Genomic DNA, 144,179 nt, shown 5'->3' with positions numbered 1-144,179 from the left:
TTTTTATTTTTTTTTTTTATTTCCAGGACTTATGCTGTGCCAGATTGCCAGATACGATGAGCAAAACAACCTGTAAGAATGAAACTTCCTGGCAGATTAAAACTGTGTGCCCGACCGAGACTTGAACTCGGGATCTTTGCCTTTCGCGGGCAAGTGCTCTACCATCTGAGCTACTGAAGCACGACTCACACCTGGTCTTCACAGCTTTACTTCTGCCAGTATCTCGTCTCCTACCTTCCAAACTGTACTTCTGCTAAGTACACAGGAGAGCATCTGAAAGTTTGTAAGGTAGGAGACGAGATACTGGCAGAAGTAAAGCTGTGAGGGCCGGGCGTGAGTCGTGCTTCGGTAGCTCAGATGGTAGAGCACTTCCCCGCGAAAGGCAAAGTTCCCGAGTTCGAGTCTTGGTCGGGCACACAGTTTTAATCTGCCAGGAAGTTTCATATCAGTGCACACTCTGCTGCAGGGTGAAAATCTCATTCTGGGAACCTGTAATAATGTTATAAACTCATTTCACATCCACCCTATTCTCTAGACTTGGCTCCCTCAGACTACTGTTTGTTCCCCAGTTTGAAGAAATTGCTGGCGGGACAAAGATTTTATTCAACTGAGTAGGTGACTGCAGCAGCTGATAGCTATTTTTCACATTTGGACAGTTCCTATTATTTGGAAGGGATCAACAAATTAGACAGCATTGGATGAAGTGTATAAGTCTAAAAGGAGACTATGGCAAAAAATAAAAAAGATTTACCCCAAACAAGTGGTTTTTATTTTTGCACGGACTTTCCGAATGCCCCTCGTATACTTATTTATACAGTATGTTAAAGGATAAACAATACAATCTATTACTTTTTTTAGAATGCTACAAGAAATGTCACATATGTATACACTCTCAACCGATTTCTGATGTTTAACCATTTTTAAGATGAGACTAGGTGGGACCTCAGAGAAGGTAAACATAATTGTATTTACTAGCAGTTTACAGACATTTTTTGAAAGAATATCAGGTGAGCTAATGACAGGTTTGATGATACCCCTTCCTGCCTCTTGTACTGATTTAATAGAGAAATAACTGAATTTCTGAGGGCATATACTGATTTTTTTTTTATTTCTTGTATCTTTAGTAACACAATTTATTAGTTTCCATGCAGCTTTGCATTTAATCATGGAATTCACAATGCTGCTGAAGTTGTGTGGTCTTTTGGCTTCTACAATGGCTTTTTTTCTACTTATTCCTACAATGAACGTAGGCTGATCTGGCATGGTTGGTCTCCAGATTTTTATGTACACTGTGCAAACAACATAGCTTGGTTTTTCAGATTTGTTAGTTATGCAGAATACTATGGGTTTCTTTGTTTATAACCTTGCCTTTGGAGCCTTTGTCGATTATTTTGCATTTCTTTATCAGAATGCAGTCATTAAATTGTGTCAAAAATGCTTTGAAAAAACTTTCAAATATTACTTTTGCTGACAGATCTTTACATATACTATAATTTGTGTCACCAGACCATTGACCAAACCAGTCTCTCTTAGTAAGGGACTTACAAAACCTGTCAATTTTATCATTTGTGACAGATCTAGTGATTACCATTTTTGGGACAGACTTATCAATGTTACTCTTATCAGCACAGAACCTACTTACGTCATTTAATGATACAGAATCATGTTCTGAGAATGGGAATACAATCACATCACATGATTCTTCTGTAGTATTGAAACTGACAAATATGTTGTCAAGACATGTTAACCAGGGACCTAGAAACGACGGAGTTTCTCCATCCCTGCTGCACCCACAGTGGTCCGCAACCCCACGACGACTACCACAGTCCACTTCACCCCTCCGCCACCCAACACCGAACCCACAGTTATTGTGCGGTTCAGCCCCCCGTGCACCCCCCTGGGAACGTCTCACACCAGATGAGTGTAACCCCTATGTTTGGATGGTAGAGCAATGGTGGTGTACATGTACATGGAGAACTTGTTTATGCAGCAATCGTCGACATAGTGTAGCTGAGCTGGAATAAGGGGAACCAGCCCACATTCGCGGAGGCACATAGAAAACTGCCTAAAAACCATCCACGGATGGACCAGCTCCCTGGACCTCGACAAAAATCCACCAAGTGGATTCGTGCTGTGGACTGGCGCTCCTTCCAGCGCAGAATTGTCAAGACATGCTTCATCTCTTGTGGGTCTGTTATTGATAATGTGCAAATTGTACTGCCTTATAAGATTTTTGAACTCAGTGACACTATGTTTGGCTGTTGTTACATCAAAATCTGCATTCAAAGCTCCACCTATTAGAATGTCATAATGTAACCATTTTGTCTTTCTAAATGCATCTAACAGGATGTCCAGTTTTTCTTAACATACACTAATGTTAACCTTAGGTGGTCTGTATAAGGCTATTATCATTAATTTAAAATTGTCACTAACTATAACAGTGGCTTCAAAATTCTGTTCATCACACAAATAGTCTAAATCCAACCTATTAATGGAGTGGCTGAGTGATAGGTTAATATACAATACCACACCACCCCTTTTATGCACTTTTCTACAGCAACCACTTGCTGTTTTATAGTTAACAAATTTGATAGCTGTAAGTTGACTCTTTGTTGCCCAGTGTTCGCTCAGACAAAAAATATGAAATTTGTTCTCTAGTCCAAAATTATTTACAATAAATTCTTTGTCTTTTACTCCTTGAATCTTCAGGTAGTAAATTTTAATATCAGACTTGTTACTGTCATTAGAATGAACAGTTAGGTTAGGACCTATAATATCTTTTACACTACCTATTTTATGGGTTTCTTAAGCTTGCTGTGTTCCATTAACAAATCATGTAGATGGAGAGGAGGTACTGTTTTCTGCTTACCCTCAACACTTGATACTGCTTCTTCTGCTATAGTTCTCTTCCCTCGTTTTGGCAGGGATACTGTTATTGTTGCTGGTGTAACTTCTGCTGCAGTTTGTGGAGGTGCTTCTACAGCTGATACATTTTCTACTACTGCTTCTGATGACGGCAATGGTAACAATGATGGTTGCCATTCTGATGCTGATGTAGGCCTTATTTCTTCCAGAGATGTAGCCAGAGATGTTTCTCCCTCATGTGCTGCTGGTGAATTCTCCATTTGTTTTGTCATTGGTAATGAACCTATTGCAGGTAGTGCAAGTTTTTTGTGCATGCCTACCCCTACCACTTTTACTGCTTGGAGAATTTTTTTGGCCAGCACTTTCTTGCCTAGCTGATTTCTATGCAGTCCATGTCTTGTAAAATGCTCTCTGACAGAGCTGCTTGCCTCAATGAAGGTTGTGTCCACATAAAGAGTGTATGTAAAAAAATACGTGGCTACCAAAATGAGGACAAAAATTTAAAGTAAGTTAAAATTGCTTTTGTTGCTAAGAATGAAAAAAAGTGAAAAGTTACAAAAGTATTATAAAATTTACTATGATGTTTTGTACTTGAGAAAGAATGAATTGGGCTTAATAGACTATTTCCATTTGGCTTTTGGTCACAGTGGACCAAAAAAGTGTGTAAATGAAATAGATGAATCCATAGCATTTTCCAATGTGGGCAGAAAAGCAATTGGAAGGATGAAAACATGTAATAAATATCAGAAACTAAAAGGAATGAAACTGACTACTCATGGTCCATTGCAAACCATCCAGCCCAAAGATAATTTAAAACACATCTTTATTGTACATTACCAAAGGCTTTGGACAATTTTGCGCATACATTGGTCACACTGGATACTTTTTCAAACTTTGTTAAATTTTATTCATCATGAAAAGCCACTGCCATGGCAGTATTCACTTAGTTGACAGATGACTACTTAGTAAAGATCATGAAATTGAAGGCTATATTATCTGATAACCAACCTCAATTTATTTCCAAAATTTGGAATGGTGGTATGAAAGAACAAGGATTGGAAGTGATTCACATATCCGCATACCATCCATCCAGTAACACTCCCAAATACTATATTTGGGGTTGGGTAGATAATTCAGGATATATTGTCACAACAACAACCGGGCATGGAGCAAATATGTATCTGAGATAGAATAAATCATGACTTCATTACCACATGACACTACTGGGTTTACTCCGAGCGAGAGTATGTTAAATATTAAACTGAAAAGTGTGGTGGAGGAGTCAATATATTTTCCACCAAAACAATAATTATATGTTGTACAAAACAAAGAAAAAAAATGCTCAGGCATGAATTAGAAGACACGATAAAGATTTGAAACCAATGAAGTTCAAGACTGGGGATGTGATCTTCATGAAAACTCATGAAAATTCCAGTGAGACAGATAAAGAAATTCCAATATTCAAGTTTATTTACAATGATCCTTTCAAAATTGAGCGCATTTCTTGCCCTAATGTTTACTGTTTCCTATGTCCTCAGCCAGGCAAAAGATCAGGCATGTATAACATAACTGATCTGAAGTATTACCAAGTATAGATAATTAATGTTTGTAGTGCAAATGAATAATTAAAAAGTGAATATGAATATCATCTCCTGTGGATCCTGCACTTCACTGTGAGTGAAATGTCAATGGCAGATCTAGGAATCATGTACGGGGTGGACTTAGACTAGGGAGGATGCAAAGTGCTGTACCAGTCCCTCCAAACAACAGGTTTGAGTTTGTGTCCTTCGCTGAAATTGCAAATGAACCAGTGGGACTCACATCACCTGTTTTGGGGAAACCTGTTTTGTCTGGTGTCAAGAGAAGGTGAATGAAAAAGGGTAGGGGGTCTGTTAATTGTCAGCAGTACAAATGTATGGCGAATGATGGTAGCCTTAGGGAAATAGCAGCAAGGGACAGGAAAGGACACCATATACAATCAGGATGTATGCCTGCAGGCCTCATTCAACATGCTGAAGAGGCTATTCCAGCAGGCATTGAGGGAACAGGTGCAGCCAACTTAAGATTGTGGCACATGTTGGAAAAAATGATGTTTGTCACCTGGGCTCTGAGGTCATACTTGGGTCATTCCAGCAACTGGCATAGAAGACCAGCTTTGGACATGGAGTTTCAATGAAGTTCAAATTTTGCAGCATTATCCTCAGGACTGATCATGGTCCTTTAGTTCTGAATTGAGTGGAAGGACTGAACTAGAGACTTCATCAAAGATCTGTGATAAGCTAGGCTGTGGCTTCCAGGACTTGCACCATAGGGTTGCAAACTGTAATGTACCCCTAAATGGGTCAGGTGTGCACAATGCATCAAAGGCTGTTACTCAGGTAGCTGAATATGTGTGAGGTTCACACAAGTTTTTTTTTTAGATTAGGCAACACTCCATCCAGTCCAGATAATGATAGCTGTAGGAAACCCAGAAGCATTAGCATAAGATCAAAAGACATGCCTCCCACAGGTGAGAGTGGTGAACTGCTGAAGCATTTGCAACAAAGTGCCAGAGTTTGAAGCACTCCTGAAAAGCAGTGAAGCTCACATAAATTATGCACAGAAAGCTGGCTGAAACCTGAAATTGATAGTAGTGAAATTTTTGGGTAAAATTTGATATGCATATGGGAAATGGGTTGATGTATGTGTTGCATTAGATAAGAAACTCATACCCACCATGAAAAAAACTGAAGCTGCATGTGAGATTATTTGGGCAAGACTCAATATCAGGAGTGATAACTGGATTCCTCTATCAACCGCTAGACTCATCTCATGATGTTAGCAAAAGCTTTAGAGAAAACCTCAGTTCTTCCGTGTGTAAGTTCCCCAATCATAATGTAATCATCAGTAGAGATTTTACTCATCCAACAATTACTTGGTAAAAATTGCAATTTTGTTAGCGATGATGAAAATACATTGGATCAAATGGCAACTACTAGACCTGACCACTTTGAGAATGTTTACATTGAAACTGGTATAGGAGACCATGATGCATTTGTGGCAACAATGATTACCAAAGCACAAAGGACAACTAAAACAAGCAGAAAGGTCTATATGATCATTAATAAAACAATGGAAAATCCAGGATGGAGTGTAACAATATTGTGAAAAGGAAAGTTGCTACTCACCATATCTGAGTCACAGATAGGCACAAAAAGAAGACTGTTACAAATACAGCTTTCAACCCGTAAAGCCTTTGTCAGAATTGATGACAAACGAGTGTGTATGTGTGTGTTTGTCATCTAATTTTGACAAAGGCCTTACTGGCTGAAAGCTATATTTGTGACAGTCTTTTTGGTGTGCCTATCTGCAACTCAGCATGTCCACTATATGGTGAGTAGCAACTTTCCTTTTCACAATATTGTTATATGTACACTAAAGTAGATAAAAAATCAGTTGTGTCATAGCTCAGTGATGAACTTGATACTTTAAGTACAGGGCAGAACAAAGTAGAGGAACTAAAGCTCAAGTCTAAAACAATACTTGACCGTGCATTGGTTATATATGTACCCAGCAGAAAAGGTCATAATGGGAGGGGATGTCCATGACATAAAGTCACTGTAAAGAAATTTCTAAAGAAACAGAGATAATAATAGGTGTAAAACAAAGCATAGGACTATAGGATAGAGAGATGCCAAATGAAACATGTTTGGCTGTCAAGAGAGCACTGTGTGAAGCGTTCAGTGACTAGAAAAACAGAATAATGTCAACTAATATTTCACAAAACCCAAAACAATTCTGGTCATATGTAATGCCTATTAGTGGCATGAAAGTTAGGTCCAGTTCCTAGCGAATTACACAAGAAATGAAATTGAAGGTAACAAAGTAAAAGCTGAAATGTTTAACTGCATTTTGAAATGTTACTTTACAAAAGAAAACCTGGTGGAACTCGTCAATTTAATCCTCATACCACTGGAAAGATGAATGGCATAAGTATTAGTGTCAGCGGTGTTCAGAAACAACTGAATCTTTAAAATTGAACAAAGCTCCAGGGACTGGTGGAATCCCTGTGAGATTTTATACTGAATTTGCAGCTGAGTTAACCCCTCTTTTAACTACAATCTATCGTAGATCCTCAAACAAAACACCGTGGCCAGTCTTGGAAAAAAGCACGAGTCACACCCATCGACAACAAGGATGGTAGAAGTCAAATGTTTTTTTGGTTGGTTGGTTGTTTGGGGAAGAAGACCAGGCAGCAACGTCATCGGTCTCATCGGATTAGGGAAGGACAGGGAAGGAAGTCTGCCGTGCCCTTTGAAAGGAACCACCCCGGCATTTGCCTGCAGCGATTTAGGGAAATCACGGAAAACCTAAATCAGGATGGCTGGTTGCAGGATTGAACCGTCGTCCTCCAAAATGCGAGTCCAGTGTAATTTTTTTTAATTTTTTTATTTATCTTTTTTTTTAATTCCAGGCTTTGATCACAATATAAATTCCTTTGAACTACATCTACATGTATCTACATCTTCATGGATACTCTGCAAACCACATTTAAGTGCCTGGCAGAGGGTTCATCAAACCACCTTCACAATTCTCCATTATTCCAATCTCGTATAGTGCATGGAAAGAATGAACACCTATATCTTTCCGTATGAGCTCTGATTTCCCTTATTTTATTGTGGTGATCATTCCTCCCTATGTAGGTCGGTGTCAACAAAATATTTTTGCATTCGGAGGAGAAAGTTGGTGATTGGAATTTCGTGAGAAGATTCCATTGCAATGAAAAACGCCTTTCTTTTAACGATTTCCAGCCCAAATCTTGTATCATTTCTGTGAAACTCTCTCCCATATTTCACAATAATACAAAACATACTGCCTTTCTTTGAACTTTTTCAATGTACTCCATCAGTCCTATCTGGTAAGGATCCCACACCATGCAGCCGTATTCTAAAAGAGGACGGACAAGCATAGTGTAGGCAGTCTCCTTAGTAGGTCTGTTACATTTTCTAAGTGTCCTGCAAATAAAATGCAGTCTTTGGTTAGCCTTCCCCACAACATTTTCTATGTGTTCCTTCCAATTTAAGTTGTTCGTAATTGTAATACCTAGGTGTTTAGATGAATTTATAGCTTTTAGATTAGACTGATTTATCATGTAACTGAAGTTTAACAAGTTCCTTTTAGCACTCATGTGGATAACTTCACACTTTTTGTTATTCAGGGTCAACTGCCACTTTTTGCACCATTCAGATATTTTTTTCTAAATCGTTTTGCAGTTTGTTTTGATCTTCTGATGACTTTATTAGTCAATAAATGACAGCGTCATCTGCAAACAACCAAGTACGGCTGCTCAGAGTGTCTCCCAAATCATTTATATAGATAAGGAACAGCAAAGGGCCTACAACACTACCTTGGGGAACGCTAGAAATCACTTCTATTTTACTCGATGACTTTCCGTCAGTTACTACGAACTGTGACCTCTCTGACAGGAAATCACAAATCCAGTCACATAACTGAGATGATATTCCATAAGCACGTAATTTCAATTTGAGCCACCTGTGTGGTACAGTGTCAAAAGCAAACCAGAAATCCAGAAATACGGAATCGATCTGAAACCCCTTGTCAATAGCACTCAACACTTCATGTGAATAAAGAGCTAGTTGTGTTTCACAGGAACAATGTTTTCTAAACCCATGTTGACTGTGTGTTGATAAACAGTTTTCTTCAAGGTAATTCATATTGTTCAAACACAATATATATTCTAGTTCTAAAATCCTGCTACATATCAATGTTAATGATATGGGCCTGTAACTCAGTGGATAACTCATACTACCTTTCTTGAATATTGGTGCGACCTGTGCAACTTTCCAGTCTTTGGGTATGGATCTTTCGTTGAGCGAACAGTTATATATGATTGTTAAGTATGGAGCTAATGCATCAGCATACTCCAAAAGGAACCTAATTGGTATACAGTCTGAACCAGAAGACTTGCTTTTATTAAGTGACTTAAGTTGTTTCACTACTCTGAGGATTTTTACTTCTACATTACTCATGTTGGCAGCTGTTCTTGATTCGAATTCTGGAATATTTACTTCATCTTCTTTTGTGAAGGCATTTTGGAAGACTTGTGTTTAGTAACTCTGCTTTGGCAGCACTGTCTTTGATAGTATCTCCATTGCTATCACGCAGAGAAGGCATTGATTGTTTCTTGCCACTGACATACTTCACATACGACCAGAATCTCTTTGGATTTTCTGCCAGTTTTTGAGATAAAGTTTCTTTGTGGAAACTGATATAGGCATCTTGCATTGAAGTCCATGCTAAATCTCGAGCTTCTGTAATAAATCGCCAATCTTGGGGATTTTGCATCTGTTTAAATTTGGCATGTTTGTTTCGTTGTTTCTGCAACAGTGATCTACCCCGTTTTGTGTACTATGCAGGATCAGCTCTGTTGTTTGTTAATTTATTTGGTATAAATATCTCAATTGCTGCCGATACTATTTATTTGAATTTAAGCCACATCTGGTCTACACTTATATTATTAATTTGGAATGAGTGGAGATATTCTCTCAGGTGGGCAGCAAGTGAATTTTTATCTGCTTTTTTTGAATAGGTATATTTTTCACTTATTTTTCAGGGATTTGGGGATTACGATATTCAATTTCGCTATGACAACCCCATGTTCATTAATCCCTGAAACGGTTTTGATGCTCGTTATTAACTCAGGATTATTTGTTGCTAAGAGGGCAAGTGTGTTTTCACAACTGTTTACTGTTCGCATGGGCTCATGAGCTAAATGCTCGAAATAATTTTCAGAGAATGCAGTCAGCACATCAGTCAGATGATATTTTATGCATTTATCTGCAATTAAACATGTATTTCCGCCAGCATATCAAGGGTAAATTAAAGTCACCACCAACTATTATCATATGAGTTGGGTACGTGTTAGAAATCAAACTTAAGTTTTCTTTGAACCTTTCAGCAACTGTATCATCTGAATTGGGAGGTCAGTAAAAGGATCCAATTATTATTTTATTCTGGTTGCCAACAATGACATATGCCCATACTAACTCACAGGAAGTATGTACTTCAATTTCATGACAAGTTAAACTACTTCTGACAGCAACAAACACACCACCACCAACCGTGTTCAGCCTATCCTTCTGGAACACTGTTAGGTTCTTCGCAAAAGTTTCAGCTGAGCTTATGTCTGGCTTTTGCCAGCTTTCAGTGCCTATAACAATTTGAGCATCAGTGCTTTCTATTAGCGCTTGGAGCTCTGGTACTTACCCAACACAGCTACGACAATTTACAACTGCTATACCAATGGTTCCTTTATCTATGTTCTTCCTGTGTTCAGCCTGTTCCCTTTGTGACTGAAGCTTTGTGTTTTCCCCGAGACCCTCTAACCTAAAAAACCACTCAGTCCACGCCACACAGCCCCTGCTACCCGTGAAGCCGCCTCCTGCGTATAGTAGACACCTGACCTATTCAGCAGAACCCGAAAGCCAACCACCCTTTGGCGAAAATCAAGGAATCTCCAGCCTACACAGTCGCAGAACCGTCTGAGCCTCTGATTCAGACCCTCCACTGGGCTCTGTACCAGAGGTCCGCAATCGATCCTGTCGACTATGCTGCAAATGGTCAGCTCTGTTTTCATCTTGCAAGCAAGACTGGCAGCCTTTACCACTTCTGTTAGCTGCTCAAAACCAGAGAGAATCTCTTCTGATCCAAAGTGACAGACATCGTGGGTACCAATGTGAGCAACCACTTGCAGTTGGCTGCACCCTGTGCTCTTCATGGCATTTGGGAGGACCCTTTCCACATCTGGAACGACTCCACCAGGTACGCACACGGAGTGCACATTGGTTTTCTTACCCTTCTTGTCAGCCATGTACCTAAGGGGCCCCATAACACGCCTAACATTGGAGCTCCCAACTACCAAAAATCCCGTCCTCTGCGATTGCCCGGATCTTGCAGGCTGAGTGGTTTCCTCTGAAAAAGGACAGGTGACAGCATCTGGCTGAGTGACAGTGCCAGCCACAGACAGTACCTGTTTGTCAGACAAACCAGGGAGGCCTTACGTGCAGCCGCCTGGGAAGTCTTTCGGTGCCTGCTTCTCCCTGGGGCAACCTCCCACTCGACCATAGGTGAGGGGTCAGCCTCAGTGTGAGCAGTATCTGGGTTGGCCACTGGTGAGGACCGATCGGAGGACTCTAACGTGCTGTACATCTGTGGGGTCCCCACAGCTGCGCTGCAATAGTGGTGCCCATCCACTGCAGCCTCAAGCTGTGTAACCGAAGCCATCACAGCCTGAGGCTGAGAGGGAAGTGTCACCAATTTGGCTCACATCTGCACACAACAATCGCAGTCCCTGTCCATACTAAAGCCCGTGAAAAACTAAACTACACAGATAAACGGACTATCAGCATGAGCTGCGGAACTCTACTGTAGACCCTGACAAAAACCCTCAAACTGTGCCTAGTAATATGCAGATATTCAAAAACCTAACTACCGAAGCACTCAGGCAAAACTAAATAATTTGCCCCTGATAAGGAACTTGTAATATGTCACAAAATCGGTTTACTTTCTGACGCAAACGAAAATGTGAGAACTGTAGCTATTAGATTTTAAATTTCCACGCAGAAACTCAAGAAACTAAACTATTAAAGCACACAGATGTAATAAAATTCCCTCCCAGTTAGGAACTCGTAAATGTCACAAAAGCGGTTTGCTTATCTTATGCTGCATCTGTCATGGTCGGCTACTGCTGCCTGATGGTCCATTTCAGTCAGCAATGAGCATGTTCAGATCTACAATATAAAAAATATATGCACCTAGTGGGCAGTCTATCTTTCAAAACAATACAGCATTTCATATCACAATATACTCTCATACAAACTGGGAAATGTACAGATAAAATAAGGTAAAGCGTACCTGTTCTAATGTCCTAATGTGATAAGCTGTAACAGCATCACCAAAACTAATATATACACTCAGCGAAGCATTGTCACATAGAACTAAAATATGGTGTAAAATTGGCCACATCGTCCACACAGTCATTTTACAACTGGCATTACAGTACTAAACCTACTGAAGTGCAGTAGCTACCAGAAATCTGTTTGTCTACATGCCTCACAGATTATACATCTAAGGCCACAGTAGCAGTGTCTGTGAGGCATGTAGGCAAACAGATTTCTGGTAGCTACCGCACTTCAGTAGGTTTTGTACAGTAACGCCAGTTGCAAATTGACTCTGTGGATGATGTAGTTTATTTTACACCATATTTTAGTTCTACGTGATGATGCTTTCCTGAGTGTATTTATATGTTCTGATGATGCCATTATGTCTTTAACACATTAGCACATGGTGTAGAACAGGAATGCCTTATGTTATTTTATTTGTACATTTCCCCGTTTGTATGAGAGTATATTATGATATGAAATGCTGTATTGTTTTGAAAGATAAACTGCCCACTAGGTATATATATTTTTTTATATTGTAGGTCTGAAGATGGTCATTACTGACTGAAACTGATCATCATCAAAGGGATTTATATTGTGATCAAAGACTGGAATAAAACAACATTTGACCATTAAGATCAATTTGTTGCAGAATCGTAGAACATTCTCTGATCTCAAGAATAATGAAGTATCTTGAATAGAATGACATCCTCATTGCCAACCAGCATGAATTCTGAAAACATCAATCATGTGAAACCTGACTCACGCTTTTCTCAAGACATACTGAGAGTGTTGGATCAAGGCAGTCAGTTGATGCAGTATTTCTTGATTTCAAAAAAGCATTTGACTCAGTACCACACCTAAACTTGTTTTCAAAAGCATGACCATATAGGGTATTAAGTGAAATTTGTGACTGGATTGAGGACGTTTTGGTAGGGAGGACACAGATGTTATCTCGGATGCAGAGTCATCATTAGGTGTAGAAGCGATTTCAGGTGTGCTGTGTCCCTGGCAAGTGTGTTGGAACCCTTGCTGTTCATGCTTATATTGGTGACCTTGCAGACAACCTCAGACTTTATGCAGATAATGCAGTTATCTGTAATGAAGTACTGTCAGAAAGAATCTGCATATATATTCAGTCAGATCTTGATAAGATTTCAAAGTAGTGCAAAGATTGGCAACTTGCTTTAAATATTCAAAACTCTGAAATTGTGCACTTCACAAAATGAAATCATGTTGTACCCTATGACTATAACATCAATGAGTCACAGTTGGAATCAGAATGCTCATACAAATACCTGGATGTAACATTTTGTCAGGATATGAAACAGAATGATCACATACTCTCAGTTGTGGGTAAAGGAGGTGGTAGACTTTGGTTTATTGGTAGAATATTGGGTAATAGCAAACAGTCTGCATAGGAGGTTGCTTCTCAACCACTCATCCAACTGGTTCTACAATATTGCAAAATCTATTAACAAAGTTTCAAACACAGGTTTTACATGATGATTCTGGCAATGTACTACAACCACCTACATATCACTCACATAAGGATCATGAGGATATAATTAGAATAATTACTGCATGCATAGAGCCATTGAAACAATCATTCTTCCCACACTCTATACATGAATGGAACAGGAAGAAATCCTAATTTGTAGTTTGTAGCAATTTTAAGTTTGTAGCAAGCAAGTTTGAAGTAATTTTTAGTACACCACACCATCGCTGTTCCACCAGATCCGTAACCAATATCTTTTGTGGATGCATGCAGGTCTTTGTATGGGGAGTTGCTGCTTTGTTTGGGCTCAACCACTCCTTTCTTTTCATTATGCTAGTATAAACACACCATTTACTGTCACCAGTAATGATGCAGAGCAGGAATGCTTTATATTTTTCATGAGCCAATTGATGATGAGCTAGCAGAGATGCACATATGGCCACCCACTGATTTTTGTGATTTTGGCTTAGAGCATGCGTTACCCATATGCCCAGTTTTTGAACCTTCTCCACTGGTGCAAATGTCACATGATGGTGGAATTATCACAGCTCATAAAATTTTGCCAGTTCTTGTGTTCACTAACATGGATAATTATGGATTAATGTATTTAAATGAGCTTCTTCAAACCCTGAAGGTCTTACCGAATGTGGAGAGTCACTAATGTCAAAATGATTCTAATTAAAATGAGAAAACCATTATCTTGCTATGCTCTGTCCAACGGCATTACCACCATACTTGGAGCAAATGTTTCTTTCTGCCTCCACTGCTAGGGCCCCTATATTGATCTCAACAGAAGAAAATTTCGTAAGTGTTCCGATTTCTTCACTTGGCACTCAATATCTTCAAATGACAAAATGGCAAGATGTAAACCCAAATAGCAACACTGAACTTAAATAAAACATGTCAGTCAAGAAACAAAACTACAAAAATCAGAACAGCAACATGCAAAACAAAAACACTATGAACTTATGCACAAACCGAATATTACGGAAACTGAGTGAATCATTGCTTGACAGGGAAGTACATTTCAAAATAATAAGACATTTGTTTAAGTTGCAGGTGAAATAAAATGAATGAAAGCTTAATAAAGCATATGAAGTCTGCATACTGTACAAAAGAATACAGAATACCGGTATGGAAGAAATAGAAAATGAATTAATTATGTGTAGCAGTGTGGAAACATACCACTAGATAAAAAATGGAGACAAGATGGAAGGAGTGCATCATGTGGTTGTGAACTCATTACCTATCCTCATGGGAGGATAATACTTGTACAAAAGTAATTTGGTGAATAAAAAACTGACCAATGAAACAGAAAAGTAAATCTTCCTTCGTATGTTAAGTAAATAATGGTGTTCTGATTATATAAATAAATTGCATGAATAAATTTCAGGATGTTGCTATGAAAAAAAGTGTACAATGTGTGTGCTGCTAAGACTCAGAAATGAGTCTCTGTATGATCAAAGGAGTTATTTGGTGTGTTAACCCTCTATCCTCTATCCATGAATAAGGTACCCATTTCTATCTGAAGGGTGTGCTTTTTTAGATACAAGGGTTGGGAAGTTTTGCCCTCTAGAAATTCCTAGAACATTTCAGATCATTAGAGAGTATTCAACAGCATTCCAAAACATTCAAGAGTATCCAAGAGCACTCCACAACATTCCAGAATAGCCATGATTATCTGCGATGTTCTGGAATATTCTGGAATAGTCTGGAACTTTTGGGAAGATTCCAGAATGTTTGGCAACATCTCAGAACATCCGAAATCATTGTGAAACATTCCAGAACACTCTGAAATACTGTGGAATGTTCTGCAACATTGTGGACCATTTGAAGCCTTTTAGCATATTCTGGAATTTGCCACTGGTGAGGCTACCCATTAAAAGGAGTATAAAAAGCAAGACCCGTCGCATGTTTCAACATCAGTTTCTTACAAGTGACAAAGGCAGGAACTGGAAAAATAGTACAATGAGTCAATAAAACTAACAGTGAAGTGTGAGTAGTCTAAGTGATAGTGACTCAATATAAATCAAAAATAAAATGTGGAAAGTGAGTGAAGTGTAATTAGTGTATTTATTTATAAAAAGATGTTTCCCAACAAACAACAATGAGCACCATGAAAAGAGCAGGAACCAAAGAACAATGAAAGGAATGGATTGAAGAATCAAGAATTGTTACACAATCTTATAATAAAAGACTGTAAACTCAAGCCAACCAACAATATATCACCCTATGAGAAGCACAAACGAGGACAAATGAACAGTACAACATAACAAATGGAGCATTCCACTATGACCCGACAAAAGAACATAATAAACACAAACATGTTATTAGAAAAATGGATAACATCTGCCAAAAATTCAATAGAGAATGTTGCATGAATGGAAAAATTCAGTTACCACAACTGGAAGCTCCTCTGCAGGAATTTTTACATTAAATGACCAAGAAAATTCCAGAATCAAAACACTTTCTTCGAAATATAAAAGTGTACATCACCTGCTTTCAAATGACTTTCAGTTTCACCACTTCAATCAACACTAACAGAGATGAAATCAGTCCCCCCACCCATCCAAGGACAAAAATGAAGAAACATAAGTTGATCAACAATGCACACATATCAGTGGATTGGGACAAGAAGTAGTCCAAGGTGTACTGGGGATCCTACAACAGTACCATCAACTGATTCACGTATTCAGAACAGCACTGGACCGAATGATTTCTGATGACTATAAAGTTATAATCTGAGCCAGCAAAAAACCACGTGGTTTGTGTTCTACAAACATGATTTAATCATCTCAGATGGATGACATCATCATCATAATTATCGACAATGTAAACATAAGCTGTGACATAACTGTACAATGAAGGAGAGATGGACAGTGATACACTGTAGACACAACATTCATATGTTGTCCTCCAGTATCCATTAATATTTCTGCACATAGAGGATGGATATCATTTTAAGGTGAAAAAAATCCAACCTGAAACAGAGATAGAAACAAACAAAAAGTCACTTCCAAGGAGTTCTATTCTTACCACGTAATGATCAGGGACAATGAAATATACAGTCACATTATCAGCACTTCCTGTTTATTCCAACAATTCCTGGCAGAAAAGTTGACATAAGATTGAATCAGAGGAAACTATGCATGGAAGCATACATTCAACTTCAAGATGCTATCATAAATGATGGAAATAATGACAACATTAGGAGAACAGTAATCTTATCCTCACAATACATAAGATGTCCGAGACAATATATGAATACACTCAAGATGTCATGACCTATATAAGAAAATATGAACGACCTAAACTCTTGATAACATTTACCTGCAACTCATCATGGCCATAAATCAAAGAACAACTAAGATACAGACAAGCCCCCTTGCATCAACATGACATAAGAGCTAGTGTTTTCTGGGGGGAGGGGGGGGGGGGGGATTGATTTACTGAAGTCATCACAAAACATCACATCTTTGAAACCATCAGATACTGGATGTTGGATGTACACAACTGAATGGCAAAAGTGAGGATTGCCACACTCACACAATCTCATGTGGCTATACGACAGCATTCATCCCATGGATATGGACAAAATCATCCAAGTTGATTTTCCCAATCCACAATAAGATCTGGAACTGTATGACAGTTGTGGAATCATGATTCATTGGCCTTGTGGGCCATTAAACTTTAATTTGTCATGTTTGAGTGATGGAAAATGTAGAAAAAAATACCCAAAACCATACTTAGATGACACAAAAATCAGAGGTGACGGCTATCCAAAATACAGAATTAAATCACCCAAAAACAGTGGCTTCTCAGCAAACATATGAATATGAGGCAGTGATGAACAGGAAAAATATAATCAAAGGGTAGTTCCATATAAAACACCACTTTTCAAAATGTTCTAATCACACATAAACATAAGATGCTGCAATTCAGTGAAACCCATAAAATATGTCTGTAACTACGTGAACAAAGGCAGTGACATGCCAATATTTCAAACAGGCAAAAACAGCAAACAAAAAAAAAAAAAAAATGATGAGATCCTCATGTATGAAATGGGAACATACATACTTTTGGTTTTTCCATACACATAAATGAACCAACTGTGCAACATCTAGCAGTACATTTAGAGAGTGGACAGAGAGTTTACTTCACAAAAGATACCACCAGAAAAATTGCAAGTGAACCACCTCAGAACACAATGTCAACAGCTTTTTACCATTTGTGCCAAACAGATCCATTCACAAAAACATTACTGTTGTCAACATCCCTCCCTATTATATGTGGAACACAAGAAGAAAAGTCTTTCGATGACAAAAAACCACGAATCCCAGAAGAAGATCAGCCAGAAATCATGAATACTGGCACACTAGGCTCTACACCGTACATCCAAACAAAACCAAATGTTTCTATCTCCAGATGTTGCTACAGGAAATACAGTGACCAACAACTTTCAAATATCTTAAGACTGTTGATAGACAGAGAAGTGCACCAATACCTAGGACTACTGGAAAACAACAACTACTGGGAGTTAACACTACAAGAAGACTCATTCACAGCCTCAAGTGAACAAATGAGAAACTTATCCACCATAATTCTAACAACATGCAATCCATTGAGTTCAAAACAGCTATGGGACTCCTTCAAAGAGGGTATGAGTCATGACATACTGTACCAACTCTGACAAGCTCGTCCTGAACTGACCATCGAATTCAGTGATGACATCTTCAATGAAACACTCACTTGCTTAGAAGACAAATGTTTAGTAATAAACAACCAGACCTTAGTACAATATGGGATGCAAGTACCATGAAAAAATTCTGACAGTGTGATAGACTTCAAAATTACAAAGGAAAAAAGCTACAACATTAAAGAACTACTTCAGTACTTTGCTCACAACTAAGCACTCCTTAGTGACAATCAAAAAGAAATTTACAATGTTATCATGGACCTGTTTGACAACAGCACTTATGGAATTATTAATTTGGACACACCAGGCAGCAGCAGGAAAATGTTTCTAATAAATCTATTGCTGGCAGAAATACATGCTAAACAACATATCATACTTGTACTGGCATCATTCAGCATTGCAGCCACACTTATGGGAGGAGGACAAACTACCCATTCTGCCCTACAACTATCTTTGATATAGCTGAAGAACAATTCCTGGTATGTAAGATCTCCAGAGCATCTGGACGGGTTGAACTTCTAAAACAAACTAAAATTATCTTCTGGGACGAATGTACAATGGCACATAAAAAAATCATGCAAAGCCATGGACAGAACATTACAAGACTTGTGAGGAAACTCTGAAGCAATAGGAGGAGCTCTACTCATACTCACAGGAGATTTTTGGCAAACACTTCCAGATATCCTCAAGTCAATATCAGCAGATAAGATCAATGCATGCTTTAAAAAATCACATTGCTGCCCACACATACAAATACAGTGTCTAACAAAAATAATGAGAGTTGAACTACTGAAAGATGAAACAACAGCACATTTTGCTCAACAACTTCTACAAATAGACAAAGGCACATGTCCTACTGACCAGATGACCAGTCTCAAATTCAACAGTGATTTCTGCAACATAGGCACTGCTGAAAACAAACTCATCAACCAAATTTATCCAAACATTGTTCACAACTATACCAGTCCAGACTGGCTATTTGTAAGGACAATTTTGGCAACTAAAAGTAATATTATTGATGACTAAACTTTAATATTCAAAAGAAAATTCCTGGTGAAGAGAGAATCAATCAACACGATGGCAAATGGTGAAGAAAGTGTGAACTTCCCCACAAATTTCCCCGCAAGTACCAGGAATGGCATTACACTGCCTTCAACTTAAAATTAGATCTCCAATCATACTACTCAGAAATCTCAACTTACCAAAACTACGTAATGGAACAAGAATGACTGTCAGATAGCTATCAAATAACATCGGCGAAGCTGACTGGAAAGTACAAAGGATACACACTATTTATGTCCAGAATACCACTGATCTCTACTGAACTGCCATACCAATGTAAAAGACTAATTTTCAATGAAATTATCCTACAGTTTTACAATTCACAAAGCGCAAGGACAAACATTAAAATATTGTGGCACCAACCTCAAAGACTGCTTCTATCATGCTCAACTATATGTAGCTTGCACTCGAGTAGGGAATTCAACAAAAATTGTACATGGGTACCCTGGATTACAAAATGAAAAATGTTGTTTATAAACAACTATTGTAAATAGTCAGAATATGTTTTCAATAGCGTTTTTTATCTCATATTTTAAAGGTTAACCTTTTATTCCAGCTACCACACAGTCTTATATCAACTCTCTGAGTGAAGCCAGAGACCCCAGCTAGTTATATTTTATATCCTCATCACCATGAATGAAACATGCTAGTCACTGTGTTATAAGTTCTGATGTTCCATTGATTGTATAATTAACAATATAAATATATGAAAATTGGGGCACATGCAACACTACACCCCTAGGCCGGCCGAAGTGGCCGTGCAGTTAAAGGCGCTGCAGTCTGGAACCGCAAGACCGCTACGGTCGCAGGTTCGAATCCTGCCTCGGGCATGGATGTTTGTGATGTCCTTAGGTTAGTTAGGTTTAACTAGTTCTAAGTTCTAGGGGACTAATGACCTCAGCAGTTGAGTCCCATAGTGCTCAGAGCCATTTGAACCAACACTAAACCCCAGTGCAACACATATTTTTCAGTTACTTGATTTCTTGAGTTTAGAACCATTTTTTGTAAATTTATATCTTAATGAATTTTGTCATGTTTAGTAGGTCATTAGTGATCCATTCCTTCCTTTTCTCTGTCCTTTCTTTTCCTATTACTTTTTCTGCTGCTTCTAAAATACCAGTTTTTATTTTTTCCCAGCTGCTTTGGATGTCATTGCAGCCCTGCGTATTTGTTTTCTTGTCTGTTTCTAGTTGATAGTGCTTCAGTGTATTTTCGTTTTTCAGGTTTGTCAAATCCCATTTACATGTACTTCTTCTTTTAATGTTCTTGAACTTTAGTTCAGTCGTCATCATAACGAGTATGTGGTCACTTTCCACATCACAGCCTGGATATGATCTGCTGTCCTTAACTTGGTTTTTAAATCTTTGCTTCACTAATATGAAGTCAATTTGGTATCTGTTAATGTCACCAGGCATTTTCCAAGTATATCTTCTTCTTGGATGATGATTAAAGAAGGTATTTGTAATGTAAAGTTTATTTCTTTGGCAGAATTCTACAAGTTTATCCCCTCTTTCATTTCTTAATCCTAATCCAAAATTCCCTGCCACATTCTCTTCTTTACCTTCCCCAACAACGGCATTCATATCTCCCATGATGACAAGGTTTTCAGCTCCTTTAATTCTGCCAATTACTTCTTCAAGGTGGTCATACATCATGTCGATTTCATCATCTTCGTGCCTCGTAGTTGGCATGTATACTTGGATTATGATTGTGTCTCTTGGTTTAGTTTCCAATCGGACATAAATTATCCTCTCACTATGTTGAACAAATCCTTTTACTCTTAACCCCATCTCTTTATTGAGGATAATTCCCACTCCTGCAATCCCGGGACTGTCTTGTGCTGTTCCAGTGTGTATGATTCTGTAATCCCCTGACCAGAAGTCGCCAGCGTTTGGCCATCTCATTTCTGAGACTCCCAGTACATCAATATCCATTCGTTTCATTTCCATTTTCAAGTTTTCCAGTCTACCACATTTAAGAAGTGAGTTGACGTTCCATGTTGCTATCCTTCTTACATTATTGCTTTTGGGTTTTGGTATCTCTTTAGTTGTCCCCGCCCGGAGATCCGAATGGGGGACTATTTTACCTCCGGAGAATTTAACCAAGAGCTTTCCATCATAAGCTGTTGATACTTGGGATACCCGCCCGGGTCTTTAATGGAGTGGTTTCCCGTTGCCTTCTCCATTCTATGCCGTTGGCCACCTTGTGGCTCCTCCGCCTTTAGGAGCAGTTTCCCACCCCAAGGGCAAGAGAGTGCCCTTCCTTCTAGCCGCTCATCCGCCCTCCTAGAAGGCCGTTGGCACTTGATAGAAGGTAATCTCCTTATCCCGGGAGATATTCGGCTCAGTAGAAGTATAGGTTGGAAATGGAAGACCCCTAGCCCTCGAAACCTAATAGCGTCAGGGTCGGAAAAGAACAAGAGTTGGCCGAGGGTGGCCAAATAGGAAAGATAAAAGTGAGGAGCCTGGCATAAGTAAGTGGAAGCAATGCCAGGACTCAGCTCGGGACCCCGTGGTTGCCAGCCACGTACTCACTAGGTGTGAGTCCCTGGGGACTCTGTATTTCAGTTGAGGACAACATGAGCAAGGGAAATATCGACAAGGCCTATAAATGTGTGAGACATTGCTTTGGAGACAGAAGAAACAAGTGTAGGGCTGTGATGGATGAAAATGGCAATGTGTTGGATGACGATGATGAAGTTGCAAGAAGATGGAAACAATATATAGGAAAACTGTACAGCGGACCAGACCTGTCTGAAAACATCATGGAAGAAGAAACAGAAGTAGATGCACACAACATAGGTGAACCTATATTAAAGGTAGAGTTTGAACTAGCTCTGAAAAAATTGAAAAACAACAAATCGCCTGGTATAGACAATATCCCAGCCGAACTTCTGAAATCTGGAGGAGCAAAACTGAATCAGGAGTTGTATAATCTTGTTTTCAACATGTACGAGCAGGGTAAAATTCCTACAGACTTTGAGAAAAACGTTATGATCTCCATTCCAAAGAAGGCAAATGCTACAAGATGTGAAAATTATAGGACACTCAGCCTAGTTACTCACGCCTCTAAAATATTAACCTCAATTATCCTAAAACGCATAGAACAAAAAGTCGAAGCTACACTCTCCGAAGACCAGTTTGGATTCCGGAAAGATAGAGGAACCAGAGAAGCAATATTTGCTCTAAAACTAATAATAGAGAAACGACTAGATAAGAACCTGAAAACATACATAGCTTTCGTAGATGTAGAGAAAGCCTTTGATAATGTTAAGTGGGATAAGATGTTTGAGGTACTCAAAAAAGTAGGACTAGACCATAAAGATAGAAAAATTATATGGAACCTGTACAAAAACGAGACAGCAGTTATCCGTGGACGGACAAAACAAGAAGAGGTGCAGATAAGGAAAGGTGTCCGACAAGGTTGCGCACTATCCCCTGTTATCTTTAACGTATACATTGAAGAGGCGCTGAAAAAAGTAAGGGAAAATTCACAGACAGGTGTAGTAATTCATGGCCAACGAATAGATATGATAAGATATGCCGATGATATAGCTGTCCTGGCTGAAAGTGAAGAAGATCTTGTAGTCCTACTGAATAGAATGGATAAAGTTATGGGTGAAGAATATAATATGAGAATTAATAAAGCAAAAACAAAAGTAATGGCATGCGACAAAGAAGATCAAGTGAAAGTCCAAGTTCATGTAGGCAATGAACTGCTTGAACAAGTTGATAAATTTACTTATCTGGGCAGTAATATTACCAGGGATGGAAGGAGCAAGGCAGAAGTGAGAAGTAGAATAGCTCAAGCAAAGGCTGCTTTTAACAAGAAGAAAAACATATTAACGTCTAAGAGCATCAGCCTTGAAACCAGGAAAAGATTTTTGAAATCATATGTGTGGAGTGTGGCATGCTATGGGTGTGAAACATGGACTCTCGGGACAGAGGAACAGCAGAAGCTAAATTCTTTTGAAATGTGGTGCTATAGACGCATGCTCAAAATAAAATGGATTGACAAGGTCACCAACGAAGTGGTTCTGGAAAGAGCAGGTGAGAAGAGAAGCTTCTGGAGTTTCATTGTTAAAAGAAGAGTGCAATTTACAGGCCATCTATTACGACATAAAGGACTCCTGAACACAATCATAGAGGGATATGTCGAGGGAAAAAGACCAAGAGGAAGACCACGACTGAGGTACATGGATCAAATCGTGAAAGATGTGGGATGTGACACCTATAAAGAAATGAAGAGAAAAGCTGAAAGACGCACAAAATGGAGACAAGCTGCCATTGTAGCTGTTGCAAACCAATCCTTGGATTGACCACTACAGAAGAAGAAGAAGAATTTTGTCAGTAATTAATGTTATGACAGTGTAATACATTTTGGTAGGATAATTAAGAATTATTTGTGTCAAATTACTGTAATAAACATGCAGGCTTTGTCAAGAAGTTTCTATTGTATGTACCATACAGAATATATTTTGTGCAACAATAAAATCACTGACACTAGAGCATGCAGTCATAGAGATGAAGGTAGAGAAGTAGTTGTGAAGCATCTTTGGTGTGGAACAGACTTATGTGTTGGTGTGCAAATGGTAGAGTTTTTTGCATCTAAAAAATTGTGGTAAAATATGCGGCCATGCAAATTATAAATGGGCAAGCAAGTACGTGGGCATGGCATATGGTCACAAGAAGATTTTACCAGTAATGAAGAATAGTGTGTGGTCCATATTTATTCAAGCTGTCCACTAATCAAGACAAGTCTGTTGCCAATAACAGATCTCATAAAAAGCACTATTTTGCACCACAAGCAATGCATCACAAAGTAAGATCCAGCCAGTAATTTGTAGCAGTGTAATAGATATCGCAGCATCTTAGCAACTTTTTGAAATATTACAGTGTGTTTAGTCAAAGGACAAACTTATGAAGAGAACTGATAATATTAAGAAAAAGATAATTGCTGTTCACCATATATCAGAGATGCTGAATCACATATATGCACTACAGAAAGACCTTCAAACAAGTAAGCTTCTGGTGAAAAAAGGTCATCATCAGAATTACACAACATACACGCACACACTCACAAAGACACAACACATAGACACATGACCACAGTCCCTGGTTGCCAAGGCTAGGCTTCTAAGCAAGCTGAGTTGTGAGGATAAGGAGGAGGCTGGGGTGGGAAGGGGGAAGGTTAATGGGGTAGGAGTTGGGAGAGAGCAGGGTAGCTAGGTGCAGTTGGGAGGTTAGATGTAGAAAGGGCAGGGGAAAGGAAGGGGTAGGGGGAGGGGGGTAGGAAGGACAATGACAATGGTTGAGGTCAGGAGGGTTACGGGAACGTAGAACATAGTCCAAGGAGATTTCCCACCTGCACAATTCAGATAAATCTGATGTTATAGGAGAGCGTCCAGCCAGTTGGCAGACTCTGTGAAGCAGTCACTGAAATGAAGAACATCATGTTGGGCAGCGTGCTCAGCAACTGGGTGGTCCAGCAGTTTCTTAGTCACAGTTTGTCTGTGGCCAGTCATGCAGACAGAGGGCTTGTTTATTGCCAAGATGAGACAGTAGGCAGCAGAGTGGTTGCAACTGATCTTGTAGATCACATGACCAGTTTCACAGGTTGCCCTTCCTTTAATGGGAGAGGTGAAGCCTGTTAGCAGACTAATGTAGGTGGTGGGAGGATGTATGGGACAGGGGACATTCATTATTTCAGGGAACAATGAGAGATAGTCAAAACCCTGGTGGAGAATATGATTCTTCAGCTGCCCAGTCCAGGGTGGTACTGAGTCGAGTCATGAAGAGAATGCTTCTCTGTAGCTGGACAGTGGGACATTGAAAAGTTGTGGGTGACTGGAGAGACATGGCACAGAAGATCTGTTTTTGTTCAAGGTTGGGGGGAGAGGTGGGTAATTATGGTCTTCAAAGGCCTTAGTGAGACCCCTAATGTATGTCAAGAGGCACTCCTCATCACTACAAATGTGATGGCCATGGGTGGCTAGGCTGTATGGAAGGGACCTCTTGGTATGGACTGGGTGGCACCTGTCAAAGTGGAGTTATTGCTGGTGGTTGTTAGGTTTGATAAGGATGGAGTTACTAATGTAGCCATCTTTCCCCCAGTGCCTACAGTGGAAACACTTTTTCACCACCTCCCGTCAACTTTCCAGAGTTTTAACCTCAAACCTTGTCTCACTATCATTCCCCAAATCCCTCAACATACAGACTGACCTTACATCTGCTAAAAGAACCACAATCCACTAGCTAAAAGCTGATCTCAACCTTGTAAGCCTACCTGCTGACAAAGCCTCCACCACTATTGTTTTGAACCTTGTGGATTTCCTTGCAGAAGGATTCCATCAGCTGCCAGATTTGTCCACCTACAAATCCTGCCACAGTGACCCCAGTCCAGAAATCAAGCAGCAACTCCAGTCTCTGTTGATACCCTTAGGCTCATACCAGAACTTCTTCTCATAGCCCATCTCTCTCCCCACCTCTATCACTCCCCGCACTCCTCTCTTCTACATGCTTCCTAAAGTTGATAAACCCAGTCACCCGGAATGCCCCATTGTGGCTTCTCTCCTTCTTCCAGTCCCTACAGTGGAAACACTTTTTTGCCACCAACCTGACCAATCAGACTCAACCAAAGACCAATATTGAATCTTGCCTAACTCAGTTCACTCCTCTATCCAGCCGTGATCCATCCCCACTGCCTCCAAACCACCCCTGTTAACTTTCCTGAATTTCTTAACCTAGAACTATGCCTCACCAAATCCCTCAAAGTGCAAACTAACCTTACATCTGCAGAAAGAACTGCAGTCCACCATCTAAAAACTGATCTCGATATTATAATCCTACCCGTGGACAAAGGCTCCACCACTGTTGTTCTGAACCACAAGGGTTACCTGGCAGAAGGGCTCCACCAGGTGTCAGGTACTTCCACCTACAAACCTTGCCATAGTGAGCCCATTTGAGTAATCCAGCAGGATCTCTGGTCATTACTCAAATCATTGAGCCCATCCCATAACATTCCCCAGAGTCCATCTCTACTCACCCCTGCCATTCCCCACACTCCTACCTTCTACATGCTTCCTAAAGTCCATAAACCCAACCACACAGGACAACCTATTGTGGCCGGTTACTATGCCCCCACTGAGAGAATCTATGCTCTCATTGACCAACACCTTCAACCTATTACCTGGAACCTATCCTCCTATATAAAAGATACCAACCATTTCCTCCACCGACTCTCCACAATTCCTGTCCCTTTCCATGCGGTACCCTGCTTGTCACTATTGATGCCATCTCCCTGTACGCTAACATTCCTAATGCCCATAGCCTTACTGCTATTGAAAATTACCTTTCCAGTCACCCTATGGATTCCAAACCAACAATCTCCTTCCTAGTTGCCATGACCAACTATAAACTCACCCACAATTACTTTGCCTTTGAAGGGATTACCTACAAACAAATTAGGGGTATGGCTATTGGCACCCACATGGCACCATCCTACGACAGCCTATTCATGGGCTATCTAGAAGAATCCTTCCTAAAAACCAAGAATCCTAAACCCCTCACCTGGTTCAGAATCATTGAAGACATCTTTTCTATCTGGATTGAAGGTGAGGACAGCCTATCCACATTCCTCCATAACCTCAACAACTTGTCCCCCATTTGCTTCACCTGGTCTTACTCAACCCAACAAGCCACCTTCCTAGATGTTGACCTCCACCTTAGAGATGGCTACATCAGTGCCTCCATCCATATGAAAACTACTAACAACCAGCAATACCTCTACCCATTCCATACCAAGAAGTCCCTTCCGTACAGCTTAGCCATCCATCGCCATCGCATCTGCAGTGATGAGCAGTCCCTCTCAAAATATGCCGAGGGTCTCACTGAAGCCTTCACTGACCGCAATCCTCCTCCCATCCTTCTACAAAAACAAATCTCCCGTGCCTTATCTTTACAGTCTCCCACCACCTCCCAAAGTCCCACAGTCCAGCCACAGAGGAGAATTCCTCTTGTAACTCAGTACCATCTTGGGCTGGAGCAACTGATTACATTCTCCGCCATGGTTTCGATTAGCTGTTATCATGACTTGAAATGAGAAATATCCTGCCCATTATCCTTCCCACCCCTCCTACAGTGGTGTTCTGCCATCCATGGAACCTACACAATATACTCGTCCATCTTTACATAACCCCTGCTCCCAATCCCTTATCTCATTGCTCATACCCCTGTAATAGACCTAGATGTAAGACCTGTCCCATACACCCTCCTACCACCACCTACTCCAGTCCGGTCATTAACATTACCTGTCACATCAAAGGCAGGGCTACCTGTGAAACCAGTCATGTGATCTACAAGCTAAGCTGCAACCACTGGCTCCATTCTATGTAGGCATGAAACCAACAAGCTTTCTGTTCACATGAATGGCCACTGACAAACTGTGGCCAAAAAAGAAGTGGACCACCCTGTTGCTGAATACGCTGCCAAACATGATATCCCTCATCTCAATGACTGCTTCACAGTCTGTTCCATATGGATCCTTCCCACCAACATCATCTTTTCTGAATTGTGCAGATGGGAACTTTCCCTGCAATACATCCTATGTTCCCATAACCCTCCCGGCTTCAACCTTTGTTAGTCACTGTCCTCCCCCACCTGTTCCCATTCCAGCATTACACAGCCATCATTTCACCACCGTGCCCAGTCTTAATTTCTTTTTATTTTTCTCATTTCTGCTACTTACCCCCACCCCCCACCCCACTTGTCCACTGTCTAAATTGCAGCATTTCACAGTCTGCCACCCCCACCATACTATTCTTCCTCCTCCCTGCCTCAGCCTCCTCCTTACCCTCATCCAGTCGCCACTCCCATCATGCAGTGGTGCTGCTGCTGCAGTGTGGTTTCAGTTGTCTGAGACTGCAGACATGTGTGCAGGTTGCGTTTGCATGAGTGTATGTGTGTCTATTACTGACAAAGGCCTTAATGGCCGAAAGCTATAATTGTGTGACTCTTTTTTCTGTGGCTATCACACTCAGCATCTCCATTATAGGGTGAGTAGCAACTTTTCTTGTATCATATTGTGACATTCCATCATGGATTTTACATTGTTTTATTGTATTTGTCTTGAGGTACACTAACTCATGGCACACACATTTTCTGGAATATATTCATTGAGCATTTGAGAATGTAAACACTTAGGAACTCCCAACAAACTTTACACATAATTTCAAATATGGCAAAACTTATTTTTGTGACACCTTCCACAAAATAATGAAAGGAGGAACATTTATTTTCTACTACGTTTTTGCTGTATTTACTGTTACAGACTGGGACATTACATAATGAATAGATCAACACAAAATACTTTGGAGATCACAGTACTATTCCACTATGTTACATATGTGTTTCGCTTTTAATTGTATTGTCCTACAACGGCCACATTTATGAAAGTTGGTGAGCTTGTGATTAAATTAGGTACTTAGTACACAAATTTAATTAACTTATGCAAATGTTGCACTGTAAATTCAAATTATTTTAAGCCAAATGTAAATACACACTGAGGTTATTATTCCTGAGATATAATACAAAAAAGCAGTAGTAATAATGACAGTACTCAGTCATGGTATAATTACAAAGTGGTTAAAGAATGCAGTTAGTCAATTGTTTACAGTACATATTTCATGAAATTTTGATGTGAAAACCAATTTATTTCAATAAACTAGTCATTTTAAAATTGTTAGTAAACTCCATTAAAGCATAATCTGTAATCTGAACCAAGAAAACTAGTGAATTTAATTAGTAAGTTTAATTATGTATTACTTTAACAATACTGAAAATAACTGTTGACATTGTCATCAAGTATAAAAGTAACTGTGGTGCTAGCCATGTTGTATTACACCAATTCAGTTTCAGTCAATGTCTGTCTCTGATAGTTAGATACAGTCTTGAATCAGTGCTGTGAGTGATAAATCCATGTTACTTTTGCCTTTGATGTGTCACAATGAACTTATTTTAAAAGCTATTTTTGGATTCGACTAGGTTATTTGTTGGTGAACACATCACAAAGTGCCTGCCAAGGTAAAATAACCCCTGGCAACTTTTTAAATGGAGGAGTTATATTAGAACTGAGTTACACACCAAACATCTGTCTTGCAGTCAAAAAGTTAAGTAACCCAAATGTAGCCATAAAAGCCGGTTACATTTTATGTCCAAGCAGTCAAATTCCAGCTTCAAGCATAATATTTTAATTTATTACTTCTTTAGTACTAACTCTATTTATTGGATACATTTCACAGACAGTATCCACATATAACACTGAATCTACCTGTGACACACAGATCACACGGGGGCATTGTGCCACAGTCAGGCACAATGAAAAAGAATGTTTTTGTAGTGCCTGTCTGTGAAATACTGCATTCTCTGTGTGGTTAGAAGTATTCTATTCTTTCCATTATGTTTTTATCCCATCCTAGACTTTCCACTGAGTGGCACAGTTCAGGAGATACAGCATCATAAAAATTGTGATGTGTTAAAAACAAGCTTTACTTAAATGGAGTTATTTGATTAAAGAATCGAGGTGGAGGGTGGGGGTTACTGTTAGCATATGTAAGTCTCAGAAGTTTCCAGAAACTGCAAATAAATAACTGTAGGATTTGCGAATCAAATCTTTGACCTTACATTGCCAGTCAATGACTATTACCATTACACCACAGCAGAAGATGTACAGCACGTGACATGTATAGTTTATGTACCTGAAACCACATGGTATAACAACTCATTACCACATTGTAATACGTTGTAGCCCACTCTAATGATCTGCACAGTAACTAATGTCGAATGAATTGTTTTATATGCATCAGCAACACTGGAAGTGGATAACACTTCTCAATGGGAGCGAGACATTACTCCTCCGTTTATTTGTAATTCTCTCTTCCAAGTTTTATGTTTTATTTTACATCTTCTGATGTAGGAAATTAATAGCTTAAACATTAATATTATAAATTTAGAAAAGTGTGAGATCATTTGATCAAAGACAGACACTAAAATTATGTGAGCTTAGTTTCTTTCATACGGAGTTTACATACCACAATTAGCTTTTTTGTAAGGAAACTGAATATGCTTATATATCCATTGACGTGTCCACAGTAAAAGAGATCTTCCTTTAGGTTTAGGTCCATACATGTAACTGGGTGCTCAATGAATGTGGTAGTTAAGCAATCACCTTCCAATCTTCTGAAAACTGGAAATTAAAGAAATAGGCCAATTAAAAACAAAAATAACATATAAAACTCTATCTGTATTAGTGTTGTTGCACATATATGGTTTCAAATTTCATTTTCTGATAAATACACAATAATATCATCTCACTAAAATATGTTGTTGTTTTAGTCTTCAGTGTGGAGACTGGTTTGATGCAGTCCCCCCTGTTAGTCTACCCTGCAAAAGACTCCTCATCTCTGAACATTTACTGCAACTTACATTCATCTGAACCTGCAAGCTGCATGTATGACTATGTGTCCCTTTACAGTTTTTACCCCCATGCTTCCCTTCACCCCCAGACTGATGATTCCTTAATGCCTCAGGAAGTATCACAGCAACCGATTCCTCCGTTTAGTCAAGTTGTGCCATAAATTTCTTTTTTTGTGAATTTGATTCAGTGCTTTTGCATCAGTTATTCAGTCTACCCATCTAATCTTCAGCATTTCTCTATAGCACCACATTTCGTTCTGTATCTGTCTGAACTGCTTGTCACCCACGATTCAATTCTGTATGAGGTTGCACACCAGACAAATACCTTAGGAAAATATCTACTAACATTTAAATTGGTATTACATTGGGGTGGTGAAATTAATCAAAAACTGAAGACAATTGCTGAATAAGAACAGTGTGTGACACATTTTCTGTTGTTCTTTGTTTTCTCTCTTTTTTCTCTTCCATATGGTAAATGTATTGCATTGTCCTCATTGTTCATGTGTTCTATGTACTTTTGCAAGAGTACAAAAATAAATTACTTTATTTCACCTGTTTCAGTTAGACTGTTTTTACTGTGAATATGGTTCCCACATGTGGTGACCAAACAAAACAATGTCTAATGAGAAACAGACAAAATGTGAATATACAACATGTTGCAGTGGACACCACTTAACTGGAGTAGTCCGTGAGTGAAGTTAATGGCACAGCTACCAATCTCCACCCTCAAATGTCTACAACCGAGGGAAATTCACTGGAAATATCAGGTTTAGTGCAGCCTGTGAACATTTCAGTGGTCCATTGCATTGTATCATATGCACTGTGTTGCAAACCAATGATTCCATTGTATGTGTCTTAACAATCAAACTTGGGGTTCAAAATGCTGGAACTTTTGTTTGTCACTTGCGGTATGTGCAGCGACAATATACAAATATTGGGGATCATATGCTCCTACATGTTTTTAAATTACAGAACCTATGCATAGAACACATCCTGAAAAGTGGAACTATTGGCAACAAATCACCCTCTGAATTTTGGCATCATCTTTGAACATCAATTATAAAAGGTGAAATTTCTAAAGTAATCCTGTGCCAAAGGCCATTTGCTGTTAAAATAAAAGTGGCAACATGTCTTTGGAGTTGCATGTTGCTCATCAAATGGGCAGCATTTTACAAAATGTGAAAATTGGTGCTGTGCTCCAAACCAGTAGTGGCACCTCACTGATCATCTCACCTGACACTACAAGAAGGCGGCAGCTTCTGCTAGCAGAACAGATCCGTGCCCTCCGACAAGAAATGGGCACTCTCCAGGAGCAAATGAAGGAAAATCATCACACAGCACTAACTCACAATAGCCAAAGGAGCAGTGACTGCCAGGATTCATGCAGCTGTATGAACAAGTAGCTGCAGATTTGATGTTGGTGCCATTTACACTTCTGGTAGCAAGTGAGAAAGTGTACCTCTCGTTGTGGTCACCCAAATGACAACAGTGTCCAGGCTTACACATGATGGGCTGCTCTGAGAAGGTGTGTTTGTTGACAGAAGAAATATTCACAGTTCATTGATAGTTACCAAAGCCTTCACCACTACTCGCAACCAACTGATGGTCATTGCCAAGTAATTGAGGGATCTGACTTCATGCCCAGCACTGGCATTGTGAACATACATGAAGCACCTGCATGACACAACAAGGCAGGCACATTTTGATCCACATACCTTGTTAACTCATGATCAGAAGAGAGGGTATTCCCAGAGGATCAGGATAAACAAACTTTAGGTAACACTTGGTTTACAGCTGCTAATAACTCCAAAATTCTATGTTTGGTAAATAAATTCAGGTTGTGGATTTAGGCATTAAGAAACCATTACAGTGGACTTTTGTGTTAGTTCATGTCAAGGGACCCACTATGGGCACCAATTTATTGCACCATTATAACATGAACAGATCCTTGTACCACACACAAGCTACAAACACCTGGAAAGCTACAAACACCTAAGAACAGTGTTTCAATAAGATGGCTATTCTGACATGTAGATATGTTGTGCATTCCAGTGCAAAGCAGGGATGTTAATGAAGATGTGCAGGCACCAATTGGAAAAGGATTCTTGCAGTATTTTGGCAGCATGTCTTCAAGAATAGAAAGAATCCTCAAGAGATGTGACATCAAATGTATTTTCTGACCATCAGCAAAAGGGAGGAATTTGTTGTGTTCAGTCAAAGACAATCCTGGCTGTAAGAAATGTGGTGTATCTAAGATCTTATGACAATGTGGGAAATCTTATACTGGGCAGACATGCCAAACTGCACAAGATCATTGTGTTGAACACCACTGTAATACACACTTGGAGCAACCTGATAAATCAGCAGTATTGGAGCATTGCCTGGATACAGAACATCATATATTTTATGAGAAAACTAAAATTTTATCCTCAGTGTCATCTTTATGGCACTGTGTTCTCAAGGAGACCATAAATATCCATATAGCGGACAATCATATCAACAGGGATGCAGGTTTTTAATTAAGTGCCACCTGGAATCCAGCACTGGCTGTCATTAAGAGAGAGAGAGAGAGAGAGAGAGAGAGAGAGGGAATGAGAAACCAGAATTTCCAATTCAGGAGTCAACACAGCACACTGCCAAAATTCAATTTAACTTTTAACCACAGGAGTATTTGGCAGCACAGTCACTGCCCACAGTGAACATGGGGAAAGCCTTTCTGTGGCTCCTGGGAGGGGGCACTAAGAGGAGCACTTCCCCGGGCATCTTCCTGTGCAACTGTATAGCCTACTCCTGGCTTGATAAAGTTCAATGCCATCACACAATTACCATCTGTCACATCTTACCACAGTGACAACAGCAACTACCAGCACCTGAATATGTCAAACTGTTGTATCAGTCACTTTTATTGGGATGTGGACAATATGAACCGATGCTAAACCAGAGAAGTGTATTATTAATGGACATCTTAATGAAATAAACACCTCTCATGCACTGCATTACCCACGCCATGTGTTATGGCACAACAAAGTGATGTCCACGGCACTTTAGTAGCAGATGCCACAATTATCTATGTGTATTCCAGTGGCTCCAGTTCTCAGAACCTCAACTAAATGCCAGAGGATATTCATATTATGGAGTGTAGTTACTGTGATTTAAAAGAGAAGTTATCATCCCTAATGGAAGAAGAAAAGAAACCTTTAAACAGAGAATAAAGTGTTAAGTTCCAAAATATGTGCCAAATCTAGGGAACCCGTTCGTGGCAAATTACGAAGAATGCAAAAATATTTTTCCCCATTTTTGCTTCTGTCAACTGGCTGAATGACTCACGGCCTGACTGTCACTGAGCAGCCTCCACCTATTTCTGATATCGCACACATTGCCATACACCACATTTGTGCTACTACTGCTCCAAGCCTTGCAGACTAGTGCCAGACAAGTATCCAGCGACAGACAAGTATTATGGTTATATGTTGCAAAAAGAAAGATGGCTCGTGGAGAAAATATGGAGATTATGCCAGATTAAATGTATGCACTATTCCAGACTGTTACCCAGTACCTAACATCTGATACCTCACTAGTGTGGTAGCAGATGTGTCAGTGCCCGTGGTAACTGATTTCAAGAAAGCGTACAGCCAATAGAAACAGAAGAAATAGTAAACAGTGTGTAGTGATTCCAGAACCACTCGTCCTTCTACCATCTAGAACACACAATATTTCAAACATAAGTGTGAGATAATGTACATATTGTGCAACACACGTTTGTGTGTGCAGGCTGGAAAGGAATCACGAGCACAAGATAGGTGCGGCAGAAGTGTTTGCCGCTCGCACTGTGGAAGACTTATTGGAAGAGCGAGAAGTAACCATGTAGTATTCCTTGCTCTTTTAGTGTCTGTAATTATTGTTAAAGAAAACTGAACAACTAATCATAGACATTTAATTGTACTTCATGTGTTGGACTCGGAGAAGTCAAGACACGTGTTCATATTTTCATATGTCTCAATGTACTTAATTATTTCTAAATCTCAAGATATGAGTGAGATGATGAAGATATTTATACGTCCAAGAGGAGAATTTTGTTCTGCATAGCAGTACTAGTACATCTTTGACACTAAAGTTCCTATATGTGATCAATAGATTACAGAAATAAGAAGATGCCATTTTCTGTCATCCCACAGCATTAGAACATGGCGAACAAGGAAAAGGGAGCAGAAGATACGATGTGTTGCCGTAGCAACCAGATATAACAAGACAAGAGAACTGTGTCTTGGAATTGGATTTGGCCTAAAAGTTCAAGTTATAAAAAGTAATAAATGCAATAAAAGAGAAGATATAAGAAAGATATTGTGGTAAAAGAGAAGGGAGAAGATTCTGAAGTATTAGAATAAGAAGAAATACAACGAGAATAATTCATTGAAGAAGATCTGGTGTGGGGAGTAAGCGGCTCTCACCAACATCGCAGGGACGCAAATGTGGAAACCAGCCTAAGTCCGACGACGTCAGCACTAGTCGCCACGAACACAGCTAGAATTCTACACCGGGTGAGTGTGAAATAAAAACTTTATTACTCTAGTAAGAAGTGTTACAAAATACTCTAGAGTGCACTTTTACTGTGTAATTGGTATAATTATAATTAGTATTAAATGCTCACAAGAGCTTAAGTCTATATAAGCATGGACAGTATACAACAAGTTGGAGAGAAGTCAGATCCAGACATGGCTATGAGAATTACTAAAGAATGCCTGACTGGTCTGAGTTAGTATATATGACTAAAACTTTAAATGCTAAATTAGACACTCACTTCAAAGCCCAGAGTGAAGTTTTAAGTGCTCATTTCAATGCTCAGAGTGCAGCTTTAGATGCGAATTAAATAAAGGACTAGATTTAATAAATTCTCAATTAAAGGCTCAGAATGAAACTCTACATACTCAAATGTTGAGTATAGGTTCACTAAATGTCAAAGTAGATGCTCAAACCAAAGAATCTAGTAATCTATGTGAAGGCATGGGTGCTTTAAAAACTGAATTCAATGCCAAATGTAACAATGTAGAATCAGAACCTATTGAGAACTTAGAATCTTTGGAAGACGTGTACAGTAGTGAATACAATAATGTAAGACAGGGAATGAATACTTTGAAACAGAGTGTAGATCAGCATAAGGAAATAATACTGATTATTCAATCACAAATTACAGGTGTCAGTACTTGAGTCGATAATGTCAATAAATACTTCAAAGAGAATATATCTTTGCTAGTATCTTTGCTTTGTTATTATAAATGTATGTAGTTTGGAGGAACCATTTGAACAAATTATAGATCGAAAAGTTACCGAGAGTATAACCTCCGGAAACGTTTTGACTACTGCTCCTTCCAAACTTAATGATACTAGCAAAGTCATAGATGACATGTGGAAGGAATTCAAGCTTATCCCAAAAAAGTAGAAAATAGAATAACTTTACTTAATGTTGCGTTTCCAAGTAAAGTTGTTGTGGGGAGGCTTTCACACAAAATTTAATGAGAAGTATTGGTCCATAGGTAATCAAGTGAAGTTAATGTCAGATACATGGGATCCAGGCAGAGTCACATTTGTCCCCCAGGGACGATAACGTTCTGTGTTAATGGGCAGAGTGACGACCGTAAGATCCCTAGTTTTTTTGGTGTTTCTTCAAACTTAGTTTTCCTGCACCAAATTGAAGAGGTTCAATTCTTAAACTATTCTGTAATCTATTCTTGAATTCTTAAACTATCCTATAATGTTAGTAATTAGGAAACATGATATGACTAAAGGATTAGGACCAATTTAAGAGAATCACAGATGAACAGTGATGTCTAGACATGAAATGAAACAAATAAAATATTATTTGAGTGAAACATTTAAAATGATGGTACTATTTAAATCGAGTGATGTCTAGAAAACATCAACTGAACAGAGTATTTTATGTGTGTATAAAGTAAAGTGATTAACTAAACAACTATTTGATTATAGTGTATAATTTCCTATTTTTGTAAAACATTTTATACCTTTTATGAGATGTGATGTAAAGGGGAGGGTTTATATTGGTTTTGGAAGGGGTGGGTATTATAGATTAAAGCATGATTTACACTAATAAATTGTGGCTAACAAAGAACACACACCACACCTTCCAGACAACCCTCACAGACAAGTGTGACTGATTCTTCACCATTTGCCGTTCCATAGAAGTTGCTAAGATTTTCTTCGGGACATCAAAGGCAAAAGTGAGAATGTCCGTTCTGTAGCAGACGTTTAACATCATACCTCCTCCGGCTTTTCACTCAAGTACCGGCGAAGCAGGGATCCTGGGGAAGGGCGGTGGGAAGGGTTTCCTGTCTTTGGGGCTATCTTCTTTCTCTTCTACAATCTTATCAACTATTTCTATTTTTTTCCTTCTCTTTTGAGGGCCTGCCTAATTTTTCCCTCTTTCCATATTCATCTACTTCTATCACAGAAGTCCTTCTCATTTTCTGTGGTTTCCAATAACCTATAACTTATTTTATATAAGTAGGCCAAAGAATCAGGCTACACAAACACACATAATCATACACACAAAGATGCACGAGTACGCAAACAATGAAACTACTAACTAGAAAACTGTTGAGAGATATGAACCGTCAAGTGTTGTAGAGGGAAATATGCACACATTGTTGTTTATTGTCGTGGTTCTAGATCACATATATACATAAGTATAGAAAAACTATGATAATTTTACAATGAGTATACATAAGAAGGAGGCATGAGCAATGAAGGAGAATGCAAGCCAGATTGGAGTTAATTATGATGCTTAATAAAGTAAACCCCCCATGAACCATGGACCTTGCCGCTGGTGGGGAGGCTTGCGTGCCTCAGCGATACAGATGGCCGTACCGTAGGTGCAACCACAACGGAGGGGTATCTGTTGAGAGGCCAGACAAACGTGTGGTTCCTGAAGAGGGGCAGCAGCCTTTTCAGTAGTTGCAGGGGCAACAGTCTGGATGATTGACTGATCTGGCCTTGTAACATTAACCAAAACGGCCTTGCTGTGCTGGTACTGCGAACGGCTGAAAGCAAGGGGAAAATACAGCCGTAATTTTTCCCGAGGACATGCAGCTCTACTGTATGATTAAATGATGATGGCGTCCTCTTGGGTAAAATATTCCGGAGGTAAAATAGTCCCCCATTCGGATCTCCGGGCGGGGACTACTCAGGAGGATGTCGTTATCAGGACAAAGAAAACTGGCGTCCTACGGATCGGAGCGTGGAATGTCAGATCCCTTAATCGGGCAGGTAGGTTAGAAAATTTAAAAAGGGAAATGGATAGGTTAAAGTTAGATATAGTGGGAATTAGTGAAGTTCGGTGGCAGGAGGAACAAGACTTTTGGTCAGGTGATTACAGGGTTATAAATACAAAATCAAATAGGGGTAATGCAGGAGTAGGTTTAATAATGAATAAAAAAATAGGAGTGCGGGTTAGCTACTACAAACAGCATAGTGAACGCATTATTGTGGCCAAGATAGACACAAAGCCCATGCCTACTACAGTAGTACAAGTTTATATGCCAACTACCTCTGCAGATGATGAAGAAATAGATGAAATGTATGACGAGATAAAAGAAATTATTCAGGTAGTGAAAGGAGACGAAAATTTAATAGTCATGGGTGACTGGAATTCGTCAGTAGGAAAAGGGAGAGAAGGAAACATAGTAGGTGAATATGGATTGGGGGGAAGGAATGAAAGAGGAAGCCGCCTTGTAGAATTTTGCACAGAGCATAACTTAATCATAGCCAACACTTGGTTCAAGAATCATAAAAGAAGGTTGTATACCTGGAAGAATCCTGGAGATACTAGTAGGTATCAGATAGATTATATAATGGTAAGACAGAGATTTAGGAACCAGGTTTTAAATTGTAAGACATTTCCTGGGGCAGATGTGGATTCTGACCACAATCTATTGGTTATCAACTGCAGATTGAAACTGAAGAAACTGCAAAAAGGTGGGAATTTAAGGAGATGGGACCTGGATAAACTGAAAGAACCAGAGGTTGTACAGAGTTTCAGGGAGAGCATAAGGGAACAATTGACAGGAATGGGGGAAAGAAATACAGTAGAAGAAGAATGGGTAGCTCTGAGGGATGAAGTAGTGAAGGCAGCAGAGGATCAAGTAGGTAAAAAGACGAGGGCTAATAGAAATCCTTGGGTAACAGAAGAAATATTGAATTTAATTGATGAAAGGAGAAAATACAAAAATGCAGTAAATGAAGCAGGCAAAAAGGAATACAGACGTCTCAAAAATGATATCGACAGGAAGTGCAAAATGGCTAAGCAGGGATGGCTATAGGACAAAAGTAAGGATGTAGAGGCTTGTCTCACTAGGGGTAAGATAGATACTGCCTACAGGAAAATTAAAGAGACCTTTGGAGAGAAGAGAACCACTTGTATGAATATCAAGAGCTCAGATGGCAACCCAGTTCTAAGCAAAGAAGGAAAGGCAGAAAGGTGGAAGGAGTATATAGAGGATTTATACAAGGGCGATGTACTTGAGGACAATATTATGGAAATGGAAGAGGATGTAGATGAAGACGAAATGGGAGATAAGATACTGCGTGAAGAGTTTGACAGAGCACTGAAAGACCTGAGTCGAAACAAGGCCCCGGGAGTAGACAACATTCCATTTGAACTACTGATGGCCTCGGGAGAGCCAGTCCTGACAAAACTCTACCATCTGGTGAGCACGATGTATGAGACAGGCGAAATACCCTCAGACTTCAAGAAGAATATAATAATTCCAATCCCAAAGAAAGCAGGTGTTGACAGATGTGAAAATTACCGAACTATCAGTTTAATAAGTCACAGCTGCAAAATACTAACGTGAATTCTTTACAGACGAATGGAAAAACTGGTAGAAGCCGACCTCGGGGAAGATCAGTTTGGATTCCGTAGAAATGTTGGAACACGTGAGGCAATACTGACCTTACGACTTATCTTAGAAGAAAGATTAAGGAAAGGCAAACCTACATTTCTAGCATTTGTAGACTTAGAGAAAGCTTTTGACAATGTTGACTGGAATACTCTCTTTCAAATTCTAAAGGTGGCAGGGGTAAAATACAGGGAGCGAAAGGCTATTTACAATTTGTACAGAAACCAGATGGCAGTTATAAGAGTCGAGGGACATGAAAGGGAAGCAGTGGTTAAGAAGGGAGTAAGACAGGGTTGTAGCCTCTCCCCGATGTTATTCAATCTGTATATTGAGCAAGCAGTAAAGGAAACAAAAGAAAAATTCGGAGTAGGTATTAAAATTCATGGAGAAGAAGTAAAAACTTTGAGGTTCGCCGATGACATTGTAATTCTGTCTGAGGGAATTAGATTAGGAAATGAGACACTTAAAGTAGTAAAGGAGTTTTGCTATTTAGGGAGTAAAATAACCGTTGATGGTCGAAGTAGAGAGGATATAAAATGTAGACTGGCAATGGCAAGGAAAGCGTTTCTGAAGAAGAGGAATTTGTTAACATCGAGTATAGATTTAAGTGTCAGGAAGTCGTTTCTGAAAGTATTTGTATGGAGTGTAGCCATGTATGGAAGTGAAACATGGACGATAACTAGTTTGGACAAGAAGAGAATAGAAGCTTTCGAAATGTGGTGCTACAGAAGAATGCTGAAGATAAGGTGGATAGATCACGTAACTAATGAGGAGGTATTGAATAGGATTGGGGAGAAGAGAAGTTTGTGGCACAACTTCACTAGAAGAAGGGATCGGTTGGTAGGACATGTTTTGAGGCATCAAGGGATCACAAATTTAGCATTGGAGGGCAGTGTGGAGGGTAAAAATCGTAGAGGGAGACCAAGAGATGAATACACTAAGCAGATTCAGAAGGATGTAGGTTGCAGTAGATACTGGGAGATGAAGAAGCTTGCACAGGATAGAGTAGCATGGAGAGCTGCATCAAACCAGTCTCAGGACTGAAGACCACAACAACAACAACAATTAAGTAAAGCGATGGTAGCAAATACTCTGATGGATTGATGAGTTATAGAGTAGTGGGACATTAGGTGTAGATGTAGTATCTACTGTAAGTTGAATAATATGGGTAAACATAGTATCTACTAAAGATTAGAGAAGTTGAAAAGTAGAGGAGGACTATAGGGTATTAAATGATGTATTAAGAACTGAGTGTGAAGTGTGAAATAGGTTTTTATTTTTTCCAGGAAATATTTATTTATAGTGTACATAAAGATGTATACAAGGGCAATGAACCATGAGGCCTACTCGGGTAGTATAAGAGGGAGGGGTTGGGGGGGTGGGGGTGGGGGTGTGCACTGTGTGTCCGTGTATTAATCAAATTAATTACAATATTATCAAATTTAATTTTTATCAATTTTGAAGTGAATGAAATGTCTTTCAGTCTTAATTTACAAATCTTGTAAATTGTAAGTCAGTAGTAGCATGAACTTACATCGATTTTTACATTCTCTATGCCGTTGAGATTTGCGCAGTTTAGTTATATGCTTCTTCTTCTGCCATAAGTACTTCTCATTTTTGACGATGAATACAATACTGATTTTTATCGGTCTTCCTCTTTAGATGCAGGCAGCTACAATGATATGACGTAAGCATAATGCGCAAAATAAAATAAAAACTTTCGTGGTTTTGCACTAATAAGAATCCTCACACTTTATATTTTCATAAAAATTATTATTCAGGTATCACAAATTCTACTACACACCTCTCACAAAAAATTCGTCTTCTCCCTACGAGGACTAAAGACAGAGTCTATTAAATAAGTGACCAAAAAACTGAATTTCCATTATTTGTCATTCACCTTCCAGCGTAGCAAAATACATCTTTTCCGACGCTTACAGCAGTCGTGCTAGTGTTTATCATCATTGGTTTTTAACTTTTGTCATAGCTTGTTGGGGTTTTTCCTTATGTACCCACACTGTGTGGCAACATGCAATGGAGGCGCACAGTGTTTTGTGTACACTGATACAGCTTAAACTTAAATTTTACCGAAAGGGGTACAATGACCTTTATTTGTCGGCATATTTTTCTTTGTGTATTGGATTGGAGATGTGAGCTTATCTTGCTTACACATTATCTTACAGGAAATACATAACTAACACATGGAATGATAATTCATTAAGTATTTACATCAAAGTGCTGCAAGAGTGGCCACTTGTCCTTTTTGGAAACATTGCCAGTCTCTATGCACATGCACAGAAAATATATTTGTTGGCTGTGCAAGAGCTGTTAATGCTCCATGAATTATTGTGTTAGGTCATTCATGCTTCCACTCATGCTTTTAATGTCATTTTCACACTGAGTGTCATTATTATCCATCCGAATAATTTGCTGTGGCATTGCTTCCCATTGTTAGTGCGATGCATGTGCATTTACTCTTCAAGAACTGATGCTATGGCAGATAACTCACCTTTGATATGACCCAGGAGGAAATCTTCTCTGTCGTATCCATATTTTTAGTGGAGTGAATACTGCACATCAACACCCAACGTCAAGATAAGTGATACTTGCACAGTTGTAGTTTGCTGATTAACATATCAGACACTGTGTAGCATAACATTACCAAAGTTGTTTTGTTACACTATTGCACACATGTTTGGATACCACTGTATATTTTGTTGTTCACTTTGTTGTAGGAATCGTTTTAGTCTTCTAGGTTTTGTTAGTTTTTAAAGTTCATCTTTTCCAGATGGCTTAATATACACTTAAAATTCACATAAACATTTTGACATAACAATGCATATTACAATGGCTTTCTTTAATTTCCCTTCCGAAATGTATTGTAATTAATATGAGAAAGTATACATAATGATTAGCGAGAGTAAAGATTGAAATTTTTGTGTCACAACATATCGTGCACCATAAAAGTAGCCAATTAACGCTTGATGACATGTAAATTGTACGTTTAAATTTCCAAAAATAATATATTTCAATTTTCTATTTTCCAAAATTTTAATTTTAATATTCAATCAAAATGGCACAAAAATCAGTTTCCATTAGCCATCTGAGAAAACGCAGTGAGCCAAGATGGCGTACAATAGCAAGACAGAACATCTGAATTACCAGTGCTATGTCTTCCACACTCAGAAGTATTAAGTAGTTCAGAGATGAACATAACCGAAGCAACAAATGCTAGTGAGCTTTCACAGAGTGCAAACTTTGATGTTACGACGTATCTCCGTGAGCAGCATTCTGCTCGCACACAAAAACATGGAAAGCAAAGATAACATGATTTTTGATGACACTTTACCATCACCCATCATATGAAATCCAAATGTCAATTTACAAAGTACAGTTGTTAACAACCAAAGTACTTTAGGTAGCAACCAAAATGACACTCTTGCCACATACTTCAAAAACTCGATAGTATGAACACTAACTACACGAATTTGCATGCAGACATAAAAAATATAAACACCAATTTGCATACGGACATAAATGCAAAATTTCACAGTTTGTTGCAAAGCTTACCATAGTCACAAATGATATAAACAACATAAAACAAGAGCAGAAACAAGTTTTAAAAGATTTCAGGATACAGTCACACAACAGATCAGCGATGTTACAAAGAATTTTCATGAAGATGTGAACATAAAATGTAGAGACATGGAAAAACAGCTAAAGCAAGATGTACTTTCTGAAGTAAACAATGACATTACGGAAATAAAACAGAAATTATACACTCTTAATGATTAGAATGATACAGTAGAGCAGCAAATAAAAGTGATTAAAAATACACACATAAACCTAGAAGCTACACAAACACAATTAACTTCCACAGTAAAGAACATCACTACAGCAGTGAACAAACTGCATAAGAATTACAAAAATATACCAATAGCTATTGATGAACTCACTTCAAAAGTAGCATCACTTGAAATCGAATCAGTCTGTGCCAAAAAGGAAAGAGACAAAACTAGTGAAAATTTATCTGATGTGATTTCACAAGCTGAAGCAGGTACTTTAGACAAAACAAGTACTGCAGTGGAAAAAGTAGTGAAGGAATTTAGATTAATAAATGATGTAGTTGAAAAAGTTATTCAGCAAAAGGAAAATGACATTATCGACAAAGTGAACACCAATTTGCAAGCTACAGAGCACAGGATACGTAACTACTTAGGTGAGGATTTTACACAGGCATAGATTGTACACATAAACAAAGAGCCAGCCACAGCAAACCAAAAGAATGTATATACAAAGATCATTGCAAACCCTACAAACAATGCCAGTAGTAATGACAGACTGCAGAGTGTAAGTTTACATGGCATAACACCAGAACCAGTACCTACGAGAAATGTAAATAATTATGACAGCTATGCAAACACAGCACAAAATGCAAACAGCTTGTCCACTATATTTGCTGTGGAAGATCTATTAAGACACCATCAATTCCCAATGTTTGCGAGTGAACGTGAGAGGATAAAGCCTATTGTATTTATTAGTGCTTTTCGACATGTGTTTCCTAGAAATTGGACGGAAGCACAAAAGATCAGGTTTGTTGTTGTGTACACACCAGACGATGTACTTTTGTGGGCAATTGGGGTAGCCGAGCGTTGTACCACACATTTACAAGTTGAACGGGCATTCTTGACAAATACTGGTCAGAAGCCGGCGAGAGGTTTTTAACCCCACCCCTTTTAATAGCTAATATGGTAGCTTGCGAGGGTATTTTGAGAAGTATCTCAATAAAACACATTATTGGACAAATCCTATTTCTCATGTTGATGTTCTAAAAGTTTTAAAAAGCCATTTGCCATCACACATTCGTCAAAAATTATTTACTACACCTGAGCACGACAGAATATTTTCTATCCATTTTAGACTCAATTGACCTAATATATGAGGACAGAGTAATAAGAAATAGAGTGTCCTACAGCCAGACATCACAACAACATAACTCGAATAGTCAATACAAAAAGCCAGACACAAACATACAGCAAAGTTGGTATGCGCAACCGCAAGGATACATTAACTGCTGAAATGGATATGGGAATGGGAATGGTAAGAACAAAAGATTGAAATGAGACTTTCCGTAAAACAGGAATGATTACCATCCACAAGCTAATTTCAATCCCTCCTCTCAAAACTATGCATCACACGTAAATAAAAACAGTCAGCCACAGCAATGGCTGGCGTGCAGCAACTACAATAACATGCCACACGCTGTACCGCAGCCAACAATTGCCCAACAAAATCACAATACAGCTACATTTCACAACAGCCATATGTACACAAGAGAAAGTATGTCTCGAGCTGATAATGATACAAACTACAGAAACAATCACACAGTACAACCACAGTCTAACATTAGACTGTGGTACAACTGACAGAAATTGTTCCGTGCACAGAAGTGGATAAGACTACACCACAGGAAAATGTAAATTGATCATAGTTGAGCCCCATACTATAGACCGTACAAGAGGTAAGGGCAAATAAGATTTTCAGACATGTTTTGTACGATTTTCATTGAAATAATATACATAAAAGATAGTCAGAATTTTATCACAGAGGCATTATCCAGATTACCACAGGGACTAGACGAGTTCAGTAAACTGTCTGATCACAATTCAGAATTCCTAATATTATTGATGCAAAGTAATACACAAAAATCAGCCTACAAAAAAATTTTGTAAACAGATGGGAATGATACAACATCAAGACAATAAGTGGAAAAAGGTAATACAAAATCTTAACCAGAATATAAACCATAAGGTAAGTAAATGGTATCAGTTATACAAAGATGTTTTGTTTCTCCGGAATCATGGAAGTTCTAACCATTGCTGTGTATGTCCTTCAGAGGAATGTATCGATGAATTTATCAAACATACACATGAAGTATCAGGACACTATGGAGTAACAAAATATACAGACAAGATTTCCAAACTTTGTTACTTTCCTAATTCATGACGATGTGTTTCACAAATATTAAGAAAGTGTGCTATTTGCCAAAGAACAAAACAATCCAATGTGTCAAAGTTTACAGAACTACACCCCATACTAACAAAAGCTCCAGTGGAAATGGTTTCTCTGGATATCGCAGGGCCATATCTCAGAGCAAAAAGTGGTGTCAAATACATATGATGTTTTCACAAAATACATCAAACTTTATGCTATCAAAACCACTACAGCCAGTAGCACCATAAGGAGAATTGAAGAGGATTATTTACGAAGAGTAGGAAGACCCAAAGTAATATCAACAGACCAAGGAGCCTATTTCGTAGGAAGAAAATAGAAACAATTCATGAATACACAGGGCATTAAACACATCATGGTAAGTTTTTCCATTCAGAAGCAAGTCCTGTGGAGAGGGTGTTTAAAGAATTCAATAGATTTATAAGGACTCATAATAAACATTCAAGATGGATTGAATACATGAATGCATTTATGCAAATAGTAAACAATCTCCCCCACTCTTCCACAGGTCTCACTCTTAATGAACTGATCTTTAACACAAAGCAAACTGACGAATGGGAATCACCCATACCAAAATTACCTACTAAAGTGTTAACTTTACAGGATAAAATCAAACAAGCAGTAATTACACTAAGGAATAAAGCAGAATACAGAAAGAGAATATACAACAAAAAGTTAAAACGAGTTACAATTTTTTTCGAAGGGCAACGAGTCCTCTCGAGAACACATCCCAAATCGACAAAGATTGGTAAGTTGAACAAAAAATGGGAATTACCACACTCAGGGCCCTATATTATTGCAATAATACCTTATCCTGGAACTTACAGGTTGGTATATGGAAGAACAGGGAGAGACAATGGCCTCCACTCTCACAATGACTTAAAAGCTGTTCACAAGCAGTGACACAATGTCACAGCATTTTTATTGTCATAAAATATATTTATAAGTAATGTCACAGTTTTATAAGTAAAAAAATTATTATGTTCATTTTTGAATGAAATATGTATAGACTTGAGTAATTTTCTTGTTTTGTAACCAAAAACAAACATTTGACTAGAAGGAAGTGTAAAAACACAGATTCACATGCAGCAAAATGTAAACTGGAGCAGCGTACAACTCAGCTGTGCATGCTCAAGAACGTCTGCTTATGTCAGTACTAGGGAAGAGACATTGACCTTAAGCCAAGCACAACAGGCTAACTCACAGTGCAACCAAATAGAAATGTGAAGCTGCACAAGGATCAAGCCCAATTTCAAAATAAATAATAACATGTAACAACTATGTTTACCATCAGGGAACAAAAGAATATAATATTATATCTACATGCGAAGTTACGTCAATACTAAGATATACAACTGTAATTAGAATTAAAAGAAACCATTACAACAAAACATACAGAATGTGTTAGCTGACAAAAGATAAGATACCATAGGAGATGTCAAAGTAACTTTCTTTGTAGGGTAAATGAATAAAAAGAATAAAAATGCAAGTGAATAAATATGTAAACAAATGAGAATGAAATGTGAAAAACGTCTTCAAATGAATATGATGACCAATTATATGAGTGGCCTATGAGCTACAAAATTAATTAGTTTTTAAATTATTTTATAAGTTTTTTATACTGGAGCGACCAGTGCATCGACATGGTGCAGAAGAAGAGGTTTACAATGGGTGTTATAGGTACCAAGTGAAAAAACGGGTCGCACCTCAAAGAAATGATTTAGTTATTAGTATGTCTATGTGTATATTTTGGTCATCAAGCATATGAAGAATAAGAATATACATCATCGCAGTGCAACTACAAAACATTTACCCGCATCTACTGACTACAAAGTGTTCATAAACATGGAGGCATGTGACCTCAAATAAAACTAATCAATTCCTATTGTGTCACATGAGAATATAAATAATGGAATTTCCACATAATTGTAAAGAGATAAGCATGAGGTAATACAAAAACTCTTGCATTATGAACACAAAGCTACACGTAAACAAATATAATACAGAATGATATTTTCACTCTGCAGTGGAGTGTGCGCTGATATGAAACTTCCTGGCAGATTAAAACTGTGTGCCCAACCGAGACTCGAACTCGGGACCTTTGCCCTTCGTGGGCAAGTGCTCTACCATCTGAGCTACTGAAGCATGACTCACGCCCGGTCCTCACAGCTTTACTTCTGCCAGTATCTCGTCTCCTACCTTCCAAACTTTACAGAAGCTCTCCTGCAAAACTTGCAGTACTAGCACTCCTGATGTAACTGTTATTCTCTATTTCTCCCTAGGAAAATATTAAACTCTCATAACTGATGTATGCATGACTGCAAAATTAAATGCAGATGCACTAAATGCATATGTAGTAACACTATGTAATAAAAGAGGAATAAGTTATATGTATTTATGTGTGAAGGAATTATTATTATTATTATTATTATTATCATTATTTTTAAACAAAAAAACTATATTAACCAGTAACTGTAATTGAGTAAGGTATTTTGGACTGTTTTAGTATTTAAGAATTTTCTATGTTTAATGGGTAGATTGTGAGCCTTAGATGTAAGCCATCGTAATACGCATTGTTATGTCAAAATATTTATGTGAATTTTAAGTGTATATCGAGCCATCTAGAAAAGATGAACTTTAAAAACTAACAAAACCTAGAAGACTAAAACAATTCCTACAACAAAGTGAACAACAAAATATATAGTGGTATCCAAACATGTGTGCAATAGTGCAACAAAACAACTTTGGTAATGTTATGCTACACAATGTCTGATATGTTAATCAGCAAACTACAACTGTGCAAGTATCACTTATCTTGACGTTGGGTGTTGATGTGCAGTATTCACTCCACTAAAAATATGGATACGACAGAGAAGATTTCCTCCCGCGTCATATCAAAGGTGAGTTATCTGCCATAGCATCATTTCTTGAAGAGTAAATGCACATGTATCGCACTCACTATGGGAAACAATACCACAGAAAATTATTCGGTTGGATAATAACGACACTCAGTGTGAAAATGACATTAAAAGCATGAGTGGAAGCATGAAGTTGTTCAAGCATTTTTTGAAGGATACTAGGTGTAGGAAAGACTTCACACCTGTGTTTAAGAATTATTAGCTGTAAGGATACTACTCACTTTTAATAAAGTTTGTTTAAGAATTTGTTTGAAGAATATTATCTGTAGGTAGGTTTCACGCCTTGGATAAAGTTTGTTTGAGGATTTGAACACTAGCTGTAGGAAGGCTTTATGCCTTTGGAGAGACTTTTTTAAAAAGGATTTGTTTAAAGGTTATTTTTCTTAAAAAGGCTTTACATTTTTAGTAAGAAATGTTTAAAGAGCTGTTTGAAGATTTTTCAGTGTAGATAGGTGTTAGGTTTTTAATAAGATTTATTTAATTTATTACTAAGTTAAGAAATGGTTTCTGCCTATAGAAGATTTTACTTGGAAGAAAGGATAGGATTACGAGGTGTAGGCTGGCTTTACACCTGAATATTGGTAAAAATTAATAAGATTGAAGTCTTTAATTATTATATTCAAATGTTTTAGTGAGAATAAGTATTAAAGTTTAATGTAATGAAAATTTGTCATCTTGTTTGCTGTGTTAAATTTTAATACTTAGAGTATACTAAGTAAAGGCGTCACAACGAAATATCTCAACAGTATTTCTGATGGGTAGGAAAGAGTGTTTCCACAAGGCTTTCGACTTCTCTTGCATAGCCGTTTAACAAGAATGGTTCAGTAAAAAGGGGGACTTTGTGTTTTGAAAAAAGTGTTGTGTGAAGTGTTAGTGATCCAAGATATTAGCGACGGGTGAAGTAATTCTTCATATGAAACTGGTAAAAACTTCAAATGCAATTTCTTCATGAGTACAGTAAAATAAGACCATTTAGACTCAGGAGTTGGAATACATAGAAGGTACTGGAAGTATATAGCCAATTGTGTGATTAACTGATGGCCTTCGACACGTAGGTTGAACTAAACAACGTTATAAACGTGGATAAGGGGGGGGGGGGGGCGCAGACAAAAGAAGATATTATATTACAAGAATGTGCATGAATTAACTTAAAGTCAACGGCATTAGTTGAGCCTACTGTTCCAATATAAAAACGAGCAGTAGTATTATTATGTTGGTAATCAACGTCAAAGATGCAGTTTTAAAGGCTGCATGCAGCAGAACATTGGACTTCAGGATGAAAGTCTCGGTTGCAAGCTAAAAGAAGAGGTGTCCAATTGAAGAACCAAATCGTACAGCGCTGCCTGGTACGATTTGGTGCAGTGGCAGCATCTCTTTGGTGAGTTTTGTCGGTTGATGTCAGCGTATACTGTCTGTATCAAACAATGGTATACAGATAATTGTAAGTCTCGGTTGCAAGCTAAAAGAAGAGGCAGCCGAGTGAAGAACCAAATTCTACAACGTTGTCTGGTATGATTTGGTGCAGTAGCAGCTTCTCTTTGGCATGTCTTGTCATCAGAAGAAGATTCAAGAAATTGTTGAAGATCAAGATCCGCTCCCGGGATTGGAATGACGCCTTACCCTCTCCCTTAAAACCCAAATCCTTTCGTCTTTCCCTCTCCTTCCCTCTTTCCTGACGAGGCAACCATTGGTTGCGAAAGCTAGAATTTTGTGTGTTTGTTTGTGTTTGTTTGTGTGTCTATCGACCTGCCAGCACTTTTGTTTGGTAAGTCTCATCATCTTTCTTTTTAGATATATTTTTTCCACGTGGAATGTTTCCCTCTATTATATAACTGTTATGTATCTTAGACAGTCTAAAGTATGGCAGATCAATTGTGTGGTTTCGTCTTGTATTGTGGGTGTGGACAGATGACCTAAGGGGATATTGAGCTATGTTTTCTCTTACGTGTAGTAAGCAATAATAGATGTACAAACAAGGAACTGTCATGATGTTAAGTTTTTTGAAATGTTCCCTGCATGTATCCCTAGGAGATAAACCCACTACACATCGAAGAGCTTTTTTTTTTTTTTTTTGCCATCTGAAAATTGATATTGAATTGGGAGAATTTCCCCAGAGCAGAATACCATATGAAAGATGGGGGTGGATATAAGCAAAATATGAATGCAGCAGTAAGTTTTGGCTGACATTACTCCTAAGCTTATAAAGTAGGAACATAGCACATGCAAGTTTAGAACAGATGTATGTGATATGTTTATCCCAGCTAAGTTTCTGGTCAATCATCATTCCTAGCAGTTTAACGGACTTATTTTCTTTGTTTGATACCTTCAAATTAAAGATTATTTCCTCAGTTTTTGTTTCATTTATGAATAGGGAGTTTGCACTAAACCAATGAACTGATTTTTCAAATATTATATTATTTTTTTCTCGTACAGATTCAAGAGTCTGTCCTGAATTGATAAAAGTTGTATCGTCTGCATAGAGGACTGTTTTACAGGGTAAATACTGTAGCATATCATTAACATACACTACAAACAGGAAGGGCCCAAGTATGGAGCCCTGCGGCACACCTCTTTTTATTGTTTGTGGGTTTGACAGCTGCCCATTTACACTAAAAAATTGTACTCTGTTGCTTAAGTAGGATTCTAATAATTTCAGGGTGTCCTCTTTCATGCCGTAGTGTCTTAATTTCATGATCAAAGTACTATGAGATACAGTGTCAAATGCTTTACTCAGGTATGGGAGAGTAGCACATGAGATTAATTTATTTTCAAAGCCATCATGTATATCACTAACAATATTTTCAACTGCTTTAACTGTGGATAGTTTAGACCTAAATCCATACTGTGAGTTACTTAACAAATTATTCCTCTCAAAATAGTGATTCATTTGTTGGTGAACACAGTCTTCGATTATTTTAGATATTATTGGCATTAATGAGATTGGGCGATAGTTACTTGGATTTGATTTATCTCCTTTCTTAAATATGGGAATAGTTACTGCTATTTTCAAACAGTTGGGGAAAATCCCTTGCTGTAATATACGGTTAATGAGAGTGGTTAGAGGGGGCAGAAGATCACTTGATATCTTCTTTATGACAAAGTTTGACAGACCATAGAAGTCCTCTGCTCTGGAACTACTTAGTTTGCCTATTGCTTTGCTAACATCATTTTCAGTTACTGTTGCCCAGCAGAATTTATGGACTACATACTTATTTGAACGTAAAAGCATGGCGTTGAGGGGAGACAAATCTTGTTGTAAACTGAAGTTAACAAAGTGTGAGTTTAAGATATCTGGGGCTATGGGTATAGCTAGTTGAGTTGTTGGTCTATTTATTTCACTTTTAATTACTTCCCAGGCAGCTTTACAGCTGTTTCTGGATTTAAGAATATAGTTATCATTCGCCCTATGTTTTGCCAAACTTATTTCAGATCTATAAATTTTTCTTATTCTAATGTACATCTCTTTGTACTCGTTGCTGTTATGAGATCTGTCCTTAAACATAAGAAGCATAATCCTGATGGTGTTGAGGTATGGTGTAAACCAATTATTTAGTCTCTGTGGTTTATGAGCTCGGTTATTATTCTGTCTTTTTACTAATCTGGGACAACACTCATCAAATATTCTTGGAATTTCCTCTATAAATAATTTGCTTGTGTTATTCACACACATATCTTTGTATAAGATGTCATTCCAGTTAACTGACCTTAATCTAGTTCTAAACTCTCTTATGTTGCACTCATTTATAGGTCTAACAGTTTTGTGTTTTTCATCTGGAATGCTGACTGGAACTGTAATCCATAGGCCATCATGGTCAGCTAGGCCTAACTTCACTACTCCGATTTCAACATTATTTTCATTGATATTACTTATTATATTGTCTAAGCATGCATTATATCTTGTAGGCTTATCATTTAGACAATAGCAATCAAAAGCTCTTAGGCTATCCAAGAATTCCAATATGATATGACTCTGTACCCTGATATCCATATTAATATCACCAAAAATTAAAATTCTTTGGTATTTATATTTAGGCTTAGTTAGTAAGACTAACAGATTTTTTTAAATTTACCATAAATTCATATTCACTAGAAGATGGTGTGTGATATACAGATGCAACAATAATATTATGTTTAGGTATATGTACAACTGCAGCCTCAAAGATGGTGTCTATACACAGGTCTGTGACATCAATAGTAACATATTGTAGATTTAGTCTATTCTTAATATATATTGCCCCCCCCATGAACCATGGACCTTGCCGTTGGTGGGGAGGCTTGCGTGCCTCAGCAATACAGATGGCCGTACCGTAGGTGCAACCACAACGGAGGGGTATCTGTTGAGAGGCCAGACAAACATGTGGTTCCTGAAGAGGGGCAGCAGCCTTTTCAGTAGTTGCAGGGGCAACAGTCTGGATGATTGACTGATCTGGCCTTGTAACATTAACCAAAATGGCCTTGCTGTGCTGGTACTGCGAACGGCTGAAAGCAAGGGGAAACTACAGCCGTAATTTTTCCCGAGGACATGCAGCTCTACTGTATGATTAAATGATGATGGCATCCTCTTGGGTAAAATATTCCGGAGGTAAAATAGTCCCCCATTCGGATCTCCGGGCGGGGACTACTCAAGAGGACGTCGTTATCAGGAGAAAGAAAACTGGCGTTCTACGGATCGGAGCGTGGAATGTCAGATCACTTAATCGGGCAGGTAGGTTAGAAAATTTAAAAAGGGAGATGGATAGGTTAAGGTTAGATATAGTGGGAATTAGTGAAGTTCGGTGGCAGGAGGAACAAGACTTTTGGTCAGGTGATTACAGGGTTATAAATACAAAATCAAATAGGGGTAATGCAGGAGTAGGTTTAATAATGAATAAAAAAATAGGAGTGCGGGTTAGCTACTACAAACAGCATAGTGAACACATTATTGTGGCCAAGATAGACACAAAGCCCATGCCTACTACAGTAGTACAAATTTATATGCCAACTAGCTCTGCAGATGATGAAGAAATAGATGAAATGTATGACAAGATAAAAGAAATTATTCAGGTAGTGAAGGGAGACGAAAATTTAATAGTGATGGGTGACTGGAATTCGTCAGTAGGAAAAGGGAGAGAAGGAAACATAGTAGGTGAATATGGATTGGGGGGAAGGAATGAAAGAGGAAGCCGCCTTGTAGAATTTTGCACAGAGCATAACTTAATCATAGCTAACACTTGGTTCAAGAATCATGAAAGGAGGCTGTATACATGGAAGAAGCCTGGAGATACTGACAGGTTTCAGATAGATTATATAATGGTAAGACAGAGATTTAGAAACCAGGTTTTAAATTGTAAGACATTTCCTGGGGCAGATGTAGATTCTGACCACAATCTATTGGTTATGAACTGCAGATTGAAACTGAAGAAACTGCAAAAAGGTGGGAATTTAAGGAGATGGGACCTGGATAAACTGAAAGAACCAGAGGTTGTACAGAGTTTCAGGGAGAGCATAAGAGAACAATTGACAGGAATGGGGGAAAGAAATACAGTAGAAGAAGAATGGGTAGCTCTGAGGGATGAAGTGGTGAAGGCAGCAGACGATCAAGTAGGTAAAAAGACGCGGGCTAGTAGAAATCCTTGGGTAACAGAAGAAATATTGAATTTAATTGATGAAAGGAGAAAATATAAAAATGCAGTAAATGAAGCAGGCAAAAAGGAATACAAACGTCTCAAAAATTAAATCGACAGAAAGTGCAAAATGGCTAAGCAGGGATGGCTATAGGACAAATGTAAGGATGTAGAGGCTTGTCTCACTAGGGGTAAGATAGATACTGCCTACAGGAAAATTAAAGAGACCTTTGGAGAGAAGAGAACCACTTGTATGAATATCAAGAGCTCAGATGGCAACCCAGTTCTAAGCAAAGAAGGGAAAGCAGAAAGGTGGAAGGAGTATATAGAGGGTTTATACAAGGGCGATGTACTTGGGGACAATATTATGGAAATGGAAGAGGATGTAGATGAAGATGAAATGGGAGATAAGATACTGCGTGAAGAGTTTGACAGAGCACTGAAAGACCTGAGCCAAAACAAGGCCCCGGGAGTAGACAACATTCCATTAGAACTACTGATGGCCTCAGGAGAGCCAGTCATGACAAAACTCTACCATCTGGTGAGCACGATGTGTGAGACAGGCGAAATACCCTCAGACTTTAAGAAGAATATAATAATTCCAATCCCAAAGAAAGCAGGTGTTGACAGATGTGAAAATTACCGAACTATCAGTTTAATAAGTCACAGCTGCAAAATACTAACACGAATTCTTTACAGACGAATGGAAAAACTGGTAGAAGCCGACCTCAGGGAAGATCAGTTTGGATTCCGTAGAAATGTTGGAACACGTGAGGCAATACTGACCTTACGACTTATCTTGGAAGAAAGATTAAGAAAAGGCAAACCTACGTTTCTAGCATTTGTAGACTTAGAGAAAGCTTTTGACAATGTTGACTGGAATACTCTCTTCCAAATTCTGAAGGTGGCAGGGGTAAAATACAGGGAGCGAAAGGCTATTTACAATTTGTACAGAAACCAGATGGCAGTTATAAGAGTCGAGGGGCATGAAAGGGAAGCAGTGGTTGGGAAAGGAGTGAGGCAGGGTTGTAGCCTCTCCCCGATGTTATTCAATCTGTATATTGAGCAAGCAGTAAAGGAAACAAAAGAAAAATTCGGAGTAGGTATTAAAATTCATGGAGAAGTAGTAAAAACTTTGAGGTTCGCCGATGACATTGTAATTCTGTCAGAGACAGCAAACGACTTGGAAGAGCAGTTGAACGGAATGGACAGTGTCTTGAAAGGAGGATATAAGATGAACATCAACAAAAGCAAAACGAGGATAATGGAATGTAGTCAAATTAAGTCAGGTGATGCTGAGGGAATTAGATTAGGAAATGAGACACTTAAAGTAGTAAAGGAGTTTTGCTATTTAGGGAGTAAAATAACCGATGATGGTCGAAGTAGAGAGGATATAAAATGTAGACTGGCAATGGCAAGGAAAGCGTTTGTCAAGAAGAGGAATTTGTTAACATCGAGTATAGATTTAAGTGGCAGGAAGTCGTTTCTGAAAGTATTTGTATGGAGTGTAGCCATGTATGGAAGTGAAACATGGACGATAACTAGTTTGGACAAGAAGAGAATAGAAGCTTTCGAAATGTGGTGCTACAAAAGAATGCTGAAGATAAGGTGGGTAGATCACGTAACTAATGAGGAGGTATTGAATAGGATTGGGGAGAAGAGAAGTTTGTGGCACAACTTGACTAGAAGAAGGGATCGGTTGGTAGGACATGTTCTGAGGCATCGAGGGATCACAAATTTAGCATTGGAGGGCAGCGCGGAGGGTAAAAATCGTAGAGGGAGACCAAGAGATGAATACACTAAGCAGATTCAGAAGGATGTAGGTTGCAGTAGGTACTGGGAGATGAAGAAGCTTGCACAGGATAGAGTAGCATGGAGAGCTGCATCAAACCAGTCTCAGCACTGAAGACCACAACAACAACAACAATATATATTGCAACCCCCCTCATGTCCAATTGTTGATCTGCAGTAACTACTAGCTAAGGAGTAACCAAATGGAATATTGAGATCAATTTCTGATGAATATAGCCAGTGCTCATTTACACTAAGTATACCACAGTTGGAAGTTTCTAACCAGTACTGCAATTCTTCCAACTTCTTTCTTAAAGACTGTATATTAATATGTAAGAACAGATGACTATTTTTGCTAACCCTGGGCAGTAAAGATGAGGGTTCAGTTTGTCTTCTTAAGGGCACTTCTATACAGCTGATATCTTGAGTTGTTTGTAAGTCTACTGCTGGTAGCCAGGCCCCATTTTGACAACGTTTGGATACATCTAGTTTCCTGGACTCAGAGTGAATGGTTTGAAGGTTATTTGGATCCTGCTGGAGCATATCTGTTAATATTTTGCCAGACAGACCAGCAGGTTTTACAGGTTTCCCTGGTCCAGCAGTATTACTGTTAAGGTGGCCATTTCTTTACTCACAGTTTTGGTAATCAGTTTAGAGATTAATCTTCTTCCTTGGTTGTTGAGGTGGAATCCTTGTCGTGTACAGCACTCTTTGTCAAACTCGCTAGCTTTAATGACTGTGGTATTTTTCAATTTCGAACACAGGTGATATAGCCGTTTGTTTACGTCCAATACCTCGTGATTTACGTAGGATCATTTTGTAAGATCATATCTATATGGAACATCGACAACAAACACTTATTTTGATGTGATACTTGGTAATGTGCTTCTTAAACCTTTTATTAAGTTCGCGCTGTTGTTTTTCGCTATGTCATTTGTTCCAGTCATAATTACAACGACATCAGCTTCAGAAGCCTTTTTGTTAGTGTTTTGCAAGACATCCTTGGCTTCTGCTGAAGGATACACATACCCCAGACACTCGAGATTCACGTTTTCATTAAGGTAACTTGAAACATTACGACCTTGGCTATCACTCAATAAGGTAATTTTACAGGTTTTACATACTAAACTTTCACCATCACATTGTTTCACTCCTGTTTGAATTTCTTTTTGATATTTATTAGCACTATTATGTTTCACTGCATATGTTTCCTGATCGCTACTTTGTTCATGAAACTTGCTAACATTCACACTGCGGCTACTTATGCTGTTTTTGGCATTATGCCGTTTTGCTGCAAATGTTTCTTGTTCATTACTTCGTTCACAAAGCTTACTTACGTTCACCCTACAGGTTTTTGCACTGTCTTCTACTGGGCAGAGCTGCGAATATTTGTTTACGTCGGTGAACCTTACTCTTCTTGGTGGTTTATTTAATGCTGCTACGCTGTTATTATACTCCCACAGTTTCTGACATGACTGTCACTTAAAATAAGCACTCCTTTTGTAGCAGTCGTTTGAGACCTAACAGTTTTCACATGAAATATGATAAGGATTTCTCACAGCACCTGGTTCACAGTGCTTCTGGATTTTAATCTTCATAACACTGTTTTCTTCTTGCAATACTTTTTTTAACTTTGTTCTTGATCACTCATCAGAAAAGGGCGGTGTTTATGAGGGAATTTTTAGCGCACTTTTCTTTGTCAGTGGTTCACATTTTGGCATTTGAAGATTAGTAATTTCTATGTTTTGAGTACCAGTACTGATAATAAAATGTAGACTGGATACACGTTCGTGTAGTTTCGATATTTTGTCCTTACAATTTGCACATGATTTCTTTTTACTTGATATACTTACATTTTTCCTAGGAGATGCATGACATACCTTTGCACTGGCCACCATATTTAAATTCCTCGATTAACAAACATTGAAAATGCATGTCCCAGTTCATGTGTTTTACAAGAGTATCTAAAGCACACATCAATTATGCCTGTATTAAAGAAAGGTAACATGGAAAATATTGAAAAATAGAGGTCAGTTTCACTACTCTTTCTCAAATATGAATGAATCCATTAGGAAAGACAGACTAATTTGTTACCTGAATAAATGCATTCTTAATCTTTAACTAATGTAGTGACAAACATGGGTCACTAACACTCTGGTGGGGTCAATATGACCTCTTAATTATAGGTGGGTGTAATGTTAACATTTTGAATCCCTTTGAAATTCTCTGTTTTGTATATGACAGAGTCTTTAATACAATGTAAATAAACATGAAAATACAAAACATTAACATTAAATAATTATTGATAAACTGGCATTCAGATATGTTTACTGCACATCTCATAAACTAATACATTTATCTGTTTTTCATAAGCTAATAACGAAATTAATGCTTTGATAGATTTTGCATTTCTTCTTGAAGAACTAATGAAACAAAAAAATGTAAAGTTCTTAACCTAAAAAAATACCTCATGAAAAGTCAGAAACCACCAAATCACAATTTTTCACAACAGTGCTTGCAGACCTGGGAACAGCACTGCATGCATATTGGTCTCTTGCAGATGTAGCGAACATGCGAAGTCTTCCTTTTCTTGCTGGCTGGGCAGATTCTCCACATTTTTCTATTCCTAGGACCTAATTCTGCTTCCACTGCTTCTTCAGTTGGAGCATCGGGGCCTAAAATCTGGCGGGTCATTAGTTGTAAAACCTGCAGAAGTCGTGGGCTTTGAGCTTTACATATGTTTCAGCACAAGATTATGGGCCAGTTCTTTCAGGAAGATATCCCTGTTGACAGGAGATTTATCTGATCCACTCTTCCAAAGAACATATGCATTTACTGTGCTGATGTCCATTAAATGGTAGAATAAACACATTGGCCAACATCGAGTTCTTCGACTGCAGGAGTAAATGGAGCACTTTTCGTCCAGTTAATCGACACATCCTTTATCGCATTGCAGTGTGATATTATTTCTGGTTTCTGAGATGCCAAATCATCAGCAGAGCTATGATACATGGAAGAGATAAGAAGAACCGCTTTGATCATACAACGTAAGCTTTCACGGCCGGTATTGTCTTCACTTAAAACTTCCGGGCTGATAGGCCGTGGTCGAACTAGTTTTATACTTCGACCAGCGCCTATCTGCCCGGAAGTTTTAAGTGAAGAAGAACCGCTTTGTTTGTCTTTGGCACATGCGACAACAAAGTGGCCCTTGTGTGAAACCGTACGAAGACGAACCAACTGGCATATGCTTATTTGGTTGGGAGGTTTGTGGAATATCTCTATTATTCTTTTTTAGAGTTACAACAAAAGTGCATTTGATTTTCCTTAACTCTTTTACAGCCTGTATTGAGATGATCAATTTTCAGCAGTAATGTTGCGATTACTGCCATAGATTGGTTTACACAATCTCAACAGAAACTGTGTTGGTATCATTAGTTTCTTATCATTGTCAGGCAAAGCCTTTTCCAGTGTACAAATACCCACTATAAAAGAAACTGGTCCTTGCATCACACAAGGACATTATTTTTAAACCATTTTTACCAGGCTTCTTTGGCATGCAGACCACAAACGAGACTTTACCACAGAAGGAAACTAGTTGCTCATCTACAGTAGCACATGTGCCTAAACTGAAATATTTTTGGAAATTTTCCACAATTTTTCTGTCATTTTGTCAACTTTGAGACTCTCTTTTATAGTTTGAAAGTCATCAAACCATAAGCAGTTCAAGAAAAACAATTCCTAGACATGACATATTTGAAAATTTCCCAATGAACCATTAGTTGCAAATATATAATTTACATTTTCGTGGTGGGATTTAAAGACAGAAGAATACATCAGAAGTCCTAAAAAAGCCAAAAGTTCTTCCAAATCCAGAGTCTGATGTTCAGCTTTGCTTTTGTCAGAGTACTTCTGCCTGACACAATCTATTTTAGCATTTGCCCATAGTAGAATGTGATCGAGAACCACTTCATCAAAATATATGTGCCATAATGAAAATGGGTCTTTTGAATCTCCTGCTGTAGTCAACGTGGAAGATGGAAATTTCATAACGAAGTTATGGCGAGGAGTTCAAACAGCTCGGATGGGAGGTGCTTTAGCCCATATGTACTGATTCTTGCCATAGAAGTAATTGCTTCTCTGTTGCTCATCACATGGATCACTACTTACATCAGAGTAATTTTCTGTCACACTTTGTTCTGACAAAGTGTCATGCTCACTCACAATGGGTTCAGTTTCTTCAGGATTATCATCATAGTCACTATCGTCTCATTCCTCCAACCATCTGCTCACAGTTTCCTCAAAGTTCCAGCCTGAAGTGTTCATACATTGTCTGCTACTTGGATCAGAATTACCTGTAGAATTACTAGGTTCCACCATATTCCAAAAGCTGTGAAATGAAAAATATCAAGAATATGTAAGGAAAGTAATTGCAGAAAAAATTACACAAACAACGTAGTGCAGTGAAAATGACCACGAGTGATATTCAAAATGCTGTTACTCACATTATAGAAGGTCTGGAATAACACCACATGCGTTGCCGGTCCACTCACAAAAAACTCGCAGCTACTGAACCGACAGCCACAATAATGGATAGGGAACTGGCTAAATCGCAACTGTTGATGAAAGCGTGCAGTCAAATAGAATGCACCACGTTAGTTAAAAGTTAATTGAGCACACTCCAGCTTCTGTGGTAACAATAATACAGTATCAGCTGGAAAACAAGGTGCACCTTTCAGATGACGCTAATTTTTTAGTAAAAAAACAAAACAGCAACATTGCTGAATGTTACCAGTAAAAGTAAATACTGCACAAACAAAAATGCAATTAGCAGATAAACGAACCAGGAATCAATGTAATACAGCTATGCCAGAACCTAAAGTTCTTATGTGGACTGACAAAAACGGCAGAAACTGCGCAAGTCTGTTAAATGAATTATCACAAGAAATGCTCTCTGTGACATCCTTTGTTAAACCAGGTGCATTATTTAATGAAGTTACTGCAGACATTCATAGCAGAATCAAACACCTAGGAAAAGAAGACTCTAATAGTGTGTGCTGGATCAAATGACAGCAGAAACTGGAAGATGACCTGTAATTTCAGAAATGCTGTAGAAGAATTAATCAGGAATACGTTACACACAAGGGTGATATTGTGTACAATTCCGTACCAGCAAGACAGGGTACAGACAAATTATGTCATATATCAGCTGAACAAGTACAGTGTAAAAACCTGTGAACAGTACAATCATGTCACAGTACTTGATTTAAACAGATTTCTAGGAACACAAGATTTCACATGGCAAGGATTGCATATAAACAAAATAGGAAAAAAGAAACTATGTAAAGAATTAAAGTATGCAATTACTACCAAAAAGCAGACCATGGTCATGGGAAACAACATAGCAGTAACCATCATGCCAGAAGTAGAAAAATCTTCTATAGAATGAAAAAACAGGGAAGATGGAAAAACTGGACCATCACATTCCAACAGTGAGATTGACCAACTGATCCAAGAAAAATAGATGCAGATGCAGCATTAACAGCAGTACTGGAACAAGCAACATCATCATCATCCCAGTCAACAGCAGAACCACAGCCACCGCTGGCAACAGCAGCAGAGCCACAGTCACTAGTGGCACCAGCATCCTAAGAATCAATGTCATCAGAAACACAGGCAACAAGAAAAGAATCGACACCAATAACGGAAAATGCGACATCAACACTGGCAGAAGTAATTGGAGCCACTCATCCCCGTAACAAGAAAAGAAGTTCACCACCATGCCATCTGAAGGAGAAGTCAACATTGGAAAACCCATCAAATGGTTGTATACTGTGGAAGAAGAAAGGAGTAATTCCATCCCATCTCAATAATTTTTTGCTGAAGGGCTACAGGAAAACCACAGTAAGATAAGTACAAGTGTAAAGTTCTTACATATTAATGTGCAGTCTCTTAAGAACAAACTTAATGAACTTCAGTATTGGCTGGAAAACTTAAACTCCACTGTGATTTCAATAAATGAACACTGGCTTAGCAATGGGGAACTAAATTTAAGTGTACCATTTGGATATGAATTGGCAACTGGCTACTGCAGAACAAGTATTAAACATGGTGGTGTATCTGTATATGTTAAAAATAGTGTGAACCTAATCTACGGAGTTATAGATGTAAGAGGACTGTGCATAGAAGTAAAATTTGAAGCTGCAACCAGGAAATTATAATAGCTTAAGTATACCACCCCCCCCCCCCCCCCCCAAAAAAAACACAATGAAGACCTGTTAGTGAAACTTCTGGAGAAACTGATACTCTTGGTACTCAAATACAAAAATTTCAGAATACTAATATTTGGTGATATCAATATAGACATTAGATTTAAGAATAGAAAGTTTGATCACTTGCTACAAACATTAAGATCCCTTAACCTCAGTTGCATAAATGACAGGAAGCATGTCTAGATAACATAATTTGTAATTTTCATCTAAACAAAACAGAATTCAACACAATCAAGCTAGGCATTTCAGATCATGAGGGACTATGGCTCAGACAAACTCTTAACAGTAAAGCAACTGAAACTTCGAGAGACTGTAGAAAAATTATAAGACCAATTAATGAATCAAAGCTAAAGTATATTGAATTTAATAAAATGGGATAAAATAATAACCACTGCGGGTGCAAATGAATCTACAACAAATTTCTAGAACTGTTAACTGAAAATGTTGAAGCATGTTGCCCTAAACGCTGCAAGAAAATATCAAAGCAAAATCCTGAGACCAAGCCACAATATCTAAAAAGATGGTACAACCCACTTCTAAGCAGAATAAGAATCATAATGCTACTCTATCATGATAGGTCCATGCACAATAATGCTGAAAAGGAAATGTACATGAAAGTAAAAAAGATTTACAGATCTGAAATCGAGGCAACTAAGTGCAAAGCAAATGATACACATATATTGAACTCAGTAAATAAATGCAAAGCTGCATGGGAAATTATTAAAACAAAAACTAACTGGGATGATAAAGTATACCTGATATCAATTCCACCTGATATTCTAAATGCGCATTTTGTCAGTCCTCAATCAGATAACATCATAATGGAGAATGTGAGTAAAGCAGAGGCACTGCTGCCAGAAATGAACAGTAAGCAGACAGACTGCTTTCACTGGACTTATGTAACTGAGAAGATGGGCAATGAATCAATAGCTAAGCTCAGTAATTCCAGAGCCAGAATGTTTAAAAATATCTGTGGTTAAACTAGTACATAAGAAAGGAGATACAACATCACCAAATAACTATCAACCAATATCATTTATAATATCAAAAATAATAGAATACTGCATGCATAAACCAATGAGTCAATATTTTGAACATAATGATATAGTCACCTCCTCACAGTATGGTTTCAGATCCAGCCTTCCTACAGTCAAAGAACACAGTATGGTTTCAGATCCAGCCTTCCTACAGTAAAAGAAGTTGAGAGTATGGTAGCAAAAATATACAATTGTTTTCAAAATAAAGATATTATCTGTGCTACACTGTTGAACCTCAGGAAAGCTTTTGATATGATCTCCCACAATATTCTCATAAAAAAACTCTACCACTATGCAGTGAGAGAGAATGCCCTATGCCTAATGCAGTCGTACTTGGACAATAGAAAACAGTTAGTTAAGGTAAATAATCAAATATCATAATGTCTCCCAGTTGTAAAGGGCATACCTCAAGGGTCTGTTCTTGGACCTTTCCTTTTCGTTATTTAAATAAATTATTTAGCTAAAGTTGTAACATGTGATGCAGTGTTATATGCTGATGACACCACAGTCATCACATGTGATACCAATCTTGAAAATCTGCAACACAGCATGGCAGTGGCAAAGGAGAGGTGCACTACTTGGTTTGCAGCAAATGTACTGCAGAAGAATGATAGTAAAACTGAAGCTATCGTATTCAGTCTGAATGCTCCCAGTCATGATAGCAAAACAGTAAAATTATTAGGATTTCATATAGATCAAAATTTCAGCTGGGATAACCGCACAGGGAAGATATGTGAGATGTGGTATCAATAGCTAGGATGCCACAATGTAGCTGACAATTAAGTTGGCACTACGACAGACAACGACGACAGTGCCCTCTAGCAGGCGCAGTTCAGCTCCACGAGCACCACTGTAGATTCAGCCCATTTGATCAAGAGCAGACAGCCGCAACACTTTGCTTCAGCTTTGCACCACAGGGCAAAGTTATGTATTACTCTTGTTGCTAAAGTAAAGGTGATTTTAATTAACACTGCAGTACCAAGAGATTTTCACCTTTTCCTGCTTCTACCCACATGCCACCTTCCAGGTGGGATACAAAAGTTGGCGATGAGGTTTCCCATGCCATTTCTTTTTTCACTCGATTCTGCTTTCTTTTCATGCTAGCTTCAGTATAAGACTTTCATTTGTGTCAAGCATGGCTTCGCCACAGGAACAGGCTTCGCTGTCTGATCTTGTACGTTTTCAGGCTCAGCAAATGATGTAGCTGCTTGCTGCCATAAATGGACTGGTCATACTACAAGCTGCAGCTACTTCGGCGCCTCCAACGCCACTGCCTGTACCGACGAGAATATAAGTTCATAATTAGTAAAACTGTGTTGGTGTTCCTCATTACCAGACATTCAGTATTATAATATTGAGCAGAATGAACTGGAAAGTAACAACTTCCGTAGCAGTCAATCCCGATTACGAGCCCCATTAGGTGCACAGTCGTGTTAATAATAAATATTGGACTGCTATTTGATCAGATCAGGTTGGGACGCAACGGAGGTGTTACACCTTGGCTTACCGTGAAAGGACAAGTGCAATCTTCGGACAAATAGTAAAAAACAATAGGTAATTTTATCTTGCTTAACTGAGAAAGTGTTTTCCAATTTCGGATGAAGACAGAGTATAAACTTTAAAATCGCGACAAGAAACAGTGCATCTTGAACAATACGAAATAATAGCATCTTACGATTGTGAATAAACTGTTTTTTTGCCATATTAGATAAGAGTAGTAGTGTCGATAAACTGTGTTATAATGTGCAAACGCATAGATCCGCGCGAAAAACTGAAAAGCGAACACCAAAGAAAGACACGTGTGAACATTACCACAACAAAACGAGCCAAGAATTCGTCACGAAAGCTTTTAAAGAAGTGTTTAATAGTAATGTTATGACCGAAATTGCTTTTTGAATGATGAAAATCGAGCAACTTCATGTGGACCCATAAACTGTTATGCAGGCGACAATTTATGTGGTGACGCAATTGTTGAACGACATCACGCAGACCCATGCAGCAGCTGCGCCAAAGAGCTTCGATCCGCGAGGTGATTTTGCACATCATCCCAAATACCTGTTCAAGGAGTAGGTCAGATGCAGACGCACTACACTGGACAGCGACCAGTGCGACTTCGAGACACCGAGCGCCAACCCGGCATCTAGCGGCCGAACTACAAACTACGCCCGCCTGCAGTGCCACGGAGCGGCCGACTGAGAACTTCAATGACTCACCACAGATCTTCAGCGCGACTCACGCGGCTCCAGCGGCAGTACAGCAGCGCGTCACATAAGCGCCACACCCACTTCAAACGTCAAATTCGCGACTCGTGGTAATGTCAGTTGGTGAGTGAAGACAACTGGTTAGCACAACATTAAATTGCAATATATTATCTTCACATTAAATAAACAGTTTCAAGCTGTGTTTTGCCTTAGGACAAGTACCAATTACAGTAATTTCAGAGAATTTTACGAAACATACTCTGAAATATAGCATGATTATTTATGCATACTGCGCTGTCTAAACGGTGATTATACAGATATGCTCATTGTTTTTGGAGATTTTACATTTATAGATTTAATGAATGGTGTGATTTGTCTTATTTAAAACATTTTACATAAACTGTGTATGTGAATATTTATATTTGAATTTATTAGGTTTTGAGAGTCATTATGTTCAGTACTCATACGTATTGTATCAATTTTGGGATTAACTGAAGGTACTGCAGTTACTGTTTGATTTGTTTAGCGGTAATTAAGAGTGTTTTGGGTTACAAGAGGTTATTTTATATTACTTGCTTGTGCATTAAAAATAAACCAAACATGTCTACCGAAGATAAGCAGGTTTGTGAGGCAGTATCTGAAAGGAAAGGGATAGGACAGGAAGACAGAGATGATTCAGGAATCAGTGATTATGGATTGTCATCAGAAAGCCCATTATCACATTCGACTAGTTACTCCGAGACACCGGGACAAACGACGAGAGATAAGCCAGTTTCAGAGGGTGAGGATATACGGTCGATGTTAGCAGACTTGCTAAGGGAAACCAAGGCAACAAAAGAGAAATTAGAATAAATTAAAGAAAGGGAAGAAATATTCCACAAATCATTAAAGGTAGATTTACAAGAAACCAAAGAAAGCTTAGAAAAATCATTTAAGGAAACTCTGGCACAAGAGATCAAAACATCGGAAATGAAGATAGAATATAATCTGAAGAAGGAACTGCAGGAGTTACAAGAACGACTGAAGATGGACATCAACGAGAGAGAGAGTAAGCTACAGAAGAGCATAGACCAAGTCCATGGAGACGCAGAGAAGATGGAAGGAAAGTTAACAAAAAAGATAGAAGACGATATTAAAGAAACTAAAGCCGAATTGGAAGAAAGGATCACCGAAGTGGAAACAAATTGCAATCATCAAATCGCCGAGGTGACACAGATGCAGAAACAATGCAATGATGTGGTTAAGGGGATAGGAGATAGGCAAAACCAACTGGCTGTCAATCTGAAAAATGCTACAGCCGTGCAACGAGAAGAGGATAACAAGAGGGTCGCAATGGAGGTCAGGCAATTACGACATGGAGTGCAACAATTGGAGAGCAAGACAGAAGAAATTGATAAATGAATTAGCAATGCAACTTTAACCGTTGGGGAAGGTAGAGTCGTTACCTTGATGAGCGGTGATAGTCGGTATGTCCAAAACAGTACAGGGCAGAAGTTTAAACCAAAAGGAGGGTTGCACCCAATGATATTTATGAAATGGTTAAAAGGAGTTTTTCCAGCACATTTCAAAGACGCAGACAAGATTCAATTTGCAATAGATAGGATGAAAGGTGAGGCCTTCACTTGGGGAGTCAGGAAGAAGGAAGGGATTACTAGTTATGATCAATTTGAGGAAGAGTTTTTAAAGAAAGTCACAAGTGTGCAACACTTGAAGATTTACTGCATCACAAGTCCCTTAATACCTGGAGAGGTACCTTGAGAGAATTTGCTGAGAATCTATGGGAGTTGAATGAAACATTGGAGCAGCCACTGAATGATGACATAATGATATCAGCAATTAAAAGGAGGTTAAGTCGAAGGATGCAAGAAAACTTATCTGGAAGCCTGATTAAAGATAAAGATACTTTAATGGAAGTATTGGAGCAATTAGAAACTATTCGTGCACCGGAAAACAATCAGATGCGTGATCAGAACCAAGGTGGAAATAATTACCATCATAGTCAACTTAATGGCCCACCGAATTACAGAGGTAGAGGTGGGGGTAATGGATATAGGAACCGTGGCAATGGTCGTCAGTTTCACCACCATCATAGGAGAGATGATGATGACAGGAATTATGAGAGAAGAGATCATAGACAAAGGGATCATGAGATACGAATCGAAGAAAGTTAGGTGTAGGGAGCCAGCAACTCTTTTGCTGGTATACCAAGTAGCGACTGGTACACTCCCAGCTGGGTGAGACTTTATTTCTCATTTCAAGTTTCACTCCTCTACTATCTTTCTCTATCCTTAGGTTAAGAAAGTTAGTGTAGTAGTTAGGATTGGTAGTGGTCATCCAAGTAATTTAGTCAGGACCCATCTAGCAGATTTATAGTTTACTTAAAATAAGGATAAGTAATTACTGTTGATGTAGAGTATGAGATGTCAAAGAATCAATAAGTTAAAAATCAGCTTAGTGTCAGTACATTGTAAAATTATTAGTGCCAGAAGTAATAAAATGAGAACCAGATCAGAAATTTAATGTTTATAAAATGTGGTGGGAAGCTAATTGGTCAAACAAGAGTGTGTGCAATCTTATAGAGTTGTTTTATGACGCATGAAAAGGTCAAACGGTTATAAGAAAATTGAAGTAATGTATCAGCTTGTAATTAGGATGGCATATAAAGAAACAAATACATGAGGAGATAGTTGTTCGACTAAATGATGTGAAATATGATGAACAGAGAGGCCAAGGAGCCTGGAGTAGTATTTTTATGTAGTTATTGCAGTGAATATGGAGGGTTGATGTAGTTTGAAGATGTATATTATTTGCAGTTGAAGTTGCTGTTAAGTAGAGGGAGTTATGTGTAATGAAGTGTATTGAGTACGAGATGTTTGAAGTATTGAAGTATATGGAGGATTGTTGTAGGTTGAAGATATATATTTATTTGCAGTTGAAGTTGCTGTTAAGTTGAGGGAGTTATGTGTAATGAAATGTATGGAGTATGAGATGTTTGAATTATTGAAGTATGTCATTTAGCACATGAGCAACATCTGTTTGCAAGTTATTTGTAGGTATACATGTTTGTCTGAAGTATGCTGAATAAAACAGAAAGTGTAACTCATGAGTAATGAGTAATTCATGTATCCAATTAGCTATCAAAGTAAAGTATAGCTGTATTTACATCAAGCTTTAGAATCAGAATTCTGGCACTGTGTAATGAATAATAAATATCCATACAGCAGATTTGGATTAATGTCAGTATAATAGGAAATATTATATTTCTCATCTGAGCATTAGCAATGGCAGTAAATGTTTGGCAAAATGAAATGATCAGTAATTTAAAATTTTCATTGGATGACCACATTCGTTATAGTGATGCAAATAGTTATGTAAGACATATTTAGTGGCATAATGGAGCATTTAATATTATTGAATCTGTAGAGTGATGAGGGATTGTAAAATAATTGCATAAGTCAAGGTGTAAATGCTATATTTTGTTTTGATATTCAATTTCGCTTGTGTTAAGGACTCAAATGAATAAGTTGTGAATTCCTTCCTTAACTTTGATGTGTTTTGGCCAAGTGAGTTATAAGTTAGAGTGATAGTAGTATGGATGGCAGGAACCCCGCTGAAAGGACGGCATACCAAAGGGGTAGCAGGCATTCAACTAGTTTGTTTTCTTGTCTTCGCTGTAGCTAGTTATAAGAGATTAACAAGTAACAAATATGTAGTTAATGGCCCAGACAAACCTTCGAAAATGAAGATTTTTGGTAATTGAATGTAAGATAGGTTTGTAAAAATATTTACCATGCCATGTTTGCGAGATGTAATAACCCTTTGTAGAATATTATTATGGAGGCAGCCCACTGCCGGAGTCGAGGGATTATTTGTTAAATTGTAATTTCATTAATTATTTACACTGTGTGTTTTGTTCAGATGTAATAATATCTAATTTCTTTGCCGATTCTTTTATGCCAGAGGCTCCAAAGAAGTTTTCTAGGGCGGGGATGTAAGGGGTCCATAGGCCCTTACTATAACTTTGCACTTGGCACAGGTCAATAGGACAAACAATCGATTGTGACGTGTAGAGAGAGCAAGTGTCAAGATGCGCCAGTGTGGTTGGCGGATATATGTGTGGGTAGGCCATTGTTGAAATAAAGTCTTTAATGGAGAAGGGTGTTGCCATCGCCGTGGTTAGCCCTATGTAATAGATTAATACCGGGAAAGTGAAGAAGTATCATTACGAAAGTGATCAGTGACGTTACTAGTGCCGATATTTGGTTTCGCGTCTACCACGCTGGCCTAACCTTGGATTGCAGTGTTGGATGCAGTGATGGATTAGCGTGTGACGATAATGGAAAATGAAGAAAGCCTGTGCTGAGATTAGCCGTAATTAGATCTGTATGACGAAGGCAGTAGCTATCTCCTTTTTTGTGTTTTGAGAAGAATATAAGTTTGTAATTAGTAAAACTGTGTTGGTGTTCCTCATTACCAGACATTCAGTATTATAGTATTGAGCAGAACGAACTGGAAAGTAACAACTTCCGTAGCAGTCAATTCCGATTACCAGCCCCATTAGGTGCACAGTCGTGTTAATAATAAATATTGCACTGCTATTCGATCAGATCAGGTTGAGACGCAACGGAGGTGTTACAATGTGCCCTCCCACCTGCTAGCATGGCCAGCCACGTCGCACCGCTCGCATGCACGTAAACATGGTTCAAACCAGGCACCCTCTCAGAAACTGAAATCATGTCCGAACTGTTTTCGTGAACATCCACGGGACAGTTGCCCATCCTGTCAAGCACAGTATTAATTTTGTAATAAGAAGGGACATGTGCAAGCTGTGTGTAGTAAGAGAAACTCTAATTCACAACTTATTTCCCGTTCGCCTGATTCGCGTGGGTGGCACCGCAACGGCAACCACCATTAACATGATTCACATCAGCCTATGGATGTTAATGCCATTTATTCAAAGCCTTCTGCTTCACGTGCTTCAAGAGCTTGTCGTGTGCATCAAGTTTTGCCAGACACTGCCTCTCACATTCAGCACGATGCGAGGAAACCTTTTGTGACTTTGCACATTTGTGGATGTTCAGTTCGCAAGCAGCTGGACACTGGTGTGTCCGTTTCTTTACTGAACAAATCAACATATGACTTGCTTGCTTTGTCCCCGCTTCATCGTTCGCATTCGACGCTGACTGCATTTAATGGACAGGAAATCTCTGTACTCAGCGTGTGTAGTTTGCAAGCCTGCCTCGTTTGGTACAAAGACCCCTACAGTGTCTTTCCATGTGCTCCGCTCTAGTGATGCTATGGACATTTTTGGCATGGATAAAATTGAACTTCTTAGCCTCGCAATTCAAGACAATGTGCTTTGCATCAGCGCTAGTGACCAAGCAGACAGTGTTGCCGCAATATGCAATGATTTTGCTGAACTCTTTTCTGATGGACTTGGTTGCACCACAGACTTTGCAGTGCATGTTGTAGTTAAAGACAATGCCATGCCTAATTTCCGGTGCGCATGCCCAGTACCGCATGCACTGCAGGATGCCATAGCTGCTGAACTTAAGCATTTGCAAGACAGTGGTGTCATTGAACCTCTTTCTGCTTCGCCTATAGTGTGTGTGAAGAAACCAAACGGTCGTCTCCGTATTTGTGCTGACATTAAGTCTACAGTAAATCCCCAGACAGTGGTAGCTACGTTTCCCTTACCACTTCCTGAAGACATTTTTGATAAGCTTGATGAGGAAAATTCCTTTCCACGATTGACTTGCGGTATGCATACTTTCAGATTCTGCTCGACGAACAGTCGCAGCACTATTTTGTGATCAACACCCACCTCGGATTGTTCAAGTTTCACTGACTTCTGTTCGGTTGTGCTTCGGCTCCCGCTATTTTTCAGTCTTACTTGCAGCAGTTGTGTGCCACTGTCCCTGGTTGTTCCAACTATCTGGATGATACAGTCATATCAGGTCGCACCCCTGACGAACACTTGCAAAATTTGCGTGCCTTGTTTACTGTACTTTTGCAGGCAGGACTAAAGTGTAACAGAGAAAAGTGCAAATTTTTTCAAACTGAGATTCAGTATTTAGGACATATGATTAACAGATAGGGTATCCACTCCTCACTGTCACATCTCAGTGCAATCAGAGACTTGCCAGCACCCAGGAACTCGAAAGAACTTCAGTCTGTGTTGGGCAAAATTCCATATTATATTTGGTTTATACCCAATGCAGCGCAGATTCCAGCACCTTTGCATCGCCTTCGGCATAAGAACGTTCCTTCTGTTTGATCTTTGGAGTGTGATGCTGCTTTCTACAAGCTCAAATCTGCTTTGTTGAGTGATTAGTTTGTGCCGTCCTCGTTTTTCTGCCGCTGGTTGTTTCCGGGCAGAATTGGAGGCTTGGAGGCTTCGTGGTTTCCGCCGCCTCAGCCCACAACTCCACTGATGGTGCCTTAGCCGCGGGCGCGCGTGCCGTCGTTGCCGCTGCTGGTCTGGTCACCTCCACCGAATGGGTGCCTCTCGCCACCGCCACAACCGATGGCCGCTGAGGCTGCCGTCACGCTGTCGCTGTCACCCATGGAGGTCGCTTCTTCGCCTCCTCATCCGAGCTTATCCAGTGGCGGTACGTGGCCTGGGCAGGTTTTCCACGGGGCATTTTCCTCACCCCTCGTGAGCAATTAGGGGTCGCAGGTGAACAGTGTGACCCCGCAGTTCTGCTGTCCGCCCCCTCAGCTGCGCTGCCCTGGGTTCCTCCACCCGCCGTCGGAATCCATACCCAATGACGGTGCGTCGTTTCACGGGGAAGGGATGTGGTATCGATACCTAGGATGCCACGACATAGCTGCCAGTTAAGTCGGCACTATGACAGACAATGCTGACAGCGCCCTCTAGTAGGTGAAGTTCAGCTCTATGAGCACTACTGTACATTCAGCCCATTTGATCAAGAGCAGACGGTAGGGGCACTTTGCTTCAGCTTCGCACCTCAGGACAAAGTTATGTATTACTCTTGTTGCTAAAGTAAAGGTGGTTTTGATTGACACTGCAGTACCAAGAGATTTTCACCTTTTCCTGCTCCTACCCACACACTGCTTTCCAGACGGGATACAAAATGGCAAATTAGCACATGCCATATATCTACTGTACAAGCTGAGGAGCAGTGCCAGTAAAGAACCTATGTTATATGCATATTTTGCATTCTCCCATCGCACCTGAGTTATGAAATACTATAATGGGGCAGTTCCATATGGTCAAAATTAGTGTTTAAATGGCAAAAGAAAGCCATAAGGTGCATAGCAGAACTTAGCCCATATGAATCATGTCAAGATTATTTTAAGAAACTAAATATAATGACAGTGCTTGGGCTGTATATTTACAACTACCTTGTCTTCGTTAAAGAGAATCTGAGTAAATTTGACTTAAGGAGAACAGTTCATGACCATAACATAAGAAGTGGACATACAATTAATATGCCATATGCTAGGCTTGCAAAGACACATAACAGCTACAATATGAAACTTCCTGGCAGATTAAAACTGTCTGCTGGACTGAGACTCAAACTTGGGACCTTTGCCTTTCACGGGCAAGTGCTCTACCAACTGAGCTACCAAAGCATGACCCACACCCCATCCTCACAGCTTTACTTCTGCTAGTGCCTCGTTCTCCTACCTTCCAAACTTTACAGAAGCTCTCCTGCGAAACTTGCAGGACTAGCACACCTGAAAGAAAGGATATTGCAGAGACATGGCTTAGCCACAGCCTGGGGCATGTTTCCAGAATGAGATTTTCACTCTGCAGTGGATTGTGCGCTGATATGAAACTTCCTGGCAGATTAAAACTGTGTGCCGGACAGTTCATGACCATAACATAAGAAGTGGACATACAATTAATATGCCATATGCTAGGCTTGCAAAGACACATAACAGTTACAAGTTTGAAACTTCCTGGCAGATTAAAACTGTGTGCCGGACCGAGACTCGAACTCGGGACCTCCGCCTTTCGCAGGCAAGTGCTCTACCAACTGAGCTACCCAAGCACGACTCACGTCCCATTCTCACAGCTTTACTTCCATCAGTACCTCATCTCCTACGTTCCCGAGTTCAAGTCTCGGTCCGGCACACAGTTTTAATCTGCCAGGAAGTTTCATATCAGCGCACACTCCGCTGCAGAGTGAAAATCTCATTCTGGGAGCTACTAGTATCTTTGTCCTGTCTACTTCAACAAATTACCTGAAAATGCCTACACAGTGCCAGTAAATAAATTTGAAACCAGTCTTTCATGATTGATCAAAAGTAAAGTAATTAACTCTGCTCAAGAGTTCGGCCCATTTTCCTTATGAGAATGAACTATACGTTAACTGCAAACTATACATATGTCACACTGTGCAACTATTTTATTACTGTTTCATTTACTTATTGTTAATTATCTGTTTGATTATTTATTTGTTATTCACTGAACTTTGTAGTTCATTTATCTTGTAATTGATCTATTAGGAAACTTCTTGTTGTTATTGACATTCAGACAAATATGTATTGTAATCCATCTTGGATTATTATATTGTAGTTAACAATATTTGTCATGTCAAAGTTTATATTATTATTATTATTATTGTGTTAACACTGATGACACCAATTGCATGTAAATATGCTCAACGGTGGAATAAAACATTTGTACTTGTATTTGAATTTGTATCAGTATCATATTGTTTAGGTGACTTTTAGAGGTCACGAAGCAAAAGTAAATCGTTTTAAATGACTATGAATTTTTCAATTATACTCAAGCATACTGAGGATTCACTGCTGACTACTGAGTCACAGCTGACAGCTGCACAGTTCCATCTGGGTTTTTGAAATGATAATAAACCACCACCTCAAACATACAGTGAGCATTGACAGCAATAAGGTGCACCCATCAACTTCTAAATATTGTAGCATATATAGCATCTGAAACAACAACTCCATATGAGCTGGTAGTACAAGTTTTTCTGTTTTTTATATTATGTTGCATTGAAAGGAATCTTATTTGGTTTTAAATTAGTTATTTGATAAGTGGGTGTCAGTGACTTGGGTATTAGCGGGAATTTGTTTGTGTGATTCTGTTTTCATTCGCAGCCGGTCTCAGCCAGAAAGATTGATCAACTGTGTGGGAGCCACATTAAGAACGTCTGTGAATGCACAATGAAATGCAGCATTATTCTGTGGTGATGAGCGAACATGGACAATCTGCCTCACTCTTTGATGTTTATTAGTATTCTTTGTATTTACTTATGTTTTCCAGTTGATTGGTGTTCGAGCCTTAGAAAATAAAAAAGTTATTGCCTGACTACTGCACTGTATCTCTCCAGCACACAGAGATAAGCTGTAGTTGAACAAAGTGTTGATCCCTTATATTGAATTCTGTTTTAGATAAGCAAATGCAGCACCGTTCGATGTTGTCACCCACACACGCGGCACATAGAGTATTATGGATCAGCGTGATGCTTGGTTGAAATTCATCACAGATTTATGACATGACATTGGAAACCAGGAAAATGCTGCTTTGAACTTTTCTATTGCATCAAGGAACAGCTGTTCAGCGGATAACACTAGCAAGATCAAGATATGCCGACCACAGTTCATTCCTGATAAACTGGAATTATGGCTTGCAATGCTCAAGATGATTTTTCAGCATCACGGCATTGTAAACAATGATACCAAATTTATTATCACTGTAAGTGCACTTGACAGTAAAACAGCAATGATCAGTGCAGATATAATACTCTGCGCGCTTGCCACACAGAAGTATATGCATTTTAAACAGTTACCCCTTGAGAGACTATGTCGAACAGTGGAATAATGTACCCAACAAGCTCTACACGGTGAAAAGAGAGGAGATGAGTCACGTTTGGAATTTTGGTGGGACCTGCAAAGCTTAGTTGATGACACCGAGTTGCCAGATATGACACTGGAACATGTAAGGTGTGTACAGTTGCCAGAGGCAGGTAGAACAGCTGTGGTGCTTTCTGATGCACGAAATACTTCATCGTTGCTCTCACTTACTGACAAGGTCTGTCTTGTTAGATACAGGGCATACATTCTCTGCGACATATGAACACAGCAGTACAGACATACAGGTAGCTACAGCGATACTACAACTCCAACAAACAGACATTACTCAACAACTGGAGAAGCTACAAAATCACATTGACAACTTGCAGCGACAGATATAGATGTTGCTGGGAGGCAAATCAGCCATATGCAAGAAGAGCAAGGAAGATGGTAAGGTGTCTAAGGAACGCATCTGTTAGTACAACCATCACTTCAGAAATAAGACAACATGATGCACATCACCCTGCACTCACCCAACTGGCGACAATGGCCAGCGATGTGCACCACCAGCTGTGAGTTTGAGCACCGGCACCTACGGAGCTTTCTCCATCTCAATCAAAGCTCACAGTTGCAAACCAGACTTCAGTAATGACAAGGAAAATGACAGATAGGCGTAGATGTCAGTTTTCAAGGCCAATTACCATGGACTTGTGTGATTGCTGATGTGTAAGACGCAATACTGGATGCCTCTTTCTTGTTTCAGTATGCAGTTCAAGTAGATATTGGCTCATCAAGCATCCCCTGGGGTAAGCGGAACATTAGAGGCACCCTAGGATGAGGTTCTCTGCCTACATTTGATGACAGACAGGGAGTGGTGCAACACGTTGCAAACTATGAATTTGTGCCATGTGCACAGACAGTTAAGCACAACACATTCATAACATCAAGACTATACCCGGTCAACCAGTATCTAAGCACCCACGCTGGTTAGCTCCTGATTGTTTTGCTGCAGGCAGAATTCAAAGAACTCTTGTGCTCAGGAGTCATATGTAGATCCGCCAGCCCATGGTTATCACCACTTCATCTAGTAAAGAAGAAAGACGGGACCTGGAGACCATATGGAGAGAACAGAGCACTCAATACCCATTCTATTCCCAATCACTATCTGATACCACATATGATGGATTTTACACACGCGTTGGCAGAGGCGACCATTTCTAGTGTCATTGATTGCCAGAAAGCGTATCACCAGATACCAGTAGCATCTACCGATATACCAAAGACAGCTGTCACAACACCATTCGGCTTATTCAAATAACTGTATATGCCATTTGGTTTGAAAAATGCAGCACAAACTTGGCAATGGTTTGTTGATGAAGTACTAAGAGGTTTACCACACTGCTTCACAAACCTCAATGATATCCTGGTCTTTTTGACATTCAAGAAATTGCATGAACTGCATCTAAAGACTGTTTGCCAACATATTGATGCATATGGCATTTTTGTCAATGAATCAAAGTGTTTACTTCAGTGACATCAGGTGCCATTCTTGGAATCCTCAGTAACAGCAGCCGGCATCAGCCCACTGCAAGATAAACTTCCCACTATCAAAGAGATGGCTCGCCCCATCAATTATCATCAACTACATCGGTTCCTTGGAGCCATTAATTTCTACACACAACATCTGCCTAATGTGGCGGCCATCCAGGCACCATTGATGTCAGCACTAGCCGGCAAGGACGCAGTGGGCAAACGACCTTTGCAATGGACACCAGAGATGTTCATGGCATTCAGTAAGACATGTCTACATCAGGCAGTCATGTTGACACACACAATTCCTCAGCGCAACTGGCAGTTGTTGTGGATGCTAGCCAGCAAGCCATTGGCACTGCTCTACACCAGCATGTTGAAGGGCACTGGCTGGCCCTGGGCTTCTTCTCCCATAAGCTTACATCATCACAAGTGAAATGGAGCACTTACGATAAGGAATTGCAGGCAATTTATGAAGCTGTCAGACATTTCCATCCACAAGTGAAAGCCAGGCCATTCATGGTTTTCACAGGTCACAAACCCCATTACTTTCACCTTCAGTAGGGAGAAGGATGGCTGCTCACCATGACAATTTAGACAATTTGAATTCATCGCCCCATTCACGACAGACCTGCAGCAAATAAAAGGAGCTGAGAACGTTGTGGCAGCTTTCCTGTCTCAGTTGAAATCAATCTCTCAGGCTATTGACTGCAAGTAGTTAGCTGCTGCGTAAGAAACAGACCAACAACTCACCAAATTCCATTGCGACAGTATATCCAGCTTACGTCTACAGAAAATACAACCTACTGCTGAACATCTGTGAGTTTGGTGCGAAGTATCACAAGGAAAACCAATACCTTTTGTACCTACAAAACTGCGATGTCAATTATTCACAGCATACTTGGGCTGACTCATACAGGTATAAACACCAGTGTCAAACTGATGGACGGATTCATGTGGCCCATAGTTGGGCAAAAAAATGCTCAGATTGTCAGAGGGCCAAGGTTGGACATCACATGCACAAAGCAGTAGGAGACTTCCCACTTATGACACAATGTTTCACACATGTGCATGTGGACATTGTGGGACCTCTATTGCCATTGGGAGGATACCGTTATGTCCTCACTGCAGTGGACCGCTTCTCCAAATAGTGGATGCAGTTCCAATATCGGACATTTCCACACATACCGTGGCATGGGTATTTCTTTCGTCAAGGCTGCCCTTTACATGTCACCACAGACCAGGGGTGTCAATTCGAATCGATGCTGTTCTCAGAATTGGCCAACCTCTGCAATTTACACCATCATCGTACCACGGCTTACCACCCAACAAACAATGGGATGGTGGAGTGCTGGCATAGAACATTAAGAGCCACTTTAATGTGCCACACACAGTTTTAGCCGTCAACATTGTCACAGTTTTTGTTGGACCTTCATACAGCATTAAAAGCAGATTTAGGAGATTTGTATAAGTACGTGATAAAAGGCCCCCAGGATGCTGTAAAATTAAGATTTATTAAAAAAAAAAAAAAAAAAAAAATGTGAAACACCGAGTAACCAGAGGGTTGGCAAAGACGTTAATTATGATCTTTTTTTAGACAGACACAGTCTAACTCTCTCATATATAGGACGATGAGGATGTGCAATTTTAGAGATGAAGTATTGCGTTCTTTATGTATTATATGGGTGAGTGAATAATATAATGTTAATGAACCATATCAAACATTTTATTTATTGAAGTAAGTGAAGAGGAAAACTACAGGGACAGAACTTTCGTGATGACAAGCGCCGGTGTCCCCGGAGTACTCCGCCGCCTGCAGCTTCAACAAAAATGTAATGAAGTCTGATGCTTTCTGGGCACCGGTTGTTAGTAGTGTTTGTTAACTATGGTTATAATAAGAAATTTCTATGACATTGTTAAGAATTATAAAAACTAACTGGCTGTATTTTCTGTTTGCATGAATCATGACAGGGAGAAAGTATTACAAAAAGGCAAAAATTGAGGAGAAAAATTTTGAAACGGATAAGAATTGGACCCAGGTTATGTAAAAATTTTTCCATAGTAAACAAAAGCGCTGGCAGGTCGATAGACACACAAACAAACACAAACACACACACAAAATTCCAGCCTTCGCAACCAACGGTTGCCTCGTCAGGAAAGAGGGAAGGAGAAGGAAAGACAAAAGGATATGGGCCCCAAGGGAGAGGGCAAGGAGTCACTCCAATCCCGGGAGCGGAAAGACCCACCCTAGGGGGAAAAAAGGACAGGTACGCACCCGCACACACACACACATCCATCCACACATACACAGACACGTGGGGGCAAGGCTGAACTACAAACATATTTCATAAGATACCCTTCAAGGATGATTTGTAACAGCACGAGTTAGATATAGTAGATAAAGTCATGGAAGAACAAGTACAACCAATCATTAAGGTGAAAATATTTAGCATTGACACAGTTAATTTTAGATACAGGTTCAACTACCAAAAAGAAGAGAGCAAAATCACCATCTATTGATGAGCAACAGAAGAGGAATAATACAGCAGCTACAGTGCTGAGAGGGAAGATTACAGCCTCACCAGAAGTGAAGTGCTCAGCATTAAAAGGTCCAACAATGGTTCATCTACAGAAGAGGAATGCTTTAACTCCAGCTCACTTAAGTGATTTTTTTCTGATGGGAGCCAGAAAAAGGACAAAAAGCTAAGCAAAGGAGGAGTAAATACCTCAGTCAATACATTAATAATGACACATCAAAACATTCAATCAATCAAAAAGAAACTCTTAAACTTAGAAGTAGTTATAAGAAGCAGTGGTATATGACCTACTGTTCTCTGTGTAACTGAACATTCGCTAAAAACAATGAAATAACTTGTATAAACTTAGACAATTATAAGTTAGTATCATAATTTTGCAGAAAGAATTTTAAAAATGGTGGTAACTGCATATTTGTTGGAGATTGCATCTTCTGCCCTGTAACTGCAATTCCACTGGAAATGTATGCAACTGAAAAACATTTTGAGTGTAGTGGTATAAGAATTGAACTTTAAAATGTAACGTATGTAATAATGTCTTTATACAGAGCTCCCAGTGGTGATTTCAGTGTATTCATAAAAAACCTGGATAGGCTGCTATCACAATTTTGGAAGAACAAGTTAATTTTACGCAGATACTTGAACATTGACTCCCTATCTGAATCAAAATATAAAACGGAACTAGAGAGCTTACTTATAATGTACGGTTTATATAACACAATTCAAAACTATACGAGAATGGGTACGAACACTCAAACTGCCATTGATTACATAATTACAAATATTCAGTCTGGCAGATATAACTGCCTTATAGAAGACATGAATTTATCACATCACAACTCATAGACAGTAATAATAAAAGAAGTAGGGAAATTAGATTCACACAGCTTTATCCCTTACACTGATAGAGAAGTTCTAACACAACAGACCTAAAGATAAGACTACAAAATGAAAAGTGACCAAAAATGTACTTATCTAATAGGGTTAATGATAAATGTAACAGTTTCCTCAATACCAATTTAAAATCATTGAAGAGTGTTTGCCGCCGGCCGCGGTGGTCTAGCGGTTCTGGCGCTGCAGTCCGGAACCGCGGGACTGCTACGGTCGCAGGTTCGAATCCTGCCTCGGGCATGGGTGTGTGTGATGTCCTTAGGTTAGTTAGGTTTAAGTAGTTCTAAGTTCTAGGGGACTTATGACCTAAGATGTTGAGTCCCATAGTGCTCAGAGCCATTTGAACCATTTGAAGAGTGTTTGCCAACTAAAACTAAATCAATAAAGAAAAAGCAAGGAAATCTGCCATGGATAACCGATGGTCTATTAGTATCCCGTAAAAAGTTGAAACTTCTTCATGCAATTTAGAAAGCTACAGATAGTCCTATTCATTTTGTTGAATATTATGGAGCCTATAAAAAGATTTACAATAAAACTTCAGTAGCTGCAAAAAAACTGTATAAAGGAAATGTTATTACACAAGCTCCCAACAGTCAGAAGAACTTGGAAGATAATAAACAGAGAAACAGGAAAGTCATCAGGAAATAACAATAAAAGCTTAAGCCTAAAAATCAATAATGTTGTAACTGAAGATCCAATAATCATTAGCAACACTTTCAACCAATATTTTACCAGCATCTGCCAACAACTTACACAGGGTAACAATAGTGATTCTCTGCAAGCCCAAAAACTAGCTGAGAATAAATAAAAGTCACCCAGTAACTCATGCTACCTGTATCCAGCAACTGAACAAGAGATAAGAAAAATAATAAACTAAAAAATAAAGCATCCACAGACATAAATGGCCTGTCAAATAAAATTTTGAAGCTAACTACTAGGGAAATTGCTAAGCCCCTGTGTAACTGAGTCAACTCATGTCGTGAAGATGGTCAGAGTACTACGGTGATCACATGTGCCTAGATAATTACAGACCAGTTAGCTTCCTTCCCATTTTGTCCAAGATCCTAGAAAGAATAATATTTGTTAGGTTAATGGCATTTTTTGATAAAAACTGTATAATAAATGGTAGACAGTTTGGGTTCCAGAAGGAAAAATCTACAGTGTCAGCTGCATTTGAACTTATTAATATAATCACTGCAGGTCTAGATCAAGGCCAAATCCTGCTTGGTGTTTTTTGTGACTCACCTAAAGCTTTTGATCTCATCAATCACCACATATTAATAATAAAGCTACACCACTATGGGATTAGAGAAACTGTTCTCGATACCGTACGTCAATTCTGCAAAACAGAAAACGAGCACTGGAAGTGTCACACAATCGAGGGAAACAGCTATCGTAACTACGAGATACAAAATATGGGGTGCCACAGGGTAGTATTCTATGACCCCTCCTTTTCCTTATATACATAAATGATTTACCTTGTAACGTAGACAGTGAATTGATACTCTTTGCAGATGACACAACAAGCATAACTGTGAGACTGAGCTTACAGGAGGCCATAAGTAAAAGTAATCAAACAGTTGAAATAGTCACCCACTGGCTTGAAGTGAATAGGTGAATTCTCAATTATGAGAAGACTAATACAATCCTATTCAAGAACAACAAAAGATAAACAAGTGAACTGACAAATTTGCAAGAGCTACATGTAAGAGTAGTTGAAAGCGCTAAATTTTTAGGGATCACCCTTTATCATCACACATCACTAAGGCAAAATCAAAGGATAAGTTTAAACAGTCAATCAAACAACTGCTATTTGAAACCCCTTTATATTCAATCAGAGAATTTCTTTCAAATGAAAATAACTTAAGCAAACAGGCATAGTACACTAAAAAATCAAAAGAGAAAAAAAGTAAAATGTGTTAACTTCTTAACAGTATTGTTTTAGCTAAATATATTGTTTTCTACAGTATTATTGCTGTTAATTTTTTTTATAAATGTAAACAAAACAGGATCTAGAATATGTATGCGTTATATGACTGTATTATAGTGTATATATAAAATGATGGACCCACAGTATAGAATTATTGCAATTTAATGTTCTGTAATTAGGTACATAGATTATGCATGCCTCATAAAATCCGTTCACTTTACAGTATATAAAATTTTGTAACTATGGTGTTACTTTCCAGAAGTGTTGTGGCCAAAATTTATTAATTATCTTAGCAAAACTACAGTTACAATCAGTAAAAGTAATGATTTTATTGTAAAACTGACAAAGCAAATATGTACTTGGACTTACTCCATAGATGTACATTATAAGCTGGTAGATAAATAAATAAATCTAATCTCAAATGCATTTTTTGTGAATAGAAGAAGAGAGGCAAGTTCCCAACATTTCCTGTACAAAACTGAAAGGTGCAAACTGCTACAGGCAGTAAGACTAAATTGGTTAAGCATCAAGCACTTATTCCAGTACAAATTGAACATTTTAAAGTGAAGTGCAACTTTCTTATAATTGACAAACTTATTGCTAATTGTCTTATTGGCATGGACACATTTTGAACACACAAGACACAGACTGACATAGGTAATGGTAAATGCCACTTTCGTGTGAAGGATCAGATATTTTCTATTGATTTAGTCAAAACACCTGATGAAAATAACAGAAACAAACCAGAGTCAAATGTAGTAGTACAAAGTTCCTTTCAGCTGTGTATTTCACAAACAAATTTGATACTGAACAAGAAGCAAGCACTGAGGTTAGTTACGAAATGGTAGAGCAGAAACTAAGCGAATCACATGTACTAAATGAAATCCAGTGAAAGAACTTTCTAACTCATTTTTTAAGTATGCCAATGTTTTCAGTAAGGAGCCAGTAGTAATCAAAGACTATGAATATAAATTACGAGTCTATCCACATGAGACATTTTGTGTAATGTCATATCCTATTCATGGGCAAAATAAGAAGCAGTAAGGGAAGAGATCAATCATATGATTAAACAGGGAATTATAAAACCTTTGTTTTCACCCTATTGTAGTCTTATATTACCAGTAAGCAAATCAGCTGGTTCTGTAAGATTAGTTCTTGATGCTCGAGGTATTAATAAGATTATAATACCAGTACGCATATGGCCAGACAATTTGGACAAAAAGCTTCTAAAGTTTTACAGTACAAAACATTTCAGTGTACTCGAACTCAATGTGTCCTACTGGCAAATAAAACTCTATAAAGAAAGCCAAAAATGTACAGTATTTGTTTGTGGAGGCAGAAGTTACAAATTCTGTGTTCTACCTTTTGGACTGAACATTAACACAGGAGTGTTTATATCTGCATTGGACAAGGTTTTAGGACCCAAATTGCTTAGCAAAGTCACTGTCTATGGAGACGACCTGCTAATAGCCATACCCACTTGGTTAGAACATATCAGGCTCATTGAACAGGTGCTTCAATGATTTGCAGATTATGGAGTAACAGCCAATTTAAAAAAGTCTAGTTTTTGTAAGGAGCAAGTCAAACTTTTAGGACATATTGTGTCAGAACAAGGTATATTACCTGATACAAAAAAACTTGATACCATACACAATTGTCCAGCTCCCAGGAATAAAAAACAACAAAAATTTTTTTTAGAAGTAGCTTCATTTTTTCATAAATTCGTACTGCAACAACGGATGAACAGTGATGCATTGCTCATCTAGTTATGAAAAAATAGACTCTGGTTATGGGATGGTAAGTGTCAAGAGGACTTTAATAATATTAAGCAGGCATTGGTAAATGCAAACATTCTTAGCCACCCAGACATGTCCAAGGATTTTTGTCTATGCACAAGTGCCTCATCTCAGAGTCTGGGGGCATGCTTATTCCAGATACGAGAGGAAGAAGGTAAGGAAGTACCCAAGGTCATCAGTTTTGCTAGTCTCATGTTATCAGAAGCGGAAACGTCTTACTCTGTGTCAGAATAGGGAAGTTTAGAGATAATATGGGCATTTAAAAAGTTTGAATATTTTTTGTGGAGCAAGAATACCAAAGTTTACTGTGACCACCAGTCATTGTCATTTATTTTAACATGGAAACTATAGCTCTGTAGATTAGTTAGATGGTGTCTATATATACAAGAATTCAATTTTGATATCATTTATAGTAAAGGAAGTCAGAATGTTGTTGCAGATGCCTTGTCAAGGCTAGCACTTTGTTTGAGGAATTTAGTGAATTAACAGAGCAAGATGCAGAAATCAAAACATTATTAATACAAAATACAACACAACAGTCTGCTTATCGTAAGGCCTGTACAGGACCTGCAACATGCGGTTGTGCATTATCCTGCTGAAATGTAGAGTTTCGCAGAGATCGAATGAAAGGTAGAGCCACGGGTCGTAACACATCTGAAATGTAATGTCCACTGTTCAAAGTGCCGTCACTGCAAAAAAGAGGTGACCGAGACGTGTAAACCTATGGCACCCCATACCATCACGCCGGGTGATATGCCAGTATGGCGATGACGAATACACGCTTCCGATGTGCGTACACCACGATGTCGCCAAACACGGATGCGACCATCATGATGCTGTAAACAGAACCTGTATTCACCCGAAAAAATGACGTTTTACCATTCGTGCACTCAGGTTCATCATTGAGTACACCATCGCAGGCGCTCCTGTCTGTGAAGCAGCGTCGAGGGTAACCGCAGCCACGGACTCCGAGCTCATGGTCCATGCTGCTGCAAACGTCGTCGAACTGTTCGTGCAGATGGTTGTTGTCTTGCAAACACCCCCATCTGTTGAATCAGGGATCGAGACGTGGCTGCACGATCCGTTACAGCCATGCGGATAAGATGCCTGTCATCTCGACTGCCAGTGATACGAGGCCGTCGGGATCCAGCACGGCGTTCTGTATTACCCTCCTGAAACCACCGATTCCATATTCTGCTAACAGTCATTGCATTTCGAACAACGCGAGCAGCAATGTTGCAATACGATAAACCGCAATCGCGATAGGCTACATTCTGACCTTTATCAAAGTCGGAAACGTGATGGTACGCATTTTTCCTCCTTACACGAGGCATCACAATAACGTTTCACCAGGCAAGGCCGATCAACTGCTGTTGAGAAATCGGTTGGAAACTTTCCTCATGTCAGCACGTTGTAGGTGTCGCCGCCGGCGCCAACCTTGTGTAAATGCTTTGAAAAGCTAATCATATGCGTATCACAGCATCTTCTTCCTGTCGGTTAAATTTCGTGTCTGTAGCATGTCATCTTCGTGGTGTAGCAATTTTAATGGCCAGTAGTGTATTTTCTTTAGGGTTTCAAGGAAATCCTTACCAACACAATGTGAAGATTCCAAGAAGATAGATTTTGTCTTCAGTTATTTAGAAGCAGAGGCAGTTGAGTCACGAGCTGGAACATCTGATAGCTTGGCAATACTGAATATTACTTCATGTGTATGTATTATTGATTTGTATCAGCATTGAAGACTACTTGTTTCTATCAAGAACATTACTCTAATTGTATATTATTCAGGAAGTAAATATTCCTGAATTTCAGTCAATAACAACTGCCAAGATGAGAAACATAGAAGTAGATATCCTCAGTGTAACAAAGCAGCTTAAATCACTTAATAAAGACAAGGCCTGTGGTTCAGATTGTATACCAGTCAGGTTTCTCTCAGAGTATTCTGATAAAATAGATTCATATTTAGCAATTATATACAACACTCACTCACAGAAAGATATGTACCTAGAGACTGGAAAATTGCTCAAGTCACACCAATACCCAAAAAGGGAAGTAGGAGTAATCCACTGAATTACAGGCCTATATCACTAACGTCGATTTGCAATAGGGTTTTAGAACATACACTGTATTTGAACATTATGAAGTACCTTCCAAAAAATGATTTATTGACATGTAGTCAGCACGGATTAAGAAAATAACGTTCTTGTGAAACACAACTAGCACTTTATATTCAAGAAGTAATAAGAGCTATCGACAGGGGATATCAAATTAATTCCATATTTTTAGATTTCCAAAAGGCTTTAGACACAGTTCCTCACAAGCATCTTCTAATCAAACTGCATGCCTATGGAGTATCTCCTCAGTTGTGTGACTGGATTCGTGGTTTCCTGTCAGAAAGATCACAGTTCATAGTAATAGACGGAAGTCATCAAGTAAAACAGAAGTAATATCCGGCATTCCCCAAGGAAGTGTTATAGGCCCTCTATTGTTCCTGATCTATATTGACAACATTGGAGACAATCTGAGTAGCCGTCTTAGATTGTTTGCAGATGATGCTGTCATTTACTGTCTTGTAAAGTCATCAGATGATCAAAATGACTTGCAAAATGATTTAGATAAGATATCTGTATGGTGCAAAAAGTGGCAATTGACCCTGAATAAAGAAAAGTGCGAAGTTATTCACATGAGTACTAAAAGAAATCAGCTAAATTTCGATTATGCGATAAGTCACACAAATCTGAGGGCTGTAAATTCAACTGAATACTTAGGGATTACAATTACAAATAACCTAAATTGGCATGATCACATAGATAATATTGTGGGTAGAGCAAACCAAAGACTGCAATTCATTGGCAGAACACTTAGAAGGTGCCAGAGGTCTACCAAAGAGACTGCTTACACTACCCTTGTCTGCCCTATTCTGGAGTACTGCTGTGTGGTGTGGGATCCGCATCAGGTGGGACTGACAGATGACATCAAAAAAGTACAAAGAAGGCCAGCTTGTTTCGTATTATCACAAAATAGGGGAGATAATGTCACAGACATAATATGTGAATTGGAGTGGCAATCAGTAAAACAAAAGCATTTTTCACTGAGACAGGATCTTCTCATGAAATTTCAATCACCAGTTTTCTCCTTCAATTATGAAAACATTCTGTTGGCACCAACTTACATAGGGAGAAATGATCATCACAAGAAAATAAGAGAAATCAGGGCTCACACGGAAAAATTTAGGTGCTCGTTTTTCTCGCATGCCGTTCGAGAGTGGAACAGTGCTTCATTGAAACCTCTGCCAGGCACTTTATTGTGAATAGCAAAGTAATCACCTATATGTAGATGTAGATGTAGACCACAGAAGATCCTTCAGCTATATGAAGTTCTGTATATCTCAGTTTTTAAGTGCCCATAGTGTAAATGTATTAATGTGTCATCTTTTCAAGATACTGACGATTTTTATTAACCGCTTTTCCTACCAACATGTCAATTTCCTAAGATAATACTGGGTTAATTAAAGACTACATCTGTAAAATAAAAGTGAAGAGCAAAAACTGTTCTACTTCACACTTATGGGAAGTTATTACCCAGCTTAAAAAAAAAGTGAGTCCTTTGGTTAAATGCACCTAAGATGTGGGTACTGACAATTTCCATTTGACGAGGAATTCCAACACTATGAAGCTTCACTGTGAGTATATATTAGAAAATACTTATATGACTCATTAACTGCATTCATTTACAAACCTTTGAGTATCTGATCCATTCCTGCAGTTACCACATAATCTCCATCTGTAGAAAGTGCTGTAATGCTTCCTTCATGTCCAGCATATATTGTTAATAGAGATTGTTCGTTAACATCCCAACACCTGTAGAAATGTATGATTGAGTAATTCCATAGACATTGTAAATGAAAATTAATTGCAATACAAAGATCTTAAGAAAATATTAGCAATAGCACACACAAAATGAGTCCACAGCGTGAAAAAAAGTGAAAGAGCAGTGATACTGAGGAAATGGCTTGCTGAAGAAAATAATATGCATTGTAAAACATTAAAAATACATATTGTGATGACAGTGTTGCACAATATATCATTTTATAGCAGTTAAAAGTATTTATCAAGTGGAATATGTAAGTTTTATAAGCTACTTTTACTTATCACCCATAGGTATCAGTCTTCTCATTTTAACCTGTTTCCACCAGTTTTTTCTTGTTTCTTTTTTTTCCCTTTTGCTTTAGCACAAATTTTTTTAAATGTGCTTGTCAGTTATTATTGGCTTGTAACCAGTTACTTACTTATAATTCTGATGTTTTTTTATATAAGACGCAGCCAAATGAAAACAAGACAAATGGAAAAAATAGTAAATTAACTGTTCATTATTTCAAAAATAATCAGCATTACTGTTAATATAACAATATAGCAGAGATGCTTAGTCACAGATAGGCACAGTAAAAAGACTCCCACACATATAGCTTTCTGCTAGTAATGCCTTTGTCAGAATCAGACAACAAACACACACATACCCACTCATGCAAACACATACAGTCATGTGGGTGTGAGTTACATTTGCATCAGTGTGTGTGTGTGTGTGGTCTAATTTAGATGAAGGCCTTACTCACTAAAAGCTATATGTGTGGTGTGACAGTCTTTCAATCTTTTTGTTATGCCTATCTGGGACTCAACATTTCTGCTATATGGTGAGTAGCAACTTTTCTTTTCACAATATTGTTACGTTACATATTGGATTTTCCATTGTTTGATTACTGCTTGTATATTTTATTCTACAGTGAGACAACATGGCTGTCCGTTCATAGAAATATGTCTGCAGTTGCCTACTCTTTCACTACTGTTGCCTCTGTTCAATGATCATGAAGATAATAAAATGAAGATTATAAGTTTCAAAATTTCTGCAGCATAAACTAACACAAAAATGTATCATACTTTAAGGACGATAATGGAATTGTAGATAGGCTGCTGTTAAGTCAATTCTAGTAGCAATTAACAGCCAATAATTATATTCATCTGGATTTCTCATAGGAATCATTGTCTTGGCTCATTCTTCAGTAAAATTAGGAGTACGATTCCTTCAGAGGTGCTGGTCTTGTCAAGTTTACAAAAAGAAGGGAAAAAAAGTTAACTTGTCAATGTTGGAACATTATAGTATATTCTTGAATACAAATTGGACAGCAATGTGATGCTCTTCATTCACATGATAAATGACACTGGTTAAAAATGATGACTTTCAAATAAACATTGTTTTTGAGACTGACTGGTTCTATATTCTCTGCTCTCATTGATGCATTACAAATGTTAATTATTGATACAGTCCTTTATTATAAGAGGCTTTTCACAATATTAAACTTCACATTATTTAACCTGGAAGCAAGTCATAGACTTGGTTTCCTAAATGTGTTGTCCTGCAACACATCACAGACACTCTCTTGAAAAGCAACACATCACAGACTCAATCTTGAAAAAGTTGTAATACAGTAAACAAAGATAACATACCTCTTTGATGCAAAGATTTCATGAAGTAACAGTACTGCAAGCTTCAGTTGACAATTGTAAAGAAAGCAATAATCAGTACACAAACATATATGATAGAAAAAACAATTATATATCCTTAAGCATAATCTTTGGTAATGAAATTTCATGATTTGGGTGATGTTAAATATATAATTATCTTCTGGTTACTATCAAAAGAAATACATCTAATTTCATAGGATAATTAATATATTCAAAAATGTCATGAAATGTAAGAAATGGATCTTCAAATATAAAGAAAAAAAACATAAAAAGATAAATGAAATTCTAAATACTAGTCAACAAACAACACAACGGTCTTAAAAATGCCTATAATGAAAATAAGATATACAATTTTTAAAGAAACAACAACAAAATATGAATGGTATTGGACAATTAACTAAACAGAGGTGTATTGTCAACTACTACTGATCTGGTAACATTACGGTACACTTTCGTTTTACTACAGAACCACAATTGAACCCAGGCACGCATCCCTTTAACTGTTGTAAATTGACAGCCGTGAATGTCTTTCTCCAAAAATATAAAATTAAATGGAGAGAGACAGGGACAGTTTGGATAATGTGTAATAATTTACCAGCAAAACTTCTGGTGTAATGGTTTCCCAGAATAACTTCTGCAGTGTAGTCAAACAACCTTGGTAACATGTGGGGAGCCATTATCCTGGAGCAGAATGGTGCCATCCATAAATATTTGTGAGTGTTTGAACTTAATGGAGTGTTTCAGTTTGTACAAAGTGTCCCCATACCATTGTACATTAACTGTGGCACTATGCTCAAGAAAGTCAATGAGGTGCAAGTCCTTGCAGAAAAAGAAAGAGTTTATCATAACTTATGCAGAGCTGGCATACATGACTTTAAATTTTTTGATGGGTGTGAAGCCAGGTGGCTCCATTGTTGGCACTGACACTTACTCTCCCACCCAAAATGATCACACTGTGTTTTATCTCTCATAACAGAATGGAACAGGAGACAATATAATTAATCATGATACCATTTCAGGTGCTTCAGTGATGCTGACATTCTGTTCAGCTTCTGCTTCTCCGTCAGGCTGTGAGGGACCCACTGCACACAGATTTTCCTGAGCTTCAGGTGCTCTGACATGATGACACCAGTGGTAACATGACTGATGGCCAACATGAACTGAATATCTTCCAAAATCCACCATCAGTCATTGAGGATGGTGGTATCCACCATAGTAATGACAGAAGGAGTAATGACACTATGAATCTGTCCCAGCTGACTGCTGCTCTTTCTGTGACCCCTGACTTTTTCAAAATTGTTTATTCCACAGAAACACATACACACACAAAATACTGTCTTCACTATATACAACAGACATTTGGGCATGAATTTCACTTCCCAACACTCATTACACACTCAAAAACCAATCTGCACTTCTCTGTTCCTCTTTCCTGGCCTCCACAGAGAAGTCAGACACACAAAGCACTTGCTGACCTCTCCTTATACCTCTCTGACTATCCCTACTGTGAGACTGGTCCTATGCAGCCTCCTACCACCACATATACTAGTCCTGTAACTGGCAAAACATATACTATTAAAAGGAGAGACTCCTGTGAAATGACACATCATGTACCAACTGTTATTTAAACACCATTCAGCCTTCTGCATTGGTATCACTATTAGAAAGTTATCAGTTATGGAAAATGTGCATAGGCAGAATGTGTACACTGGCAACATACAATATCTTGTTGCAGAAACATTACAGTTGTAAACTCAGTGCCTGTTTCACCACACATGCCATCTGTATGCACCCACCGGACACCATTTTCTTAGAACTCCACAGGTGGGAACTGGTGTTACAACATGTCCTTTGCTCTCCTCACCTGGCTTAAATTTACCTTAATTTTTGGTTCAGCATTTACTTTTAGTAAATATTCCTTTTCTTTCCTCTCTTTGAGTTTTTTTATATCTTTTATTTTCTGACCTGTCTGTTTTTCCCTTCCCTCCGCCTCACCTGTCAACCATCCATAATACTTTCAGTTTTCCACTCTTATTAACTCTTGCACAACATTTTGTCAGTAATCTCTGTCTTGTGTATGACACTATCTTCCACCTTTATGCATTCAGGTTTTCAAATCTTGTCCAGTGCAGTTTCCAACAATAAGTCTTTTCTTCTCATCCCATACAGTAAGTCTCCCCTAACCTGGCATTCTGGGTGACTTCTCTGTAACTCTCCCCTTTCTGTAAGCATCACCAGCCCTTTTCCTTTACCGAGCGGGGTGGCGCAGTGGTTAGACACTGGACTCGCATTCGGGAGGACGACGGTTCAATCCCGCGTCCGGCCATCCTGATTTAGGTTTTCCGTGATTTTCCTAAATCACTCCAGGCAAATGCCGGGATGGTTCCTTTGAAAGGGCACGGCCGACTTCCTTCTCAATCCTTCCCTAATCCGGTGAGACCGATGACCACGCTGTCTGGTCTCCTTCCCCAAACCAACCAACCAACCAACCTTTTCCTTTATCCTTTTTTGCTTTCCCTTCATCACTTCTGCCAGAAGAAGGAGTCATTGGCTTTGAAAGCTTGCACTTTTCTATAACTTTTATATGTGTTTCCTCCTGCCTCCTGCTTGGTAAGCAGATTTTTTTATCTATCCAGTTACATTATATTTTTTAAAAATTGATCATTTTCTTCAAAATAAGTAAGAAGATTTACAAGTTTGGTAAGTCTGATTAAGAGCTGTGACAGAGCATGGTATTTTTGCAGTATTACACAACTCCCAATAATTTTACATTTCATATGTCATCTTTCCTTATATTTTTTCTTATTTAGGAAGCCTACTATGTACCATGAAATATGTTGTAATCATCTAACTCTGGTCGTCTGTATATCCTGTTCCCTCGCAACATGTCCAAAAAAGAAAGAAAATTCAGTGGGTTTGCACTCTTATGGAAACTCCCACACAGACAGCGCAGCCCAATTCACTTCAAGCAGGGTTGAGTCATGGCTTTTCTGGAGCACCAGCTGGCAGTCTTGCCAGTGACGTCAGAGGGTCTTGCAGTAGCATGCAAAATCCCTGACCAGAAATAGTTCCAAATGCCCTGTCAGGTAGCATTACTCTACAGAAGACATATCTCCCAGCTTTCTCTCTTGTTACAATACTAATTTGTTATTCAAGCCACTAGGTAATGCCATTCTCACACCCACAATATTACCAATACTTAATAGTTCTACAGAAATCATAATAATTTTGTTTTATTTACTAATTTGTTTTGAGGGTAGAAATTCAAAAGCAATGTTCCCTCATCAGCATAATTGCATTTTATGATTTTTCTCATTTGTAAATAGAGCACTTTGTATGAAAGCCTGGCAGAAAATCCAAAGAGATTCAGACCGTATATAAAGTATGCCTTCTCTGTGTGATAGCAAAGGAGATACTATCAACAACAGTGCCGCTAAATCATAGATGCTAATTACAGCCTTCTGAGATCCCTTCACCAAAGATGAAGAAGTAAATATTCCAAAATTTGAATTGAAAATGGCTGCCAACACTACTAATTTAGAAGTAGAAACCCTCAAAGTAGTGAAGCAACTTAAATCAATTAATAAAAGGTAGTCTTCCAGTCCCTTCTGGGTATGCTGATGCAGTAGCTTAATACTTCAGAATCAAATATGACCCCTCACTCAACAGAGTAGGAGTAATCCACTAAAGTACAGGCTCATATATTTAACCTCAATATGCAGCATGATTTTGGAACAAATGTTGTGGTCAAACATTACGAATTAACTTGAAGAGCATGGTCTACTGACACAGTCAACACAGATTTAGAAAACATCATTCTTGTGGAACACAACTAGCTCTTTTCACACACATAGTGTTGAATGGTACTGACAAGGGATTTCAAATTGATTCCATATTTCTAGATTTCCAGGAAGCTTTGACACTGTAACACACAAGTGGTTTGCAGTGAAATTGTATGCTTATGGAATATCACCTCAGTTATGTGACTGGATTTGTGATTTCCCATAACCATTATAAATAAGGGAAATTAGAGCTCACGTGGAAAGATATAGATGTTTGTTTTTTCCCTGCACTGTTCTAGAGTGGAATAATAGAGAATCACTGTGAAGGTAGTCCAAAGAACCCTCTGCCAGAGTATACATGTAGATGTATATGCAGATGTAGCTTAAAGTGAATGCTAACATTGTGAGGCTTGGGAAAGTGAGTAGAATATTGTGACTGTTTATGTTTGTTAGACATATGAATATTATTTCTAAGAACCTTATGTACAAATGTTGTGGTATTTCAGGGGGACTGAGAGTATCGGTTCTCAATACTATGATTTTGCATGTGTTGCTGTATCTGGCAAGTCCTGCACAGTGAGAACTAGCTCATCTTGTAATTTCTAGATTGACTGAAAATGAACAGTGTAAATAATTTACAAAATACAGACTTTTCCCACCATTCTGATGAGGAGAAGCTTGCCGTAAAGAGACTAGGATGACAGTTACCAGTTTTAAATACTGTGCAAAATATTAATACTTTGGATTAAGAGAGAACATTTAAAATGTATATTTATAAAAACAGTAATTGGTTATGTGAGGGTGAAGTTAAAAGTGTAATATTCCCCTTCTCATGCCTGTTGTTTGGTGGGGAACTCTTGTTTTGAATAAAAGTGAGAATTATAGACATAAATCTGAGTACCACAGTGAAGAAGCATAATTTTCCAGCTATTTACATACAAAATAGTTTATGAATGGACCTTTTTGGAACTTTCAATGCAGGTCAAGAACTGCACAGTGCATATAGATGAAAACTGCAGAGTATAACAAAGAAGTTAGGCATAATAGGTGTACTATATACATAAAAAAGCAGATTGGAAGTGTGGAGGTATGTGTGTCCAGTATCTGTTCTCATATCCCTGGGTCAATTTCAACTAAAGTTGGTATACAAAAATGAAAACTTCATGAGGATCAGCACTGTGCAGTTTGTAACCTCTTAGCTCCAACAGGGGTGGAGATATGAGCAAACACATATTTTTAGCACCTACACAATGAGCTGCAGTGCACAACAGGTGTGCCAAATGGGGATAGTATCTGCCTGCCGCATATACCTACTTTATGTGCAGATGTGCACAGCTAAAGAGAGAAAGAGGGGAGGAGATGGATAGTGTTGAGGGTGAGTAGGATGAGGTGGACAGACAAAGAGAGAAGGAGGAGATGGTCTGACAGAGAGGAGGAGGAGGAGGAGGGAGAGGAGATGGACATAGAGAGGGGAAGAAGGAGCTAGACAGTGGGCAGGGTGAGGAGGGGACAGACGGAGAGAGGAGAAGGAGGTGATGGACAGAGTGAGGGGGGAGGAGTAGATGAAGGCACAGAGAGAGTGGGGAGAAGGATACAAACACAGAGAATTGGGAGGAGAAGACGGACAAAGAGGGGGAGGAGGAAGATATGCAGGAGGGAGGTGGAAGGTGTAGAGGAGAAGTGGGCAGATGGATGATGGATACGTGGGAGGAGGTGATGGACAGAGAGAGGGGAAGGAGGATCTGAACAGAGGGAAGGGAGAGACAGATATGATCGGAAATATGGGGTGGAGATGGACAAAGAAAGGGAGATTAGGAGATTAAGAGACAGCAAAAGTGGGGACAAGGAAGTGGAGAGATAGAGGTTTGAGGATGAGGTGGACAGAGAGATGGAGGGAGGATGAGATGGACAGAGGGATGGGGACAGGAAGAGGTGGACACAGAGAAGAGGGACAAGGTGATGTGTGTAATATATAAGTCAAATATGTATGCCAGTGAACCCACGGGACAAAGGCGAGTGTATATGTGCATATATAAAGCACGCTGTAAATATGTATGCAAGTATGTATGTATATATGTCTGAGATCTTGTTCCATACCCCTGGATTGATATCAAGCAAATTTGGCACACAAACAGAAAACTTCACAAGTATCGGCAGTGTGAAGTTAATAACCTCCTCATTCCAATAGGGGTGAAGATATGGGCAAACGTTTTTTTCTTTCTGCCCACAGCATACAGACTGCTTTGTATAACAGGTGTCTTTCACGGGAAGAGTATCATCATGCCTTACGGACCTACTCTACTCGCTTTACAGGGCAGTCTACATGTCAGGAAGGAAGATAAGTATCAAGTCCTCGATACATAGGCTGCCTTACACAGCAGGCACATCGTACGAGTAATATCGGCCTGCTTCACTGACCTGTTGTGAAGTGGCTACACATGTAGATGGGAATAGCTGGGGAAGTTTGAGACAGATAGTGGAAGAGGTGGGCAGAAATAGGGCAGCAGGAGGGGTTGGATAGGGAAAAGGAGGGGGAGGATTTAGACAGGGAAAGGGGTGCAAGAGGGGATGGACAGGAAAAGGGATGCTGAAGGCAGTGGATAGGGAGAGGTGGGCAGAAGGAGATGAATAGGGAGAGGAGGAGGTGGGCAGGAAGAGAGGGGGAAGAGGTGATAGACATGGGGAGGGGCAGGTGGAGATGGGAAGAGAAGTGGATGCAGGAGGAGATTGACACAGGGAGAGGGAAGAGAAGATGGAGATTGACACAGAGAGAGGGAAGAGAAGATGGACAGAGAGAGAGGAGGAGGAGGAGGAGGAGGAGGAGGAGGAAGAGGAGATGGATAAAAGGAGAAGGCCAGGAGGAATTGATAAGAGAGAGAGGTGGTAGGAGGAGATGTACAAAGAGACTGTGGAGGAGGAGGGGATGGACATATAGAGGATGGGGGGAGGGGAGGAGATTGACAGAGAGAGAGGTGGATGAGGACATGAAAAGACAGAAGGAAGGAGCTAGGAGCTAATGGACAGAGAGAGAGATGGGGAGGATTACTGGACTGAGAGAGGAGGAAGAAGAGATGGATGGAGAGAAGGAACACTTGGACAGAGGAGGAAGAAGAGATGGATGGAGAGAAGGAACACTTGGACAGTGATACACTGGAGGAGGAGATGGGCATATAGAGCAGAGGTAGGAATAGTTGGAAAGAGGGGGGAGGAGAGGAGATAGACCAATACAGGGGGGAGGGGGGAGGAGATAGACTGAAAAGTAAACCTTCTTTCCCTTGATACCAGTCTGCCAGACACCCATATATATACTGAAATTTTATGCCAGAAGTAGAAAAACTGTGAAATCGTATGGGCAGAGAGACAAGGATTTAGGAGCTGTAGAACCCACAGAGTATCAGTAAAGTGTGTATAGATGGACATATACCTGTCATGATGTTTCTATTTCATGGATACTCCACTATGTTGTTGTCAAGTACTAAAGTATTGTATATCTTCCTCTCACACTGCAGATGGGTCCAAAAGTTGTTGTGGCTGTCTTGGTCTCCCAATTCTGAGCAAGCAATTGGTCTCTGAACATCCAGCAATTGGAGATGATAAAACGTGTAACGTCTGTTGGATGCATCAGTAAAGAATCAGATCGAGAAAATTAAGAGCATGAACATTCTGTACAATGTGGAGAAAAAAATGAATACTCTTTCAACCCAAAAAATCAATTATGCTGTCCTGAAGAAATTCAAACACAAGGAAACAGAAGGAGCAATTATTCATGACCGAACATCACGACTGTGGGTCGTGCAGCTTATGATAGAAATGGATATGCAAAATACAATTGATTTTAAAGCTTCTGGTTCCTGGGTATATTGCTCCAAGCAGTGGAATAATACTGTTGATAGAGCAATAACCCACACAGTTGGCAGGAATTGGCAGGATAAGGAGGCAAATTTGTCACAGGCATGCAGTGATTTTGCTGCGAAGATTTTCAAGCTCATCATTATAAAAACTTTCCACTGACACATCTTCAGTTCTGACCAGAGCAGATTTCACAAAGAGTTACATGGTCATCGAACACTGCAAACCAGAGGAACAACAGTTGTTCACACTATTGTTGGATCAGTCTCTGCAACACAGCACTGTTTAATGATTATGCCTGCAATTTCATTGAACAGCGATTTACTGTGGCCAACATATGTCTTTGTATATGAGCAATCTGAAAAAGACCCACAGTCAAAGCCAGCAGATCCTCCTAGTATAAGACTATATGCTGGAAAAACAGTGAATATGTCAACTGCAGATCTCTGAAGGTTCTATTGTGATGCATTTCTGCCAAGTATGCCCAATGAAAGCCAGAAAATTCTGCTTTCAGTGGATTCATGGTGTTCTAACAAAGATCATGCATTGTTTGCTTCTGAAATACCTGATGATAAAGTCCTACAAAAAGAAATGGTACCTGAAGGATGTAAAAGAAACATCCAGCCTCTGGATATTCATTTTTTCAGACACCACAAATCTTTTGTTCATTACATAACAGTCACAGACATGATCAAGACACAGGAGCACATTTGGTATTTTCTGGCCCTACAGTCTTTTTTTTCCCTAAATCAGTTCAACTCCTCATGTCAAGAACTTGATTAAGTATGCTTTTAATGGGTGGATACTTGAACAACAAACCTGGAATGTAGATTGCAGCAGTGAATCACTGCTTTGGTTCATTGATAAATGATGGATGTGCAAAGCATGAGGCTACTGCTATTACAAAACGTGCATTGTGAACTGTCTTTCTGACCATCTTACTGTTTATTTCATGAAATGCACACTGATTGTCTCTTGTAATAGATTTGGTTTCAAGTCAATAACATATCACATTTTCAACATCCCTACTCAGTTCACTCCTCTATCCAACCATGATGCATCCCCACTGCTCCCTAACCACCCCGTGTTAACTTTCCAGAATTTCTTAACCTCGTACCTTGCCTCACCATCATTCCCCAAATCCCTCAATATACAAGCTAACCCTATATTGGCAGAAAGAGCTACAGTCCACCATCTAAAACTGATCCTGATCTTATAATCCTACCTGTGGACAAAGGCTCCACCACTGTTGCTTTGAACCGCAAGGATTACCTGGCGGAAGGATTCCATCAACTGTCAGATACTTCCACCTACAAACCTTGCCACAGTGACCCCATTCCAGTAATCCAGCAGGATCTCCAGTCACTACTCAAATCCCAGAACCTCTCCCCAGAGTCCATCTCTCTACTTACCCCTACCACTACCTGCACTCCTACCTTCTACATGCTTCATAAAGTCCAGAAACCCAACCACCCAGGACACTCCATTATGGCTGGTTACTGTGCCCCTACTGAGAGAATCTCTGCTCTTGTAGACCAATACCTTCAACCTATTACCTGGAACCACCCTCCTATATAAAAGGTACCAACCATTTCCTCCAGCGACTCTCCACAGTTCCTGTCCCCTTTACATGGTGCTCTGCTCATCACTATTGATGCCACCTCTCTGTATACTAACATTCCTAATGCCTGTGGCCTTACTGCTATATAACCTCCTTCCTAGTCACCATGATCAACTACTGTATATCCTCACCCACAATTACTTCTTCTTTGAAGGCAACAAACAAATCTGGGGAACAGCTTTGGGCACCCACATAGCACCATCCTATGCCAATCTATTCATGGGCCATCTAGAGGAATACTTCCTAAAAACCCAGAATCCTAAACCCCTCACCTGGTTCAGATTCACTGATGACATCTTAGTTATCTAGATTGAAGGTGAGGACACTCTACCCACATTCCTCCTGAACCTCAAAAACTTCTCCCCCATTTGCTTCACCTGGACCTACTCAACCCAACAAGCCACCTTTCTAAATGTTGACCACCACCTCAGAGATGGCTACATCATTACCTCCGTCCATATCAAACCTACTAACTACCAGCAATACCTCCACTTCGACAGCTGCCACCCATTCCAGACCAAGTAGCCCTTTCCATACAGCCTAGCCACCCTTGGTCATTGCATTTACAGTGATGAGCAGTCCCTCTCAGAATATACCAAGGGTCTCACTGAAGCCTTCACTGACCTTAATTGTGCTCCCAACCTTGTACAAAAACAAATCTCCTGTGACTTATCTTTACAGTCTCTCACCACCCCCCAAAGTCTCACAGTCTGGAAACAGAGGAGCATTTCCCTCATATCTCAGTACCATCTGGGACTGGATCAACTGAATTACATTCTCTGTCAGGGTTCAGATTACCTCTCATCATGTCCTGAAATGAGAAATATCCTGCCCACAATCCTTCCCACCCCTTCTATCAAGGTATTCCACCATCCACTGAACCTGCACAATATACTTGTCCATCCTTACACAGTCCCTGCTCCCAATCCCTTACCTCATGAGTCATAACCCTGTAATAGACCTAGATGCAAGACCTGTCCCATACATCCTCCTATCACCACCTACTCCAGTCCGGTCACTAACTTCACCTATCCCACCAAAGCCAAGGCTACCTGTGAAACCAGACATGTGGTCTACAAGCTAAGCTGCAATCACTGTGCTGCATTCTATGTAGGCATGACAACAAACAAGCTGTCTGTCCGCATGAATGGCCACTGACAAACTGTGGCCAAGAAACATGTGGAACACCATGTTGCTGAACATGCTGCCAAACATGACATCCCTCATTTCAATGGCTGCTTCACAGCCTGTGCCATATGGATCCTTCCACACCAGCTTTTCTGAATTGCACAGGTGGGAAATTTCCCTGCAATACATCCTATGTTCCCATAACCCTCCTGGCCTCAACCTTCGTTAGTCACTGTCCTTACCCATCCAGCCCCCTTCCTGTTCCCATACCAGCAGTACACAGTCGTCATTTCACCGCCACACCCAGTCTTTTAATTTCTTTTTATTTCTCTCCTTTCCATTATTTCCCCCTCACTTTCTCTGCTGCCCTCCATATAAACTGCAGCAGTTCACTGTCTGCCACCCCCACCATACTATTCCTCCCCCTCCCCGCCCCAGCCTCCTTACTCCCACCCAGTCGCCACTCCCATCATGCGGTGGTGCTGCTGCTCGCAGCATGGTTTCAGTTGTCTAAGACTGCAGACGTGTGTGGGAGGTGTGTTTATGTGAGTGTGTGTGTGCGTGTGTGTATGTGGGTCTATTGTTGACAAAGGCCTTAATGGCCAAAAGCTATAATTGTGTGAATCTTTTTGTTGTGCCTATCACAACTCACCATCTCTGCTATATGGTGAGTAGCAATTTTCCTTCTCTAATATTGCTACATATATTGCATTTTTATCATGATTTGTTTCTTCCTCTGTATTGAAATTTCCAGCTTCTTACCATGTTATTACTTCATACAAAAACACGACATGAATATTTTACAGACATTTGGTGTGGTGTTTCCAACACTTTACTGATACTTTGCTGCTCCTATTGTTCCTAAACACTTGTCCCCTGGCCCCTAAGATTTCACAGTTTTCCTATTTGTGACATAAGCTTTCAGAAAATATATGGGTTTCCGGACAAACCAGTATCAAAGAAGAAAAGGTTTACTTGTGCAAGAGGGAATGAGAGAGGAGAAGAGACGCACAGATGCGGAGATGGAAGGTGGAGGAGGAGATGGACACAGAGGGAGAGGAGGAGAAGAACTGAGAATGGTGGTAAGAGGAGAAGGACAGAGGGAGGTAAGGATAAGATGGACAAAGAAAAAGTGGTAGAGGAGATGTATGCAATATATGTCACACACACATACGTGAGCAAAGCTATGGGGAAATTTCTAGTATTTTAACAAATAGTGGTTCCTTTCAATTGGCCTTAAAGGGTCATGCTGAAACTGAATTTTCATCAAATCCTGGTGTCTTCAGAGAAATGATTAATTTTCATGCTGGATTGGATGCAGTATCAGAAAACCTCTTGGATAAGGCAACTGCAACATGCAAAACAGTTCAAAATAAACTTTTGCAAATTATGTTGTATATATTCCAAGAAGAAATTTCAAAGCAAATAAGGGAATCAGAATTTTTAGGTATTATAGCAGATGAAACCACTGATATATCAAATGTGTATTGGACAGCTGCTGTACGACATTACATATTAGAGGTAAACCAATAGAAATGTTCTAGAATTTCCTGTCCCCTTCCAAACATGATGCACATATTGTAGCTTGGTCATTCCACGTCAAATCAACAAATGAAACCATCGTTTTCAACCTTACCCTCTTGGATTTAAATAAAATTAAGTATGCCTATAGTACTCATAAATATTACCACAAATTAATTTTTTCACATTTTTTTGATAAAAAGTTAATGAGTAATGGACTTTCAAAAATTGAAAAAATGAGAAAGTTTTGACTCGTGGAACAATGTTGTTTTCTTTACAACTCGTGTTCTAATTAAGCTAGAACAATAAAATTTACTTAATTGGAAAGCTCTTTTAAAGAGCTTTTATATGATACCAAACACCATTAGTTTAATATACAGTTACATTGATTATAAAAACAACTTTGTTGATTTTATCGAATTTTGAAAAACTGTATTTTTAAAATTCTTAAAAAAATATATGTGAAAGATACACTTTACATCTACATATTCTGAAAGTTTCAACTTGGGATGAGCATGGGATCACTATCAAAAGCAATTTTATGTTTACCATGATTCTCCAAAATCACAGTCAGATAGGTGAATTTCTATTATTTTGCTACACATGAAATTATTACAGTGTTAGATTTTGTTACATGGTCCACAAACTGTACTTTTGAAATGAATAGCTGCTTATTGAACTTCAGGGCTAACTATTTATTAATAGCTGTAACACCACGAGGGGGAAAAAAGGAAGCTATCTCTCATTTTAAAGATTATATATAAAATGATTCTTTGGTGTTACTATCTGCAATCTATTCAGTATTTTATCTCTGGTTAATATTGTCAGCAATTTTTACCTATTGTTGAAAGTGACCCACACATTCTTTTGTTGTGAGGCAGCTGCAATGAAATTATGTGATTAACTCTGAAATGTGTTTTGAATCTAGCTTGAAGGAACTTTTGTACAAACCTCACAAGAGTCTGTAAGTTTGTATGCCTACAACCAGTTAATGTTTTCATACTATTAACATAATGAAATATTTTTTTACAGGAAGTGAAAGAATATAGAAGTAATCTTGTGTTGTATTCAATATAGAAAGCTGGAGCATTCAACTTCAAAAACATTTTCTTAAATTAGTTTGTTCACTTGAGAAATATAAAATGCCTAAAATTTCAGCTTTGTGCTGTAATCCATTTAATGAAAAGGGCCACAATAACCACAAGAAAGACTTACGGCCTGTTTCACAATGGATGATAGCAAGAAAACCTTTCTTAACTTTAAATCAAAAAGTGTGTGACAATTGCCGTAAAAAACTTGCACGCGTAGAAATTTGTGATACGTCTAGCACAGAAAATGATGATGATCTACTGTATCCTGTGGTGAAACAAGAAAGTGAAAAGGTTTTATGTGATAGTGACGCACAAGACATTGCAGCAAGTGAGGCCTTAGAAAGGTTGAATGCTTCTTTGCAGTCCGTTGGTGAATCGCCAATTAAGAAGAAACAACAGAGTGAAGCAAAATATCCTAAGGAAAAACTAATTAAACTAACGTCAGCAATTCCAACAAAGGTATTATTGCTTCCTTCCGAAAAAGAAGAAGAGGTACATGATCATGCAGAATCTGAGATGATCAGTCAGCCGAAAGATAAATTTCGTACATGTACATCTTGTAGTAAACACATGGAAATTCTTACCATTTTACCTAAAAGCCGGAGTGTTAAGAAGCTTCAAGATGAATTTAAAGTAACAAATTACATGGCTCGAAGAGTAAAAGATTTGGTGAAGGCCAATGGAATTTTGTCTTCACCAAACCCAAAACCTGACAAGACTTGATCAAACAACTGCTGACTTTGCTAGAAACTTTTATTGTTCTGATGAGATAAGCAGGGCAATGCCGAGGAAAATAGATTTTGTGCTTGTGAGATATAACGGAGAAAAACTGCAAGTACAAAAACGGCTAGTTTTAAGTAATTTGAAAGAAATTTACGCGAACTTTAAAGACAACCATCAAGAGCTCCACATTGGATTTTCGAAGTTTGCAGACCTACGTCCAAAAAATTGTGTTTTAGCTGGAAGTAGTGGTACACAGTGTCTGTGTGTGTACTACCCATCAAAACTTCAAACTGATGTTGACCGGATGTAACATTCCTCAGCTGAAAAAGGATGAAGATAATACAATAAAAACTTTAAAAAAATTCATTGCAAGAGTTGTATGTAATCCGTCATTACCTGCTTGTCAATTTGGTGTATGTAAATTCTGCCCTGGCCCAGAAACATTTAAGACATATTTACAAGATTTGTTGAATACTAATGATATTGATAATATAACATACCAGCAATGGGTTTCCGTTGATCACACACCTCTAGAAACAATCAAAAATCATCTGACAACTTTATCGACTGTTTTTTTTTTTTTTTTTTTTTTTTTTTTATTATTAAAATTGCTTACACGACATTCATTTGTTGCTAGTCAACAATCAACCTTCCAAAAGAGACTCAGAAATGAACTTAAAGAAGGTGAGGTCTTAATAAGAAAAGTGTGTTCAAATACTGATGATAGTAAAATTGAACTGGTGACAGTTTCTGACAGTGATACAAAACTGTTCAAAGACATAAAAGGATATGTTGCCTGTGTTTATAATGGACACTGGTGGTTAACCTGTGTACTTGAAAAAAATCAGGAGAAGGATGAAAGCACAGTTAGTTTCTTACATCCACATGGACCATCACCATCTTTTACATTTCCGAGTCATCCAGACATTCTTTCCATAAGCAGTAGGGAAGTAGTGGCAATTGTGAACCATGCAACTGCTGCAGGGCGAACTTATAAGTTATCCAGTGCAGAAATGTAGATGTGTAACGGACTGATTAGTTTGAAGTATGAAGAAGTGCACTAATAGGACGCCTATTTGTAAATAATAGTAATTACTAACTGAGTTTAGGTTTGATCTCAGGTATTCATCTTTCTGTGTCTTTTTATTTTTTTTAAGTTTTCATTTTATATTTATTAATTACAGAAGCATAAAACATATGTTCTTTTGTCCTTTATAAGTTATTTTTAATTTCCAAATTTTACAACATACTGCTGGTGAGAAGTAGGCCTAATAGCTAAAATAATTTAGTTTTTAGGAATTTTTAAATCACCACACTTAATGTAAAATTGCTTTTGATAGTGATCCCATGCTAATCCCAAGTTGAAACTTTCAGAATATGTAGATGCAAAGTGTATCTTTCATATATATTTTTTTGAGAATTTTAAAAATACAGTTTTTCAAAATTCGATAAATTCAACAATGTTGTTTTTATAAACAATGTGTAACTGTATATTAAACTAATGATGTTTGGTATCATATAAAAGCTCTTTAAAAGAACTTTCCAATTAAGTAAATTTTATTGTTCTAGCTTAATTAGAACACAAGTTGTAAAGAAAACAACATTGTTCCGCGAGTCAAAATTTGTCTTTTTTTCAATTTTTGATGGTCCATTATTCGGTAACTTTTCGTCAGAGAAATGTAAAAAAATTAATTTGTGTCATGATTTATGAGTAGTATATGCATACTTAATTTCAAAAAAATCTGAGAGGGTCAGGTTGTAGCACTTGTTGATTTGACACGGAATTGCCCAGCTGTGAGTTTGTTGGAAGAAATAGACAAGCTAAAAATAAATAAGATTTTCCAAAATTCTTTGCACAGACTATGATGGAGCATTCACTAAGGCTGGCTCCTTTAGTAAGGTACAAGTTATGGTGATAAAGTCCCATCCTAATGTCGACTAAGTACACTGCTATGCCCATCAAGCTACAGTTACAATAAGCAATGTGGAATTAATCACAACAATGTGAAAACATTTCTTCCAAGTGTGCAGGGAATAAGTGCATTCTTCTCAAACAGACCACAGTGGACCATGATCGTTAAAGAGGTGGGGAAGTTTTAGGCCGCACCTCCAAATCAAAACAAAGTTGGTCCATTGTAATATGAGACACAATTTAGGTCGAATGAATGACGATACAGCTATAGTAGTTTGGTTCGAGTCGTAAGCTTAGCAGTTAAGCTTTACCAGGTAGCCATTGCTTTGTGTCAGGCGCTCCGTCCGTATTTAAATGGGTACCCTTCTTTTTTCACGTGCTTTGTCTGGTTTGAATTGATTGTTTATTTTTCTTTGATCTGATATGTGCTGTTCTCTTTGTTATATGTGTTCACGACACTCTAAGCTAAAAATGCATTACTGTACTGTTTCATGCATTGTTTGTCACATTCTGATAATGAGTGTTTACAGCCTGTCGCCGCTCGCGGCATGGCTTGCTTTTGTGCACAGTACCGCGCTTACAATTAATAAAAAAAGAGAGGAATCGTCTCATTAGCGAAACAATGGCAAGAGACTGCAGCCTTCTTAGATAATGATCAACAAGAACCAAATAATAGACTGCGTATGATAGAAGATGTTCTGAATGAGAGCTTAGCAAAAATTTTTCTCTGTTTGAAAATCTTTGCAGACGCCTCTTTAGTACATTACATTCTGCACAGAAATTAGAGTTATCTTAGATTTAAAATCTAGTCAATTGCCGTGCTTCATTTCTGACTGTATCACTATTAGGCATAAGAATAATACGAGTTTCATGACATGATATGTATATTCTTTCGCGTTTGTTGTTTTCTCACTCTAGTTTCGTAGTTTATTAGGCAGACAGGAATTAAATGAGATAGCAGCAAACACGAAAGAATACATGGCAAAATGTTTATATTCGTATTATTCTTATGGTGAAGAGAATACTGCATGTGATTCACAATTCATGGAAGTTCCTATTAGCAACCTTCTCTTCTTACAGGTAGGAAAAAATTCAGAATGTAGAGTTGGCCATATTGACAAACATCCCAAACAGTCTTGGCAGTCGGATTTTCATAGTACATTGAAATGCTGCTACATTGGAAGATGAACAATACGAAATTTGTATTTATTTCGTTTGATAATGTATGAAAATGCAGTGGTCGAAATTCGGGGCGGGGAAAAAAGCTCGTCTTCCACCGTTTTTTAATTTTTTTAAATTTATTTACTGACGCAGAGATTTGTGCCTGCAAAGCGTGCATGTGTAGCGCTACATATATTCGACGCAGAAGTTAGTTGTGGTGGCACCTACCAATATTTTTCAGAATTTTCGTTTACTTTGCACTCGATTCTAAGCCGCAGCCGCATACACCAGATTATGTTCATCCATTCTTTCATTACAAGGGTACTCACTGACTTCAAACAAACTTTAAGTATAATTTTAAATCCTTTCTTAACTTCTTCTATCTTACATACTTAACTGTCAAATATTTAACACATTAACTCATTTGTAAAGTAATCAGATGTTGGGAGCTGTTTTATACATGTGAGTTCAATTCTTTAAATGACCAGACTTTTACTGGTGAAGTACTATTTGACAACCAAAGTCACTTCAGCTAGTTCTAAATTATCCACAAAAATCATTTGTATATTTTTCCCACTAGATCAGCTGCACTTGTGTAGTAAATTTAAATAATCTGTTCCAAACAAGTTGTTTACAAACAATATTTGATGAAAATATGTCAAACAAATGATGCAATAGTTTGCTGAACCTTGTGTACCATTTCAAAATTATCAAGTTCCTCTGAAGTTGTCAAAATGGAATATTAATTTGCTACTTCATCTATATCCATATATTATTTAGAAATACTGACTGTGACACCAGTGTCTGTAATTAGTTTTAAATTTGTATTTATTTCCAACAATGTTCATTTAATTCCTTTATAACAAAATCAGACAGTTCAGTTCTGTCAGAGTATAATTCTCCTTGTGGATTATAATCCCAATAAATTTCTATTTATCTGTCTTCCTCATACAATTTATCAATATATTCATCTATCATATTTTTTTTGTCAATTTGTTTTAGCATTTATTGTGTCTTATTTGGCAAATCTAGCAGCTCCATTGTTTAAGTTAGTATTGGTTTTTTCTGTCTCATCCTTAATCACATTTAGTTTTGAATTAATTGCCCAAACCTTGGCAATACATCTGTTAAACTGCTTTAGATGTGCCAAAAATAGTTCATGATCTGCCTTAAGTTTCTTTATATCTGTCTTAAATCATTCACTTCACTTTTTGAAAAATTCTTTGAAATTATCTTCAGTGTTTCTAATCAGTATTACAATTAAAACAACAATGATACATACACCAATCTTTCCCAATCCACTATAGCTATTAACACTTCTTTAGAAAAATTCTATTAAAACCCCAAATCAGTTTTCACTTGACACACAAGGTCACCAAACAAAAGTAACAGAACTGTTTTAAAACAACTACTGCTTACCAGGTTTTGTCATGTGGCACACAGCTTGATAATGATGAATAAGCTGCACTGCCACAGCTTGGTGACACCACGAAGTTGTAAAACATAGAGGAACTGCAATTCACACTGGTAACTTCTGTGGAATCATTGAATGCCTATAGAAAATGGTCGTCATCCATAACAGCTGCTGCCCATCAGTCTTACTATTTTAATAGCCCTTTCGATCATACATGATACTGTTAACTTTAACTGTAATTCCTCAGCAATATATTTCTTTTTAATAGTTATCTTTTAGTGAATGTACTTATATGTGAATTTCTTCTTGTCAAACAATTACATATTTGGTATTCAAGGCCTTTCCATAAGACATATTTGCTCTTCTCAAATAGTTCCATTTTCTAATTGTTCTTAGGAATGTCTTAATTTTGACTCACCTATGACAATAATTAGCTTTTCCCCTGCACTAGTGTGCCAGAATGTAGTGTTCCTGTTGGGTCTAAAAATTAGATTAGAGTTAAGTTTAATTAGCAGAGATTAATTATCATCCTGCTTTTCATTTTCTTCTCAGTTAGGTGCAGATATCTAGGACTACTGCTGTTTGCAGGATTCAGAATTCAGAAAGATAGTTCTGAGTGACAGATCTATTCATTTGTCTTAATATCGGTACAGCCACTGGTATATCTCCCTTCACTATCCCTGGGAAGACCACACTCCTTCCCATGATTCATGGAGCCCCAGTATTGGGCCAGCACAGGTACTTCTTCCTTTTGGGAAATTACTGTGATCATCGTCCCATCTCGAATATGTGGGTTGCCTCTTCCCTTGGACCTCCACATACATATAAAGCAAAAAAATCCAGAAAACAGTTGTGGTCTCTTGCACAGAATGTGATAAATAAGTACTGCCAAAATTTCAGGAAACATTCCTCACATGTAGAGGAATGAAATGTGTCATAAGGAAATAGGACCAGAAATGCTCTATTTTTATGTTAGAGTTAATTATAGGAAACACACAGAAAAAGGATGTACTAAAACTGCATGATTCCTTTTCTTGTATGTGATGTTCAAACTACCTTCTTGGTTATGCTCTGCCAGAAAGTACAGTACATTATAATTCTTAGGTTCACCTCCAGTGTTTGCTGTTGCAATTCAACAAAGGTAATGTTGACATGCAACTCATTTCAATGCACATACTAACATACTACTAACTTCATTGTTTGTGTTGCAATGTGACTGACTTCACTGATCTATCACAGAGCAGTTCATGAGGGTCCCGGTTTCTGGTGCAGTGCAATGAAAGTGTACTCAGAAACAGTGTTAGCAGATACTGATTTACTGCACTGATTAGCAGAATGTAAGGCTACGACTCAACATTTGTATCTGCAGAGATCTCCAGAACAGTGGTGCCCTGACAGAAGGATTTATGAAGCAATTGCTCATTGTCTTTGTGACGGGAGTTTTAAGCTTTCCACTCACAGATGGAGGAGGCCTAAAAGGATGAGAACACCTCAGCTGGGAAAAAAATTTCTTAGTGCAGTTGATGACAACCCTAATGTCAGGATAAGGCAGTTAGCTGCAAGAAGTAATGTTGACCATATAACTGTCCAGAGAAACTTCTGTACTCCGACCATGTATAGCATGTGCAGGTCATGTTGACAGCCGATTTTTCTGCACAGGTATACTTATCTGAATACAAAGGTGGACTGATGCATGTGCACTCACTAACAGAAGGCATCTTGTACGAACCATTTGGAAAGTGTTTCATACTGTGCTGATATCTCGCTTTCTGTGTGTTGAAGAGTTGTAGAAATTGAGCTCTAACACGGAAATACAGCATTTGCAGATGCTTGCCCATATCAAAAATTTTCTTCCTCTATGTGAGAGGAACATTTCCTGAAAGATTGGGAATACCTTTCTGTTACACCCTGTTATTCATTATTCATGTATGGACCCAACAGGACCACATGAGGGGTAATCAATCAACGTCACTTTTGGTGGTTACCTTCCTATGTGTCCAAATTTGTTTCATCCTTTCTGAATGAAGTCTCTTTCTTTCATTGGACCACAGTGCTCCAAACCATTTTACAATTTCCCTCTGACCAACTTCCCAACCAAATGTCTTTTCTCTGAATGTTTTTCTATCTGTAACGCCTGCCTGAGCTATACCAGCTACTTGTCCGCCCCCGGTAGCTGAGTGGTCAGCGTGACAGAATGTCAATCCTGAGAGCCCGGTTCGATTCCTGGCTGGGTTGGAGATTTTCTCTGCTCAGGGACTGGGTGTCACTTTGTCCTAATTATCATCATTTAATCTCCATTGATGTGCAAGTTGCCGAAGTGGCGTCAAATCGACAGCCTTGCACCGGGTGAATGGTCTACCCGACGGGAGGCCCTAGTCTCATGACATATACATTTACATTTACCAGCTACTTTAATATCCTCCTTAATTACAGTGATCCATTTAATTGGCTTAGTTTTGGCCTTACTTCTGTTTTTGTAGAATTCTAGTATTTGTTTTGTCAACCTAGTGGGTGCCATTCTTTTAAAGTGCCAATAAAATTCAAGTCTTCATTTTGTCATGTCATCACATACTTCTATTTCCTTATTGCTTATCAGCCTATCAGTTTCTCCATCAGTAATTTTGGCACCTAATATTTTCCTAAAAATCTTTCTTTCTTTCTTTTGAATTTCTTCAATATCCCCCTCTTTATTTAAAACTAAAGTTTCTGACCCATACAGATATCCAGGTTTACAGTGCTGTAATGGATAAGTTAAGTAAATTTAGAAAGAGATTTTTTATTGTAAATATTTTGTGTTAATCTGAATGCAGCTGCCACCTTCTGACAGCAAACTTTGTTTGCACATTTTTCCACACCATTTTCCAGTAAGATTACATACAAGCATTTCAATTGAGAAATCCTTTTTATTTTTCCATATTTCGTGTTCAAAACTATGGCGCTTGTTTGCTGCATGCCATATATTCTGTTTTTTGAATGATATTTGTAGTGCTTCTTTTTCCACAACTTGTTTAAGAATTTCAATTTCTTTTTGAGCTGTGGTAATATCCATAGTTAAAACTGCCAGATCGTCTGCAAAGGTGAGGCAATCTCCTCTCATATTTCTACCTAACTTGATTAACTGATCTGTGTTTTGACTCAACTTTTTCTCTCACCATTCTGTGATTACCTTTTCCAAAACACAGTTAACAGTAATGGGACAGTCCATCTCCTGTCTAACACCAGTCTTTATATCAAATGGTTCAAAAATTTCTCCCATTAATTTAGGGTTAGAGCTAGTGTTGCTTAACATAACATTAATTGGTGTTGAGTTTTATTATATAGCCCTTGTTCCTTTCAAATCTGAAAAAAGAGATTCAAAATCAACTGAGTCATAGACCTTTTCAAAATCCACATATATACATACAATATTTTACTAGAAATTCTTTGGAGCCTAAGAATTAAGAAATTGTTCTGGGCAGGATCTGCTTGGTCTACATAAACTATAGTAGCAAAAATACAAGACATACCATGTGTAAAAAGTATGAGAGAGTAGGCAGTAATGGCATATGTGAAACAAAGTTCCGTTCTTGGTGTGCAAAAGCTGATCTGTCGCCGAAAACACATGAAAAATCATCGTTAGAATCAAAATATGATGCCAATGTCTACCGGGTCAGACTAAACCCTTCTATTCAACTACAAAACAGGTACAAAGTGCTATGCAAAATAAGTGATGATAGTGCTTTAGAAAATATTTTTTGAAAATACGCAGGTACATGTTTCAGTTGTTGTTGCTCCCCTGAATAGGCCTACATGCAATCCATGTCAACATATGCCTAGGCCACAGCAAAAAATACATACTCTCATGGGAAAACTGCACATTTTAGCTGATAGCCACAGACGTGGAATAGCTTCTCTTGTTAATGAGGCATCAGTTGTGAAATCCATGAGCTATGTCAAGCTTCATTATCAGAGGTAATTAATAATGTTTACACTGCTGAAATTATCAAGTTCACTTCAAAAGACTTTGTAGCTTTGTTTGGTGGCTCTAACCATGTATATAAAAATGAAACCTCTACAGCCTGCTCAGAATTGAAATCTGACTCATTTGTCACATACAAACATTCTCTTTGTCAACATTCCACATCGCTATGATCTGCCACCCTGGTCTTGTGTGAACAAAGAGATTAGTACTGCTAATGAGAGTTTTCCAGTATATGCAGTTAGTTCAAAAATGTTTGTGTTGTTGATATTAGTGGCATTGGTTGGAGATTCCACACTTCTCATGGCCTTTATTTGAATGGCTTAGGGAAGAAAATTGTAGCACAAAAAGTACTGGATGAAATAAAAAGGCACCAGCAAACATCTGCAGCACCATCAACAACAGTAACAGTAACATCACAAAAACCAATAAAAGCACGTTCATCACAAGTAGCAACAACAACAGCAGCAACAGCAACATCAAAACCATCACCAGTAGCAGCCATAAAATTATCAAAAACACTCAAACCACCATCACTAACAGCAACAAAACTATCGGCAGAAACAACAGCAAAACCAACAGATACTATACCAACAGATCCACCATCATCAGAAATAGTGTCAATAAAAGAAACAAAGGCAGCAACCGGATGAAGAATCCTGTCAGCACCACCACCACAACCACTACCACCACCACCACCTCCGGCCGCAGAAGCAGCAGCAGCAGCAGCAGCAGCAGCAGCAGAAGCAGCAACAACAACAGTGGCAGCAGCAGCAACATAAGCAACAACAACAGTAACAGTAGTAATAGAACCAACAATAACCGAAGCAGCAGCAACTAAACCAACAACAACAGTAGCAGCAGCAACAAAACCATCAACAACAGTTGTAGCAACACAACACTGCTTAAGGAGGAGCCAAAGACAAGGTACATCTACATCATTAAATAAGAATTTTTTATGGCTTCAAACAAAGAAAAGGAAAAGATTGTGACAAACCAGCAAGAAAAATTGCAGATAATTTACAACTACTATGGAAAAAGCAACACATTACCGGGTAATGACAAATAAAAAATACTTGCAAACCAGTCAGGATAATGTGTCAGAATATTCAGTGCCTCAAAAACAAAGTGCTAGATCTAGAAGTAGCTTTAAACAATCTTGCTGATGTCTCTTGTATTTGTTTATCTGAACACTAGTGAATTAAGTCTCATAAATACGAGGTGCATTCAAGTTCTAAGGCCTCCGATTTTTTTTCTCTGGACTGGAAAGAGATAGAAACATGCGCATTGTTTTAAAATGAGGCCGCGTTCATTGTCAATACATCCCAGAGATGGCAGCACCATATGGCAGATGGAATTCTACTGCCAGCGGCGAGAATGAGAACTGTTTTAAATATTTAAAATGGCGACGTTTTCCTTACTTGAACAGCGTGCAATCATTCGTTTTCTGAATTTGCATGGTGTGAAACCAATTGAAATTCATTGACGGTTGAAGGAGACATATGGTGATGGAGTTATGGATGTGTCGAAAGTGCGTTCATGGGTGCGACAGTTTAATGAAGGCAGAACATCATGTGACAACAAACCGAAACAACCTCGGGCTCGCACAAGCCGGTCTGACGACATGATCGAGAAAGTGGAGAGAATTGTTTTGGGGGATCGCCAAATGACTGTTGAACAGATCGCCTCCAGATTTGGCATTTCTGTGGGTTCTGTGCACACAATCCTGCATGACGACCTGAAAATGTGAAAAGTGTCATCCAGGTGGGTGCCATGAATGCTGACGGACGACCACATGGCTGCCCGTATGGCATGTTGCCAAGCAATGTTGATGCGCATCGACAGCATGAATGAGACTTTCTTTTTCATCAGTTGTGACAATGGATGAGACGTGGATGCCATTTTTCAATCCGGAAACAAAGCGCCATTCAGCTCAATGTACGCACACAGATTCACCACCACCAAAAAAATTTTGGGTAACCGCCAGTGCTGAAAAAATGATGGTGTCCATGTTCTGGGACAGCGAGGTCATAATCCTTACCCATTGCATTCCAAAGGGCAATACGGTAACAGGTGCATCCTACAAAAATGTTTTGAAGAACAAATTCCTTCCTGCACTGCAACAAAAACATCCGGGAACGGCTGCGCGTATGCTGTTTCACCAAGACAATGCACCCGCACATCAAGGTAACATTACGCAACAGTTTCTTCGTGATAACAATTTTGAAGTGATTCCTCATGCTCCCTACTCACCTGACCTGGCTCCTAGTGACTTTTGGCTTTTTCCAACAATGAAAGACACTCTCTGTGGCCGCACATTCACCAGCCGTGCTGCTATTGCCTCAGCGATTTTCAAGTGGTCAAAACAGACTCCTAAAGAAGCCTTCGCCGCTGCCATGGAATCATGGCATCAGCATTGTGTAAAATGCGTACGTCTGCAGGGCGATTACGTCAAGAAGTAACGCCAGTTTCATCGATTTCGGGTGAGTAGTTAGTTAGAAAAAAAAATCGGAGGCCTTAGAACTTGAATGTACCTCGTATAAGCAACTTTAATTTAGCATCACATTATGGCCAAAATGTTTTTAAAAATGTGGGGGCTATGCATTTACACTAGAGAAGAACTGCAGTTCAAAGTGAAAACAGAATTGAACCATCTAAATACAGAAAAACATTCTGAATCATGTGCCATAGAGTTAAATACTGAGGAGAAGCGTGAAAAACTAGTTGACATAACAATACATAGATCACCATTGAGTGACAAAAACATATTCTTAAAAAAAATAGAAGCAGCATTAAACACTTTTTACAGTAATGAAGTGAAATTATTGTTATGTGGGGATTTTAATATTAACCTGTTAATTGAAAGTGACGAAAAAAGACAGCTTTTGAGTATAATAAGCAGCTTTCACATGAAACCATTCTACAGATGCCACCAGAACAAAAGAACTGTCATCTGCTCTTTTAGACAATATTTTAACAAATATGGATAATGGTATCACAGAAGCACTAAACATAAACTTAGGTCTTTCGGATCACAATACACTATTAGCATACATAAATTCCTCTGTACCCAAGGCAGTAAAATGTAAGTGGGAATACAAAAGGCACTTCTATACAGAAAAATTGAATACTTTCATCCAATTGTTAGCTAATGAACCCTGGGAAGATGTCTTTGCACAAACAACAACCGTGGAATCTTTCAATGCTTTTTCTAGTGCATTGATGTCCCTATTTGAGAAGTGTTTTCCAAAAAAGCTCACAAAAATCAGTGTCATGCCTAAGAACACAAACCAATGGATAACATCTGCTATTAGAGTATCTAGTCAAACACTAAAACATACCACTCAATTTAAAAAAAAAAAAAATGAACACTTCACAGATTTTGTTAAGACATATAAGAAAATTTACAAGAAGGTGATCAAAATAGCCAAGACAATGCACAATGACAGTGTAATTGCTGGGTCAGCAAACAAATTGGAAGCTATATGGAATGTAGTAAAAAAAGAAATAAGCCCAAGCAAAAATGTTAGAAATCTAGATGACTTTGTTTTAAAAGATGATCAAGGTGCGTTAGTCAGAAATCTTACTTTAGCAAATTACGTTCATGACCACTTCATAAATAGTCCAATCAATCTGAGTAAAAATTGTTCTAGTATTAGTAGAACATCAATCCCAGGAGAACAAAGTGTTAATTCAATATTTGTACCTCCCACGAACAAATTGAAAGTACAGGGAAACTCCCAGTAGTGACCAAATCTAACACAAGTTGGATTTGGTCACAACAGTTTTCAAGGGACAGTATAGATAATGCAACAGAAAAAGCAACAAGTATTCCTCCCAGTAACAAAAAACGATTCAATGTTATTTCATGTTAATGTACAATCCCTAAGACATAAGGTTAATCAGTTACAGTACTTGGCAGACAAAATTAACTGTAGCATACAGTGTATTAACGAGCGTTGATTGCATGACTCAGAAATAGATTTGTGTGTACCTTATGGCTACATATTAGCCACAAAATATTGTAGAACAAATATTCCACTTGGTGGACTTGTAATCTACATCAAACTTAAATCTGCAGCATTCAGTGATAGACCTACACAAACACTGCATTGAAGGTGTATCTGAAGTAGCAGCCATAGTATTGCATACCCCGAAAATTATCACTGCTTCTGTGTACCGTACACCAGCCTCTGATGAGGAAGTTATTATAGATAAACTAAATTCACTAATCAAATTATTCACTAAACACACAAATCACAAAATTTTTATTGCAGGTGACTTCAATATAGATATAAGGGGAAGTAGAAAAAATGTAAATGACATGGTTAACAGCCTAAAGGCACTAAACTGCTACTGTATAAATGAAAAACCTACAGGACTAGATGCATGCATTGACAATGTAATTAGTAATGTAAATCAGGATCAACTAAAGCATGATGTGATTAAGTTAGAGTTATCTGATCATAACAGGATATGGGTCAGAACAGGCAGTATGAACCCAGAGAGAACTAAACAGTTAGTCACTTTCAGAATACTAAAAGAGAGCAATATTGTACAATTGAAACATGAACTGAAGGTGGTAGATTGGTCAAATACACTACACAATATAAAAAGTCTTGATGAATGTTTCTCTATGTTTTTATATATCATTAAAAATGCAGTAGATAGTCACTGTCCACTTATCATAAAAAGATGCACCCCTAACAACAGGAAAAACCTCAGCACTCTAACAAGTGGTACACTCCAGAGCTCAAGCAAATGAGGACACTGCTACTTATACTAAAAAATTAATAGTGATAAAAATGAGGAAGCCACAAAACACTATGTGACCCTTGAACAAATACGAAATAATATCAGCTAAATGTAAAGTAAATGATGAATATATTGCAGGCTCAAAAAATGCCTGTCAAGCAGCTTGGAATACAATAAAAAGTGAAATCAATATGAGCAAACAGGAAGCCACAGTGCCTATAGATTGCAACATTCTTAACGAATATTTCATAAATTGTGCCAGCTCTCATTCTTCTTCTTCTTCTTTTGGTAACAGTAATTCTGATAATATTTCAGCTGCTGTAACCCTTCTTAAACAACAAGCACCAGCAACCATGAAATTCTCTTGGTCAAAAATCACCTCCGGCCACATTATCAAATCTATACAGAAAAACTCAAAAACAGAGGACTATTATGGGCTTAGTAACAGTATTGTTAAACACATAGAAACTGCAATCTTAATGCCACTAACATATCTGACAAATCGCATACATGAAGATGGAATATTCCCTGAACATCTGAAAATGACAGTTACACTCCCAATCTAAAAAAAAGATGACAGAAAAATGCCAAACAATTATAGACCTATATCAATAGTTCCCATTATATCAAAAGTAGTAGAAAACTGCATAGATATTGAAATTTACAATTATTTTGACAGTAATAAATTATTGAGTAAGAACCAGTTTGGCTTTCGATCTGAAATATCAACAACCAAAGCAGTTGAATGCCTCCTTAGTAATATATATGTAGGATATGAAAACAAGAAACTCACTTGTGCTACACTGTTAGGTTTAACAAAAGCCTTCGACTCAGTCACACGTGAAATAATGATAAAAAAACTAGAACATTATGGTATTGTAGATGAACCACTACAATTTTGTCAATCATATTTAAGCAATAGGGTACAATTAGTAAAAACAAACTATCAAAAGTCAACACCAATGAAAGTAAAGAGAAGAATTCCACAAGGCTCAGTGCTTGGCCCTTTCCTGTTCATTGTTTACATCAATTATTTCTAAAATTAAATGCCATGCGACAATGTACTGTATGCTTATGATACGACACTAATAACAGATGGACAAAATCTGCAAGATGTCATGGAATACAACAAAGTAGTAACTGAAATGAGCAGTGACCGGTGCAGAGCCAACCTTTTATCAATAAACAAATTGAAAACTGAAGAAATTCCCTTCACCCTGAAACCAGTTGAACAGAATACAAAACTGTCCAATCACTAGGTTTACATATAGATCAAAAACTTACATGGGACAGACACACAAATTATCTATGTGGCAAACTTGCTTGAACTCGCTTTCTATTACACAAGCTGACACATTATCAGTAAAAATTTGCTAATCTCCACATACTTTGCTTTTTTTCCATTCACAACTGCAATATGGGGTACTTCTTTGGGGTAACTCAGTGAGTTCAAGTACCATCTTCAAGTGGCACAAGAAAGCAGTTAGGTGCATTTCAGGACTAGCACCAAGACAAAGTTGCAAAAATCATTTTAAAGAACTAAAGATAATGACACTACCTAGCATATACATTTATAATTGTTTAATATATGGTAAAGAGAACATAAAGCACTTTAATTTAATATCTGAAGTGCATGTTCATTATACTCGAAATAATAGTAAAATAGACCTACCATACACAAGGCTGACATTACCACAAAAGAGCTATAAACACCTTAGCTTGAAATTTTACAACAAACTCTCAAAGGCTGTGAGCGAACTACCGATGAATAGCTTTAAGCAAACAATAGAAGTGTGGGGCAAATGTATGCCATATTACTCACTTGATGAGTTTCTAAACAGTGACACAAAAGAGATATGCTGCTGTTATTGTTGTTGTGGTGTCCAGTCCTGAGACTGGTTTGATGCAGCTCTCCATGCAACTCTAACCTGTGCAAGCTTCTTCATCTGCCAGTACTTACTGCAACCTACATCCTTTCATGCTTGATGCTCTGTGGGAAGTCATTTATGTAAATGAGGAATAGTATTGGGCCAAGGACACGACCCTATGGTACACCTATATTTGCATAATTTGGGTCTGATGCATACTTTACAATATAGTTTGAGCAACTTGAAATATGTTCAGTTACCTGTCTTCTATTTTTTAGAAATGAATGGAATCAATTTTTGACAATTCCCCTTATTCCCAGTTCATCTAACTTATTTAACAATATGTTGTGGTCTACTGTATCAAATGCTTTAGTTAGATCAAGAAATATACCTGTTGTGTAGTTCCCCTTATCTAATGCTTCTAGAACGTGTTTTGTGAGGTGTGCTGTTGCTGATTCTGCGCTTTTCCCTGATCGAAATCCAAACTGGTCAACAGACAGTAAGTTGTATTTATTTAAATAATTCATTAGCCTATCTTCCATAAAAGTTTCTAATATTTTTGCAAAGCATGATAGTAGATAAATTGGCCTATAATTTTCAATTTTTCCTGCATCACCTTTTTTGCAGAGAGCTAGTAATTTCGCATATTTTAAATAGTCTGGAAAGTAGCCCTGCTTGCAAGATTGATTTATAATATCAACTAAAGATGGAAGTAGGCTTTTGATACAGTCCTTAATTATAAAAATGGGGACTTCATCAAGACCAGCTGAGTTTTTCAGTTTGCTGACTGCTTTATAGACTTCTTCCTGTGTTGTAGGGAATAACACCATTGAGTGTGATACACCATTAAAGGGCTTTTTGACCTGAGGGCCTGTTAGAAATTTTTCCTGTAATTTTATTCCTATGCTACTAAAATAATCATTTACATAGTTTGCCAAATATATTGGGTCTTTTATTAGAGTCCCTTCCTCTACAATTTTCAAGTTTGACAGATTCATTTTCCTGGTACCAGTTTCCTGCTTCACAATCTTCATTTTTGTTTTCAGCAGAGAGCACCAGTTTGGAGTTATGAGCTCTCTTCGCTGCAAGCAATATTTTCCTATATGTTTTCCTATATCTTTTATAAAAGAATGAGAAAGCAGGATTAGTTTGGCTGTGTTTAATGGAGCTCAGGTACTTTAGTGTTTCAGACGATTTTTTGATTACCTTTGGTGACCCACTTGTTTTTCCTGTTGTTGATAATGGACATAATACTTTAGGAAATGTTTCTTAAAAATTTAATTTAAACAATGTCATGAAATTTTTGAATTTTTCATTTGCATCTACCTCTGAGTATACTGAGTCCCATGTTTGTCCTGCTATCTGTTTGGCAAACTCATGTCTACTTTGTTTAGAAAAAATTCGTCTGTAAATATACATTTCCTTTGTATCTTCTGGAGCCACTTTTATATTAATGATTTGACCTGAGTGATCAGATAATCCTAGCTCTGCTACCACCACCTCACAGTTTTCTTTGCCTAAATCTGTTAATACCTGATCAACAGCTGCCTTTGAGTATTTTGTTATTCTGGTTGCACTGTTAACCATTGGAACTAGATTGAAACTTTGAGCAAGACTTTGTAATGAGTCCCATGTAAAATCAGGTTCAAAAATGGTTCAAATGGCTCTGACCACTATGGACTGAACTTCTGTGGTCATCAGTCCCCTAGAACTTAGAACTACTTAAACCTAACTAACCTAAGGACTTCACACACAGCCATGCCCGAGGCAGGATTCGAACCTGCGACCATAGCAGTCTGTAGAATCAGGATTCAGTTTATCTACATTTAGGTCTCCACATATGAGAATGTGGTGCTTTGGAGTGGATATCTTGTCAAGAACATGATTAAGATTGGAGAACAAGATGTAGAAGTCTCCACTAGGAGATATGTATATACATAAGATAATCAAATTCCTATACCTGTATTGGTCTCTGATTTCAACTGCCTCCAGTTCTAAATGTTGCTCTTCACTGATTACACATAAATCGCTTCTGGTCTTATACTGATAATTTTGTTTTACATAAATACAACACCCTCCACACTTCATAGAATTCCTACAGTATGCACACGCTAAATTATAAGACTACAAGACTAATTGATTAATTTCAGGCTCATTGCACCAATGCTCAGTGAGACAAACAACTGTGCACTCTGTAGACTCCAGCTCCACTTCTAGCTGTTGGGTCTTATTTGCTAGGGAACATATATTTTGGTGAACAACTGTTAAGTAATTTTTTCCAACACTATTTGCATTCCCACTTTTTTTTCGTTTTATGTCGTTCTGTTTTGGTTCAACTGCTTCCTTATTACGATTACACTCGCGCTTTTTGTTTGCATATGGTATTCTTGGATAATCATCCCCTGCAGACCGTATTAGTTTCCCTTATTTTTTATCATTTTACATAAGTCCAGGAGCATTTTGCTGAAAGTCATTGTCCTAGTCTGTTTAGGTGCAGGCCATCCCTACCCAGACATTTGTCGTCGAGAAATTTATTTGGGTCAACAACAGTACAATAGGAATAAACTTGGGACTTATCAAAGGCATTTGATACTATCCAACATGATATCATGCTAGACAAATTAGAATATATCAGTATACGAGGAATGGTAAAAAAGTGGTTTCAGTCATATCTCCATGATAGGAAACAGATAGTAGAAATTGCAACAACAGACACTAAAAACCAACATATTGTTTACTGATTGGATATTCAGACTGTGCCAATTGGGGTACCACAGGGGAGTGTTTTAGGACCTCTCCTATTTCTTCTTTACATAAATGATATCAAGATTCCAGTAAATGGTACTCATATAACCCTGTTTGCGGATGACTCAAACATTGTAGTAACTGACATAAACCAGGTATTGCCAACATCTGCAACCAGAGTTAAAGAATATTTGCAAAATTGGTTTGAAATCAATGAATTAACCACAAATATCTCTCAAACTAATTACATCCATTACAGGAAAACAAAGTCACACTCAGATATGGATCTCAGAATGCAAAATAATGAAATTGTGAGAGTTGCTACCACAAAATTCTTAGGTGTACATATAGACAAAAATTTAGACTGGAAATCCCACATCCTGTATCTCTCCCATAAGTTAAGCTCTGCTTGCTTTGCATTACGTGTTAATAGCTTTGTATGTAGTAGGGAATGTAGCAGAACTGTTTACTTTGCTTATATACATTCTGCTATTACCTATGGCCTCACCTTCTGGGGTCATAGTAAGAAAATTCTCAAAACCATCTTCACTCTACAAAAATGAGCTGTTAGAATAATTACCATCAGTTCAAGGCTAACTACTTCAAAGCAATTATTTCAACAGCTAAATATTGTACCCCTACCATGCCTCTATATACAAAAAAGCATAATTAATGTAAAGAGGAATATTGACAATTCCCAATCCAACTCGGATCTACATATTTACAACACAAGAAAGTGCAGTGACATTCATATTAAAAGAGTTAACAAGGCTTTGGCACACAAACAAACAGACATACAAGGAAGTAGATAGTATAACAAACTATCAGTAAAGATAAAAGAAATAAAAAAATGTTCTTCATCTAAACAAGCAGCATTCAACTTTTTAATGACCAACTGCTATTATAGTGTAAACAAATACCTGGAATAGCTTCACACAAAACAATTAGATTTATGTACTCTGTGCCAATAGTAATTTTTATCTTACTGTTGCTATGATCTAAATAAATAATATGTACAAAAATGTTAGAATTATTGTGTATTATATCTAAATATCAACTGTGTATTCCATGTAAAATGTCTTTCTCTTACATTAATGTAATTAATCAAAGTTGTACATGCTATTTCAATGCGGTCTGATGTTGTGTAGTCTTCTATGCACATTTGTATTGTGTAGAGTATTGTTCAACCTTTATTATATATATTTTTTGACAAAATACATGCAATTTACATTGTCTCTGGATGAATAAACAACAACAACAACTACTACTACAGCCTGCTTGGTACTCAACAATTTTAGGTTATAACTGTTCTTCGGCTTGATCAAGTAAACATTGCAACAGAATTTCGGATGTAACTGGGAGAAGAGAGATCCATCAGCAATTATTAACAACACATCTATCCTTTTTTTTATGCAATGGCCTAATTAAGGCACCTTTCCAGTCCACAGGTATTTTCTCAGTTTGTTAGATATCGCATGTTAGTTGTACGATCTCTTCTACAGTGTTAAGGCCATCTGATTTTAGGAGTTCTGCAATTATACAACCTTCTGCAGGTGTTTTATTGTTTTTAAATCTCTTAATTTATTTAGTTATTTCAATTTTGTCGGGTTCTTGACAGTTATGATTGGTATTATTAGTTTGCTGTGGTTGGAACTTATTCACTGGTTCTGGACAGTTCAATAGTTTTTTTTAAATAATTAGCACATACTTTACCATTTTCCTGGTTGTTAAGAGTGAAACTGCCATTTTCATTTTTGAAGCAAAGACTTGAGGTTAGTAACCAGTTAGTTCTGTTTTGAATGTTTTATAAATGTTTCTTGTATTGTTCTTTTGGAAGTCTTTGTATATTTCTAAAAGTTGGCCATTATTATAGTTTCTATTACTCTGCTGGATTAATTTCAATGTTTATTTTTTTGCAGTTAGAAAGGTACTGTACATATTTTCAGTTTTGTTACTATTTCAATTTTTGAACCTCTCATGCCTAGATTTACCTACTGTTTCATAATACATATTTGACCAAGGGTGTTTTTGTTTCTTTCAAAGCGGAATTAAAATTTCATGCTTTTTTGATGAACTTTTCTTTAATGCTTTACCAACTGTTGGATTGTTTTTTATCAAGTTTGCTTGTTACAGTTGGTATTATTTTAGTACTGTCAAATTTTGTGATAACATTTTTTGTTTTGAAGAGTTTTTGAGGTTTAAGGTTTTACTTTTATTCATATTAAATAATGGTCAGAATCAATATTAGCCCCTTTCCTAACTTGAATATGTAATTTTTTTATAGTTAGCATATGAAATTGTTACATGAACAATTTGAAATCCCCCAGTAAATGTATTGGGTGCCCACCAAGTTTTTCATTTAGAAGGGTTCTTTTTGAAATGTGTTGACATGATTTTAAGGTTAAGTTGTTTTCACATTCCAACACACCATTGGCCATTTTGGTTTGTCCATTTATGCAGAGGAAATCCACCTACTGTTTTCTTATATTTTTTCTCCTTACCTAACTGACAATTAAAAAGCATCCATTAAAATTTTAACATGGTTTTACGGACTTTTCGAGATGATGCTTTCTAACATTTCCCAAGCTTCATTAACTTCTTCAGGTTTTTTACAGTTACCCTCTTTGACTGGCATGTGGGCATTAAATAAACTGTATGCTTTTTTGCACTTTTAAGAGAAATTTTCATTAGTCTAGTATTAATATGTTTATCTCCATTATTGAATGTAAACCATTTTTGGAGACTGCAAAAGCAGCTCCCAGATGTGGCGTATTATTATATATTCTTTTGTCAGTTTTACTTTTAAAAATATGATAACTGCTGGTGTTATTGTCCATTATTCATGTTTCTTGAAGTGCCAAAATTTGAATCTTCTGTTCTTTGGATCTCCCAATTTAGGGAGTTTACTTGGTTGCAAAAGTGTTTGTATACTAAGTGTTGCAAAAAATGTATTTGTTTTGGTTTTAAGGTTGGCCAAAGGACTCTGACTTCCTATGTTGAATCACTCTGCATTTTAATCTGGCTGCCCCAGAATCCAAAAGACCAATTGCAGCAGTAATACTGGCAGTGAATTTACCACATGGAGTTATACAGTGATTATCAAAATGCTCCTGGAGTCAGGTGGAGTTGAATAGACTCATTGAGTGAACTCATAGTGTTACAACTGGGAGGGTTAATTCCAGAATATAAATTTCAGCTGCACTGCTGGTGCACAGATGCTGACCACTTTGCCACTTGCCACAAGACAGATGCAAAGTGGGTTTGGTTTGTTTTGCCTTGGTCCGGGAATGCTTATTCTGCACTCACAGCTGTCCACCATATATGTTTTAGCATTCCCTATCTGTCAACTGTGACCCATCCAGTACCCTATGCAAGGTCAAATTCTTACACTTTCAGTTACAAAGTCTTGAAGCCTGGAGTTACACTCTATATAATAGTACGTTTTATCCTTCTTTTTTTTCACAACTATTGTGCACCAAAAAAAGGAATGCATAAGGATACAGAGTGATATGTAAAACCATAGTGGGAGTCACATAAAGACATTTTCAATATGTCAGAAGATGGTTTTAGCAACCTGTTTATCAACTGCATTATGTATATTTAGCTAATTTTGTCCAGCAGATACATGCAAGAAATGAAAATTCATGTTTAACTGCAAACCCAAACAAGAATAAGAAAACACTTATTATCAAGAAAAAAATCATAAGTATAGAGGTTTATAAGAACATACTATGCGACTAGGAACATTACCTTGCAGTTGTATCAGCAGATCCAGTAATCAGTTGCTTACCACCTGATGTGAAGCACATACAGGTTATTTCATCACAGTGTCCAACAAGTTCATAGCCCAGTGATCTGCCAGTGGGGAGTGAGTAAAAAGTGACAGACCAGTGGCTTGTAGAAACAGCTAACAATGTCCCATCACGATTACAGGCAGTAACACGTTTCTCTAGGAACCTTGAATGTAGTAAAAGTGGTAATTATTTACAGGAAAATATTTTTATTTACATGCAATTATACCATTCTGTCAAAACAGTGGATAGCTTTTGTAGATACTTAGTATGAAAGTTTCCAATGATATGGGTTGACACATAAAAGAATAAAATCTAGGCCCATGTAACAGTCCACAAACCATACCGGAAACTCAAACCTTACGGCAGCCAGTAATAGAAGCTGCCTATACCAGTTGAAAAAAATTCATGGAAGCAAGTAATGCCACACAGAAATGAGGGGCAGCTTGCTGGATTTTATAGAACAACATGCTGAGGTTAGTAACCTTCCCAGTAACAGATGAGTGGCAAGCAACTACAGTCAAAGGTATTCTGCAGGCATGGATCTTCACCTGAATATGCATAAGTGACTATTAAAAGGAAACCAGTTGATGGTTGAAACATGAAAACACAAGCAAACAGAAAGATTGTGTTTTGTTTTTGTCCTAATTTCAATCCCACCTCACCCATCAGTTCCCGTACACCAAAACTGCACAAACCAAGTAAGTCTGTATTGTTGTTGCTGTTGTGGTAGTGGTAGTGGTGGTGGTGGTGGTGGTGGCAATCATCAGTCCCAAGGCTGGTTCAATGCAGCTTTTCATGCTAGTCTATCCAACGCAAGCCTCTACTTTACAGCTACAACATATATCCATCTGACCCAAGCCATGATTCAAGAATTTTTATTCACCAGTGATTGTTTCACAATGAAATAGACTTCATCACTGGAGTATAATAAAGGATGTAATAATACACACATACTAAACTAATACCAATAAACTATAAGATACATAATAAACACAGCAATAAGAAAATACACTACAGGAAAATTTCAAAGAACTAGTGTCAGTCATCTATACTATAATATAGTATGGTATAAACCCTGTGTATAATAATTGAATGGATGAGGGGTTTGGCAGTAAACAATGGTAAGGAACAGTATGCAAGAAACAGAGATATTAATTGTAAAATGTCAGAGATGGCATGTTTCATTCATATTAGTAAAAAGTCCCACAAAAAACCAATAGTTGGCAACTCTTTGTCAACTTTCAGATTTTCGCTGTTGGCAGTTTTTTTGATTCATGTGCAAGTAAACAATGGTAAGTGCCTAAAACATGGTGGCAAGTGAGAGTGAAGTGTCCAATCTTCATGTGAAAAACAAGCTCTTCAGTGAGTTTTTGAACAAGTGTGGAGATGATCTGGATACTTATGACTCTGATAAAGACCTGGAATATAATGCTGAAGATGAAAGCACCTCCAGAGATGTTGTTGTTGATCAGGTAAATATGAATATTTATTTCTGCACGTAAATAGTGTTAACTTGCATCCCTTAACATTATTTCCATGAATTTCCTTGACAATGTGATGCCAATAATGTTAAGGGCTATACTTAACTTTACTTACTTGCCATAGAAAGAAATCCAGATTTTGAACACCTGTCAACAGTGTGATTCAATTTATGTAGCAATGAAGCATGCTGAGAACTGTAAAAACGAAACTTAAATACATTCATTGTGAATAAAGCAGGAGATCCACCATCGAAAAGCAGAAGCCAGGCAATCTGCAATACATGTTGTTGTTGTTGTTGTTGTTGTTGTGGTCTTCAGTCCCAAGACTGGTTTGATGCAGCTCTCCATGCTACTCTACCCTGTGCAAGCTTCTTCATCTCCCAGTACCTACTGCAACCTACATCCTTCTGAATCTGCTTAGTGTATTCATCTCTTGGTCTCCCCCTACGATTTTTACCATCCACACTGCCCTCCAATACTAAATTGGTGATCCCTTGATGCCTCAGAACATGTCCTACTGCAATACATGAAGCAATGAAAGTAGCAAAACAAGACAAAAATGTTCATGTAATCATGTTTGATTTGTAACAGACACAACCCATACCTAAACGGACTACTGCGCCAATGTTTTATAAGTGTAAAATATGAGGCTGTAATTTTAGAGTCCATTCTTGTGCAGACAGCCAGGGATATTTTTTCTCTGGGATGAAGCAACAGCTAAAAGGAGACGAGACAAAATAGCAAGATGTTTAAAGATGTATTTTGAAAAGAATGACATCAAAGGTGAAAAGTTGATTGTGTTTTCTGACAACTGTGGCATTTTGGCTATACCTGTTAAAGTTTGGTCATTTCAGATACATCAAGCACATCTTTCCTCAGGCTGGACATAGCATGCTACCTAATGACAGTGTTTGCTCAGGTGGAGAAAAATGTCACCTACATTATCAAAGCATTTATGGGCCTGATCTTTGGGAAGAAGTTCTAAGAACATCCCAGTGAAAGAAGCCATTCAAGATAACTCATATGACTCAAGAGTATTTCTACAGCTTCTCTGCACTGAAACAGCTGCTCCACCAACAAGCATCAACTACTCAAAGCAAATTCAGTGTTAAAAATTGTGTTCAACTCATATTTTAAGCTGAGCTACAAAGTCCCATCCCAACATTAATGTTTAGTGACACATACAATGGCTGCCTAGAATCCGTTGCCTTATCAAAGTGTGGAAGACCTATAATCAGTTTTTTCATGACAGAGCTTAAACTGAAATATTCTGGGCCTCTTCCTATTAAAGAGGACAAGCTAAGAGACATTCCCTCAAGCTTAAAATGGATACCTCCTGTATACCATAATTGGTACAACTCACTCAGAGGAGGAGGTACTGTACTTCTGAAACAAGAAGACAAAGAAGAAAGATAGACAATAATGTACTGGGAAAACAATGTTTTTAGTAAAATAGTAATGTTAAGTAAATGCATTGAGGAATAAAATGTTTTCATGTAAAAAAATGTTAAGTAAGTGTGTTGAGACTGCAATGTTTCGAGTAAACAATAATAAGTACGTATTTCTGAAACTTTGATTTTTTTTTCTCCTCTAGTTGATATAACATACTAAAAATATGTAACTACTGACACTGTGTACTAAAACAATGCTGTACCCAAAAAAATATGATTTTGTATGTATTTCAGATATTTGATTTATGGGATTTTTTTTATTAAATTATTTGTGGTGCGGTTTCTCAGAACTACTGATTTGTCCCTTACCATTTTTACTGCCAAGCCCTTCAGATAATGTAGGACATAATTATACCAAACATAACCACAGCACATAATAATACAATAAATTATAGGAAAATATGTTATGTGCTAATATCCTCCTCACACATCGCAAAGAATTCTTCAGTATGGTAAAATGGATGATCTTATAGCCAGCTGTACTACTTAATTATAAATATTTTTCGATCCATAGACCAAATAAAGACTGGTAAGTTTTTGAAAATTTTGAGTGGGTTCACTTAGTGAGAATTTCCATTTCCTGCTAACTGTTCCTTGGTATATCTAAATTGGCTTTAGCTCTGGTGTTGTATTGATGACGCCCCCCCCCCCCCCCCCTCCCCACAGCAGCATCTTCAGGTATATTATTCTTAATATAAAGCACAGATATATACATTTATAATTGTGAGTATTCTGAGGCTAGAAAAAAAAAAACACGAGGACACTGCTCCATATGACCTGTTTTCCTCATTACACATAAGACTCTCTTGTATGGTTTTAAAATATTCTTCATGTGAATGGAGTGCCTCATACAATCATACCACATGACATATTCAACTGAAATAGTCAAAAGTATGTCACCCTAAGGTAATCTGAGCTTACTACATCCCTAAGCTTCAAAATGAAATTTGACACCTGAGATATTTTTTCACGCTTATTATTGGTATCTTCCTCCCAACAGAGTTTGCAGTCAATGTAAATATTTAGAAGTTTCACTGACTTATTTTCTACTTCATTTGACATTCCCATTAGGAGTTGTTGGGTTTTTATCAAAATCACACAGTTTATTAGCTCCAAACCAGATGAGTGTGCATTGAGAGTTTCTTTTTTATCTTATGGAGATGTGAAATTCTCTGATCTCTGTAAGTAGTGTTGTATCATCAACACAACATGTGATTGAATGAGCTATGTTATTAGGCAAATCACTGATTGTTGTAATGAAGAAGGAGAGTCGAAGAATAGGTTCCTGTGGAATACCTATCCTGATTTCCATTAAGAAGGAATTTACATTTCTGAGTGCGACAAATTATTTTCTGATGCTTAAATAAGAATTCATCACACTCCCACACATCCCATTAAACTCCAGCTTCCTTAGTAATACACTATGTCACCAGACACCTGGCTGAAAATGACTTGCAAGTTTGTGGCGCCCTCCATCGGTAAGGCTGGAATTCAATATGGTGTTGACCCACCCTCCACTTTGAGCACAGCTTCACTCTTGCAGGCACACGTTTAAGATGGCAGCGCCACGTATAGACGTACTAATCAACAGATCCATGGAAAATTACGAGTTTTAAAATTCTGTGTGTGTTAAATGTAGTAAGAAGGTGGGAAATGGTGTTAAATTATGCCCACGGTCACAAAAATGGTTAAATACTTTACAAAAAAGAAACATGACTTGTGACTGTGGAAATGTGCACTGTAGTTATTGTGATATATTGTGTTTACAAAAGGAACATTGAGAAGACCGAGTGACTGCTTCATTACAATACGATCTTATGTTAGCCAAACTGTATGTACAGAAGCTTGAAAAAGTGATAGAAGTCAATTCAGAGTGTAGTGAAACTGTTGTAAATGGGCAAAATGATAACTCCATATGGCCCAAAAAGTTCCATTGTGTTAACCATAACGAGAACAACTTCAGGTTCCCAGTAGCAAATAATTTTGAAATTTTAACCTGTGATGAGCCTAAAAGATGTGAAGGAAATAAAGCACTTTCACCAAATGCAGATTAAAAACCAGTCAAGTACAAAGTCTCGTAATAACAAGCAAGGAACTACTGGCACTATAATTAGCAGGGAACATACGTATCATGAGAACACGGCAACCTCAAGACGACCATAAAAGATATTTGCATGCTCTCAAATAGTTGTGGAAAAGGCTTAGCTGGTATTGTGTGTAACATGCAAAATAGATTTAAGGTTAGTGGAATAACAAAACCAGGTGCTCCCTTGAGTGAAATTCTAAAAAAATGTGAATATTTCTTGGAGCCTGGAAGAAACTGTTTAATAATCAGGGGTGTAATGACGTTTATAGGAATGCGGGTAAACTTGCCACAAGAGCGCTAAGAAGCACACTACAGAAAATTACAAACGTGAACTTCTATGTTGCAAGTATACCACAAAGATATGATCTGATGGAAAAATCTCGTGTCAACCAAGAAAACGCTGTTACTAATAGAAAATTTGAAAAAATATGCCGAAGCTTCCCAAATGCCACATATGTGAATGTACCATCTTCAGAAAGAAGTCATTTTACCAGGCATGGGCTACACAGAAATAAAATTGGAAAAGCATTCATTAGTTGAGAGTTAGCAGTTGAAGACAAGAATTGCCCCACCATACCACTACCACCACCCACCACAGTAACTGAAATTCTCCAACATAAAAATGAAGATTTAACAGATGTAGTTTCAGCTCCTTTATCAATGCTAATGAAGTTCACAGGAGGGGGTACCTCTCCCACCCCAGCAGCAGACTTTACTACAGTTGGACAAAAATCAGTGCAAGAATATTCACCACTAGAAGATGAAACACCATCCACACCACCACCAGCTGAAGAGATATCTTTGACTCAGAAGAAAAACTGCTCCACCAAAACATCTCCAGGATTTTTTATTGGCAGGCAGCATCACACAAATAGTAAGGTAAATGGTGCACAGAAATCAAAAAACAAAAATAAGTTAACAGTTTTCTATCAGGATGTACAGGATTTAGACAGCAAGCTAGGTGAAACAGAAGTCCTCCTAAATGACTATTTAAAAGAAACTGCAGTCTTGTGTGTAAACGGGCATTGGCTGAATGAGACACAGTCATGTACTGCTGTTATTCATGAATTTGAAATGATAAGTACGTTTTGTAGAGTTAATAGTAAGGGTGGTGGTACTTGCATATATATCCAACAGAAGTTAAATATAGTAATGTAAAATCATAGAAAAAGACTTTGAATACCGTGTATGTGAGTTAAAAAAACTGAAAATGTTTATTGTGTGCATATATAGATCACCATCAGGGAATTTTAATTCTTTTCTCCACAACCTTGAAATGCTGCTAAATCAACTCAAACAGCAATTACCAAATACAATTGTCCTTGAAGATTTTAATGTTAATTTTAATAACTGCAGTAAACAACAACAACTGACCAATCTGTTCTTATCTTATAATGTGACAGCAACAGTAACAGAAGACACTAGATGTTTAAATAGGTCCGAAACAATAATTGATCAAGTATTTGTCAATAAGAATAAATGTGGGCATATCACTGAAGGAATAGAGATGGGGTTCTTGGATCATAAGGCAATCATGTTAACATTATATAATATATCTATTAAGAATCCAGTGGTATATGAAAAATACAGAGAGAAACAATTTGTAAATGAAGACAGCATAAGGGTTTTTAATAACATGTTAAAAAATATAATTTGGGACACAGAATCAAACTGTGATGTAAATAAAAAATTTGAGTCATTCCTAGAAAATTATTGGCAGTGTTATGATATCGCATTTCCTATTAAATGAATCAAAATTAAAACCAAAACAAAGAAATGGGTAATACAGGGAATTAAAAAATCTGCAGACACACTGTTAAAGTTAATTAAATCTGCAAAAAATGCTGTTGCATTAAAACCATATGTGAAAATTTACAGGAAAGTATATAAAAAAGTTGCAATAGCGGCTAAGAAACCAAATAATGACTCATATATCAGTAAAGGTATTAACAAAATAAAATCAACCTGGGAGGTAATAAACAGGAGCATAGGCAAACAAAAAAGTAAAAGCAGCATTCTTGTAATTAAAAGTGAAGTTGAGGACCCACTACAGTGATTTCAACTCCAGAGCACAACTACCAATGAATGATAAAACCATGTTTCTATACCCTGTTACTGCTTTAGAGATACAAAATGCCTTAAATCAGTAAAAAAATAAAGTGACATGTGGCTGTGATGGGATTCCAGAGAAAGTAATAAAGAACAGTGCAAGATACGTACATTCCCCACTTGCTGACATGATTAACATGTCATTTAGCACAGGAGTCTTCGCAGGAAAACTAAAGAAATCGATTGTCAAGCCTATTTACAAGAAGGGTGACCCGTCTGATGTTATCAATTACCAGCCTATATCATTGTTATCTGGATTTTCAAAAGTAATTGAAAGGGTAATGCATGAAACACTGTCTCATTTTCCTAATAAAAATCAAATTCTAGTTAAAGGGCAAAAAGGTTTTAGGAAAAATAGGTCAACTGACACAGTAATTAATAACTTTTTAAAACTGATCATAAATTCTGTAGACAAAAATGAATTAAACTGTGGCCTGTTTTTGGACCTGTCTAAGGCTTTCGATATCATTGACCATAACCTACTGCTCAGGAAGCTATATTGCTATGGGGTTTTAGGAGTAGCACATGATTGGTTCAAATCCTATCTTTGTAATAGGAATCAGAAGGTAGAAATACAGCATGCGGATAAAGCCTACTCATCGGCATACCAAAGAGTCAGGTATGGCATGCTGCAGGGCTCTGTACTGGGGCCATTGCTGTTCTTAGTATTTATAAATGATTTGCCAAGCCATTTATCAACAGCAGATGCAGTATTGTTTGCTGACAACACCAGTTTATTTGTCAAGGATTTGTGTTTCAAAAGAGGGCAATAAGGATAATCAGAGGTATGACACACAGAGAATCATGTGAAAAAGTTTCCAAGAAACTACAAATCATGACTCTACCATGTATCTATATTTATGAAAGTATATGTTTTATGAAAGCACACCAGGAATATTCTTTGTTAAACCATCAAGTTCATAACTACAAAATGAGAAATAGAGACGAAATTCATAGAGAAAGCCACACAAAATCTATGTATTAAAAAGTGTTCTTTATCAGCCAAAAATCTTATTTAGTGCACTACCAAAGGAAAATAAAAGTATACCAAAATTCCACATATTGAAAAAAAAAACTTAAAAAAAGTTAATTAGTAAGAGTTTTTATAGTGTCAAGGAATACTTAAATCACCAGCATTCAATATACAGTAGCTTATTTTCTTCATTGTAATGACCCAAAATGCTCATTGAAAACTAAACTGTCTGCTTGTGTCTGTATATGTGTGTGTGTGCGAGTGTATACCCGTCCTTTTTTCCCCATAAGGTAAGTCTTTCCGCTCCCGGGACTGGAATGACTCCTTACCCCCTCCCTTAAAACCCACATCCATTCGTCTTTCCCTCTCCTTCCCTCTTTCCTGATGAGGCAACAGTTTGTTACGAAAGCTTGAATTTTGTGTGTATGTTTGTGTTCGTTTGTGTGTCTGTCGACCTGCCAGCACTTTCATTTGGTAAGTCACATCATCTTTGTTTTTAGGTATATATATATATATATATATATATATATATATATATATATATATATATATATATATATATATATATATATATATATATATTTAAAAAGAAAGATGATGAGACTTACCCAACAAAAGCGCTGGAAGGTCGATAGACCTGCCAGCGCTTTTGTTGGGTAAGTCTCATCATCTTTCTTTTTAAATATATTTTTCCCACGTGGAATGTTTCCCTCTATTATATATATATATATATATATATATATATATATATATATATATATTTAAAAAGAAAATCCACACATATCCATCCGCCTGTGTGTGTGCGAGTGTATACCTGTCCTTTTTTCCCCCTAAGGTAAGTCTTTCCACTCCCGGGATTGGAATGACTCCTTACCCTCTCCCTTAAAACCCATATCCTTTTGTCTTTCCCTCTCCTTCCCTCTTTGCTGATGAGGCAACCGTTGGTTGCAAAAGCTAGAATTTTGTGTGTATGTTTGTGTTCGTTTGTGTGTCTGTCGACCTGCCAGCACTTTCATTTGCTAAGTCACATCATCTTTGTTTTTAGGTATATATATATATATATATAGAAAGATGATGAGACTTACCAAACAAAAGAGCTGGCAGGTCGATAGACACACAAACAAACACAAACATACACACAAAATTCTAGCTTTCGCAACCAACGGTTGCCTCGTCAGGAAAGAGGGAAGGAGAAGGAAAGACAAAAGGATATGGGTTTTAAGGGAGAGGGTAAGGAGTCATTCCAATCCCGGGAGCGGAAAGACTTACCTTAGGAGGAAAAAGGACAGGTATACACTCTCACACACACACATATCCATTCGCATATACACAGACACAAGCAGACATTTTCAATGTGTTGCTAGCTGGAACAAAAGCTTCATCCTTTACCTGAGGAAAATAAAACTTCCCTCTCATTTTTGCACTTTTTCTCAAAAATGATACCTGATAGTCTCCTGCGTCACCCTTAAATTTCAAAATCTACCCCACATAGTAAACCAGTGTTTTGTTTTCAGTTCAAAATTGGTCAAAACAAAATCATCTGTTTCTGGTAATTTGTCCAAGGCTTCAAAGTTGTACTCGGATTCACCAGACGCATACACGTTGGCATCATTCTCTTCATAATGCGCCTCACTAATGTCGTCATCTGATCCCTGCTCATAAAGCTTCCAGTTGATCTTTTTATTGGGATGTTTTGTGGCTTGCAACAAATCTTTCTCCACTGTATGAGTTGCATTTCAACTTCGTCCTCTCTTACATTTATTGCTCTTCCTTCCTTTTGGGTATCCTCGAATTATTTCAGGAGAAACTCCATTAGGAAAAGCTGTTTGGGTGTTAAGCACTGCAGTTGGTCCTGCTTGCTGCAGATCTTGTGACTGGCTGACATCGACTGAGGCTTGTCCTGTAGATTGTGCACCCTTGATATGACGGAGAGAATTAACATCTGAAGTTGCTCTGTTTGCTTCCACGACCCTGTCTGTTACTTTGCTGACCATAAAGTCTTCATCAGTGAAGATGTCTTCATCAAATGGAAATATTCCACATTTCTTGACAGCCAAACATATGTTAATGGGTGTCACTGATCTGTCCTGAGCAATTTTGACACATGCAGCTACATCATAAATAGTGAGAGGAGTGCCTTTCCTGTGTAGGAGTATTGAATTTAATGCTGAGTAATGCTGAGTAATAAGTTCCCTTGAATGAAGAGAACTCTCCTGCATCTAGAGGCAGCAGTCTGTTTGAGGTATGTGGAGGTATAGTTAGCATAACCACCCCATTGGCTTTTGCTATACCTATTACCTCAGTTGACAGATGGCTTTCATGATTGTCTAAAATTAGAAGTGCAGGATTGTCTTTGCTACTTCTTGATTTGTGGATGGCATGGTTCATGACATCCACAAAAAGTTCACTATTCGTCCAGCCAGTCTTTGCTGCTAACCCCAGGATGCCTGTTGGTGCATTACTTATTACATGTTGTTTTAGCTTGAGAAATATGTTTTCTTCCTTTTGTGCCACTACCTTTGGAAGCCTATCTGGGACAGTTGAAGTACTGGTTTCATCCATATTGGAAACCCTTCTACCATTAGCGACAGTAGGGTATCTCTGGTAAACGTCTTTCAAGTTTTTGAAGAAATTCGAAACAGTATACCGATTAAAGGATGTTGCTCTGGATAAGCTGCAGCCCTCTGGGGTTTGGATAATTAAACTAGGATTTTGTTTCATGAACCCATAGAACCAATCTACACCAGCCATTCCCTCCGTCCAGTTCTCAGGACATTTCAGACCATTTTTCAAAGCCAGCTCACTTGCTAAGTGCCTACATGTTTTGGTGTCAACACCAAAGTATATCTTAGAAGAATGCGACAAATACTCCACTAATTCTCTCTCCTGTTCTGCAGAAGATACCTTACGATTGTCATAGTTTGGTGTCAGTCTTTCACTGGAACCACATTTAATGTTTTGAACATATCGTTGAATAGTAGGGTAAGGTATTGAATGAGATTTAGCTGCTTGCGAACTGCCATGCCATTATAACGAACATCTTGTACAGCTTCTTGCATAACATCGTGGTCAGTTTTACCTCTGCCTGTCTTCCTGCGGAATGAACGAACCATCTTCAAACCTGATAATATAAAACAGGACTGCTGAACATCTGTAATTTAAAAGCCTTAAATACCTACACATACGTTTTTACCCATGCTAAGGAAACAAAGTACAGAATGTTTGTATTGGACAATTAAAAGATTCCTGGGGCACAATGGACCATGCCGGGGTACAATGAACCATGGCTCATTGTGCCCCGAGAGAGCTTGGTTCAATGTGCTCCAACAGTACATATTTCAAACAAAGCTCATGTGAGGTTATGTATGAACATTGTTAATATTTGAAGCTCTATATCATTAAAATATCATATTGATATTGTTACAATGACTTACTTTCTCTAAAATTTGGTGACAAAGGACTGAACAAAACTCAATCAATCTACGTCTCCAAAAATTACTTCACTGTCGCGAAACTGACATATCACCACTACAACACTAATGGCGGGAACTAGATCCTGCAGAAAACAAATGGCAGTCTATATGGCAGTACTGACAACATATTCACAGAGGAAAAAATAATTTACCACCTTATACTGAAAGTATACTACCTGATTCATTGCGTCCCACAGTTCAGAGTGCCCCACTCTCCCCTAACTCACTTCCCAAAACAAAATCCAAAGCCCTGATAACTTCAGCAATTGATAAGTTCAATCGTAAAGGTACTACACAGTATTAAAAACTTCTCCTATTTTACAAAAATGCAGTATATTGCCTAAAGTAATATGATGAACTCCTGATGTCAAATGCAGACTTCTATAATAATTTGCTTCATGAAACTCATACAACAATTCCTCCATTGATTCTGGATGGTCAGTTTCCTTTTCCAGAAATTTATTTAAATGTCAAGAGTCAAGGACTATTCTGACCCCACCATCATTCATAATTACTACAATCATAGGGTCGTTGTACTGACTCCTTTCTATTATCCCCCAACTCTGCAATTTCTCCAACTCCTTCTCAACAACCTTCGTCTTACAAACAGGCACTCCATAAGGCTAAAAGAAAAATGGTTTATGTGGTCTCAGTTTTAACTTACACATGTTATTTTTTGCTCTACCTGGCTTGCCACTGAAAACGGTATTATATTCCCAGAGGAATCCCTCCAAGTCACTCTTTTCATCACTACTTAAACTGTCTGCTGAGTTAACTTAAACCAATACTAAATGAGAAAAATCTTCACTAACCATCTGGTTATCAAAATACTTAATATCTTCATCTAAATAATTTCTGTCAGTAAATACTTATACTCCTCTTAAATTATTGCTATAATTCTCATCAAACATCGTTTATAATTTAGTTTCACCATGAACACCAGATTTTGGATCAATAAAATTTAACTTAATATTTCACCAATCAAACCTAGCATTAACTTTCAGTATCCAATTCATCTCTAACAACATGTGCTCATTCCAGTCAATTATTACCAGACATCCTTGCTCAAATACAACATTACTGACAGTAAATGAAATTAATACTTGCTTACTGATTAATTTACAAAGTTCCCATTGGCTCCTTTTACTTTAACACCAGAAATTGAAATTTCAGCATATTGTATTGTATTGTATTGTATTGTATTTATTGGTCCAGTAAATCTTACATGTACAGTACAGCACATCAGATATTGGACAGGTCAAAGTATATCTTACAATTAAAACACTTTAGAAACTAGAAAATTATGTTCACAAAATTTTACAGCACTTCATATACTGGGCAAGTCAATGTGTAAGTTATAATTAAACCACATTAGAAACTTGAAGTTTACAACTGAATACATGTATAAGCCAATATTAACGATTAAAGTATTTGCATGATCCTCTCTTAAGCTCTAAGGATTTTTGAGGAACTCTTCTACACTATGAACTGACATGTACACTAGAGAATTACATTCACAGAATTTTACTTCATATACTGGGCAAGTCGCTATACAACTTATACTTGAACCCCATTATAAACTTGAGAATTACATCTGAATGTATTTATAGGCCAATATTAATGGTTACAGTATTTGCATAATCATCACTTAGACTCTCGAGGATTTTGGAGGAACTCTTCCACACTATAAAAGCAATGTGTCAACAGATATTCTTTTAATGCTGCTTTAAAATTTTTTACATCTGTCATTACTTTAATTTCTCTTGGCAATTTATTGTAGATAATTTTTCCATGGTGTAATGTTCCTTTTTGGCACAAACTGGTTTTTGTATGGAGTACATGAAAGTCAGTTTTCTGTCTTGTACTATGATGATGAACATTTTCATTTTTGGGGAGGATACTAGGATTTGTTATTGTATATTTCTTTATAAACATTGCACTTTCAAATAGGAAAATACATGGAAGGGGAAGAATCCCCATCCTTTTAAATAATGGTCTACATGGTTTGTTCCTTTTTATTCCAGCCATGATTCTCACTATTCTTTTTTGCATCCTGAATAGTTTTAGGCAGGATGGCGAGTTACCCCAAAAAGTGATCCCATATTTTAGGACAGAATGTATATTAGAATAGTAAACTGTCATTAGACAGTCCTTATGACAGCAGTTTTCTAGCACTCTCATTAAATAACACATGGTACTTAGCTTCTTTAATATGTTGTCAATGTGAGTTTCCCATCTAAGATTATCCTGTAGCCAGATCCCCAGAAATTTTGTATTAGGCACACTTGCAATATCCGTGTCTGACATCTGAATTCTTATATCATCTTCAATGTTTCTCTTGATATTATGAAAATTTAATGCTACTGTTTTGCTTTTATTTATTATTAGTTTGTTTTGGTTGAACCAGTTTACAACATTTGTTAATGCCTCAGACAGTCTTGTCTGTAGTATCTCTGCAGTCTTCCCGCTGAGTACTGTTCAGTACTCTTTAATCTATCTCTTAACTTACCAGACACACCTCTTACTGGGCTACCAGTGTCCAATAGACAAACTCCCTTCTAGTTGCCTCTAGATATTTCAATACATGGACTACTGAGTATTTCGTGCTTATTACTTCCATCCTCTTCAGCCAATAAATCATCTTCAATATTCCTACAATTTAAATCTGCACCTAATTTCCTAACTTAAGTTGTAAAGTACTTAAAGGTGGCTTACAACTAGAATGTGTGTGTTTAATACTATCACAGTAATCACCTTTTCCAACAGACTCCTCATTCTCTTTCAATACTTTCAGTATCTAATCACTAATTATCTTATCTTGATCCTCATTACTGTAACAACTATGTAATATCTCACTGACCACTATCAACTGATTTTCATGTACCTGTTTCTTTGATTCCAAATCATCATATCCTTCCATTCTATTACTCATATCATTGTCTAATACTTCCACATAAACTATACCATCTTTCATTATAAAATACACCAGCACCAGCATCAATAGCATCAAAATACTCATTAGCAACATCATCTGCACCTACATGAACCTCAATTTCAACTACACATGTCTCCACATCACAATCAGTACCAGAAGTACTAGAATTTGTGCCAGCTGGCACATAAACATAATTTAACTTAGGTATATGATCCTTACTTTCCTCCACATCTTTTTCAGACAATACTAAAAACTCATCATCACAAAATAAGCTACTTAAACCATACTATCAGCATCTTAATTAATGTTACTATTACCAAACAGAAAACTCCCATCAAATAAGTTAGTCCAATCATCTGAACTAAGATTACAATTATTTTCTACTTTACTAGTATCTTAACTCATTTCCGTCAGCATGAAGTCCCAAAATGCTTAATAATAATCAACTCTGTTTATCTAGTAATTATTGTGCCTATTGTGGTGTCTGCGAACTGAATTCCACCTTCCTCTCCTGCCTCTAGCCTCATTTCTGTAACCGTTATTCACCTCAAACTGTCAGGCTTGCAATGAGGTGCTTACCTTTTTCCTGATTGTTATTTTCATTAGATCTATTACCATTTCTTCTTTGATTACCTCTGCCTCGCTCATTCCTATTATTATTATTATTATTATGGTTGTGATGGTTGTTACCAAAATTATTATTACTTCTATTACCATCATTTCTGTTACTACTGTTCCTGTTGTTGTTCTTCTTCTGCTGGTCTTGTGATGATCCCCATTCTAAAAATTGTTCTCCCAAGCATGATCTAATTTGCCCACATATTTCAGAAATTCCTCATTAGTGTCATCAGGTCTGTAAACAAGGCTCCACTGAACATGACCAGGTAAACGCTGCTTCAGTGCATCAATTTGGATTAATTCATCAAATGGTTTACCTAAATGTGCTTAGGTCCTAAGCTGCTTCTCACAAAATTCTTGCATTCTCATATCTCCTTCGCAAAATCTACTTCCATTCAAAAATTCTGATATTATTCATGCCTCCTTACTTTCTGACCAAAATTTGTTTAAAAATAATTTTTCAAACCCAGCAACTGTCATTTCTGTGTTAACATGCTGGTTAGCCCAGGACAAAGCTTCTCCATCTAAAAATCGGTTAGGAAATTTCACTTTCATTTCTTCTGGCATGCCCGGTGCAAAGCTGCCCATGCACTGATACAAGTAATTGACAGGGTGCAGTTTAAAATCACCCAGATAAATCTTCATAAAAATATTACTACAATTGTTTAGAAACAAGTTATTTTCACTATATACACTACTAAACATATTAGTCTTTAGATTTACAACTTTAGAGTTGATTGTTTTAAGATTAGTTTAACTTCATTCACTTTGCTGTTTACAGAAGAAATTTGTTATGAAAAAAGCACAGAAATTAATTTTAGTTCTCGTTAATGAAATTATTTTTAGTTTCAGTATAAGTCTGTATTTTATGCAACTCTGATTTTAATCTGTCAATTTCGTCAATGACAATGTTGTCTGTTCTTTTTGCTAATTCGCTGACCACGTCAACACATTTGTTAACTAGCTGCAATTCAGCAACAGCAAAGTTCTTCACACAATCCACTTAAGACTCTACATTGTCTACTCTTTCATTTACACTGTTTATTTGTCTATTTGCCTTATTAACATCTTCCCTAATTGCTTCTAGTTTGTGGTCCATTTTTTGAGACCACTGTCTATGTTCCCAAAATTATTTTCAGTGTCATCTCTCTCTTTTTTTATTTTCCTCTGACAGTTTACTATCTAGTAACTTGGATAATGGTTCCAATAAATTTACCATTTGTTGAGATCCATGGAAAGGTAAAATGATACTACTTGTTGAATGGCAGAGTTTATTGTCAACAATCATACAACCTGAATACTTACTGACCATTAGCATACGATGCAGTTTTTTTACACATCCCATCTTCTTTCACCACATTGTAATAAAATGTGGTGAAAATGGTTATGTGAAGTTTGGGATGGGTATCGTAGTTTAACACAAGAAAAATAACGTTCAGTCACTATCTAATTATTTCAAACCACGTTCTGTAACACATTACCAGCAATTAAATAATCCTCCACCTGTAACGTATGTATCTTGTGTAATCTGGGGTGCTGCTTCTTGATGTTGCCGTAGATTCATTTTGATGTTATTGGATCGACGCATGGATATTAAGTAATGGTCAAAATAAATTGTAATAGTTCATGTTTACAAAGGTGTTTAAATCACAAGCTAGATGTTCGTTGGTAAACATGCATCATAGAACTTACATCTTCCAGTTATAAAACAAAACAAAGTCTGTCTACATGTTGTTGATTCAAAATTCGACCTACAACTGAAGTATGGTGGCGTACAAATCACCTCTGCTTATATGGGTTCAAACAAGGACTGTCATTCTTACATACTGAATTTTGCATATAAACAATTAAAGTTTTTACATACATCTCCCAAAATTACATAGAAATTTACACAGATTAAAAGTGAATAATTCCATACATAGACAGGAAAGAATCTGTTTCTATTAAGACTATAAATTGTATGTTTTATCATTGCAACAATGTTTATCATTAATTTGCAAATAGTAATGAACTGACTTAAAGAAAAATCATTCTAACATTTTAAAGTGAACAGACTGATTAGTTTTATTGAATGAAAGGCCTAGGTGCAACTAATTAACTTTTGTACAAATAAAGTTTACATTTCTATATGGTCATAACTACAGTTCTATTAAAACATGAGTATGATTGATTCTGACAGAAAAATCATCATGTCATATTTTTATTAGGGATTCAAACAATTTCTGGCTTCAAAACACAAAAATAACTGACTCTCTATGACTTATGAATATTGGAACTTTAACCATCTCTAATAACACACTACCTCCAATCTTTTTGAAAGTGTCTGAATAGTGGTCGATTACCGACCCATTTAAGTTAACACAACATTTTAGCTGTCTCTCAATTTGGCTTCTGTAAAGGATTTTCTATATAGAAAGCAATATAAAGCCTCACAAAAAATGCTAGCAGAGCCAAGCATGAAAAACTACATTGTTTAATGATATATTCTGTAAGTCTGCCAAAGCCTCAATTGTGTGGATCACAAAATTCTATTCATCAAACTAAAATGTTATGGCATCCCACGTGCTCGGATGGAATCTTAGCTCTACAACAGAAAGCAGAGGGTTTCATTAAAAAACTACATCTCAGGAGTAAAAATAACCTCAGAGTGGGTGAACATAACATGTGGAGAATCGAAGGGATCAGTACCGGGTCGACTCTTGTTTCCAGCCTACATAAATCTTTCAGTTACTTTGAAGTCCATTTCAGAAACTGTAACATTTGCCAACAAGATTAGTGTACTAATTGAGCGTCCAAACTCAACCCCAGTTGACACAGCTCAGATGAAAGCTGAACAAGTCTATGAGTGGCCCACAGCTGACTGTTTAAGTCTTAAGTCATTTTTAACAAGCAGTAATGCTCTCTTAACACCAGAAAGACATTAACGGCTATACACTGAATGCAGCATAGAACGTAAAATTCCTTGAGGTTGAGCTGGATAACAAATTACAATGACGAGTGCACATGGATAAAGTAATCCAGCATGTCGTGTCATAAGCATCTCTCACTATGTTGATATAAGGAGAAGAGTGTTGGCTTACTTTGCAAGTTTCTGCTTCCTGTTGTCTATCTTACAGAACAGTGCAACTAAAGTAAATAAAGTGTGTGTTCAGCTGTGGAAAGTACATATGCACCACTTGCAGAAGCCTTTTTAAGGATACTGGAAATATTACATGCACTTCCAAATGCATTTACTCTTTAACCATTTTTGTGGCTGATAAAATAATTCATTTTCAACAGAACTGTGATACACTAATTTAAAATATGAGACACAAATGTAAATTTCATGTGCACAATGCACTCTGGTTGTAAATCCCAGCAATTCAAAAGAAAATTAAAAACATACCTCATTAGCTATTCTTTCTACAAATTATCTGAATGTTTAGATTCAGGGACTGGAAAGTTCTGTTAGTAATCTGGCAAGTAGGTACTTTTGTAATAAAGCTGTAAGATGAGAAATAATTTACTGTATATAAACAAGACTCAGTATTTACTGGTAAAAATATTTTCTTTAAAAATACCATTGTAATGCAGTAAATATTTAGCTACTGACGTCAGATAAACACCACCTGTGTAGTACAAATGAGGAGCAGGCAGTTGTTTGCAAAGTATCAACCTCCTTACTACTTTATTTGATTAAATTTAGTGGCCTAGGAGTGAATAGCATGAAGCAGTACTGTGATGGTTTACTATTAATACAATATACAGACTAAGATTCTATGATGCCTTTGTCTTATCTTAATGTTTGCCTTGACTCATTTCATTTCCCCTAAGGTTCTCCTTCCTGATGAGATCGATCTACAGTACTCAGTGAATAAGTGAATGACAACAATGGAAATTCCTGGGTGGAATAATATATAAAATTAAGGAAAGGCAACCATTTGCCTATAGTTGACTGATGTGTGCTGCATAGAACCATGCAACAGAAACCATTATTTGCACCAGCTTTTGATCACTTTCTCTTTCTCCAGTGACACACACACACACACACACACACACACACACACACACACACACACACACTAAAAGATATGCACCTGTGGCCAGGGGAGACTAACTGCAAATTATTGATTACTGAGAGCAGTCTCATGTCAGATGCAGGTACATGGTAGGAAAGCAAGTTAAAGGAAAGGAGGGGATAGTGATGCAGTGGGGTAGTGTGAGACAGGTCTTTTGACAGATTATTCAGTGGCAGCACACTAACACCAAAGGGGTTCAAAAGGTGGAGCATATAAATGGTAGAAGGGAGGGGTGGGAGAATGAAGGGAGGGGAGGAAAGGAGGGGAAGGTGGAGAAAAGAAGACAAAGGAAGAAGTGTGAAAAAAGGGGGAGGGAGGCAGGGATTGAGGGAGGGGGAGAGAGAGGTTGAGAAAGAATGCCGAATGGGGTTGGGGGCATGAAGAACGCTGAGTAGTGTGGACAGAAGAAA

This window comes from Schistocerca cancellata, chromosome 2 (genome assembly GCF_023864275.1).
Source record: "Schistocerca cancellata isolate TAMUIC-IGC-003103 chromosome 2, iqSchCanc2.1, whole genome shotgun sequence".
Classification (NCBI taxonomy): Eukaryota; Metazoa; Arthropoda; class Insecta; order Orthoptera; family Acrididae; genus Schistocerca; species Schistocerca cancellata.
Note: the sequence above shows the minus strand (reverse complement) of the source record.